Raw genomic sequence first — 120,844 nt, 5'->3', positions numbered from 1 at the left:
GTGAGAATCCAGCCTTGTGGTGAAAGGGCACAAACTCTTTCAACCAAGGTGTGGTAACAGGGTGAAAATTTGAAAGCAAATTCTCTCTCTGCTAACATAGCAGGCGTCGCCCCTATGATAAAACACCCGGCGGCTCGCATTCACAGCACTAATTCTCATGTTTTCACTTTCACTTTAAATACTTTTACTCGTGCTAGGATTTACCACCACCCCCCCTTTTTTTGTCATCTTCTCACACCACAGAAGCTGCAGTGGCCAATATTTAATTAAGTCCAAATGCGGTGGCTTAAAATCTTGGTCATTTTCTAGTTGGACCCGTTCCTACTGCCTGCTGGAGATGCTGCGGAGCAGATAGCTGGCACCAGTAGAACATCAGGCAGCAGTTCACACTTGGTGGAGCATATGGGAGAGGCTGTGATGATAGCTGCATCCTCCATCTATCAGCCCAGTGCAAAACCATGGATCTGCTTCTTCTTCATGACACCAATATGGACGAGAGAGAGAGAAAAAAGATCACCTGGCAAATTCCTCTCTCTGTGCCATACCACCGCCAAAGTTTCTGTGAGAACAAACTGGTCGCCACATGTTTGTTTGTGACAGCCCATGTGAGTGAGCGGTGGAGACATGAATCGTGTCACTTTTATTTTTCCTCTCAACTCAGAACACGGTTCTCTTCCCCGTAGAATTCAGAGCTGATCATTAACCTTTCCTTTAGTTCCTTCCCTTGCCTGGTCACATTTCCTCTCTATTTGGTTCCTGGCCCCATATGCCACTTTCCTATTTCCTGCCTGCAGACAGCAGGGAGTAGCTCTATTATCACCTTCCTAGAGCTGTCTTTGAATGTGAGAGGCAATTCCATTTCACTCAGCCACGGGGAAGAAGAGGAGGAGGAGGAGGAGGAGAAGGAGGAGGAGGAGGAGAGGGAAGAAAAAAAACATACAACTAACTACTGGATGAAATTGGTTCAAGGTTATTTTTTTTATCGTGATCAAATGTAAAACTGTTTTGTTTTTGTACTTACTCCTAATAAAACTATGGACGATGCATTTGCTGCTTATTGGAGATGAATTCATAACCTGAGTTAAGACCGTGTTGTGTTTCAAATCAGTTTGTTTCACTGTTAAATAAAAATTATCATTTCTGCAATTATAATATTTCTTAAAAAGCTTCTGTTCTTTCTTTTTTTTTAACTACTGGATTCTTGCCAAATCGAGTTTGTGTTTTTTATGCTCCTCGCCCTCAGAAAAGTTTGGTCCATTTTATGACATTTCACTCTGGGTCTGTTATTTATTTACTTTTTTGAGTTTACTCCATCTTTTCTCAGCTTCTACTTCCTTGGAATGGAAGCGCTCCTGACAATATTGCTCCTGGATAAATTAAACATGAGTTACGTAGAGTGATAATCTGTGGGCCTCTCTTTTCACACTGCATTCCCAATGAGCTGTGTGTTGGCCTGGTGTTGTTGCCTGTGATTTTAATGAAGATTATTCTTGTAACACGACAGTCGCCTGTTTGCTCCTGTTCTCCCCAAAATATTTTCTCATCAAACGTAGACTTTTCTCTTCTCTTTGGAAAAAAGATCATGTGCTCACATTCACTCGCCTTATTTTTAAGAATTTATTTTTAAAGGTGAATCTTCGCAAGTTTTAAATGGTCTTTAAAAAAAACATCAGTTGCCAAATCATGGTCTCTTAATAATAAGATCACGCTATTAACAGAACATTATTATTATTATTATTATTATTGATTTAAATGATGAGGAAAAAACAATTATTAAAATTAAAGTAATGACCCATAAACCTGTCAAAAGTGATGTTTCATAAAAAAATAAAATAAAAAAGCAAATTCTCAGAGATGTAAAACAAATATTTAAGTGTTGTTAACTGGGAACAAGGTTAAATTTGTGGTTAATGCTTACATTTGTGTAGGTAATTTCTGGACACCCGTGGCTGCTCAACATGCTGAGTTAACAAATATCAAAACAGATTATTTTATTATTATTTTTAGTAGTAGTAATAAGAATACCAACAACAACAATAACAACAGTAATAATAGTAATAATCACCATCATGCCAACCGTGTGGTACATTAAACCGTCCGCCTGCAGACACAGCTGTGATTTGGTAATTGGTGCCAACTTCCATTCTGTCTTAGCAACATAGACTCACGTCAGACGAAGGCACGGCTTAACTTCAGCCTTCTGTTTCCTATTGTTCTAGTTTAGGCTGCTCGTGCTTGGGAACCCTCAGAGGACTAGGTGCACACTTTATGGCATGGCTCCACCTAAAATGGAACTGATGTTTTATAAATAATTTCAAAGTTACAAACATCAGCCTCACAATCACAGCGTTTCAATGATATTCATTTGGCATAAGTCAGTTTCATTCCTGCGCGCCTTTCATCAGAAATGGCTCAAAAAGTGGCGTCGGCTTGAATCTTTCATGGCCCGGCCTTGGCTGGGGACGGTGGCCATGTTTTTCACTTGCACACATCTGACAGTGCATGGCAGCAGAAACAACAAAATGGTCACAAACCCCACTGCACTCGCACTGCGGGGTCACACGGGCCCTTTAAAAATTCAAAGAGCAACTAGCAGCAAACCAAACAGTTGATAACAGTCGGTGGAAGGTGATAAAGGAAGATACTCCAGGTACATTAGACTTTCCCCCCAAACTCTGCTCTCTCTGACATTAAATCCTGTCTGTTTAGGCTGAAGATTACACATTAAAGTGTGAAGCATCATTCGGGATTACTCTCTGGGATTTTACTTTAAGGATTACTATATTTAAGTGTTGCCTTGTGGCAGAATAGGGAGAATATGAGGCAAATTCACACTTCTATAATTATTCATCAGTACAACATGTCATTATCTGCATTCATGTTTTTTTTCCTCTTGTATTTTGTAAATTGGATAGCTCAGCTGATCAGTGCAGACATCATGGCTGATTCCCCCTGAGGAGTTATGGTATGATTTCCATAGGAGTGTGTTAATTATCATGTTGTCAATGCCCTGTGATATAGAAACAACTGACAGTGACTGAAAGAATTGAGTATAAAAATAACACCACGACAATGTGTGTGTTTCATGATGGAAAAGTAGTTGGTGTAAACACCAAAATGTTGTCTTAATGATTCCTTGTTATGTTGTCGTGTTAAAGTGTGTTTAAATAATAGGAATGTAAAAGACCGATCTAACTGTGAATGTAAGCGAACAGTGAAATGTGGTCTTTACAGTCATTTAAAGGTTTCTATTTTCTTCCTTTTCTGTATACAGAAGAATGCAGAAAGCTGGAATTGTACTCACTTTCACTGCGCCGTACAAAGGGGCACATGTATAAATATTTGTTTTAGGTAAACAGTCCCTTCAGGGTGTGGTGCGGCACCACTTGTACATCCACTCAGCGTCATGATCACCTGTCCTGAGGTTAATTTGTTGTGAGCTTTGTGGTAAAGATGTCACGGCTGGGTCTGCTCTGGCTGGGCCACCCTTAAAGGCCATCAATAATGAGCAGGTGTAGGAGAGCACTTCTGCGTAGACGCGTGTCTCTGTGTGTCCAGGGAGGGCGGCTAATAAGGCTTTAAAAGCCACAACTGTCCACTCCGCCCCTTAGCAGGCCTCCAGCTGTCTTCTCTGTCAGAGAGCACCCCGAGTCCCCGTGACAGAGCGGATCACTCGTGGCAGCAAACCACAGGGGGCTACAGTTATGTTAGCACAGCACAAGGCAGCAGCAAACTTGACCAGATTAGCCCGGCGTGGTAATTAAGGACTTAGCGGTGGTAAACAGAGGTATTGTCTTCACCCTGCTTTGAATCTCAGAGCCGAGACAACGGGAGAGAACACAGTACCTTGATTTATTGATGTAAATAGTGATGTGACGTCTGGCAAACAACATATAAATAAGTTAAAGGCCATCTTAAATGCATCCCCATGAAATTTTTAGCGCCGCTGTAATATAAGCCACTACCTGTCATGAATCCCAAATAACCTTGGCTCCATCCTGATGTTGCTTCAGCCCAGTGTGCATCATTCCTTATTACTGGCCTGACAAGAAAATGTTTACCCATCCGACAAGAGACGAGTCATTTCATAGTCAGAAAAAGCAATTTCACCTGACTGGAGTGGCACACCATGTCCTCGTATCCTTGCTAGCCGTAATTTTGTTGTCATCTGTGTGCTGTGATCATATCATTGAAGAGACAGTGCTGGGCATTAGGTAAAGTCCCTGAGCTGGTGCTCACTTTCAGGCTTTTTCTCTCCTTGTCATTCACTTTGATTAGATTAGACCCATGGGTCGGCAGTGGATTCCGACAACGCCTTGTTAAAAAAGTGAAGCAGTGCCGAAGAAAACATTATTTTTTTAACTGTTCATATTAAATGTATTGTACAACATTGGGTGGCATTAGAAATACAGTATTTAAAGCAGTGTTTCTTAAAGGCTGAAGCGACGGCGGGGTACATGTGATACATGTGTGATACATGTGTCACCAATAGTTTTCCAGGGTGGGGGGGCGGCATGGGTGGGGGTCTATTTCCATGAGATTTCTGATACATGTGTCACCAATAGTTTTCCACAAACAACTCAGTTGAAATATATTGGTTAAATACTTAAACCTAACAAAAAGAAAAAGTGTAGTTGGTGTCAAACGCCGGCCCGTGGCCCACATCTGGCCCATGAGTGGCCTGTTTTTGAACCGCAGGTTGAACACAAATGAGGTTTTTATTCCATCTTGTGAAGAAAAGATAAAGTTGTATTTTTTAAAATTTGTTTATCAAGCAAAATGTTTAAAAAGTTACATTTGAGGGTTGAAATTGGAACTATGAAATTAAAGGTACATTCTGTAAGAAAAAACAAATTTGTTTTCCTCATTTATATAGTCCAAATGCAATGTTCAAATTTGCTATTAATTTTAAATGTAAATTATTAGTTCATTCTGCTTGGCCAGATATGGTGTAATAAGAGATATTAAACCTCTTCTTCCAACATAAGACTATATTATTCACACAACACGTTCATGTTGTAAAAGGGCTTTGGGAATAGATGATCTCTGTGTTGCTGTGGTCAGAATCCATATCTGTTTATACATCATGTTGTGTATAAGAACCGTGGGAGTTCAGTTCACACGAATGTACATCCAGCTCAGCTGGTCACCCGTGATCCTGTGTGGCACAAAGCGAGGCAGAGGGTGGCGAGCCTGACTACACCACACCACCCCCCGGGGGCCAAGGCTGGCACTGGGCATAAGATGTCAACCCCGGCTCCCTCATGGTTTTCTCCACTGGCTGGAATAACCAGCCATAAAAATAGGAATTTGTCTAATGACCAGGAGCCGGTCCACTCAGGAGAACACACTGAGCTGCTGCAGGGGTGATTCAAAAATTGGTTTCCTTCAGTGGGGAAAATGAAGTTGGAAGTGAACCATAATCCTGTAATGAGCCGAGCAGAGAGTGACCTCTTTGCTCGGGCACAGACAAGTCTGTGCTTGTACGTTTCACAGGAATAGATTGCCGGGCCCTTAGCCCTACTGTAATGACCTCTCTTGTTAGCTTCAGAGATTCACGGTTGTTCATTAGCCGTGCAGGCGGGTGGATGCACCCTCCAGTGACTGGTCTCTGTATTAACCTGGTCAGATTTGTCAATGCACAATTTATTTATTTATTTAAATCCATATCCAGACGCGGACAAAATGACTACACACACAATAATCAATTTTAAAAAACAAACAAACAAACATATCTCTCTACATGTCTCAGCAGCGCCCCCTCCTTTTGTTAAATAATTCTCATCTAGTCCCCAATGTCAACACTGTTACTACAGCTTTAGTTTTGACACTTCAACAAATTTTATTTTAAAACACAATAATTTTTTTTTACAAAAGTGAGGGAAGTACAATTACAAAATACTGCACTTCCGCAGCTGTATTTATTCAGACAAATACACAGAAAATGCTGAAATTGAAATGGTTTCCTTAGCAACAGCTCAGTGCCCGCCTTGGGGGGTCTGCCCCCCACTTTGGGAACCGCTGTCTTTTTTTAATTTCTTTTTTATGATTTTGCATTTAAACATGCAAGTCTGAGGTTTTGTCATAGAAGCGTTGTGAGGATGATGTTCTTTGGGTTGTATGTCGCTCCAAGCTCAACATTTCTGTGGCCACTTCATCAGTTATGCCTGATGTGGTTTCAGTATGTGAGTTTGTTCGTAAGATGTCCTTTCAACAGATTTGTTTTCTTGGTCACAGCTCATTTTCTCTGCAGTTCTTTTTAACCTAAAGACACTTGTAGTAAAATGAGTATTACTTTTAGTTATAAATATGAAATGATTCATATGAATGTCAGAACATTTATCTTCAGCTCTGGACACACTGCATGAATCAGTTCTCAGCAATTTGAGAAAATTAAAATATATTGTGCAATTTAATAAAAAAGTATGTTTACAGGATCGCAGGCATATACAATAAAACCTGACCCTGGAGCAGCAGGATGTTAACTTGGTAATTACCCTGTTACTGTACTAACAAGGTTGGTCTTATGTCATACAAGGTGTTTCAATTCAAAGAAAGTGCAGACTGTGTCTTTGAACTGGAGCTGAGTCACTACTTTAACTTCTACCATATAAAATAAACAACTTTCTTTATTCTGGTTTCTGTTGCCAACTGCTTTGAAGGTGCTTTGAAAAGTAATTAAAATAACTACTCAGTTTAAAATTATTCTTAGTTTTGAAAAATAAATATTCTGCAATCTGGTGTCATCAGAAATATTTGTTGTTGAAAATGTGAACAAAAATCCACAGTTTTTGCCTTTGTTTTGCTTCTTACTCTGATCAACATTTCAGCAGGTCATTAACTGGAGTTTCCACCTTTGCTGTTTGCTCATTTTACCCAAACTTTATAACAAAACTTCACACAATCCTACTTGGCTGACCTTTAAAATCCTCACCTAAAATTTTCCCTGACACTTTTAGCATTTGTTTCAGACAAAATTAAAAAAAAACTATGAGAAAGCTAAAATACAGATTTTGGTTTATTTATGTTTATTTTAAGAAGGTAAGTTGGTATACCTCCTTTAAAAAAGTATTTCATTTCTGTAATTTACACCTTGAATATTTGTGTCCAATCGAAAAAGAAATTAAAAATGTGATTTTTTAATTTCTTTTTTTTTCTTGATTGAAAACAATTAAAAGCGACTCCTTTAGACCCTCTCATCTCCTCAGTGCTGTCTGGCAGCCGTAAGTCGAGTATACAGTACTATGTGACCGCTGATATTACTGTGGTACATGAAATATTTAGCAGCACTGGGACTCCACATAAACACATCTTCAGTGGAACGCCATGGTTTCACGCCATATCACAAACATTTTAGGGCATCAAATGCACCGCCTGTCGTGGACTGTCATTTTTGGCGTGTTAATAATAAATCCGGTCTCTGCCGCAGACATACTTTGGCACTCACCGCCCATTAATAGGTAAATACGGCGGATAAATAGGTAAATAACGCAACCGATGTCGCTGAGAATACTCCACAATAATAGTAGTAGTATTCTGGAGAACACACCTTTGTTGTTGATTGTTTTCTGTTATTTCTGTCCCGGTGTGTGAAGTAAATCAGAAACCCACATGCTGTAATCAAATAAAGGCCCGTGTCACACCACATATACATCACTTTTTGCGCACAGCCCTTCTCAGATTGTTCTAATTAAGAGCCGTCTAATTAAATTACAACCTCGAGTTAACCAATGGCAGCACTTGTTTCATTAGCAGCAGGCAGAGTGATGGGAGGAAAATCCTTCCTGATTGCAGCCTGGTGTCAATTGGCTAATTTGCTGCCTTTGGAACCTCAAGTCATCGCCAGGCGTTTTCATAGTGTTACATTAGGAAAGGCGCGCGCAAAAGCCCGTGCTATAGGTTGAGCTAATAGTGGCGTCCTGTCGAGATATGCAGGTGGAGAATTGCATCTCGCCGGCGGCTGATCTCTCCAAGAAATTTATGAATGTGGGCAGTGGCTTTTCGAGCTCCGATGGATCAGAGCTGGCTCTGCAGGACCATCCTATTATATCTGCAAGTGACAACCTGGAGAGAAGTTCACCTCTGAAAAAAAACTCCAGGGAGATGACGAATCAGTCAGAGGCAGACAATTTTCCCGACTCCAAGGACGCGTCAGGGGACGTCCAGAGGGGCAAACTCTCTCCTGGTCTACACGGAGTCACTGACATCCGTCACAATTTCGATGTATCTGCAGGAGAAAGGTGCATCTTTTCTCCGTCCACGCAACCGCAGCCAGTCTCAGCGACTCCCAGTGCCATGTTTCCCTACCCGAGCCAGCACGGACCGGCGCACCCGGCTTTTTCCATCGGAAGTCCCAGCCGCTACATGGCCCATCATCCGGTCATCACGAATGGAGCTTACAACAGTCTGCTGACCAACACTTCCCCTCAAGGCTACCCGACCGCGGGCTACCCTTACGCACAGCAGTACGGACACACGTACCAGGGAGGCGCTTTTTACCAGTTCTCCTCCGCGCAGGCAGGACTGGTTCCAGGGAAGGCGCAGGTTTATCTGTGCAACAGGGCCCTGTGGCTGAAGTTCCACAGACACCAGACTGAGATGATCATCACCAAACAAGGAAGGTGAGAGGCTCATTTACCCAGCATTCGTTCATCCATCAATAGAACAGAAATCTAACACCAGAGCATTAAAGGTTTTTTTTTTTTTTTTTTTTTACAGTCCTAGAAAAAAACAAACACAAATGAAGTCGATATTAATAACCGGACTTTTTAATTCCAGTGTCTTTTCTTACTGATTTGACTTGTTTTTTATTTTTCTCAGGCGGATGTTTCCATTTTTGAGCTTTAACATCTCTGGCCTTGATCCAACTGCGCACTACAACATTTTTGTGGACGTAATTCTCGCTGATCCAAACCACTGGCGCTTCCAGGGAGGCAAATGGGTGCCGTGTGGGAAAGCAGACACAAATGTAGTAGGTAGGACGATGTTTTATTTATCACAATTGTTTGGGCAATTAAAGCGAATTACACTTATTTATTTAAAATCTATTTATTTCTTTGTTTTTTTGTATGAAAAGACTGAATAGAAACGAAAATTCGTGGTAAAACAAAAAATCTCAAATGATCAAAGTTGAGTTTCTTTTCTTTATTTTTTTTTTAATGTTTCATAGGAAACAGGGTTTACATGCACCCGGACTCTCCAAACACGGGTGCGCACTGGATGCGTCAGGAAATATCATTTGGGAAACTGAAGCTGACAAACAACAAAGGCGCCTCGAACAACACAGGACAGGTAATGGGAAGAAAGCACTCACTTCAATGGTTAATTTGATTTTAATTTTTTTTTTTTTTGAGTTAGAAATAATTTTTTGAGCGCAACAAATGATTTTTAGACTGGAGTCTGCAGTGATTTTCTTCTCCACCTCCAGATGGTTGTTCTCCAGTCTCTCCATAAATACCAGCCCAGGCTCCATGTGGTGGAAGTAAACGAGGACGGGACAGAGGACAGCAGCCAACCAGGCAGAGTCCAGACTTTCACCTTCACAGAGACGCAGTTCGTCGCCGTCACCGCGTATCAGAACACGGACGTACGAACAGATTCGATTTTTATTACCCCCCTCCCCGCCTCCTCACATCAATATCCATAATTTATTCACATTTTCACTTTAAGAAAATTATCAAACAAATTCCTTTCATCTTTTTTATTTCCATAATTTATATTTGCAAATTTATAATTAGCGAAAATATATCAAACAAATCAAAGAAGTTCAGATTTAAATAATAAAATAAACTAAAGAAAGTCACACACAATAAAAATGATAATTCTGCCATTTGTCTTTTGTTAATTTTTTTTTCCCATTATGCACAGATTACACAGCTGAAAATCGACCACAATCCGTTTGCCAAAGGATTTCGAGACAACTATGACACGTAAGATTATAACTTTTCATATAAATATATATTTTTATTAATTACAATTCTGCATTCTAATGTTTTTACCGTTTGTGTGTGTATTTAGTTTATTTAGACGATTTTTTTTTTACCAGAAATTGTGATTTTCTGATCTGGTAACCGGAAATATCGAGAGCAACATTTTTGTTAAATGCATTTCAATAAATCTATATTTATTAAAACTGAATGAAGAAACCAGGGTAAATAAATAGAATGAATATATTTGACGGACAATAAAGTGTTCTTAAAGTGTCATAAAATTATCTGACAGTAAAAAAACAAACAAACAAAAAACTACAGCATTAAATAAATACTCTTGATTATGTGTTTTTTTGGGGGGGTTGATTTTTGTATTTTTTTTTTTTTCAAGCCATGAATGATCCAAAAGTTTGAATTTACTCTGACAGATTGACAATTTGAAAAATCCAGGGGAACTGAGGCAGAGTTGGAATCGATATTAATGCACTTTTTTTTTCTCCCTCATTTTTGTTTTCGCGTGTGGCGGTCAGTCGAGTGTCTGAACTGTGTTCTGTTTTCGCCCCTTCTTCTTCAGTGTCTACACAGGCTGCGACATCGACCGCCTCACTCCATCACCGGGTGACTCTCCGCGTTCACAGATCGTGCCTGGTGCCAGATATGCCATGCACAGCTCTTTACTGCAGGACCAATTTGTCAGCACTTATGCCAAGTCTCGCTTTCACCCTGGCGTGGGGAGCGCTCCTGGCACGGAGCGCAGCGTCCCACTCGGCAACAGCTTGCTGTCCCCGCAGCAAAGCGAGGAGCCCACTGTTGCCACCCCCCCGCAGCGATGGTTTGTCACCCCTGCCAACAACCGACTGGACTTTGCAGCCTCGGCATACGACGCAGCGGATTTCGCCGGTAACGCCGCCACCTTGCTCTCCTACGCAGCGGCCGGAGTGAAGGCGCTCCCCCTGTCGACCGCTGGCTGCTCCCAGCGGCCTCTGGGCTATTACGCGGACCCGTCAGGCTGGGGAGGACGCACTCCGCCGCAGTACTGTGGCGTCAACAGCAAACCCAGCTCGGTCTTTTCCTGCTGGCCCTCCAACTCTATCGGAGCGAGGGCCTGCACCAACTACCTGACGGAGGAAGGTGACTCCATCCCCACGGAGAGGTCGCCCATCGCCGCCACGGAGGAGGCCAAACCGAAGGACCTGACCTCCGAGTCGAGTTGGATAGAGACGCCGTCCTCCATCAAATCCATCGACTCCAGCGATTCTGGAATCTTTGAGCAGGCCAAGAGGAGGAGAATCTCACCTTCTGCCACGCCGGTTCCAGAGACAGTGTCTCCGCTAAAGTCTGAGCTGCTGGCGCCAAGGGAGTGTGAGAAGAACTGCACAAAAGACATTGGATATTATAGTTTCTACCCTCACAGTTAAATAAATACTCCAAAAAACAAAACAAAAATCTATCTATCTATCTCTCTATCTATCTATCTAACTATCTATCTATCCATCCATCCTACAACCATCATCTAAATACAACATTAATTATTGCCACCTCCTAAAAATGGCCAAAGTGTACATTTCTCCACCCTCCACCGTCCAGGCCTGGATTCTCTGGGTCAGACTCTGACTTTTTCCCCCTTGTAAATATCAACACATTGTGCATACGGTATAATACGGGACTTTTGGTGGTAGTGATTGGATGTCCACACGGGGTAGATGACGTCTAATCCTAGTGTTTGAAAAGAAAACAACGCCTCATCTCTTGTTAAAGTAGCCTTTAACTGTTAGATTAAAACATGTAAATGATAATATTGAGGACTATGTACAGTAGGACGTTCGTGTGTAGCATACACTGGCAAAATAACCCACTGTCAGTGACGAAACAGTGTATTTTGTACCTGACGAAGGGGCAACCAAAAGATTATGACGTCACGGAGGTCACTGCTACATCCGTACCAGATAGATGTAGGTAAAACTGTTATAAATGTTGTTACTGTATAGACATGGGTTCTGATTTATATTTTATTTATTTATCCTCGACTGAGTTGTTCATTTCAGAACGTTATTTTTCATATAGCTATGCTGTCGTGCAACTTCCTGTATCTGCTGTAACGTGATTGAAACGAAATAAACGATGCTATCGTCCGTGATGTTTTATTCAATGACCTCCTTTAAAATTACTGTTTTCTTTTTTAAATTATTAAATATATCATACATTTAAAAAGAAAAAAAATCACGTGAGAAATTATTACGTAATTACGAGAATAAAATACAACAATAATATAAATATGTATAATATTAAAATTCCAAATGGTTAAGATGGCCAAAAGCGAAATAATAACACTGATGTCAAGATGTAAATCGCATTATAACCAGGCAAAAATAACCCGTATTAAAAAAATATTATTTTTCTTCACACAGCTTAGTTAAAAATAAGCCAAACTGTAATTTACCGTGCATTTCATCATAACAATAATAATAACAACAACAACAACAACAATAATAGTAATAGTAGTAGCTTGTAAATGGAGACAATTTTATAGAGCTGAAAAAAAGCCAATAATATTATGTTTTTATCATTTGGTGAAATTATTATTATTATTGCCAAAATTGCAGTAAGTTAATATTTTTTTTCCTAATTTATTTCCTGATTTGCTGTTAGCACAGGCTGCACGAGATCCTAGAATATAGTTAATGAATCAGCCATCTCTCACACTAACACACACTCTCGCACCCCTGTGTTAAAGTGTGTGTGTCGGTGTGCTCTACTTTTTCTTTTCTTTTTCTTTTTTACACTTACTAATTGTCATTTTTAAATTGAGATGCATTTGCTGATTCAAACAGCAGATGGCGACAAACAAACGTCGACCCTATAACATACAAGCGTTTTCTGTCTGTGGGCCGAAGCTCTTAGGGACTAAAACAGACCTGTAAAATCGAAGAAATTAAAAACAGATGTGTTTTTGTTTCTTAATAACAGTTTATTGATGTAACCATTTTCTTGTGCTGTTTAATTACAGCCCCGACTGCGGTTATCATCTGGATACAGAGACACATGGATGCCGTGGTCTACGCCAGATGGCGGTACATTACTGCTATTAAAAATAAACTTCAATATGTTAAACAGCAGCAGTGTACAGCGCAATCTGTCTGAAAATTAATAAAACTATCACATTTAATAATAACACAAATAAAGTGACGTAGCTTATGGTGCAAATGATTTGCCCAAATTGCCCAGATGGAGCCGTGCTCACCACTCCTTAACGCCCACCCACCCCAAAATTTAACAATTTCTCTAGATTTAAAAAAAAGAAGCTTATTTTTAATAGCTCAACATCCTTTGTTGCACTAAAAACATCTATTCAGTCCTTCTAAAAATGTACATGTTGAAATTGCATCAGAATGCCCACGTGGACAATCTGGCTGCACCGGTTACAATATTTATCACAACACCTATCTTTAGTAGCTGGCTATAATTAAGCCGGAATTTATTTTTACTATTTTTGATTTTTTTTTCACTGTTAGAGTTTCTAGCTGGAGAGAAACTACTATATAGAAACTATAGAAATTATTTGTATTTTTAAAAAATAATTTTGAGATTACTATTATTAGTTTTTATGTTTATCCTCTGATGAACATAGTGAACATTTTTAGGATAACTTTCTGAAACCTTTTGGCACGGATGGCGCATTTCATGAGTAAGCCCTAACATCTTAAAAAATACAAAAATAAAAATATATATAAATGAACAAACGGAGACATCACAACAACCTGAAAAAAAAACCACCATCTCCGGTGTCCAGTGACATTTTTGTCATCTTCCTAATTTACCCTGTGTGTCTAACGCTGGTCAACAAACGTTACTAAACTCCACGGCGGTGTTGACGCAGACGCACACACCATAATAAAACCCACTGAACCACTGAGCAGCGTCCCACAATCTTCTCCGAGCTACTGACCGACCGAGTGACCCACCGACCATCGTACAAACATGTGACCGTGTCTGCTGCACCTGCACACTGGATAACGTCTCCACACTGGACGCTCCTGCTCCGCTCCTCTGTTCCCTCAGACCGGAGATGACGGACAACAGTTCCACGGACCAGGGGACCCCACGGGAGCCGCTGCTGCCATCGGTAAAACAACAACGTTGTATATATTTAAACCTGTCTGCCATAACGGGACGTGATTTTACAGGTCGGTGGAACAGTGATGCTGTGAGTGAATGTCGAAACTGATGAAACTGTTCGCCGCCGATTTCAGCAAAGTTTTTCAGCATTAAAAAACTATTTAGTTCCAAAATCAGTCACAGTGTCTCAGAGACACACGTGTCAAATCTAATGTTTCAGTCTGATGTCGTTTTACAGCATGACGACCTATATATAAAAAAAATACTGCATGACATTTTCAGTTAAAATATAAATTGTCATGTTGTGACAGTCGGTTTACAACATTTTATTTAATGTTGCACAGTGACAACGTAATGGGATTCAGTGTGTTAACTTCACTCTATGCTGTACAGTAGGAGAAATCCCTGATTTATACAATATTTTTCTTGTGCCATCAAGTTATTATGGCATAAGTCAGGGGTCGGCGACCTTCAACCCTAACAGAGTCCAATTTTGACATTTCATGTGAATATCTAAAAATCACAGACAGCTGCAAAAAAGCATTCTGACCATTTAAATCAGGGATGTGTTAATTAGAATTAGACCTGATGTAGACCTGGAGGACCAGATTTTAAACAGGATCCATCTGGACTGTGGATCTACATAGAACCCAGCAGTATTTAGTTTAATAACTTTGTCCTCAAAGATGTAGTCATGGCTGACGCAAATTCCACTGAGAGTGTCATGTATTACCAATGGTACCACACTGTGCACAGACAGTTATTACTTAAAAAGACTAGTTTTCTAGTGGCCACTTCTCTTACATCTCATCTTGCTCCCGTAGTGTTACTTGACTGACTTTTTCAGTCAGTTCAGTTTTCAACCAGACAGTTGAGTCGTAGGCATCAATATCTAAATATGGTCATTTGTGACAAAAGAAATGTGTTGGTGACATGAGGCATTTGTTTGGATATAATCTTTTAGTGCTGCACACAGACATTAGCATAAGATGTGATCAAAATAATCTTTTAGTGCTACACACAGACATTAGCATAAGATGTGATCATTCTAAAAAAGTATTAACATGTATAAGATCCTAGTACTGTCAGCAGTACGATGAAACGGAATACTTCCCAAACCTTCCTGTGAGAGACTCGATGTTTTGCCCTGATTTAGGGAAGCAGTACAATGAAACGGAATACTTCCCAAACCTTCCAAAATTCACCAGCAGGTATTAACCATAGATTAAATGTGGTGATCATTTCTATTCTTTTTAGGTTTCTTCCTCCTTTGGCTCCTCCGTTGGACGACCAAGTCTGGTGAGTTACCCTGTAGGTGTGACAGCAGTGATTACAACAAGGATCAACGTTAAGTCCTCTGTTGTACATCCCATACATCTACAGCAGAAGGAGCAGTATGTGTGTGGTGGCTTATGTGTAAGATTAACCCACTGCTCTTCCAGCCCCAGTTGATTAGATTCCGTATTTGAAAGGTTTAAGGACAGCTTTACAGGCAAATCTGTTTAAAAGACACATTTTATACGAAACACAAACGCATATTGTGGCTCAACAGGATTTCGATTGCCATCCTTGACGAGATACCGCGGTGATGTCACAGCTGAACCATGATGAGCGTCTCATCGCTCTGTTGATAGATGCTCAATCACAAATACCACTTGTCTGACACACCAGAAGGGCTGCAGTGACAATCAGAAATGCTGTGAAGCCTCAGAGCTCGGCTAGTGCTGCCTTAGAATCGGACCAGAACACGTACTGCGGTGGAGGACACAGGGAGAAAGCTCATGCATTCTGAAAACTTGGAGGTGCCTTGTTTCTTCAGTTATCAGGTAGGAAGAGGCTCGGGTCGGAGAGATCTCGGGCTGAGAGTTATTTGTCAGCTACAGATGACAGTTTGTCTCCTCTGAAATGCCAGATACTTAGGAAAGCTGCTGCTGAGATTTGTTGGCTTCTGTAAAGAGCTTTTTTTTTTTTTTTTGTTAATCGAAATTAATCCTGATCAGAATTTAAATTTGCAGTTGGGATAACGAGTTCTCAAAGATATATTAAGCAGCAGCACTTTGTGAGGAGATTCAGGTCTAATGTGTCCTTCTCCTCAGTGGTAAAGTTTACCATGGGATATATGAGGATTACGGTGCATTTTGCTGCACATCAAAGCCAGTGCACTTTAAAATATCAAAGTTACAGATGTTTCCAAAACTTGCCAAGCTTCTGATCCGACCTACTTCAGGACATTACAGGGTTTTAAGGTGATTTTTGTTTTGCTGCGTTGTTGGCTTAAACACGAATGTTGGAGCTTAGTTTTGCCTGAACTGAACTGAGAACTTCTACTGTTACAGTAACAGCAAGAAGCATTTTTGTACTTGGATGTTTTCAGAAATCATATGTACTGTATACTATCACATAGGGATATATTTGAGTCAAGTATTAGTCCTGATACTGATACTGTAATGGGAAGTATCCTAACGCTTTTCTTAGTTTAACGTCACAGTAGATTGACTTACAGTATATATCCCCAAAATTGTGTGTGTTAATGTTTTTACTGAAACATTGAAGAAATGCTGCTCAACATAACTGGTTACAAGAGGAGACAATGTTTTCTGTTGAAATTTGTGAAAGCTCTGCTCACTTTCTGGTCCAATGGCTTTGCTGACTATGCAAAATGTTTTTTATTATAACTTTTACTCACACCTGCGAGCTGTACATTCAATACAACACTGCTCTTTATTTCATTGTGAATATCAGTGGCGAATACACAAATGGAAGTACTCAAAAACAATGGTAAAAGTAAGTGATTGTTTTAATCATGGTGCTGGACATTACAGGAATCTAAGTAGTGTTTTAAAATGCGACCACGGAGCACACATGCAAAGGATAATGTATTCGGTGCCGTAGTGACAAATACCAGCAGTTTAATCTGAGCAGATACGCTGATCCCTGCCCTTTGTGGATGGATTATCGACATCAGCCTCATCCCTGACCCAGCCCATGTGGCAGTGCAGCTGCAAACAGCAGCACCAATAATTATCCTAATGCTTCGATGGTCAACTGGTGGTCAAGAAGGCACAGGGGTAAAACTGATCTCCAGGGAGATTAAAAAGAGAGACAAAAAAAAAAGCTTTAATAAAGATTAAATGAATAAAATGGAATAAATACAATCCTTTTTTTTTGGCTCTAATGTTGGAGAGTTGACCGTTGTACACGTTGCTCTAAAGAAAGGTGGTGATCAGGAGTGTGTTTTTGTCCATGAAGCTTTGCTGTCATTTCTTGGATTTACAGGCGATGACGTGACATACGTTTCCCCTCCTTTATCCAGAGCAGTGGTGTGATAATCCTGACCAGAAGTAATCTTGCCTTGATGTTAGCAGTAAATGATTCCATGAATAAAAAAGCACTGATCATCTCATGATCATTTTTGAAGAAAGTGTGTATTAGCTCAGGTATTAGCATGAGAACAACATCCAACTTTCCCACTCTTTTGTCTTGAGTAGCTCCATTGTAGCGTCCTAGCTAACTGACATGCGTTAGCATGGTAGAAATCAAAGTCCGATTTTTTTAACTTTAGGCCTAAATAAGCTGATCATTAGTTATAAACCATACATATTTATTTCCGGTGTGATTGAAACAGTTAAATGATGATTTCACCTCATTCTACAAACATTAATAAACAACCAGCTGTAGCTGATTCTCTCTCACTGTCTCTGTTCACGGTCGTTACATAAGCAGACACACATTCACACCACAGAATGACTGTGTTTTTTTCTGACTCACTTCAATCATCTCATCTCTTGTCATTCTCTGCTACGTCCGTGTTTGTCATTTATTGTAGCATTGGAATTAAAAAAAAAAAATCTTAGGCATTAGCCTAATGACGCGGTCTATAAAGGCCAAGTCAAAGGTCACACACCGACAGTCTAATGACATGTTCATGATCATTCAGCAGTGTCTCTTATAATCTGGCAAAAGCTCCGTATCGAGGATTATGTTCTTTTATTCTCTTCTCTCTCCTCTGAGTTTGACCGTTCGTAGTTATTTATATACTTATTTGTGCTGCACTGAAAAAAGGAACTGTTACATTGAGTTACACACACTCACACACACATATACACAATAACCTTCTGATACTTCTAACAGTTTCTTGCAATTTAGTCCGGCCGTGTTTCACCTTTTGAACCGGACTGGAATCATCAAAGTAGCAAGGTGAATAATTCATGGCTGGCTGTACGAGAAGCTTTGTGTTTGGACTCGGTTGTTTTTTTTCTTCTCCTCCTCGTCATGAAGAGACGTGCAATTAGTTTCTTTGGCAACCAGGCTTTTCAGCTGGATAATGTGTTTGTTCACAGTGACCCGGACTGTGAGAGATCACCAAGTCAGCTAATGTTTTATTTCACATTATGTTAAGGACACACAAGTACCCTGTAGTCCAACGGCTGATATCTCTGTGCCGAGGATTTCATTTTGTACTTTTCTCCCTCTCTCTCTGTGTTGGTCAGAAAAACGAAGATGAGGCCGTGGTGGACCATGGAGGAACACGTTCCCAACAGGGAACTAATTTTGAGCAGGAAGATCTGGAAGGTACCTGGAGTGATTGAATCAGTGAAAGAAAATTAAAAAAAAAATCATTTCAATAAATAAATAAATCAAAGTTGTGCTAAGCGGGGCTACTGCAGTAGATTCCACCCACTCTGTCCTCATCGCCGCTGCTGTTTGCCCTGACAGCTTTTACACAGTTGAGAGATGAGAGCAGAGTGGGAGGCAGAAACTGTGGGTGAGATGAATTCACATCAGTCATGTTGTAAACACTGAAAACCAGAGATAAGAGTGAGCGTTCCCAGTCTGATCAAATGTGATCACAGTTTCCTGTATGTTCCTGTTACAACACGTGTGTAAAAGAACGAACCAGTAACTGTAGAAATGACTGATTATCGACTCAATATCAACACTGAAGCGGCGCATGTGAAATAAAAAGCTACAGCTAGAACCAGGATTTAGAACCAGAGTCGGAGCCCGTCCTCACGCAGCATCTGAAACTGTTCTGGAACTTTCCCCAGGCCACAGGACTCTCTACATCGGTGTCCATGTCCCTCTGGGCAGCAGCAGGCATCGCAGTCATCGCAGACACCGTCACCATGGAAACAAGCACAGGAGGAAGAACATGGACCCGGCCCTTACGTTGGATGAGGGTAGAGAGTCTCCTCAATATGGTACTGATCACAGTGACGAACATGTACCAGTGAAGTGTTTCATATTCTATGTCTTTTCTTAAACAACGAGAAATGTGTCTGCAAACACCTGCAGCGCCGTACCCACAGCCAATTTTTTGAGAAATGTGTATGCAAACAGATGTTGAAGATGCTGAAGAAAGAGATGCCTTCACTGTCCTAGGAAATGAGATGACCTGCAGTGTCGTACCCACAGCCAATTTTTATCTCTGGTTTATCTCTGGTCTCAAAGAGTCAGTTTTGCAAATGCATCAATTTTGGAACAGATCGATGAAGTGTTTAAAGGTTTAGGGGCTATAGAGTATTGTATATTGTATTTTACACAGTGATTACCAGTGTCTCAAAGAGTCAGTTTTGCAAATGCAAAAAAGAAAAAAAAATCCCCAATATAACACTTACGGTACCATCAGTGGTATGCGCACCATAGATTGAGAACTGCTGTCTTAGGCCATTTATGAGGTGATTAATAAAAAAGTCCCTTATTTTTCCCATGATGGGAGGAATTTACAGTGTGAGTCTTTGCAATACACACAGGCAGCCACAGGAGGCGCCATTAAGTATTTTGTTCCTTTGGGGCTTGAACCCAGAACCTTCTGCGTGTAAGGCAGATGTGTTGAAATTGGTAGTGTTACAGATTAATGCCTAAGGAAAGCAAACAATACCGCAAATGGACTCGATTTAGTTCAATCAGATTATCATCTGATGGAAACCTGTAGTAAATCAGAGGAAGTGACTTGACCGGAGGACAAACCAACATCATCCATTAGTTATAATCATTTAATAATCTGAATGTCATCCTCTCCCATCTCCCCCCCAGACACTCCCTCCCAGAGGGTGCAGTTCCTGCTGGGGGCTGAAGATGACGACGAGGAGCACATCCCTCACGACCTCTTCACAGAGATGGACGAGATCTGTGTGAGGGACGGAGAGGATTCTGGGTGGAGAGAAAGTGCCAGGTCATATAAACAGTACTGTCCTGTCACTACACACACACACACACACACACACACACACACCGTACCCCTGCCCATGCCTGTGAAACCGCTCCACTCTCACTGATGAGAGATGAAGCTGTGCATGTGACGTCTGACATTGTCATTCACTGTTCTAATCCACAGTGTTTTGTTGACGATGATCTGATGACACTGCACACAGACCCAGGATAGATGATGAATATTAGAACAGATTGGCAGCCAGTTTGCTGCCTCCTGTCCTGATACAGCTAATGTCCCCCGTCTCAGGTGGCTGAAGTTTGAGGAGGACGTTGAGGACGGTGGGGAAAGGTGGAGCAAACCTTACGTGGCCACGCTGTCTCTGCACAGTCTGTTTGAGCTGCGGAGCTGCATCATCAACAGCTCAGTCCTGCTGGACATGAGGGCCGGCACCATCGACGAGATCGCAGGTAACCTCACGTCAGACACAGGTTTATCCACCAGTTTGATGTCCAAACATTACAATATTCGAAATAAAGTCACACCTCAGTGCCGACGTGTACATCGAACACCAGCAGGAGTAGCATTTGAACTGTAAATTGAACTCTTGTTATACAGACATGGTCTTGGATCACCACGAACTGTACTCTCCACTGGGTGATGAGCTCAGACAGAAAGTGCGGGAAACTCTTCTGAAACAGCATCATCACCAGAAGCAGAAGAAGCTGAGTAACCGCCTCCCCATCGTGCGCTCCCTGGCTGACATGGGCCGACGCGCATCGGAGCTCCATTTGGACAAGAACGGTAAAACCCAAGAGCTGTGACCCAGACGTTTGGGACTCTGGGTTGTTATAGTCGCTTAGTAAATCAGTTATGGAAGGAACATTAAAAAAAAAAGAGTACATTTTCAGTGTGTTCTAAGATGCGCTGAGGCCCAGTTTGTCTGAAATTCATCTTCTTGTGTGTTAATATAAATGAATGTGTCTGTTTTGTCCAGGTCAGCTGTTGTCTTCTCAGTGTCATTTGGCCGCTCCAGAGGGGAAGAGTGACGTTAGCAGAGAGAACAGTTGTGTTGACCTCAGCAAGGTACGATACATACACCACAATTTCATGGTTCATTATATACAAGTTACATTTATGGCATTATTATTATTATTATTATTATTATGTAAATACAGTATTTCTTAAGCCCATTACATTGTATATTTCCACACATTCTTCTGCAGCAGAGTCTAATCTGAATCAGTCAGTGTCAGATTATGGATTACACTGTGTTCAGATTGGATGCTGTATATTCGCAGCCTGTGCCTCATTTGATAGTCAGGACGTTGTGTGTATAACAGTGTGTTTCATGCAATAAACAGGTCATTGTTGTTAATGGAGAAGTCATTTAGACAGGGATTAGGATTATATTCTGGTACATATTGTATCATAAAGGACAGATCCAGCACTGGTTATAATCATACACAGCATGTGAGGACCTGTCCTGTACTGTAGATGTTCTGACTCATTTTTTACCAACTTGGTGCAAATAACTTCCTGTTGAAACACAGATTTTTCTGCTTGGTGCAAATAACAACTTCCTGTTGAAACACAGATTTTTCTTTGAATCTTTTTATATTAAAATACCTATATCTTTACAGCATGGGATTCAATTTAAACTTTTATTTGTTCAGTAGAAAAAAATATATATAACACAAATTGCCACAGTTATTGGTTGTTTTTGTCTTCGTATTTCAGAGCCAAATGAGCAAACAACACTTGAGACAACACTTGAAATTTTACACATAATTATCACTGAAAAAATTAACACGTTTTAAATTCAGGATGTTTCTCTTCCATTCAGGTCCACTTCAGAGGAGAACACAGAGTTCTCTTTGTCTGGGTCAAAACTCATCAGAACCAGAATTAGTAATGATGTAATTGTGAAGGTCAAATTAAAAACAATGGATTTCAGGTCATATTTGTAAATCCACATGTTGAGTCAGTTCAGGGCAGTTACTAACCTTATTAGAAAACATGTAAAAACAGACGTTAGCCTCTTAGATCAGTTACTAACCTTATTAGAAAACATGAAAAACAAGACGAGATGAATGTAAAAACAGACGTTAGCCTCTTAGCAAAAGCCTTGAGTTTGACATACTGTATGTGGTCAATACAACACTATAGACCAGGAGGGTGAAACTCAGTTACATCAGCCACAACAAGTAACAGTTCCTGTATCCAACTCATCCAACTATACAGATTTCTTTGGTCAAAGAAGTGGACATAATCCTAAAGTGTGATGATCAACAGTGGAGTTGATGAACTCCTGAAAAATAAATCACTCAGAATATTAGCTCTACTTTTCCTGGACAATGAACCCTTGACTGTTTTTGTTTTTCTCTCAGACAGACCTTCATTTCATGAAGAAAATTCCACCAGGAGCTGAAGCCTGTAACGTGTTGGTGGGCGAAATCGACCTTCTGAATAAACCGGTGGTGGCATTTGTTCGACTCTCACCAGCCGTTCTGCTCGGCGGTCTGACCGAAGTTCCCATCGCCACAAGGTAAATGTCGGCGAAAGGATTTGTTTCACCAGAAAAAAAAAGTATTTTTTTGAACAAATGAAAGACAGTCATCCACGTCTGCTCTCAGGTTTCTGTTCATCCTGCTGGGGCCCCTGGGCAGAGGACTCCAGTATCATGAGATTGGCAGGTCAATTGCGACACTTATGACTGATGAGGTGAGGGCGTCTTATAGAACATTACTTCAGCTCATTATCCTTTTGCACTTTGCATGAATTCACAGTTGAAGTGGAACCTAAGAAATTGGTGAAGTGATGCCAACATTTCCCAGCGTGAATCTCACTCAGAGCGTCCATGACATTGTGCTCTTGTCTATTAGTCAGCGCTAAATTCTTTTTTCGTTTATCACCTCTGCGGAAAAAAAAAAGAAAAAACCTCCATGCTCAAAAATGAGGTTTAGCAGAAGTGTTCCTCTGTTCTGGAGGTTGATTGTCTTGTAAAGTCGTGGACAAAAGTGTCGGCTAAATGCATGACTTTTACAGTCAACTTGAGACCAGGGATGTTCGATATGAACTTTATCCAATCTGCTGATATTGCCCGAACATTTAATTTCTGATTCCGATATTGACCGATACCGATATATATTTCCCCATTTCCCTCCAAAACTGCAGTGAACATCTCAGGACCCTACAAGCAATTCCAGCATCTTTGGCTAAACCCAGGCAGATATCGGGTTTTCATCATCGGAGGAAAAACCAATAACTAGCTAATATCGGGCCAATAATATTGGTCAGCAGACATTATCAGACATCCCTACTTAGGACTTTTTTCCCCCAATCGACAGGTATTTCATGATGTGGCTTATAAAGCCAAAGACAGAAACGACCTGATCGCTGGGATTGACGAATTCCTCGACCAGGTGACAGTTTTGCCTCCGGGAGAGTGGGATCCATCTATACGGATAGAACCTCCAAAGAACGTTCCGTCTCAGGTTCGTCAGAATTTTGTCCAACAGCCTGGTTTAAATTTGACTGAATTGACTTTGGTTCTCTCTGGGGAATTCACTGTGGTAATTTTTAAAACAGGAGAAGAGGAAGAAGAACCACATTTTACCCAATGGTTTAGTTGAAGGCGAGGAGGAAGAGGAGCACGGCGGCCATGACGGCCCAGAGCTGCAGCGCACAGGAAGGTGGGCAGAGAGAGTTCCTGTCCACACTGTGGATGTTGCTGTGATGCTGATCGTCTATTTTTGGGCAAACTTGGTCTGTAGTTGTACTGTAGGCAGAGTGGTTTCCATGGAGACGCACTGCTTTAACAGAATTTGTAGTATTCACAGACACATTTCTTCTACTCTGTCACACGCTGATCCAAACGAGGAGCCGATCATTGAGACAAAGTTCAGTCAAATTCACACCTCTGATATTTAACAAGCGTCTGGAGTGGCGTTAATTCCTCATTCATTACTACACCTGTGTACATTTGTACTACGTTCAAGTCGGTATCTGTCTCTCTGAATTATGCATTTGATGATATGGGGAAATGGATATAATACTACAATGAAAAACATTTCTGTCCACAAGAGGGGGCCATGACAGAAAATAATTGAGAACCACTGGCTTAACCACAGTACTTTGTGTCCCTCTTGTTACTGCAAATAACAGTGTTTATTTTTCCCAGATGGTTCGGTGGACTCATTGTGGACATCAAGCGTAAAGCGCCCCACTATTTGTCCGACTACACTGACGCCGTCAGTCTGCAGTGCGTGGCCTCCTTCCTGTTCCTCTACTGTGCCTGCATGTCTCCTGTCATCACCTTCGGAGGACTCCTGGGCGAGGCAACAGAAGGACGCATAGTAAAGTGGCCTGTTCACCGTCTGTATTTACACCTGTGACTTTGTCTGTACTCAGGGATTACCTTTGTGCTCATTCACTGTATTTCCCAGAGTGCAATAGAGTCGCTGTTTGGAGCCTCGCTGACTGGAATAGCCTACTCTCTGTTCGCTGGCCAGCCTCTCACCATACTGGGCAGCACCGGCCCGGTTCTTGTATTTGAAAAGATACTGTTCAAATTCTGCAAGTAAGTCAGCCGCTGATGACAGCTTAGGATAAATCTTCATGTGCAATAACAAAGATATCTCTCTACATATGTGTGGACGACGCCTTTCATGGCAGGTCACGACCTCTGCAAACGAAAAACCACAAAAAAAGTACTAACCCAAAAAAAAACAAAAAACAAAAAATTTCGCAAGGCATTATGACGACATGTTTAGCACCCTCTGCAGGGGAGATCAAGACATCGTCTTAAAACAAGATTAGCAGTTTTGGCCCCACAGTTACATTCTTTATAACAAGTTAGATAATATATATTGTTAAAACTAAAACAAGATTAGCACGTTTGGCCCCACAGTTACATCCTTTATAACAAGTTAGATAATATATATTATTATGTAATTATTTAGTTATACATTAGTATATATCATGAATTTGTATTTATGTGGTTAAATACTGATTGCAGATCTAACTTCCTGCATTTTTAACAGATTTCCCCTTTTCCCTTTTCTTTCCTTCACACAGGGAGTACGGCTTGTCCTATCTGTCCCTGAGGGCCTGTATCGGTCTGTGGACAGCCTTCCTCTGTATCTTCCTGGTCGCGACCGACGCCAGTTCCCTTGTTCGTTACATCACACGGTTCACAGAGGAAGCCTTCGCCTCACTCATATGTATCATATTTATTTATGAAGCCCTGGAGAAGCTTTTCCACCTGGGGGAGCACTTTCCCTTCAACAAGAACAACAACCTGGACAAACTCACCATGTACTCGTACGTTCTTTTTCAATGTCACTCTCCCATCCTAAATAAGCTGTTAGTCAGTCTATGTGCGGGGGTGAGGGTGAGGAGGGTGAGGGTTATTTTATTACACAGATGTTCCTGTGCCTCCACAGATGTTCTTGTGTCGAGCCAGCTGACCCCACCAATGGCACCCTGAAGTTCTGGGAGATCAACAACATCACCGCCTCAGAAATCTACTGGGAGGCCCTGGAGGTCAAGGTAGCGTCTAATTAAACGCCAACAATCTGGATTTAAAAACATCGACAGAAGAGAAATATCCAGACGTGGTGGTTTTAAAAGTTTTTAGCAGTTAGTCATTTAAACATGGACGCTTTCCTAAAGTGGCATTTCCTCCCAGAGATTAAGGCCACAGGGGCTGGATTATATTGGATTACTCAGTGCACATCACTCAAAGCCCTGTTTCCTACAGACACCGGTGTTTGTGCACACTGTGAAATCTGCCAAAGGCTAATTGTATGAAAAAGTAAAACCTCTGCTCTGTGTCTCTGCTGTTACAGGACTGCGTGGAGAAGAGAGGGGAGTTTGTGGGCAGTGCCTGTGGCCCACATGGACCATATGTCCCTGACGTCCTCTTCTGGTGTGTCCTTCTCTTTTTTTCTACCGTCTTCATGTCTGCATTCCTGAAGGAGTTCAAATTCAGCAACTACTTCCCCACAAGGGTACAGTTCAGTCGTTCTAACATCTCTCCTTATATGTGCTGTATATCTAGCTATTGTTTTTACCCACATACAGTCCTTGATACAGAAGCACGGTGTTGTGGCACCCTCTGGTGGTCAAACACAGACATTCCTTTGTTTAAAAAAAAAGGAAAAGCTTTTTCTTTTTTCAAGTATATATTTTTGTCTTATTCCTCGTCAGGTGAGGGCCACCATCAGTGACTTTGCTGTGTTTTTCACCATTGTTACGATGGTCTTGGTCGACTACGCCCTTGGAATTCCCTCTCCTAAATTAAAGGTTCCCAGTGTGTTTAAGGTAAGTAAAGGGCCTGACCAAAGGTGATAAAGGAAGGATCTTCATCCTCATGATTTTAATGACATTTTATACCAGCCGACCAGAGACGACCGCGGTTGGTTCATCAACCCACTGGGTCCAAACCCGTGGTGGACGGCGGTCGTTACACTGATACCAGCCCTGCTGTGTACCATCCTCATTTTCATGGACCAGCAGATCACTGCTGTCATCATCAACAGGAAGGAGCACAAGCTGAAGGTACCATCGACAACTAAGAGGACCATGTGTGAGATCAACTGTAGATGAGAACAACCCTCAGCTTCTTCTTCTTCTTCTTCTTGTTCTCCCTCTCAGAAAGGCTGTGGGTATCACTTGGATCTCTTCATAGTGGGGGTGATGCTGGGCGTCTGCTCTGTGATGGGTCTGCCGTGGTTCGTAGCGGCCACCGTCCTCTCCATCACCCACGTCAACAGCCTGAAGCTGGAGTCCGAATGCTCGGCTCCCGGGGAGCAGCCCAAGTTTCTCGGAATCAGAGAGCAGCGCTTCACAGGCCTGATGATTTTCACCCTCATGGGCAGCTCTGTGTTCATGACCACGGTGTTGAAGGTCAGACTGACGTTATACTGTGTATACATGGACTTTTCATTTTGCTACTAATTGTATTTAACCTTGAATGATAAATCATTGACACGTTTTTAATTTCTGCAGTTCATCCCAATGCCTGTGTTGTACGGAGTGTTCCTGTACATGGGAGCCTCGTCTCTCAGAGGCATCCAGGTAAAGTCATAGACCGGGGGTGTCAACCTCAAATTCACAGTGGGCCAAACTTAATATTCTTCTTTGAAAAATTGGCAATTGTGCATGTTTCCCTTCTGTTCAGATATGTAATGCAGATTTTTTTTTCATATGGAAACAAAAAGTAGTTGGGCCTGAGTTTGACAAAGCTTATTATAAACACATGAGTTTTCACAGGCCAACAACAAAAAACAAAATGTATCTGCAATAACATAGCACATACATCATTAATACTACAAATACTCCAGTATATAGGATCTATATTTAGAGCTGGTGGGCCAAATATAGATACATTGCGGGCCAGATTTTGCCCCCGTTAGATCTGGTGGGCCAAATATAAATACATTGCGGGCCAGATTTTGCCCCCGGGCCTGAGTTTGACATTTCCATTGATACTTCCAAATTCATTAAAATGTTATATACAGTATATATTTTAAATAGTGTATTATAAAGAGGTCCAGGTCCTGATGAACACAGAAAGTTGTTGAAAAATAGAAAACCTTGTATCAAACGTGTATTTCTGATTTATAGTATTGTGTACTGTAGATACACATACTGTATCTACTCTGTTTTACTTTTATTGTGCACACAGAGTATGAACAACGACAATAAAGATTCTGTTCCATGTTGAGGCCCATAAAAAAAAAAACCAACGTCTGCTAAATGTACCGTGCGTTCACCACAGACGGTGAACTCCATGTGTGTGTTTAAAACGAGACACAGATCAGGGCAGTGGTGTTAATTTGGAGGATCCTCCACCACATAATCTGTGCAGACTGTTAATTCCCACAAAGCCACGATTGGGGATCGCCTCCATATTGTCTGGCTGCCCAGATATGTGAAGTGTTAATTGGCCACTAGTGTGTTCCCGGCACTTACACAACACCTGACTGTTATTTAATTGCCCTGTTTACTTCCTCTTTTCTCCATTTTTCTTTGGATTATTTTTATATCTGGCCTTTAAAAAAATAGATTTAGACATAAATATCAGGCCAAACCATTTGTTCTCACACATGTAGCAGACATTCAGGGAGTTGTCCATACTGCGTGTGTGTGTGTGATAACACTGTGTCTGATGTTGGATATATTTTGTGATTTAAATTTAAATAAGTGCATGTCCCTGTTTAAATAAACTAAAAGAAAATCTAAATAAAAAAAAAGAAAGGTTTTTCAAAATTGTCAATAATTTGTCTTCTCCAGTTCTTTGACCGCCTGACACTGTTCGGCATGCCGGCCAAGCACCAGCCAGACTTCATCTATCTGCGACACGTACCCCTGAGGAAGGTGCACCTGTTCACCATCATCCAGCTCAGCTGTTTGGTTCTGCTCTGGGTCATCAAGACCTCCAGAGCTGCTATTGTCTTTCCAATGATGGTGTGTGCACAATCCAATTACTGCACACTGTCTGCAGGCACATTACACAACCAGCACAGCTTTCATTAGACACCAGGGTGGACAGTCGTCTGGTCACTGTCAGTCTTGTCTTGTTTTTAAATTCCATGTTGTAAAGAGATAGAAAAAGGTGAATGCTCCTTTAAAATGTCACCTCACAATCACGTTGGTTTTTAACATACATCAGGTGAGTTCAAGATTCAGCCTTACACCGAATTGTAGGCCCAAGAATTTTTTATGCTCCAACAACCAGGCATTTTGATAAATTTGTTTGAGCTAACAATCGGCCGACCTTTTTACTTAGTGAACTGTTAGCAGTATTTTTGACTTTTCTGAATATTAGGTCTTTTGCTTAATTTTTTGGGCTAATTTTAGACATTTTTGCTTTGCGTTCTGGTTTTTCCCAGAATTCTTTAGTCATCATTTAGATCCTCTAACGTTCATATTTTCTGAATTACGACGTTTGTCTCCACCGCTGCAGGTCTTAGCGCTCGTGTTCGTCAGGAAGCTGATGGACTGCATCTTCACTAAGAGAGAGCTCAGCTGGCTCGATGACCTGATGCCAGAGAGCAAGAAGAAAAAGCTGGACGATGCAGAAGTGGTAAATCTGCGGCCATCACCCACGTACGTCACCCTGTGTTAAATGTCTTTAACCTCATGTTTAATCTTCAGGAAGAGGAGCAGAGTATTCTGGCAGAAGACGAGGGAGTCGTTCAAGTACCACTGGAAGGATACAAGTACGTTGTAGTACTGGTGTTAAGTAACTGTATACTTTATTTTTCTTTTCTTCATAAGCAACACTTAACATTCTGTTTGTTGCGTCTTCACAGAGGATTACCCATCATCAACATCACTGATGAAATGTCAAAGGGTTCCTTTGGAAATACATGGAATCCAAACAGCTGAGAACAGGACGATGGTAAACCACACAGGAAAACCGGTAGTATCTAGAAATCATATATTTGAATATAAGTTGCACCTGACTATAAGTCGTGAAAAAAAAACAAAAAAACAGTGCGACTTATAGTCCAAAATCTACCAAACATTTCCAAAAAAACTTGAAATTTTTTTCCTTCTCTCTCGTTGCTCACAGTTCTCCACAAAAACGCAACAGGACACGCTAAGTATTTTTCGATGTAAGAACCTCGGGAGGAATGTGACAGAAAAAAACGTTGTGAGTCTTTCATGTTGTTTCCTTACTCGTGACCTGTGACCCAACCTGTGGTTCACACCTCATGAATTTTTCACACTACAGCCAGTTTTGTAAATGTTCCACTTGTTCGTCAACTACCAGATTTTCTTTACTATAAGTCGCTCCGCAGTATAGAGTGCCCTCTTGTGGCTGTCATTGTGAAAATACCAAACATATCCCACAATTCCCACCTGTGTATAATTCACAAACCCAGCCAAAGGATGAAGAAAAGTGCGACTTATAGTCCAGGAAATATGGTAGTGATCATTAGATGTTTCTTGTTTTATCAACATTGTAACAGTCAACGTCCAGTGTGACTTAAGGAAGGTCTGGATCAGCTTCTTTGTTGTTCTTCTAATTTTTTTATCTTCGTTTGAATGACTTTAATCGAGAACATTTATCTGATTGCAGCAATATGTTACTGGATGTTTTATCCAAAAAAAGCTGAAGATATTAAAGGCAATACATTTCTGTAAACTCGTGCTCGTGTATTAGTTGTAAACAGCACCTGGTAAATGTGACTAGCAAACCTAAGACAGGCAGAGATTTCTTTAAACACAACCAGTGAACAGACAATGATCTGCTGCTGTTGTGAAAATAAAATCCCTTCATTTTAATACATATTTTTATGGAAGTATCTATGTAGAAGAGTTTGCTTTAAATACTTATTAACCTAATGATGACGTTCTGTAATTATCATCCTGTCGTTTATGTCTTTGAAATAAAGGATGTCATAAAGACTTTTTTAGGTTTGTACGTCTTTTATATATTTCAACCTCACGTTTGTTATGGGTTTGATTCAACAGAACACAACAATAACAGTTCACATACGGGATGTTTGACATTAACTTTTTTGCCGATATCTGATACGCCCATATTGTCCAAACATTTTTTAGAGAAGCTGGGTTGAGAGCAATAAAGTAGTTTAGAATGAGTTACTGCAATTGTGTTCCAATAAAAGTTCTTCAGAGCACTGAGGCAAATGACTGGTCCGTCACTGGGGCATTAGACTAGTTTTAGAGCACACGTCATTTGGCGAAACACAGGCATTGCGTCAACATCAGGCTGATAATGTCCGTGTGCCGATATTATCGGTTTATGTTTGTGTTTGTGTTTGTCATGGACTCCATTCTAATGTCGATTGCTGAGAACACACACTCCTGTTACCCTCAAACTAAGGTTTTAAAACACAACACTAACAGACAGTTGATGAGGAAACACACTGGCTCAACGTGAAGGGACATTTATCTTTGATGCAGTGACCCTCCCCCCCTAACTCCAAATCATGCAACAGTTGTTGCAAGTTTTGCTGCTAAACCGCAAACACAGAACCCCAGCAGTAAAGAAACATTCTGTCTAAACACATGGTAAACAACAAGAGAGCGTCACAGCAGCACAGCAACACACAACACACACGTTCTCACAGCAAAACAACTGAAAACCAGAGCCAGGGAGCAGCAGGTATATATAGGAGAAAAGGGGGCGGGGCTAACAAGTCACAGGTGAGGAAGGTTAGCAATCAGCATGGAGAGAAACACAGGAGTCAGGACCAGGTGGAGGAAGAGGAGGTATGATTACAGGAGGCAGGAAGTGGAGCAGCCAGAGAAGAAAAACACTGAAACACAGTGAAATCTGAAGAGAAAAATAAGTGAAATAGGAAGAAAAAAACAGAAACTGAGTTTCAATGGATAAAATATTAAATTGAGTTTTCAAATGTCTTCTAACAAATCAGATCAGGTGACATGTTCAGCAGCAGGGACGCTGCCCTCTGTTTGTATTTTCTCTTTTTTTCTACAGTTTCTACAGTTCAACAAAATGGTTGAAAATATACAGTAATTAGTGATCATTTATGTCGTCAACATTTTCAGAAATTGAAGGTTGAACTGTAACACCGTTAGGGTGAGGGTCCTTAAAGATGAAAGATAGAAACTCCTGAAGGAAAAGGACGAGGGTTTGATGTTGATGTTGTTATACCTCAGTACTAGGTTCACAAATAAAGAGATACTTCATCCTGTGGTTTACTACATCACAGTCTCCTGACTCGTGTCTTATTACATTTGAATCTAAATTTATGGCTTTTTTCCTGCAATGCAATTCTCTTATTTCATTACATTTTTCTCATAAATGTTTGTGTTTATGTTTGGTGAACACACATGTCAGCCCCTAACATGACGTCACAGGATGTTAACTCCACCTCAGCACCTCTTCATTTCCACTCGGGCTATTTTTAAATCAAGGATTTTGTGAATAACTCTTTAAATTCACCCCCCCTCCCCCTCCGTCTCCCCCGTGTCTCCTGCCTCTGTGATTACCCTCACCTGCCCTGCTGTGTCTCCCTCCTGGTGATTACCTGCTCCTCCCTTAATCTGCTCCACCTGTGTCTGCTGTAGTTCCTGCCTCAGGTGTGTGTATTTAGAACAGAGTCCTCCCTGATCAGATCAGACCAGTCCAGTCCAGTCCAGTCCAGTCTAGTCTAGTCTTTTTCCTGTTTGTTTCAGAACCGTTACCACAGAAACAGCCCCCTCTGTGGGCCACACCCACTCACTCACCTGTCAGTAAAGCAGTAGAACATTTGTCTGCGTTTGACACTTAGCATTTGTGATTCATTGGATCATTTGTGTGGGGGGGGCCTTTTTGCCCTTCATTATGGCTCTCAGACGCAAGTCTGACGCGTCTTCTGGTGTTTTTATGTCCTAGATCATGATGTTAGCACTGTGTTAGCAAATGCAAATGACACTGTAGGTACTGATGAACAGTGTTTATGGACGATGTAATGCTTTGATATAGTTACAGGGCTACAGGTTGGTTTAAATCGGAAGGCCTAACATTTGAAAGAAAATTCCTACACCCTCAAAACGTTTGATTTTTTTTGACAAAAACAGATGAACCAAATGACTCCACCTGACACCCAAACTGTTTTTTTCCTTTAAGATTCTGATTCTGACCCCTCCACCTCTACCCCACCCTCGTTTCCCCACCCCATGTCTCCCAGCCCTCAGACCCAGATCAGTCTAAAGGCAGATCATTAGCCATACCCGTGTAATACATCCCACAGGATCCTCCGTCACGTCACGTCACGTCAGATCAGTTGTCAGCGCGTTGGCACAACTGCGGAGACAAAGGCGTTAAGGGAAGATCCCGCGTTGCCAAGCAGAAATGCCCAGTTCTAACCCTGGGAGATTTGGCCTTGACTGGAGCGTGCTGGGCTTTTATAGTCAACAGATGGTTTTGATGTTCCACAGATGACAGCTAGGAGATGTGGCACATCCCTGAACATGTCAAGCTGCTGGCTCGTGTGTATTATTGTCTGCGCTGCCAGGAGGCGCTGGAGAGTGTCGACCCGACGAACGCTCCCAACCAGTCCAGCGTGAATCACATCATTCGTCTTATTTTAGTGTAGTCTGTCCCAAGAGGACGTGTCTTCCAAGAGGCAGGTTAGAGTTTTTTTTGTGTGTCTTCTGTTTCTAATCACATCCATTTTAAGAGGTTATGACTTTTTTTTGGGAGGTGGGTGTTAATAATTTATAAGCCTGTGAGTTCTACGGGTTTAAACTTCATCTTTGTGTATTTTTTGGGATGTAATACCTCCTTCAGACAACAGGGGACTCGTTGATTGTACACATTTCTTTATATACAACAGCGGACTCGTTGATTGTACACATTTCTTTATTGAAAACTAAATGACTTTTCTGAATAATAAGAAAACATACGGAGACTATCTACAGGAGTGAGTGTGGAACAGAAGCAAACTCAGACAGAGAACGGAATCATAGGTTTTTGTTTTAAGTCAACGTGGATGACGGACGACCAGAAATCCCAACATGTGAACATAAAAACAACATAATGTCGTTGTTTGAAGAAAAAAAGAAAAATCCTGCTCCATTTATCACACAGATTTCAAACATCCTGAAGTATTTTTTTTTTCCAATTTTGCAACATTTCATCCAACACTGCAGACCAATCACGATGGGAATTTGATAGAATGGCGAGAGGAAACGCTCAGCACAGACTGTGAGACACACATATAATGGCAGAGAGTTATTGGAGATTGCTGCATGATCCCAGAGCTGCTGGAGCTCCGTGCCTCCGTCTACTCTCTCCTGCCCCGGCCCGTCTTTAGCCAGGAAACAAACTCCTTGGCCGCCTGGTCCTGCAGGTAGGAGCTGACGTCACTGGTGTAGGTGCCGTCTGCATGACGTCTGAACAGACTCCTGCAAGAGAGACAGCGGAGGGTCTCAGTCACAGAAGGTCTGGGTTCGCTTTTATTACTAAAGGAAAACATGAAACTGCACCAGTCAGAACTGAACGTCTGGAACAGTCAAACCTTAGGACTCTTATATCTGAGATCTACCTCAGCAGATCAAAGTCTCATGGTGAAAATACAGTGGCAATTCCTAAAGAATGACACTAGTTCGAGACCCACCACTGAACCATGGGTCTGAATCTGGAGACTTAGGTAAAGATGATAGAGATGATACAGTCAGCAGAAAACAGTCAGCACAAGTCAAATAATTATTATAATTAAAAAACAACAACACCAAAGCTATCTCTTGTCTTGATTTCAGATTTGTAAAATTAACCCATAACCAAACACCAACATATAGGACCAATATACTAAGATTAAACTTGTCAAAGAAGTAGAGAAAAAAAAATCTTCAAACTATAACGTCTGACTCCAGGCTCCCGTATGTGGTTATATATGATATATTGATATATGTGGATGGTGGCACTCACCCGTTCCTTTTTGAGTTCTTTAGCCACTGTACAAAATCTTGTGCTCTTCTGGTCTCCAGGTATTTACTGTAATCGTTGGAGAAAGTTCCCTCTGAATGTCTCTTCATGTTTGGGAGCTCGAGTGGTTCGTTGAACAGGGAGTTTTCTGACAGTGACCTGAAAGAAAAACAGAAAATATTTGAGCCAAACTGTTTACATACATTTCGATTAAACAGCAGCTCAGACACAAGAGTTCATTCGTAAATAAATGGCAACTGAGAAGCAATAAATGAATTTCCATTCAAATTAAAACTCTGACCGACAATTTATTAAAACTGACGACTAATTTTAGAAACTGAGATTATCTTGGAAAATACTAAAGAAGTAAAATTATTTTGTTAACTAAATTTAAAAGTTAATTACTCTATTTCAGCTAAAAATATTAACAATATAATATTATTAATAATAATAAAATATAATTTTATATATGACAATTGTTAATGATAAACTAAAAAATTAAACTGACTATAAAATCTTATTTCTTCCACCAAACCTAAGAATCTTTAACAGAACTGTTTGTCTGTTGGTTCAATAAATCAGTGAGAAAAAGAAAAGCAGAAAATTGCTCTTACATGAAGTTATGGTTCGCGTCCTGGTCGGGGACCTGCCAGCTGTTTTTGATGATGATGAAAAGCATGAATCCAGCTAAACTGAAGGCGGTTTTCATTGTGCTGTCTTCTAAAATGCAGAGACAAAAAATTAGTTTTTTCTTGGGTTATTATAATTTAAGGTGTGGAGGAAATATATTCTCACCTGAGTCCTGTAGCGTTTGAACGGGGATGTGACGTTCACTGACTGCTGCCTTTCTTCTCTGCGCTGCCTCGGCTCCTGCTGCTGATTTCCAGGTCCCTGTGCGATGCTCCAGGTCTTTTATAGCAGAGCTGAGGACCACTCTCTGCGGTGACGCCGTCGTCACTGAAACATCAGCGTGTCCTCCCTTTCTCTCAAGCCATTAATCAGCTTCCGTCTCAGTTCACTAAACTTGTTTGACTTTTAGGAAAAGTGAGTGATAACAGGGACACAATCAAACACGACCTCTACCCTGACAAACAAATCACTGCACGCGTACGTGTTAAACCTGATGCCTCTCACCTCAATAAAACACAAGCCATGGAGGGGTGAGGGGTGAGGGGTGGTGGTGGGGGAGGTTGGTTACACGTAGCCTGTTAGCATTTTCTGACAGAGTCATGTGGAGTTAACAATCATCCTGTTTTGGTGGTTTTTACTTTACACACATTTACGACGAGGAATTATTTGTTGAAGTTTTTCAAGTTAATTTATACAGAAAAAGAAAACCTGATTTTAAAGTGCTAGCTGCAATTACAAGTACTACAGTGTCGTACTACACAAGTTCTACTTGTTGTTTAGCGCAGTCCTTGATTTGTTTTGCACCAGTTTTATTCTATGCACTTTCTATTATTATTACATTGTATTTTTTTTTATTGAGAACCAGAATTCCATGCAGATTAACCTAAATATTTTAATTTAAAAAATAAATAATTACAGCTTCGTACCAGTTTTCACAGTTATGTACTCGTTTAATCTCAAATAATCCCATTGTTTAATGTGTTATTTGCCTTTCTATTCCTTCTCCTAACAAGGCAAAGTTGTTCTAAGGAAGCAGTTAGAATCTCGCTAAGTGACGCTAAGATGCTAGCGTAAAAGAAGATGCTAAGTGAGATAAGTTCACGTAGTTTGGCCAAGACCAGTCATTGTCATCAGTGATCGTTGATGATCATTGTTACATCTCTTACTAGAGAGAATTCAGACTTAAAATCTCAAAACGTCTATAGTTTATTTCAGCTTTATTACAGATGATACAACGCCACAGAGAACAGTGCAATTTTTAAAAAAAAATTAACACATTATCAGGTCATTCACTGTTTATGCATGCAAAAGAAAAAAACAAAGATCGACAAAAAGTTTCATTATCTCATACAGTATAAAACATACAATAATCATTTATAAAACCAATGCAATTCTCATAAAACATACAATGATCATTTATAAAACCAATGCAATTCTCATTGCACATGGAAACAAGAAAGAAAATCTACAAAATGTCCAACCTGATATTTTTATCAGGTGAATCCAAAAACAACAAGAACGCTGTAATGATTTTTATTTTATTTTTTTAAATCCAAAGGCTCTCACATTCTTCACATCTACTTGGGATTAACCAGGCATTTCTGCAGGAAGTGACTCATGAGCGTGTATATATGGCGGTAGGCCGATCCACTCAGAGCATGGTTCCTGTCGGTGTACCACTGAAATGGACAGCACAGGTGGCATTAGTGCATACAGTACCATCGTACGTGTCTTTAATATGATCAGGTCATTTGGAACCTTCATTCCTTCGTTAAGTGACACGACATCAAGGTCAATATTAGCCCCACTTCTCTCAGCCAATATTTACCATGGTCTCAAAGTCCACCCCTGCGTTCACTAAGGCTTTGGAGATCTGGGCTGCCTGCTGGAAATGGACGTTATCTGGAGGGAAGACAGGACGGTGACTACGTGACTGAACATCAACACTCAGGTTTTCTATGCTTGTATTAGCCGCTAAACTGATAAGAACCAAGAGCACGAACAGTACAAGTGACAAACACTGGCCGAGGGACTCACCATCTGCTGTGCCGTGAACCAGGAGGTAGTCTACGCTCTTAAAATTATCTGCCCTGGCCGTCACTGTTGAATTCTTTTAAGAAAAAAATTATCACGACATGGATTTAGTAAAATTTTAACTGATTATTGTAACATAAAAATGAAATGAAATAAATAAAATGATTATTTTCACCATGTAACCGTCTGAATTCTCTGCAGGAGTTCCCATGTAGCGTTCAGTGTAAACTGCGTCTGCAGAGGAAAATCAATTTTACAATTGTTAAGTCAATACTGTGTTAACACAGACTTAATGAGACTGAGTCTAAATGAAGAAAAAAAAAAGACTAGGGGAAAAGAATGGACCTGGATTTACACAGACTAAAAATATATTATTTAAAAAAGTTGCTTAAAAAAGGAGATCACAGTTTAACTAACTCTCTCAACCTACGGCATCTCATGGTTACACTGCCATCTCACACTAAATTGGATTACGCTACAGTCCATTTTCTTTTTTTTTTTATTCTTCGGTATGGATCCAAAGCATAACTGAGTGACATGGGTACTTATATTCAGTATGTGAGTTACGACTTATCGCGGAAATCGAGTTACCGTAGAAACAGAACTCAGACCTAAAGTAAGGACCTAAGTAATAAAATGTGAAATATATTTTTCTAAATGTTCTTCAATGCAGGGGTCTCGACCCAAATTTTTCTAAATGTTCTCCAATGTTCTTCAATGCAGGGGTCTCGACCTCCAACAAGCTGAGGACCAGTGCTGCAAACATCACTGCATCTGAGGGCCACGCCAGTGTTAAAAAAAAATTATTCACAGACCCGATTTTGTGGGGTAGCGTACCAAAAGTGGCCCTGGGACTAAAGGTTTGACACATCCCATTTAAAGTCTGGACATTTCTGCCATATGTCATATTTCCTCTTGATAAATCAGAGTGATGTCTTTCACACCAGGTCACGACCTCCTTCTTTGTGTCATCTCTGGGCTTAAATGAAGTTTTCTCTAAAAAAACAGATCTAGATCTACATGTCCGTGTAGGTTCTCAGTCCAGGTCATTTTATCTGAAGCAGTTGAGACAAAGACAACTGGACTGCTGTTGATTCTACTATTTGTTGAATTAACTGCATTGACTGAAATCACAAGGTCAAGAAGAAACAAAGAAGAAAAAAAAAACCCAAACTGGGCTGAAGATAAAACCAAACAGAACTCTGTCAGTTGGACAGAGAGACACTGAAGTCAAACATCAACAAAGACAAAGACAGAGGCAGAGGGGTGTTTTTATATAGTTACATAGACCCAGGGCACCAGGTGAGACCAGTGAGACTAATGACACACAGCTGACTGTGATCAACCACTAATCAGGGAGAGAGGCAGACAGACAGACAGACAGACAGACAGGCAGACAGGCAGACAGACAGCAGTGGTAGATCAGCAGAGCTGAGGTTTCTGTTCAGGTCTTATTTAAGGTTCATTGTGTTTCTGGGTAAAAAAGATAAATAATATTTTTTAGGTTTATAAAACCTGGACAATGAAAAGGTAACACACCTCCAGAGACGGAGACGACGCTGAACATGTTTTAGTGATTAAAGCAGGACACGTTCACAGAAGCTTTGGACCAACATGAACCTGTTTGACTCTTGATGACATTTCAGGAAAAAAGTCAACCCTCAACCCTTAGACCTGGATAGAAGTGTCTGGAAAAGAAGGAGTTCTTCTGACTGGTAAGTATAATTTGTGATGCCAATTAACATCGTCCTGAAGAGTTTATGGACTCAATCACAGCTTTTATGTCGCCCTTAAAACGTGAAGGGAAATTACGAAGCCACTCACAGGAAATTTAAACAGTAAATTTTGTCAGGAGTGGGTGTAAAATGAGTGGAGACAGTGTCTGTGGATAAATAAGAAACTCTGACATCATCCTCTGTTAACACAAAAATAATAAGACCCCACCCTCTTCAGAAAAGACCCCAATCATAAAATGATAAATCAAATTAAGAAAATATTTAATTTTGCAGCCGGACGGCTATGTCTATTTCTTATACATAGACAACAACTTACAGTAATGTGTAGTCAAAAAACCTCAGTAGGTCATGGCTCCAAATGACCCCCAAAAACCAAATGACTTTAATTACAACCCCAGAACTGAAACCATTTGCCCCCAGTGTCTCTGTAAATTAGATTCACTCACCATAATATTCCCATTTTGCTACCGGTGCAACAGCAATTCCACATTTGAAGAGTCCAGTTCCCGCTCCCAAAGCCATGGAGGAAACATAGCCACCGTAAGACTGAAGGTCAAAGTTCATCAAATATAGTCATTAGAATATATTTATTAAATACATACAGGTGACAGGGGGAAGAAATGAGAACGAACTGAACTGAACTCACCCAGCCCCATATTGCGATTCTCTCTTTGTCGATAAAACCCATGTCAATAAACTTCCTGAAAAACAAACCAAAAGAAATCATTTTTGTAATTTGTAAATGCTCTAGTGTGAAATCAAAATCACAGGATTCTGCACCATGTTATCCCCAATTTTTTAAGTCAAACTCATGTAAGTGATATGTCAGCGGTCATTTGGACCAATCAGATTGTTTGAACAGTCACTGTTGCAAGACCAGGTCCATTTACTTTCAATCTTTCCGTCTACATCTGTGGTTTTCACAGTTGAAGTACGTGCTTCATCATTTTGACCATTAAAAGAAAACTTCAAGTTTTATTCAAGGTTTTTCAAACAAAGGTCGGTGTAAACTACTCCAATATGCCGATAATGATCAAACACTTAATTTCAGATTCCAATATCAACCGATATTGATCTATGCAGCTGTTTTTTCTTGCGGTAAACATTATCGACCATCTCTAGTTTTTTTCTCCTCAAAAGTATTTTGTATTTTGACTTATATATTAATGATAAAAGTGTAGAAACTTGAACTAAAGATAAAGTCACATTTGTGACTCGGTGGATCAACCCTGACTGAGTTACAGACGCCTCTTTTGACAAAACCCACCAACATGAAGGGAAAACAGTGACGCCGGTCGACCTTGGAAAAGAAGCTGTGCCTGTGTGTGATGACGGTTGTAGAGGGCAGTAATGAAGTTGTGGAGATCTGTCCTGTTCATTTGGACTCTGTGGAATTGAATTACTCATATCTGCGTGCAGACCATTGAACAAATGTTGGGAGGAGGGCTCGTCGTCCGTGCTCTACCTGACAGCGGTTATCTGATCTTCCACTTCAAACGTCCCCAGGCGCTTGTAGATTGCGTGCATGATTTCATCACCCTGGTAACCGCTTCCCCGGCCGTCAAAGCTGGCAACGATGATGTCATACGTGCTGGACAGGTGTGTGGCCCAGTTCAGCTTGAACTTGTAGCTCACCCTCTGACTGCAGGGGCCGCCGTACCTGCAGAGGGGAGCGAGGAGACGGTGAAGTCCATTCACACACACACGTGGTGACATCAAGGCAGAGAGGAGAGGGGAGAGCATCACTCACACGTCGATGAGAAGAGGATATTTTTTAGATTTCTTGAAATTGGGTGGCAACATCATCTGGTACCACAGATCTGTGTGAGAGGAAAATACAATTAGAAAAACTGAATTCATTAACAAGAGACAGAGCAATCATTCACACTGAAAAACAAAAGTTTTAGGACAGCTGCACTTTTATCACATTATATCTTCCTGGTGTCACCAACAGCTCAGTTTTTTTTTTTTTTATGTTTGTGTCACCAACACCTCAGTTTTATTTTTATAACTTTGTGTAATGTTTTTTCTATTGGTCATTTAAAACCCATGAGAACAACTATTTTAATCTTAAATATAGTTCTATAATATTTTTCCAGTCCTGTTGACCGAGTTACAATGCTAATTTATTTGGTCTTTTCAAAAATATTGAATTAAAAGTAAGTTTCCCAACTTAAATGTAATATTTCCACAGTTAAAATCGTAAATCTCTTCACTGTTGTTAAACACACAACAACACTTTTCACTGAAGTAGGAAAAAAATCTATTTACATGGACAATAATAATAATAATAATAACAATAATAATAATAATAACAATAATAATAATAATAACAATAATAATAATAATAACAATAATAATAATAATAACAATAATAATAATAATAACAATAATAATAATAATAACAATAATAATAATAATAACAATAATAATAATAATAACAATAATAATAATAATAATAGTGAGTGTTTTCTCACCAAACCCTGCGACCTGCAGTGTGCCGTGGTGAATCTTTGGCATTTGAAATTCAGACAAAATGTTTTCCAGCTCCTTGTTGTCCTCGAGGATCGTTATTTCTGTGAAAGACAAAAGAAAAACAACTTAAGTTTAAAGAACTTACTACGAGTACACATTTGGTAACAGAACCAAGTCCTTTTTAGAACCCCGAGACTTTCAGAACTGTCAACTGCAAACATAATAATTCCAGTCACATCACCTTCAAATTTAAAGAACAGTTAACAGATTAACATGATGCAGTTAACAGTGTATTTATACGTACGCGTCACACTCGGGCCTCGATTGTCCATGAGTGAGTACACGGGAAGTCCAGGACCTGGCACAAAAAAATAAATAAAATAAGGCTGTTTTTTAAATCACTGATCAGACATGACTTCTGATGCGCGGCTGCGTTAGCTCAGAGTGATGCGTCGGGGACGCTGCAGCCCACACATTAATTCCTACACATTAACCACGGGTGAGTCATTGCACATGGGAGGGACAACAGGGAGAAGTGGACGACGGGTGAAACTGACCGTAGCAGTCCATCCGGTAGAAGGAGGCGTTGAAGCTGAAGTAGGCAGAGTTGTACTGACACCTGTCGTCGTACAGGTCACAGGTCAGGCACTGCATGTTGGAGTAGCTGCTTCCGATCGTTATCCTGGTCAACAAACCAGCCAGTAATCAGGGAGCGTGACATCATTTAGTTTGTGTTACTGCGCCTTTAATACAGTAGGTCTATCGCAGCGCGGATTGAACGGAGGATTAGAAAACTTTCACTCACCTGTAAAGGTTTCTCTTCACAGGACTGGCTTGATGCTCATTACTCACAAAATATCTAAAAAAAGTAACTTACATGAGTAACTTTTACTTACAGTATATAGAAATAGAAGTTGTATGACATCATGGCTTACATGGCGTCTTTCGTTAATTTGGAAATATAGATGACTTCCCACTTCCCAGAGGTAACAGGAAGTGCTTTGCCCTTAAAACAAACAAACACTTTTGATTAATAAAACACTGAATGATTTGTCTTTTTCTGATAAAAAGAAAAATTCAAAGGAGTACAATATGGTTATCATATGTGCCTGCCTAACATTTTTGCCCAGCACTGCATTTTTGAGGTGGTATTAACTTTGGCTGAAGTAGAAAAAATATTTCAAGCTCATGTGAAGAACTCTTTGCAGCAAGGTCATATTTTGACGTCAAATGTGCCAGTTCTTATATGAATTTTTAGTTATGAATATTGTTTATTTTATTCATATTATTTCACCCAAACATCCAACCAATACTGGACCGGCCTGTTGGTCAAATTTTGGACCTCATTTTGTCCCATGAGTCAAAAAGTTTGCCCACCCCTGGAATAGAAAAAAAATGTAGTATGTATTTGTAATACTAACAATGGAGCAGGGGGTTCATAGACTACTAGAATAAATACAAACACAAATAAAAAAATGAGTGGACTTTTATAACCTCGCCTCACACCTGCTGCTTGTACCAGGTGTTTTTGTTGCTGGTACTCGGGCCTTTACAAATAAAAAAAATGAGTGGACTTTGTGTTTTTGTTGCTGGTNGTAGTGGACTTTGTGTTTTTGTTGCTGGTACTCGGGCCTTGATGAATTAGTGTATGTTTTGCTGATGCTGCATTACTGCATCTTGTACTTACATTTTTGACATAATGGATGTGCTTATATCCACGAGAGTCACTCATCACTTTGTAGAAGCTGAGGTTGTCTTCAGCAAAGAAGAGAGGTAAGGGCACGTACTGGAAACAGTGATGAAAACGAGCATCAAACCACAAGACAACGACAGGATCGTCACGAGCAGGTGACGGTCATTTGACAACTTACGTGACCGATCCAGCCGGTACTGCTGGCTTGTTCAAACGCCTACAATGAGAGTAGACACGTCGCTGTTTCAATCCTCAAGTATATTTTATTACTAGTAGATAATAAAGACGACAGAAATGGCAGAAACCTGCACTTCCTTCCAGCGGCTTCCGTCAGAGTCGTAGATCTGAACCACAAGGTAGTTCTGCTTTCTGGTGAGCCACTGCACAGCCACGCGTTCATCTGTAACCCAGGTCACTGAGCACAAAATGTGATCACTGAGTAAAGGCAACAGAAAGTGACAGGGCTTTCACATAAGGCAGACCATGGAAATACAAAGGTATTTGCGTCTGCTTTCAGTAGTAGTACAACTGGAGGAAAGTGAAGAATCTACGCACCCAGAAGAAATGGACTCAGGGGCAAACACCTGTGTGCGCTGGGACGGATTGGTGGTGTCAACAACAAAGAGTTTCGCCTTGGTGAGGTTCGATCCCGCCTGTGATAAACGTTCTCTCGTTACACATCCACAAATTATTACTTTATAAAATGTATAAAGTGAGGAAAAGCTCCTACCTTTGGATATGGGAAAGTGATAGTTTGAGGATATTGATCCGTTCCGTACCAGGAGAACTCCACCTTCTGAACGTCTGTGTCGTTTAACTCTAAATAGGCCAAGTATTTTCCACTGGTCGACCACCAGATTGCTCCGTTTGAGGCAAACACCTCCTCTGAAATTGGTCATTCACTGAAACCAGGCAATTGCTACGTATAAGCAATTATATATGCCAACATAAAAAGAAAACAAATACCTTCATAGACCCAGTCGGGAATGCCGTTAAGGATCTCATTCTTTTTCCCATTGTTAGTCACTTGTACAGTTTCAGCAGAGACCTCTGGTTTGAAAAACACATTGTAGTCCGAGACGTAAGCCTAGAAAAAAAAACACCACAAATGGACCGTTTAAACAAATTTGTTACAATATATATAGGAGGAATACCTCAGGGACATTCATGGTCATACTGAGGAATACAGTAAAATCCACGATGCAGGTAGATTACCTGACTCTCTCAGTGTGGTTATGGCATTTACTCACAAATTTGTTTCCTTTTGGAGCCCAGGAAAAGTACTGCACAACAGTAGGAAGATTCACTCCTGTGACAAACGTCCTGTGACAGATAAATCAAACTATTGGTGCCTCTGCTCTTGTGGCATTTTATCACTGAAGACGCCTTAGTTCAATAAAAATTTGTGAAAAAATGAAAAGTAAAAAACCCGTCTACTTACGAAGTTTCTCTGTCGTAGATGGAATATGACGCTGTGAACGAATGTCTCCAGTTCTGCCGGGTTATACACAAACATCTGTCTCAGACATAAATCTTAGGATTCGACGAAAATCTGTTTGACAAGACACATACACACACACACAACTGACGTGTGGATATTCACAAAGTGGTTTCTCACCTCTGTGTAGTTGCTTTCGAAAGCAATGTATTTATAATCACCAGACAGCAAGTAATCTGAGGCATCCACCTGAGCCTGGAGTGAAAACAGAGATTAAAGATTAAATATCTTAAAACTTTTTTTCCTGCAGTAATATATAATGTATGTGTTACAAAAAAATAAAAAATAAAATTACAAAAGTGGAGTTGCTCAAATAAAGTGATTCCTCTTGCGTTTCAGCGTTGTGGAGAAAGATGTTTCCATCTCTCGTCTTGTGCAGAAACTCTTTATCTGCAGATGGGAAGTACATTTAATATAAAGATACAAACTTTTAATTATGTTGTGTCATAACGACTGAAATCTGAGACTCAAAAAATCACAGATTCACTTTTTAAAATTAATTGCAATTGGTTCAAATGATATAACTATAATTATTTTTTTTAAAGTCATAATAATTTGTGATGAATAGAAAAAAACCTCCAGTCAAAAACAAGTGGCTGGTACCTGATATCCAGTATAAATTGTAGGCTCTCCACCTGATGGTGTCATTGAAGTAGTCGTCCAGTGTGTATGGCCTTTTGGGTCCTTCACGTTCTGAAATCATTTAAATGATCCATCATTTCAATCATAACAACCCCATGAAAACAGTGACAACCAATTTATTACAAATCGTTGTCAAACACTGAGCCATGTTACGTTTCATTTAATTGGGTTTTTCAATCTCAAAATGAATAATTTTAAAATTAGAAGCAAATAACAACCATAATTTGAACAAACATTTGAAGCTCAGGTTGTGACCTGGTTGTTTATTTCATCAATCAACATTTAAATTTATTTATTTTTTGTTCTGCTTTTTCTACTATTTTTAACCATAATGTCCTCCTATCTGTGGGTTGTGAACTCAATGATTCTTTCCTGGTCAAATAATGGTTAAATAAAAAAAATACTTGAACAAAAAACAATACAAACAAGATTAAAAAAAAAACTTGAACAAAAAACAATACAAACAAGATGGTGTCAATTATGAGGTTTAAACGGAACATCTGCAGGGTGGTGTGCACACTTTTTTCTGTTAAAGGATGTTTTTTAATCGAACACTAAGAACTAGTGAGAGTCTCGGTCACAGGGGGGCGCTGTTTGCCAGCTGCAACCTCAGGCATTAGGAGGGAATTTAAATAAATCACATGTTCGTCACTTAATGAAAGTCAAATGGACGCGTAACGTGAACCATGTCTGCGGAACAAAGGGGGAGAATGTGACACAAACTCGACTTTTACAAGTCGGCGTGAAAGAAAATAAAAAAATTTAAAGCCGTCTGCGCTGAAAGAAGAAGCGTCTGCAGCTGACACACATACACACGCACATACACAGGAGTGAAAATGGAAAAAATACTGACTGAAAATGTGCTGAGCTTGAACTTACTGCTGTAATAAACTGCAGGGATCGTTATTAGCACGATGACGACAGCCGCCCCCACCACCCCCCACAGCACCTTACTGCAGACCTGGGAGGGGGACACACACAAAAGTGACACAAACACAAGCAGGGAGCTGTTTTTGTTGTTGTTGTTTTTTTAAAATAATCGTTTTCCAATAATCAGAAATTTTTTTTTAAATAATCGATTTCCAATAATCAGAAATTTGCGTCCTAGTAAAAAACAACAACACTCGACTAGTACACAAGAGAGAGTACAGAGTACTGACCATGCTGCAGATGGAGTCGCAGTGAAGATCTCAGACTTCAGTAATCCTCACAGGTTTCTGGAGTTGACTTTGAAAAAACTTTCCTGGACGCGCAGCCGTGTAACCATACTCCTAATGAAAAGAAAAACACCCACAGCTGTCACTTTGAAGCAGCAAATATATAAAAAAAATGTAAGAAGTGCGAGCCTCTCCCTTCTTTAGGTTATGGAGCAGACTCCCTATTCCTCCCGCTGCATTCCAGAGTGGAGTTCCACAGCAGACAGGTCCAGCCTGCAACTTTCCAGGAGCGCAACAACTTTCTGTCCTTTAGGAAGTGGCTTTTCAGCGAGGGCGCAGCTCATCCAGCCACGCCACTGTCAGGACCCACAGAAACCCACAAGTGGTCATTTACACCACTCCACTGTGTCATTTACAGAAGGGGTTTCATTGTGTTTGGAGACGAGGTATTTGATCTTAGGAAAAAGAAAAAAAAAAAACCCAAAACATATATATAAAAAAATGACAGGGTGAGAGAAAGAGTAGCAATTTAGTGGCACCGCTTACAGTATCCTCACCACGAACACATTTTAATTACAAAATGTCACAAAAATATCCAAACAAATAATAAAATATTTAGGTATGTGTTTCATATAATTAACAAAAAAAAAACAAACATTTTACATTCTTTTAATTTACCAATGAACTCGTTGGGGGGTTGGGGGCGCTGCAGCCAATCCTGGCAGTTAATGGGCAAGGGTGGGGTCAGAATTAAAGTAAAAATAAATACATTTTTGACAATAGAAAATCAATTTTTCAACTTTTGGTTATTGAATTAAATCCTGTATTATAAAGCAATTTTTTGTTTGAATGTAATATATAAATATATATATGTATAGACTCTAAAGATGGCTGGTCCACTTAAAAGGCTAGGTACCACTGATGGTACTTAGTCTAACAGTGTGTGGAGAACCAGTTGTAGTGTGATCTGATGTACAGAGTTTAAGAACCACAGGTTGATAATGACACCATTGTTACATAAACATTCTTTGGAAATATAATTGAAGTAAATATCAGCTCTTTATAGTTAATTCCCAATATGTGTTAAATCAAAAAAGGAACATCTTAAAATTGTTTTATGTAAATAATCTATAATAGTCTATAATCTATAAATATATGAATATATATTTACAGATACATGTATTAACTGTATGTTTTCTGGCACATCGTTAGCATTGAAGCGACAAGTCTCTCGGGATGGCGTTGCTTTCAAAGACTGAACAAATTGATTGTAATATTTTTCCAGTTTTTAGGTGACCACTCATTGAGAATAAAAGTGTCGCTGTGAACCATGACAAACATAAAAATAATTTAGTTCTATAAAAAGCCATGCCGTACGCGGCTCAGTAGTTGTGACTCATGAACAGTTGGATTTCATGGAGACTCGTCAGCATCTGTTTGTCTGTATGTGTGATGACAGGTGGGCTCTGAGGGCCGATCATCAGCTCACTTCTCTGGAGACTTCAGACGAAATGTATTTTTAATTATTTTTGCCATTTTATTTAAAGACACCGGACACATTTAATTTTATGATGTTGTAACATTTCACCCATGAAGTAATTTTATTGCATGACATTAACTTAAGAGGCCTGAGATCACATTCAATGAGAAATAGTTAAAGACACATACAGGCCAATGTAGAAGGCAAAGAATCGTTTCACATTCATTCTAGAATGAATGTGAACCGATTTTGCCGTTACATAAATCATGCATTTTTAATATCAAATTAAATTTGAATCCCCTTTTGAATAACCACATTTAAGTTAAAAAGCTAATGTAAAAGCATATCCCTCTCAGTATTAGAAGACAAACACGACTGGTTGCAGTAACTACAGTCATAAAGTGGATTAGTCATACAATGAAGAAATGGGAAAAAGTGCAAAAAATGTGCAAAGGAGGTTCAGGCAAGAGGTGAGCAGTGACCAGTGAGCAGCAATTTGGTTTTATGCCCAGGAAAAATACTGAAGATATTTTTTTGCTTTGAGAGTTCTGGTAGAAATCCAGAGAAGAACGGAAGGAGTTGCACTCCACTGTTTTTGTGGACCTCGACAAAGCATACGAGGTACTGTATGACACAATTCAGAGTGGCAGAAAAGTATGTGAGGGTAGTGTAGGATATGCAAGACAGTATTTAGGTGTGCTGCCGGAGCGACTGATGGGTTCAAGGTAGTGGTTGGGTTACATCTGGAATCAGCTCCTCGTTTGCTACACTAATTTGAAGATTGACAGATGAGGTTATGTAGGAGGCTACATGTATCATGACATTTGCAGATAACACTGGCCTCTGTGGTAAAGAATAGTTGGATGAAAGGAATGTAGGTAGAAAGGAATGTAGGTCAGCAGGAGCAAGACAAAGTACATGAGTATAAATGAGAGTGAGGCAAGTGGAATGATAAAGACGCAAGGAGTAGAAGAAGTAAAGATGGATGACTTTAAATACCCAGGGTCAACCATCCAGAAAGTAAAGATGGATGAGTTTAAATACCCAGGGTCAACCATCCAGAGTACTGGACTGTTTACAATAAAGGTGGAGAAAAGGGTGTAGGCAGGGTGGAATGGATGGAGATGAGTGTCAGGTGTGACAGGTGACAGAAGAATAGCAGCAAAGTTGAAAGGGATGGTTTATAAGTCAGTAGTGATGACACACTGTGGCGACCCTTGAAGGAAAGAGTCAGAAAGCATAAAACAGCAGCAAGTAGGTTTTAGTAATATCCAAGTGTGTCTGCAGAATCTTTTTCAAGTCAAGCCCAGTTTCTGCGTATCATAGTTTGCCGGCTTCATTCTGTGTCTTCATCATCCGAGCCCTCGGCCAGCCTCATTGCATATTCGCTGTAGTCGAAGGAGGGAAATTTGACAGGAAGGTCGGCCCACCTGGTGCAGTTGGGAATCTTCTTTCCATTCAACGTTACAACAAAGTTTTTCACAAGGAGGCAGGGACACTCGATTGAGCGATAGTTCATCATTGTACCCCAACTCTGCAATAAAAGGGATTTATGAGCAAATGAGTCAGTCCACACAAATGTAATTACATATAAATAGATAAATTGAAAAGTCAGTTTACCCTCCCGCAGGTCTTGCAGGCTATGAAGGCAATACTCTCAAAATCAAGACGTCTTTCTTGCAAAGAAGTGTTTTCTCTTTTTACGTAGAGTTCACTTAAAAAAACAAAACCAAAAAATAAATAAATATTTTATATCACACCATTGGTTGCTCATAATGAGAATACAACTACAGCGATACCTCGGGGCACAAACTTATTTCTTTCACTGTGTTTGCGACCCGAAAAGTTGGTGCCCAGAATCAAATTTTTCCATTGCAACTAATGTAAATCCAATTAATCGGTTCCGTAGCCTCAGAAACATGTCTCAACAGTAATATGTTCAGGATTTTTAACAGCACTTTTACATTGGGAGCCATAATAAGTGATAAATCTGATGAACCTCTCATGTGAGCAGCGTTAGTAGTGGCGTGTGTTTGTGAATCGTAGCATTGTTCGTGAAACAAAGAAACAAAGTAGTTCTGCTCAGAAATACTGTTCGTAGTCTCAAATTCTGCTCAGAAATACTGTTCGTAGTCTGATTTGTTTCTGAACAGGGACGTTCATGACCGAGGTATCACTGTACAATACAGTAGATTTTATACCTAAACTGCGTTGTTACATTGACTTTGTGTGCATTTTCGATGACCTGGATGTCTTCACCGGTGCAGACCTGGGTGCTGCAGCCTCGACAGCTGAACATCACCTGAGATGGTTTCTCGTTCTTCATGCTTTTCTGTTTCTTCTTTATCTTCTTAACCTTCTCCTCCATTAATGCTTGAGCCTGAAAGTCTCTGATCTAATAAAAGACCACGTCACTAACAGGAAGGCCCCACCCCCCACACAGCCCAGATACGCAACAGAGTCCTATTGTACATACCTGCCTGTCATATTCCTTTGGATCTAAGGCTTTTATATTTTTGATAGCTTTCTCCATCAAGATCAGGCGGTGTTCATTCACATGTTCCTTTTCAGTCACACAGGAGTTTTTTACCTCCACCACAGTGTAACTGCTGTCGTCAGCTCTTCCTCGGCCTTTAGCCTATGGAAAATAATAGTTCAGTACACAGAGAATGGTTGACCACACATCAATAAACCCAGCTCCCTCCCATCATTACCTGAATCATAGAGATTTCATTGGTGACAAGGCCGTACCGGATAACAAAATTACAGTCTGGTATATCCAGACCTTCCTCTAGTACGGACGTAGCAACCAGCAGGTTTATGTCACCTTTGTCGAACTTCTTCAACATGGCTGACCTCTCAGTCTGGAAAACACACATGTGCATTGTGTACCCCAACACATCGTGACTTTTTACTTTTCAGGACTACTGCATGTGATCTACTAATTTATGTCATACTTGCATCAGGATAAAAAAATAGCTCTGTAGTGACAAAGCATGACACCTGGTGCCTAATGCTTCAGGCAAATATGTACTCACGGAGGTCATTGGTTTAACAACACTCTGGCCTCCTCCTCCAATGATATATGAGGCCTTCACACCAATGTCGGCAAACTTGGGGTTTTCCTGAATCCACTGGCTGAGAGCAATGGTACTGCGGCGTGTTTTAGTGAAAATGATTCCTCTGGCCTTCTCCCTGGTGCTGAACTCTCGCAGAATTGAGTGCCTTAGGTTACAAAGGCTGTCATTTTCATACTGCTGATTCTTCGCCAACTTCTCCAACTCTTCCTTGTTCTCTGCAAGACACATGAAGAAGTGGCTCATTTTTGAGGTACACAGTCTAGTATGGTCTGTTGGTAAACTGTTAATGTTGCACTACACTTGTTATGAGATTTAAGCTTTTAAAACATAAAAACCTTTAATTTATGAAGTATTCATTTTATTTATTGAGGGTGACTGTTTTGAAAGAATATAGTCAACTTGATTGGATGTCTAAAAGAGCAAGAATTTACTAAAGCCAGTACCTGCAGGCTAGTAATGTTATTATTATGATACAGTGTTAAGGGTCCACTTATAAACCTCTCAGTGATTCAGTCAGAATGTCAGACAATTATGTTACCTTTAAACAAATGGAAGAGGAACCTTTCGGTCTCTGTGATCTGTATGGTCTGCCCATCGTCATTAGGAGTTGTTTTCTTCCTAATCTCTTCCACATGGAATTCATTCAGAAACACCAGAGCATCGCACATGCGTATGGTGTTGCTGAGGTTCAGGCCCTCGTTGTAATGACGAAGGTGTTCTGCACAAGCCTGGACTTTGTGATCTTCCTCCATAGCAGCTAAAAATAAGATAAAAAATAAGATTAGACAACTTCCACTTGTGGAGTAGATCAGAAGCTCAGTCAAAGTCTATATAAATATACAGTGTATAATACACTGTTTCCTACACCTACCTTTTCTCTCAGTTTCAACAATCCATTGTTCATAATTCTGAGAACCAAGGTCACAGCTGGGGGTCAGCTGGGCATGAGTATGAATGCTGTTCATGATGTTTTTAATGACATCACCAAACGGGTCCTGGGAATGTATTTAGTTGTATGAAAACATTACACGGTAATACACACACTGTTACAAAATGCTACTAAACAAATTTACCTCTTTTCTATCTTCAATCTTCAAAACCAACTTTCTCTGCTCCTTTTTAAGACTCTCTGGTGTCGCCGTCATTATTCTGGAAGCATCTAAGTTTGCACAGATCTATAACAGAGACAAAGAGTTTTATTGGTAGCACAGATATAAAACTGAAAAGAGATTGTTGTTTTTATTTTGGATGAATGAAACTTCATGTTTTAAGGTGTAACAATAGAACCAGCCTGGCAGGACAAACAGGATCGTCCATGTTTCAGGCAAAGAAACTGGGGCAAAGATTAGAGGAACTCAGATCACAGAGGGGAAAATAAAAAAAAAGTCCATTGCGGCAGCTGAATAAGAATATAACCAGAAATACATTTTCTGTGTTGACAGCAAAACTATTTTGCAAGTCATATTGTGTCAAAAGATTTTTGACCAACATCTTTCCACCATGTCTGTCATTTTTTCTTCTAATATGCCAACAATGCCAATCAAAAATTAATTATTCATGTATACACAAGCCAAAACTGACTGACTTCAAACGCAGCATTGGGCCCAAAAGCAAACTTGGAAACTTGCATTCCAAAAACCCAACCACTGAGTGGCCGGCACAAGGCTCTGACTTAAATTCCAAAGAACATCTGTGGATTGAATTAAAATACCCAGGTGCATGACAGAAAAACGTACAAATTCTGGAGGAACATGAGAGAGTCACTGAAGAACGATGGGCTGGTGTGTCTCAGGGATTTACCTGTAAGTACTCCAAACAACTGCTTCTTGTTCCATAGGCAACACAAAAGACTGCATGCGTTTTAAATAAAGCTGATTTGTTCTGTTTTCTCTTTACAAGGTACCTTGGCAATACAGTACTTTAAAGGTATACATTAATTTTCTTGGGGTATGTGGAAAAACTATTTTTGTGGGACGCAGGGGGCTGGATGTTTGCGACTTGTGGTTTTTGTATTTCATTTTTAAGGGGATTTTATTTTTCCCCTACCGTATAATACATTTCAAAGTCCCTGCGGTCTGGAACCAATCACAGCAATTGACCAGCAAAAAACCCGAGCACTCAACCATTCGACTCAGACTAACTTTGGTGAAAATTAACTAATCCTGCATGTATTTGGACAGTGGACAGCAATTGGAGCATAAGCTCCACCCAGAAAGACCAGGAACTGAACGATCCTGCTCCAAGCTAGGCTTCCACCACCTAAGGATGTTGAAGTCAGTGCACTGCAGCATAATTAACAATATCTAGTTGCATTCACCTGCAGGATGTACTCCTCTGCCTGCTTTGTCTTGGTTGCTTTCCCGACCCCGGGTGAAGCGGTCAGACTCAGTATCTGAGGCAGGGGCACGGGTTCTTTGCCCTCCTTCTTCTTCCGTATGTTGGTGTGCTTCTTCCGCAGGTAGCGCATCATAATGCTGTTGTAGACGTCGCCCTTCTGAGTGTGATGACACTCGTCTATTACAAGCAGACTCAGATCTACGGAGGCAATGGACAAGACAGATGAAGCAATGATTTAATGTGAAGTAGAAGGACACTCTGATTCATACAGTACGCCTTTTTAATGAAACATTGTTCCACTAAATCACAAACGCACAGGGTGTTGTCTGTTTAACTTGCAGCGCAAAGTTGAAGATTATTGCCTAGGAGGAGAAATGTTTACATCTTTAGATGACAGTTCACCAGAGAGAAGAGCTATTTTCAAATTTCAGACTCTCTTAACTAAATACAGGTGATCCACAGATTATAGTACATTTGTTTAAAAAGATCCTCCCACACAAACCAGCTTTTTCTTCCAGGAACAGTTGACGTATCAGCCACACAATTACTATATACGTCTTTAAAAATAACTTGTGTATTTTACAGACGCACACGCCACTGACCGATGTGAAAGACAATCACTGGTACACACACGTTTCCTCAGAGTGATACACATCTGTCACTGGAGAACAGAGCAGCGAGAGTGGCAGCTTGATGTGCTGTGTGTGATGGAAGCCCTCATGTGAATTTGATCAGCCACACGCTGATGGCTTGAACAGACGCGTGGCCTGGAAACCAGGAGATGTGGGTGTAGGGGTTGGGGGAGTGCACACGCTCTCAGGCGTTTCAGCAAACAGCATATGTTCCACTGAGGTGGCTATTCCACCTTGGAGTGGTGAGAGCCAATAGGAGTGAACGGAAGAGATGACACACTCTGACAGATCCTGTCAGGTATCATCAGGGGAGAAGCTGCAGAGATGAGTCCTCACTGTGGTTTTTCTGCTTCCAAGACTTATCATAGTCTTCACTTTCTGGTTTTCATAAAGTCATGCTCACTTGTTTTAGGCAAAGTCATGATTTTCCTGTGGTGAAAGTAAAAATATTTCTGGATAGAAAATTAATTTTTTTACTATTGTTAAGTCTCCTACCGCTTAAGTTCACGCCTTCGTCTTCTCCTTTGTTTGACAGTTCCAGGGAGTTTTCCAGGATCTGGGCTGTGCAAATGACGACGTCGTTTTTCTTAATGATCTCTGTAAAAGAGATTTTCAGCTGGCAGTCTCCGCTGACTCTCTCCACTTTATATGTGGACTTCAGTAACGGCAGGAACTCAGCGGAATAATGCTGCTCCACCAGAGGAATCTGCAGGAAACCATAAAAAATGATGTGTATAATGAGAGTGACACAGCAGGTATAATTTTTTTATTATTATACAAGGATTAGCTGTTTCAAACAGTGTTTTGTTAGTGTTTTGCTAACACTAGTAGTAAAACATCTGTTCCATTACATTTGTTTGTTTGTTTAGTCATGCCATTTCATAAAATGAATGCCCTGTAGGTAACACACATTCAGTAGCAATTTCAATTCCTCTTCACACAAAGGATTTTACTTTTATACATTCGTTTTATTGTGGATAGGGACAGTGGTGGTCCACAAACCCATTTTTGTTTGCAAAAACTTTATGCTAACTCTTTTACAGAGGGTAAAAACAAGTTCTTGTAACTAGAAATGTGAGTACTTTACCAAACTACAGAAATGAGTTTTTCACTGCATTTTTGAGACTTTTCAAAACAGGGCGTCTCCTGGTCTGTTTTTATTTCTGCATAGTCTGTGATGTTCAGTGAGTGTTTGTTCATGATCATGAATAATAACTGCAGCATCTATGATTTAATGGACAGTCATGCACACAATGATTTATTCATTTTAATATGAACGTTTTATGACTATCCAGCCACATTATGACTTCTTTCTAGTGCTGAATAATGATGACATCAACAGCACTGTTTTTAAGCCAGAATATTTGATTTGAATTGGAACACAGTGTTTTTTCACTCTACACAGAGTGAATCACATTCAGTACGTACCAAATAGTTACAAAGTGAAGGGGAAAATCTAAACCTCATGGTTTGTTGTTGTGGGGAGTCGACCCACATATACAGTTCGTACTGAAATCTTACTGAAGTGTTTTGTGTGACCATGAAAAGGACAGGAATAGGTTACCATTGCAGTGCAAAGCCATGAATCTGGCACATCAGACTCAGGTTGCAGTACCTTGTTCACTAGGACGACAACCTTTCCAGACATCCCCTCTGCCCTCCTGCTGTCCAGATGTTTTTTGGTAATATAAACTGCCACTCTGGTTTTACCACTTCCTGTCGGGAGGCATACGATGATGTTTTTCCCCTCTAAGGCAGGTCTTGCGACGTCCATCTGATAATCCCGAAGACTAATATCTGCACTCTCCGGGCCTCCGGCTGCAGCCGCTGGCTCGGCTCCATCTGAAGTACAGAATAGAGGTTTAGACAAAATGTCTCTCTGTCAGCAACCCACAATTACAGCGGTAAAAATACTGCCCTCGTCATTGCTGGTTTTGGTTTTGTAGTGGAATGTTTTCTCACTGCTTCTATTGAAAACCTACTTCACAAAACAAACAAGAACTAACTAGAATAGCCATAAATCGATGTGCTTCTCTAACAGCCAAGCTGGAGCTTCCACTGGATCAGGTTTACAAAATACCAACAAAAGTCCAATATGTGAAACAGATGTGGAATTTCACAAACCAAAATACACAAATGGACAATAATTATAGCCTGTTATAAATAAAACACTATAAGGTAAGAATATTTTAAACACATTTAAATACATTTATTTTTAAATGTCAAGTAAACTATCAGAAGTGAAATCTACTAGTCAATATTGGGTTTGACCTCTCCTGACCTGGCCTGATGATTTAATGTGGCTCGATCTGTGATTGTTTGCTTTACATTCTGTAAATGATTTAAAAATTCATTTTTATGGGCCCCACTTGGCTTGGTGGGTACCAATCAAAATTATTTCAGTGTTCTCTTATTTGCTTTATCATTTTATTTCCTTTGCACAATAAGAATAAGTATGTAGAAATTTCAGTGTTTCCAATAAAGTTTGGTGGAGTTTCAAAGCAAAAGCTCTGGGGGCCTCAAAGAATCTTCCTAAAAAAAGGGAGGTGCTGCAGAAAAGGTTTGGAAAAGACTGCTATGGAACATTTCTCAATAAATGTTTTGCTTAGCAGTTGGATGAGCATCTACATAAATGAGTCTCTTTTAGGATTTTAACCTAAATGAGTCTGTTTATATTAAACATGCAGTTTCTATAAAATTATATGAGTGACTTATGGTTAATTTATGGTGTGAATTGAATTAATGTTTTTAATGACAGCAGACTTAATACGATCCACTTTCTCACAATGACTCATGTACTCTGTCTGGCCTGTGGCTTTCGGGCAACTGTGCACCATGTGCACACCATCCATCTACAGTTTCCCAAAGTTATGAATACAAACCCCCCACAATGTTACATTTTTCCTCTAGTGCAGTCAGTTTTTAATTTCCCAGACTTGGCATACCAGAGGTTAAAGGGAAATTTCAAGTAACTGCATAAATATGTCTGTGCAGACGGAGAGAACTGGAGAACCAGAGAGAGCTTTTATAATAAGAAGTAAACATAAGCCCAGACACTGAAGCTATTACATAAAGGAAGTCAACAATTAGTGATGTTTTGTATAATCACATTCTTACTTTTTCATGTGATTTAGTCCAGTGAAGCAACAAGCTAACGTTCTAGAAAACAAGTCCTTTGTGGAATGTTGTATTCTGCTGATAGTGAATGTAATTCTCTCTGTTTCTCTCTCTATTCCACAAACAACCATAAATTGTACCTGTCTGAGGTTGTATCAGAGTCACACATGGCCCTCGGGCCATTGCTTGGATAGGACGGTTCTAGGTTGATGTACAGTACGAATGGGTAAAGGTTTCTTAAGTCTATCTCACTCTAAAGCTGGAAAAAAAAGGATGACACATCCTAGCTTGTTAACGATGTAGACCATTGCTCACCAAATTACCAACAGATGAGATAAAGAACCAAAGCACGAATACATTCAAAAGAAGTCGAGCGGTGACCCACTTCCCAGCAACGAGAACTTAATTTATCCTTTACACAATATACAGTCAGCATGTGGTTCCAATTTGCAGCTCTGTCCTCCTTGACCTCTATGTGGTTGATCATGGTGCACACATGGATCATATTATTTGTTGTGATGCACATGGGACACACAGAAATTCCACTTTTACAATCCTACTGCACACCTTTCTGACACCACTGGGCATTTACATGCAACATTGTCCATCTGTCATCAGAAAAAGAGTTTACTGTGTGACTACTGTACTGTAAAAACAGTAATAGTAAAATAAGTAGTGAGTAGAGCTTGAATCCAACGCATACCTGTGAGTGGGGGCTTGTGGCTATTTGGCAGTTCTTTGGATAAAACATCTGCTCCTCTATACAGATCTGAAAAAGATGTAAAAACAACAACAGTGAAGTAGAACATACTCCAAAACCTTAATAATATTTTAATTAATATTTTTTTATTATTTACATCTGTGCAGTGTCCAGCACTACGGTTAGTTTTAAACAAAGTGTGCTGATTTTTATTATTTACATCTGTGCAGTGTCTCTGTTTAATTTGTGCTATGTGACAGTTCACAGTAGTAATTCTCAGCCCCCTACTCTATTACCCAACTCTTACACGTTCGTAGCCTCTGGCTGTGAAGAAAAATTGTGAACAGTCACCATCACACACACATAATCTCCTTATGCACTTTTAAAGTACCAGTTAACTTTTATCCTTGTGTTTATGACTGACTACAGCATCTCTGGCAGTGCTGTTATTTCAACTGATGTTGTAATGTTCAGGATGCAATGGCAATAAAAAGCTACAATTTAAAACCTGCGGTTTCTTATTGGGAATCCTCGGTTAAGTGGTTGCCCATAAATTCAAGACTACCTTGGCTCTCATCAGCTGCGAATGAAATCTTCTCTGTGCCGGCTTTGCCTTCTTTGGGTCCATCTTTATGAGAGAGAGAATGAAAAAAAAAAAGTTTGTGTTATAAAGTTATAAAGTATACACTCCTAATTACTCTTTTGTCCCTGTGTTACAGTAAATAAAGTATTTCCTTGAAGGCTGTGCTTTCTGGTAAGTTAGTCACCTTGCTTGCCAGAGTCAGGTGACCCTCCAGTGAGCTCATACAGCTCATGGTGCTCGGTTTCTCTCAAAATGTCGAGGAACTGTGAAAACCACCCATGTTGACCCCTCACGATGCACCTCAGAAGTTCACGGGCGCCACTCCTCGGTCCTCTGTTTGCTATATCTGTTCTAATCTGCAACAAGAATCAAGGCATTCAGTGAATTGGACGTGTTGCGCAATTGTCCCAGGGCTCGGCAACTGGGAAAAGGGTATTTGGCTGCCCTCTAGTGGTCAAAAGGGACAGCTACCATTAACCAACGTATTTCTAATATTCAATAATGTAATTTCGAAAATAAACAATCATATAGTTGTGTCTAATTCTTATGATTTCACATCGATGCTATATTTAAATGGAAATGGTCACATTAAATAGTTAATAGTAATTACACATTTGCCAAAGTTCACTGTAATAATGTATTAAATTTACTTCTGTTCAATTTCTGAGATTCAAACAAACAATGAGTTTTTTGTGTTTTAGGCATTCTATGTACAGACAACAATTTACTTAGTATAGTCATTATTTACTATAAACATAATTTATAATCCAGTGTGTAATGAAATTGTTTTCTCAACTCTTTTGAACGAAATGGCAAAGCTGCTCCCTGAAAAACGACTCCTTGAAAGTCGTAATACGTTTAAAAATTGACCATGTTTACCTTTTATAGTGCTGCCAAAAGTACAACCGTCGTCGGTTTTTACCCCTTTAAAATAAATATATGCCACAATTCATTATACAATCATTTTTAGCTCAATAAAAAAATACTTAATTAGCGCCACAAGCTACCAATCCTGCTCACACGTAACTTCGCTTATCACGCGACATTTCATTTGACCGTCTACAGCCAATCAGACAATAACAAGTGGTGACGCAGCACGTGGCTGTCAAGACGCAAAACGTAAAAAAAAAAAAAAATAATTCATAGGTAAAACTTTGTCGTATGTGCTACTTATGATAGTTCGTTATTAAAGCAGCTTGGTTTGAGACATGTCGAATTTTAAATTGTGTTGTTCCATAGCTTTCCTCAAAATACGACAATTTAAAGCCGTTGGTCCAACAATTTAAATGTTTAAATATGTTAAGAGAGTTACTTATGGTCCTATTTTTATGGTACTCATTTAAGGGTACGAATCGCCTAAATCCCCATTTCCCTTGGAACCTGGTTACAAAGAGTTTTGAATCCTTCACATGCTAATGACCAACAGAGCACAACACCTGACTGCTTCCTTCCAAAGCGGATTTTACTCACAATCTCTGAGTCTTCTCTCGTGATCAGCTCTTTTGAAAGACAATGAACATACACCTCTTGGGTCTTCATTTCCACAAGACTCGGGGACAGTAACTCAATAAGTCGGACATACTGATCATTATCTTCCTCTTCTGCGGGATCCGGGCGTTTATCCTGCAAATAGTCCGCTGCATGTTTACAACCTGAGTTTTCCAGTCCATCCAGGAATCCCACCCTTCGGCCGGGTGTTTCCTAATGACCGCGTCAATGAGGAGATCCGCAGCTACTATATTACCATCTGTCCTCGCTCTTTGGCGAATCAGCTCCTTTGTGTCAACTGGGATAAACTGTAACTGATCCAGGAGCCGGTCGACCACAATGCACACCTTCAGTCTGGCTCTCAAGTCTTCAATGAGGTTCTCCCTTGTTTCATCAGTACCAGATGCCATTTCCTCTCACCTTGGATGAACTGTGATCACAACGTAAACAATCTACACAGACTGCTGATAAAAATACTAACGTAAGACGTTCAGGGGGAATTCAAACTTTCACTTTCGTTTCTACAAACCCTGAATTGTAATAACATAAAAGCACCACTAGATGAGAGTATTGGTTCACAGTCGATACTCGAGGACAAATACGATGCATTACACCTGCATGCAGATGCTTCACAACTGAAATGTGTCCCAACCTTATTTGAAGTAATTAAAAAAAAAAACACTGTCAAAATTTACATTACAATTATTTGACATATGACATATTAAACGGACTAGTGGAAAAAACAACAACTTCTGAATAACAAAATAAACATATTCATTAGATTCCAGGTTTTTTTAAGTATATTTTGCCAAAATTCAACAAAATGCAACTTTAGCATATGATTTTATGATGACTTTATCTGAGAATAAGGGGTGGGATCTTTTTAAACTTGATTTTAGAAATACAAATTATTGCAATACAATCACAGTCATACTTGGTGAGCAGGATAATTAGACTTTCCTCTAATATTATTAGTCAGATGTTTATATTAAATATTTTCACAACATATAATAATAGTTGACTTGGTTTAACCTGGTTTAACCTGACAATAATTATGACGAAAACATGAGCAACTTGAGCCACATACAATAATTATGACTTGTACATGGAAAACGATTTAAGACTTACTTGGAACGAAAACATGAGCAACTTGAGCCACATCTCCCCAACTAAAGACCAGATGGTGTCTTCAGAAAAATTCTGGTAATTTTTGCTGAATTGCACTATTAGTAAGACATTAAGAAAACATTTCTGTGTCGCTCACTGCGCACATTTCCTACAGTTTATTGCTCTTTTGCTCGTGCTGCTTTTAATTCTCACCCAAAATCAAGAATGTGAGTTTTTTTTTTACCTCCTCCTTTTACATACGATTCTCAGTAAAGTAAGGAACCATTGAAAAGACCATTATAACAATATATTACCACCATGCAAGAAATGTGGTTTTTCCTTCTCGTTTACTTTTAATGGTATTTCTTGAAGATTTTAGGACACAGCAAAAGGCTTTAGAAAAGACTGGACAGCAGTAAAAGGCAGAAGTCAGACATAACCTCTCCATAAAATTGCAACGCTGCTTACAGACTTATCAATTATTTAGGAATATGAAAGGTTTTCTTAGGCAACACTTGGAAATCCCTGGTAAATCCACATTCATTCTGGCTCTTCATAAAACACATACGTAAGTATTGCGTTACTTCCTGGTCTCACTGACTTGAATGATGGGAAACTAAAGACACAAAGTAAATGTTTAATTTATTGCTCCCACAGCTTCAAAACAAGCATTTTGTATTTTACTTCTGAGTTACTCAGTTAAAAAAAAACATTTTTATACATCTGGCATTTTATAATAGCTGTTCCTTTTACATATATGTAATGTACATTGTCAACATAAAAGAGTAAAAGTTAATAATAGGACTCTCTGTATGCATGAAGTTGTTGACTCAGCATTCGGATTGGTTCAATAGGCACAGGACCCTCTCTGGGGTCTGATTTTGTGCAGGTATTAACCTCCTGTCCACCTATTACCTCCCCACCCCACAGTCCCTAACTATTCCCAGTGCACCCCACTATAAGTGCATTCTAATTCAGTGTGCTGACATCATTTTCAATGTGCTACTTAGGGCTTAAAAGCAGTTTAAAACAATAAATATATTTATATAAAAATGCATGCACTGCCCAATAAAAATGCCTACTGTATGTCATACCTGCTTGTCCGAAGGCCCTCACTATAGCAACAACAGAACCCACCTGGACAAGCACGTATGCTGCATTCTGTTGGCATCATGTGCACATCAGTGACCGCATAAATAATGCACATTATTTCAAGAAGAAAACAACAGTATACATGATATTGAACTGTATATTGCAATGCAATTGACCAATACCCCTGAGTTGCACTTTAAAGAAAACAGGCGTACAGCAAAAGATAAGAAAACTGTTCTCACACCTTTGTAATAATGCTGTATTACACTAACAGCTACAGAAACGGGTGGGTATAGTGTGTCGATGTGCAGGCTTAGTTACTGTTAGAGGTATTTTATTGAAATAGATTGAAAGTTTCATACTCAAGTTGGCTCCTGTGGTGATTTTTATGAAATCATGGGGATGTTGTTGGACTTGTCTTGTCTTTTTCTACAACAACTTTGGGAATGGGCCTTAGTGTTCCAAAACTGAAGAGGAGACGTGATCATTGTGTCTTGAGCACCAAGTGTACAGTTACACATGCCCAGAACACCTTCCAGGGGGTGTATTTTAATTGCCTGTTCACAGATGACCATGCCACCATAACTAGCCTCTATCATGTGGCAGCTAGTGGAAGAAACCATAACGCTCCACTGACAGATGACCATGCCACCATAACCTGCCTCTATCATGTGGCAGCTTCCAATACTAGTGGAAGAAACCATAACGCTCCACTGTGAGGATTGACCCCGGCCCACCAGTCCAGTGTGAATCACAGATCAATATTCTAAACCTGACATCTCTCACACCTTGACCTGCTTTGACATTCAGTCCATTAAGATTAAAAACAGAACGTGTCAAAGGGCAGCCCCGATGAAGTCCAACAACATTGGGAATGGGTCTGACCTAATGACAGCAATGCCAAATTCACTAAGGCAATACAACAAAGTCTGGCACTACCGCTACACAACACTCTGCAGTTGGCCTTGCACTGCACTGCATACCCCAAGACCCCCATGTGAAGAACTACTCAGAGACATCGTCAAGATCCGTTCATGGTCCAGTTGGAAAGTTGGTCAAAGAGGTAGGTCACCTTTTCTTGCCGTACTTGTGTCAAATAAGACTGAGGGAGGGAAATGTTGACTTTATGCAGGTGCCGATCATCCTGGAAGACCAACCTTACTTTAGCTTTTGCTGATCTTAGACATGCTAACAGAAGCCAACCACAGTGAAAACCTGCTTTATGCGATGTTTTTCTTTGATGTTGTGGTGTGCCATTGCAACCAAACAGCACCTTTGTTAGTTAATCAGATTTCTTTAAGAACATAAAGGTATAGAATGGCCATTTTGAAAGGATGATCATCCACGATGGGTTGACTAGGACCAGCCTGATTGGTTATTTACAACATCAACAAGTAAACCTCATTGATTGATGACATATTGGGTTCATCCAGAGCCCAGATTAATAATTACTTCAACAATATGCAACCATTGTTGATACTATACTGATTACTGCAGAAAACAATCAATGACCCTGTCTGCAGAGTTTTTTTATCCACATGCATCATAAAAAAACGTATTTCTATTACCAAGGCATAATAAATTAACAATATAGATGTCTGTGCCGGCATGCTGATAAAAAAGGTTGCTACTTCGTAATTACAGCATTACAACCCAGATATTAGAACATGGTGCTGCTAGAAAGATTATTGACCAGGGAAGTTTGGGTCTGACACATGTCTATGGAGTCCAGAGGTGTCGAGGTTAGAATCATACGGAGAAGCAGAGTAGGAAGATGCTTCAGGGGGAGGAAGGATCAACACGGGCTGTTGATGCCCCATCACCTGCAGAGTCTGCTGCTGCTGCTGTTGTTGTGTATCTGTGGGTGTTTGTACCAGCAGTGCTGCAATGCTGTCCTCTATAGGGGCATTCACATTGGCCAAGCACAAGTCTTTGGATTTTTGAACGGCGCTCTCCTGTTGGAGGTTGGGCCCCTGAAAAAAAGAGCAAAATCAGCAAGATGTAAAAATAATCGTCGGGCTGTTAGATCTTTATACAATGTAAAAACAATAATTATAAATAATAATACTAAAAAAAATAATCTCATACCTCCCTTCGCTAAATAGGACTACTGTCGACCCCCCTAACCCCAACCCCACATTGGCTCATCTCACGGCTTGAGCTATAAAACTCAAACACTGGAATTCCTACAAAAGTACTTTTCCCAAAAAACCAAAGAAAATAAAATTGCGAACCAGTGCATTTTCCCCACTGTGTGACAAATATTAAAATTCATTTGCCTTGCTGCGCCCTGCCCTCGCCTGTTGACTGGATTGGCTCCAGCCCCCCTGCGATCCTAAAGAGGATTAAGCGGTAAAAGAAGAATGGATGAATATATTCTGTGTAATCAGAGGAAGTAAATCTTCATGAATCAGTCTTGACTCATGCCTGTGGTTCCCAAACCTTTTCTATAGAGCCCACAATTTGTAGGCAGGACCAATGTTAAGCCCCCAATGTGTCAGCAGATTCAAACACTATTATTACTAAAAAAAACAAAAAAATAAAAAATTATATTCTTATTGAACAAAGCCAAAAAAGGAAATAACGTAATAAATCAGTGTAACTCCTCTACCCCCGCTGTGATTCAATTACATTTATGCATTTTGCATTTACATTAGTCAAGTAAAGACATTTTTAAAAATTGATTTCTTCTGCAAAAGCTCTGCGCACCCTCCCCCACCCCCCACTTTGTGAATCACTGACCTACGCTATTAAAGCTGTAGATTTCTTTTTTTGCCCGTGCCTCTCCCATTGGTTTTGTGAGAGCATCCTTACTTGAGTTCCAGCAAGGCTGAAAAACCGGCTGGCCGTCAGAGGAACTGGCTGCACCTTCACAGCAGCTCTGTGATATTCTGGGCTGGCAGTCACAGTGCTGTATGCTGGAGGTCCCAGAGTCGGCTGTCTCTGCAGCAGCTGTAGGATGGTCTGAATATCTGACATCAGCTGAGACTCCAGCCTTCAGAAGGGCAGAGCAGAGAGGGTTCATCACAGCACTGATTATTAACTCAGATAACACACGTACACGCTTTTACTCCACTGAGCACTAGATGGAGCCCGTGCTCCTGAGTAGTGGACAAACAAAGACAAAAGGAGGGTGTAGTAAACAAGAGGTCCTGCTCCTGCTAGAAGTGATAATGAGTTTTGTGGGGGAGGTGTGAACTCAGCATTTACTTGGGAAAATGACTGCATCACACTGATTTGGTCAATCTAATTATCATCTGAGTTCTATATATAGGTCATCCGGTTAAACGAGGTAATTCCGAGACCCTTTAAATGCCATATTTCCCCGTTAAAAACAAATAGATGACATGTGTTTGATGAAATTGGATTCTATGTGAGGCAGCATTTGTTTTCTGGGTTTTTACTAGTGCATGCCCAAAGAAAAGCACTGACAGAGTAGATTTCTTTTTTTTTTCATATTTCATAGCAGGTGTAAACGTTTTTTTTTTTTTGCCTCAGCTATTTATATGGATTTGTGGAGGAAAGTGCTGCACCAACATATTTCTCTGACATTCTTTCAGTCTAGACAAAGCCAGAAAAACACAGAATGACAAAGATACGTTTCTTCTCCTGAGACCAGATGGCATTAGAGGGAGAATCAAGGTCAGGGAGAGTGCAGTGGATAAAACATCTCATTTGTGCTAAATAAATTAAACCAGCTCAAAATTTCAGGCACTTTCATGCTGTCTGTCTGTGTCTGTGATCATTTAAGCTAAAAATACCCACTGCTGTTTTTTGTGTGTCTATTTTGGTGTCCAGCTGGCTGCAGGTGTGTCATTGAAAGGATGACCGTCCAGCCAGTGGCGAAACTCAACAGTGAGAGCACAGGAACAGGATGTGGAGCTGCATTGTTTAGGGCCTAAACTGCAGCTACTGCATCATTTCTTTTTTAATTTCTAGAAGACTGGTGATAGCTCCCAGTACATTTTGTTCTTTATTTTTCACTCTTTAATTAGATTTCAAGCACTTCACTGTGAAACTTTTTGTACCACTTTATTCTTAAGTGTGATATTGTCTGCTTCCACACTGGTATATTGTGCTTCCAGCAGCTCCAGCCTCCAACAACAGCCGCTGCCAGCTCCTTCCACCACCTACTCACGCACAGTAGCAAATCAAACTACACACTGCCAGTTATGCTTACTTTTAGCAGTGTAGGAGGTGACATCTTTATAAATAAATATAAACCCTAAATCCATAACCATTATGTTTAAGTCTGCAACTAACTAACCATGATAGTGTGTACAAATGTCCCAGCCACTTTAAATGTCCTTTTTTATGTTAAGTTAATGTGATTGCTGATGTCATTTGACGAGTCTCTAGGAAAACTGTTGCATCGTGCAGTAACAACAAGTGGCGTGAGGATCAGTGACAGTTCCAGAACGTGTGCCAAATAATAGAAAAGAAAAATCTCTCTGTTGTGGAATCATCACACGCCGTCTTTGATCAATGTGTGACACAGAGCTGTGTGTGTGGATCCTCAGTCCTACAGGTTTTTTTATCTGAAACAGTTGAGACGAGACAACTGGACTATTTTAGTTTCTAGATGTTTTAGTTCTGACCGCCTGGCTGACTGACTGACTGACTGACTGACTGACTGACTGACTGGACACCTTGCAGACAAAGGACTCTCTTTTGAGAATGGAAATGCACATATTCTTGTCAGAGAAGACAGATGGTTTGACAGCAGAGTGAAGGAAGTCTATATCAACCTTAAGACACCATCACTGAACAGAGGAGGCGGCTTAAGACAAGGCAATTTTCAGCCACCCACGATATTGACTTGAGAACCCCCCCCCCAAAAAAAAAACCGCCTCCCCTTTCACACCTTGACCCTTAAAGAATAATGATGAAAAAAAGGGAAACATTGAAAGGCATGTACAGGGTTTCACATGGGTTGGAAAACAGGGGTAATGGTCTAAATCAGGGGTCTCAAACTCATTTTGGTTCCACATGCAACCTAATTAGATGTCAAGTACATTTTGGTTCCACATGCAACCTAAGATGTCAAGTGAGCCGGACCAGTACAATCATAACCTAATTACCTATAAATAACAATATGTCAATTTGTTTACATGAAAATAAATGCAAGTATATTAGATATTTGTTATTATTATTATTTATATTTATTAAAAGTTTACATGAAAATAATGCAAGTATATTAAATATTTGTTATTATTATTATTATTTATATTTATTAAAATGTAATTTTTCCAAACATATTCTGAACATAAAGTGTTTGTGTATTTTTTTTCAGCCCTGATCTAAATCAAGCCTGGATGTCACCGTACCTAAACAGGAAGTGTGTAAAAAAAACAAAAAACAAAAGATTAAAGATAAGAAGAAAATAAAAACCAGGTCAGATTGATGCAAACCATGAACAACAACTGCAACAATATATACCTGTTAAGGTGCTCCTGAAGCTGAGCTAAGCGCTGTTCCACCTCTCCGTAGGTGATTTCGCTGTTGGAGTTATCATCCTCTCTCAGGTCCGGGAACTGTGCTGACTCATCCAGGTAGTCTGTGGGCTTCTTACAGGCCCATTTATCACAGCACAGATCTGGAAAGGCAAACCAGCACACATGCTTAACATCCTCACATGTGGGTCAGAGCGACGTCACTATCACGTCATCACAAAACATAAAAAATAGAAAGTCCCACAAAAATAGAATGTAATTAATCTATACAGGAGAGCGGCGGGCAGGGCTTCATGTTGTAATTCATCACATCTTTTACATGCAGTATTTTCCCCCAGCAAACTCAGCCAGTTATCACTGCCCAGCACCTGGTGGGATCCAGCTCGTTGGCCACAGATATGGGTCGAGGGTCTTTTGTGATGTTAGACACGTAGGGTTAGTTAGTGTGATTACACTATCAGCTACGGCAGTCTGTGAGGGAACCTTTGTTCTAGCACGATGAGCTGCAAAGATATGAGCATCCTTGTGGCCTGTTCTGACTCAGTCACCATGGATGGCACTTATCTGTCCCCCCCGATGTGTTCCTTATTCATTATCTTTCCAGCATTAAAAATTTATAACAGCTTCACTCTGTCAGTTTCAATTTTTTTCCTAGTGCACTCTAAGAGAGGATACATGGAAACAAAAGCATTTTATAAACAAATTACATCTGCTGGTTATGATCTAGTTTCTAACTTCTAAGGGCAACACATTATTTTAAACATTGTTGTTGTCTTATTGTTGTCTTTCTCCTTCACACTTAGGCAGAAATGCTTAAATGTAAGAAGAAGAAGTGTAAGAATCCCTGTGAGTATATAAGCATTGTTTTCAATTAAACAGGCCCAAGTTTCATAATGAATGAGCAAATTATTATATTTCATCACATAGACAGTATTTTTGTCTGGTGGTGCACTGTGGGATTTTTCCAATGGTTTTTTTGACAATTATTTGTTGTTTATTTGTTAAATTCAATAAGACTGCAGTGAGACATAATTACTCATCCTCTTCTCCAAATCATTTTTACACCGTACGTAGTCCATAATAAACACAGCACGCTGTCGCTGCTATAGAAAAACACAGATAATTCGTAGAACAGCATACACACCTTCGAACGATGGGCTCCTCTCCAGGCTATTTCTAACTATAGGACTTGAGTCCAGGACTGTGAGGTTGTGCGATGAGGGATCCAGGACTCCAGAACATCTCTTCAGGCACAGATTAGACTCCATCTCCCTGCCAACGTCCTTAACCGCTTCCTCGTTTTCCCCTGTAGAATGGCAATTAGCAGGAGTTAGTGAAACAGCACAGTACGGCGTTCCACAGAGAATACATGTGAGTGCACAGTGTACACTGTGGTAAATAAAAAACAAATCTTCCTGAAAAGCTGACAGTGGTGTTCAGTCTCCACTTACCTTTGTGAAGATCTGGTGTGAAGGAGATCCTTCTTTTTTGGACTTGTGTGCCTTCAACATCTGAATCACCGTCTTTAGAACTTGAAGGCTGTGGAGTTGTGAATGTTCAGTTACCCAAAGAAATTATTGTTCATATCCATTCCTTAATGTGTATCTACACATGCAGATAATAATGAAATCAATTCTATCATTATTCTGAATAGGATCAGTGAATTAACAGGCAGCTGTGGAACAGTTTGGTTTCAATCCTATAAAATGTATAAAATGTCTACAAACTCTTAGTACAACATCAGATATTTTCTGTTTTAATAAAATCAAAATTGTATCTGTTTAAATTTTTTTTTAATGGAACCACATTTTTTTAAAACAATTCTCCCCCCAAAGCAAGAAGCTGCCATCACCATATTTGGTGAAATGCATTTTTTTTTCATTTCATTTCTTCTTTTTAAAAAAATACAAACCCCCCACAATTAATGAATTTTCGATGACACACACACGCACGTAATTTTCCACCTGCCTCGCTTCTTTTGAATATCGGTAAAAGCTGTCACATTCTGAACCTGCAAGCTGTACCTGCCAGAACTTCCTGCAGTTTCTCTGTTATTGCAGTACGGCTGTTGGTGCAGTTCTTTTTTTTTTTTTCACATTTCTTTTCATCAATTTTGGGAATACTGTACCTTCACGTCCTATGCAATGTCACTGCTGTTTCATCTCCTTACCCTTTCAAGAGTTTCTTCACTGTGTGACTTTTTAATTGTTTTGAAAATTTGGAACCATTTTTAGACCTTATGTATATCATTCAGTAAAGAATCCTTTTGATGCTCTGTAATCCTTACTTTTCAAACCACATCATACACATAGAATGTTATATATAAATATCATCAAAGACAGAAAAAGATTCTGAAATGAATGTTTTGGTGTCATCTGCATATTGTCAAAGTCTATGAGCAGGAGTGAGATAAAAAGTGGTTGACTGGATTGCAGCCTTTTAGTGATTTGCCTTGTCCAGAAAACTAGAAAAATGCTGCATATTTTTATGTACATAACATTTCACTGTATAGCAAATAATGTGAAAGTTAACATAAAAATCAGGATGAAAATATAATGGGACCTACCTTTACAGACTCGTCTCTGAGGTTAAAGGTGAGCTCCAGGTTGTTGAAGAAGCAGTCGGCGAATTCCGGGTACATGTCTAACACCTCCAGCAGATCCTCCCTCTGAATAGTGCTCAGGTCACAGTAGCTCAGAGCACGCACATCAGCATTGGATTTTCCAGGTGTGGTTAACAGATGGATCATTTCTCCAAATATGTCATTTTTTCCTGGTGGTGTCAGACAGCGAGAGAGAGAAAGAGGGAGAGAAAGTAGGGGGGCGGGGGTGAGATTATATTTTCTCAAAAGGTAAACATGTCAGTTTTACCTGCGGTGACTTCTGAAGGCATCCATGCGCGTAATAGTGAAGAAACTGTGCAGCGTTTTCTAAGGGGACGTGCTGTATCTATTCCTCAGGCTCTTAAAAAAGGGCAGCAGACCTGTTTGTTTTTGTGAATAATCAAGAATCAAAGGATTATCATCGATTTAGATTTTCTCTCAAAGCCAACGCGTCGGTTGTCTTTCTATCTTTGATCCATTATTAATGCAGGGAAGAGAAAAGCTAACCCACATTACCACTGATGTAAAAAGCAAAGGGAAGATAAAGCAGGTCCTTCAGCAAACTCAGAAAGTCACAGCCATTCAAGTATTTCTGCTTTGGCAGAAAATGAGCGTCCATTTGGCTAAAAGAGCAAAGAACCACATTAGAGGCACACTGAAACATCCCCCTGTTATTCCTAGGGTTCACTAAATGCCACCACTGTAGGCAGGGGTTGGGTTGAAAGATACACGATATGTTGGCAGCCAGTGTGGCTTTCACAGCATGCACCGGACACCTTTTCTACCACAGAGGACATCCTCGCCATGAGTGCTGTATCTTCTTCCACAAACAGCTCCCCACATGGATTTAGAGATGCCCATTAGCTCAGGCAGTAGTGTAACAGAGCAATCTGCCACCAGAGAGAAGGAAGGAAAGCTTTGGCCGCGTTGACTGAAAACTACGACGCCGCCGACGGAGGCCACGCGATATTTCACAACAGTCGTAGAAACACGGGTTTTTCCGGAGCAAATTGGAACAAATGTTGCTGATGTAGCATTATGCGAGTTTAAATATAAACAGGCTTATCTGTGAGATCAGTGACTTTTCCAGTGTGTTTGTTAATAATGGGTTTTGTGTGATGCAGCAGCTTTTGCTAAGCTTCAACCCCATTCTGTCCGCTGCAGCTTTGGAGAGCATTCATCCCATGAATAACGACACCTTTAATCTAAGCCTGGCCCACAGCACCTGGCTGTGATTCACCTGCTAATAAGAAGATAAATGCTCATTATTCTAATAATGTAATGGATATTTAGAATGTACTTCCCTTACATTTCTCCTGAAACTCTAAAATCTTCAAATTCACAGCTTTCTCTTTAGTTTTGGGTGGTTGACCTTTTCCATTATTCACCTTGGGCAGCTTAAACTCTGTTCCCATGCTGTCAGAAAGCAACAGTGATTTTATTGTGATCTTTAAAATTGCCAACCACCTTCCACAGAGCCACTAAACAGAAATGTCAGCGTCTCAAGCTTGTCAAATGTGCGGTCATATTGCCCAGAGAAAAGAAATGGGGGCAAAAGAGGCAACCTGACTTGTCAATGTCCAGGAGTGTGAGGGTGAAAATAGTGAACATGAATGGTGTAAAAATAAATAAAAAAAAGTCACATTTGCTCTTACTTTGGTGAAAAAATAGGCCTTTTTTTATTTTACATTTAATTTTACATATAATAAATGGATGGTAAATCCATCCATCCATTATTTTGGCATATTGTTATACCACACCTTTTTTTTATTTTACATATTTTCTTTTTTACATATAATAAATATGTACCCATTATTTTGGCATATTGTTATACCACTTGAAGACAACATTTGTCTTGTTTATGCAAATCATTTTTATAATTAATGGCCAGGAAAACTAAAAATGTATTTATTTATATATTTGTTTTACGATTAACTATATCAGTTTTCGGGTCTCTCGTTAAAACATAAATAAATAATATTTCATACTTGAAATAACCATATATGTTGACTTTTACATCACTGTGTCTGGTTTAACCCACTTCCATTTGATGTGATTGTGAATGTAGGACATAGAATAAGACAACTCCACACAGAGAAACCATCTGTCTGAACCAGGATTCCAACCCGTGACCTTTCTTTTGTGAAGCATCAGCACTATCCATAGGCCTAATCGATGCGGCCAATCAAAGCTGACCTTTATCCTACGCTTTTCAATGAACGCGTGAGGTTTAGATTGGAACACAGTCGACTCTTACATCCAGCGCAGTAATGAAAGAAACTGTTTCATAAAAAAGATCGGAAAAAAAATTCAAGTTAAATGAATGGATGTAAACAGAAGAAGAGCTTGTGATTACCTAGAATGGCAACGACAATGTCATCTTTCAGGATCTCAATCGAGCCTCGGGAGAGAAAGTAAAGAGCAGTGAGCACGTCACCACAGTGGACCAGAGTGTCTCCAGGAGGAGCATGGGTGGTTTTGAAGCGCATGGCCAGGGCCCTCAAGCAGCCTTTGGTGGCTCCCTGGAACGCTTTGCAGCTGTGGAGAAGGTTCCTGTTGAGGTGGAGGCAGATATCTGCCTGCAGGCACTCAGGAAAACCTTTTAAAACCTGTGACACAGAGAGTTAGCTTTGGAGCGTTTAGAAAAATAGTTTGAATGTCAGGGTAGGTCAAAAAGTTCCAGGACAGGAGCTATGAATTCAAGGGAGTCGGATTTCAAAATAAAAGACAAAACACAAAAATATCCAAAAATTGGACTAAAAACCGAACTCTACTTCAAGTTGTGATGTGGTGCACTTCTAGATAAAATCTAGAAAGAAAAAAATCTCTCACAACTTGTTAACCTACCCTGTTATAGGTTATTAGTTTGTTATTAGTTTGAGTTTTTGCCACTTGTTTTTAGCAAAGAGCAGAGAGAGGAAGATTAAAATATTATTTATCATTCGTCATCAGATACAACCATCCAAAGCAACATGGACAGTGGAGGGAAGGACACAATAGAACACTGTGCAGGTACAGCAGGGTTGGTACAGAGCTGGACAGAGACAGTGAGACAGACAGGTGAGTGTGAAAAAGTTGAAACATAATGTAAAGTTTAAAGGTTATATTTAGATATAAAAGGTAATTTGAGGTGAAAGCTAGTAAGAAAAGAAGGAGAAAAAACACCAGAAGAAAAAAATGATGATGACAGTGTGTGTAACAGTGTGTAGACGTGTCGAGGGAATAGTTCGATGATCGGCACTAATGTACACAAATAAACAGATTGAAGACACAAAGTGATATCATATGTTTTGTGTGAAATATCTGCTTATTGTTGCAGCGTGCGTGTGGAAGGGTTATGTGTCAAAGTAACCTAAGTCGTTGCAGTAAGGCTGATTACACAATCCATGTTTAACTTTTAATGAAAAAAGTATCTCCTTACAGACTTATATAAATCTGAACTGTGACGCAAATATACTATTACAAAGAAATGTATATAAAAAAGCCAAAGACATTAACAATTAATAACTGGGCTCCATTTCTCCTTCAGGTTCTTTAGGTATGTCTTTGTTTTCCAGGTTTCAAATGTCTCTTTTAAATAAGTTTGCCTCCTGCTGAGACAGAACTTTGCTGGAACACAGGCCATGCACAAATGATGAGCTTTTCTCTAAAGTTAATATTGCGAGCGCACAGGGTGATAAAAGAGAAGTTATGGTAACGGGGAACCATTTAGCCAAGACAATGAGAATAATTAAAACTGTACCTCCTGTTGTTACCAGTGCAGCAAAGGCAATCCAGAGGGAAGGCAGAAAAAGGGGGAAGGTAAATTATTTTAGACAGTTTCTCAAAGATTTCTCTTCAGATATAAAACATTGGAATAAAAGTTTCAGGGGAATATTTTATTTACCGTGTTCATGTCGATGCCGTTGGTGTAGGCCCAGGAGTGTTGGAAATACTCCTCCAGCCTCTGCCTGAGAGGGTTGGGAATCTGGTGGAAGCGGATGAACTCCTTGACCCGCAGCATCTGAGCATGGTAGCGGGCTGTACCGGAGTACAACCTCTGGATGATGGCAGAGACATTCCCAAATATACTGGCGTACATTAAGGCTGAAATGAAAATTGTTCTGATCAAAAATCACCATTCACAGACATTTACCTGATGAGTTTTGTTCATGTTGTACTTACAACCAATTAACATGACACAGATGGAAAAAATCTTCTCCGAGTTGGTGTTGGGGGAGACGTTCCCGAAGCCCACACTGGTCAGACTGCTGAATGTAAAGTAGAGCGCCGTGACGTACTTGTCCTTGATGGAGGGACCGGAGCCCGGGTCACTGTAGTTGTATATCTTTCCTATGGACACGCCCAGGTTGTCCAACCAGCCGATCTTGTGCTCCAAATAGGGCTTCTCCACGTTGCCAATGGCGTACCATATACAGGCTAGCCAGTGAGCAATCAGGGCAAAGATGCACATGAGCAGCATGAGGACCGCAGCTCCGTATTCAGAGTAGCGGTCCAGTTTCCTGGCAACTCGCACCAATCGCAGCAGCCGAGCCGTCTTCAACAGGCCAATCAGAGTGGTTGTCTAAACAAGAAAATATAAAGTGAGACATTTTAGCAATAAGAAATAACTTTTCAGTAGGGGTGTGAATTGGCAAAAATCTGGCGATACGATATGTATTACGATACAGGGGCACCGATAAAATATATAGCGATATATTGCGATACTATAGGTGCAAAGATATATTGAGTTTTTAAAAAACAACTTAACTGTCAGAACAGTATACACACAATGTTGTTACATACTTAACATCTGGTTACTCAAAAAAAAAATTGAAAGTCAAAAAAAAAGTCCTCTCAAGTAATCTTTACCAGGAGCATACAAACATACATACACATTTTTGTACATGATAGCCCCTCAACTGGACGTTAGCTATTAACTAAATATCTAATCCTAATCTGCACCCTAACTCTAATCTGACCCTAATTCACAAAGACAAATGACCGTACAACATGGCAACGCCCCTAATAAATATCACACACACACTACACATTATTCATCCAAATGGGGACATTATTCTACTCGTCTACTTGTTTCTGTGTGGTTGCGGCATTAAGAAACATCGTTTGTTTAAATATTTACACAACATCTTTGTTCCTGTGAAAAACACCACTGGCTGCCAATTTGACATAGTGCCTCTCACATTATGCTAAGTCTGTTGGCAACACAAGGCTGTTGTGAAGAGCAGCGCCGCATTGAGAAAATACGAGTTTAAAATACATCTCTGACTTTGCTTAAATGAAAAGGTTTGCACTGAAGTGCTTGAAGGTTAAAACTGTCTCATTATGCTGCTAAATGAACCGTCGGCTGCTGCCGCCGCCTTTGTCCTTCTTAGTTTCTGAATGGGACTCCACTGCAGGAACACCCTATAGGCACACACAGCATGGTGGGCTATATATAGCAGGCGTGTATCTTCATGTAATCACAGTAAATGTCAGTCTATATATAGACCACGACAGTTGTCACCTCCAGTTAGTTCTCACAGCTGGAAATCAAGTGCGTCAGATTAGCCAAAGGAGCATTTCTACACAATCTGATCACGGTGCTAAATCTCTCGAGATTATTCGTCTGATTTCATCATTCATCACACGGCGTGATAAACAAAGGACTATTTCCTCCGTGCCTTGTTTTCATCCGTTGAACTGACTCAGCAGTTACAACAGGCGGCAGTAGTAGAGGAAAAGATGATTATGATTTATAATCAGCGGCTTTTCTGGTTTAATGGAGTGCCTACAAAACACGATAAAGCGCTGAAGTGGGTCCAGATCCTGAGGGGACGTATCCAACCAACCAACAGGCCAGGGGGCCTGGCAGCCAGCCTACCAATGGCCGTCTCACATCTGCACGTAAGCTCTTCACACAGAGCCCTGTTGGCCTGCTCCACTCATAAATACATCATTGATTGCCTTTGGTAAGCCATTAATCCGTGTAAATGTATTCGAGAATGAGGGTCATTCAAAAAAAAAAAAAAAGGAAAAAGATAGAAAAACAAAACAAAAGAGAGGGAGAAAAGCAACATGCAATTCAAAGTAATCCCATCAGAGCCGAGGGAGAACGACCAGGGCCCGGGGGCACGAGTCTGGACTTTGTAAAAGGATAACTTTGAATACACAGTCTGGTGATGTGCAGTATGAATATTTTCCTAGGAAAAAAAAGATATATATATATATATATACATATATTAAAAAAAACATGTGTTAGAATTAACGTACCTCATCTGATCCTGAGCCGAAGATAAGAAGGTCAAACGGGATCGCTGACCTCATCTGATCCTGAGCCAAAGATAAGAAGGTCAAACGGGATCGCTGCAACCATGTCTATGAGGAACCAGCCTTTAAAGTAATGGATGGCTATCTTGGCCGGATGACTGACCACTTCCTCATTAATGTTGACGTACGTGGTCCTGAAATTAATGAGGATGTCGATGATGAACATAATGTCTACCATTAGGTCCACCACATTAAGGGGGCTGCAGGAGTATCCACATTCACGCCTCTTCTGCTCCTCCTGGTCGTTGAGGAGAAAAGCAGCCGAGTACGGCGTGAGGATGGCGGTGTAAATGACCAGCAGCAGGATCAGCCAATCCCACACTGCCTTGAAGGGACTGTAGTGGAGGATGGTGAACTTGTCAATGCGGGCCGTCTGGAGTTTGTACTCGGGCAGCACATCGGCTCCCAGTGACAGGACCTGGAGCGGTGACATGAGACAGTTTTGATTACGCTGCTCCTCTTATGTCACGTCACATAATATAACAGAGGTTCAAAGTTCAGCTGAGGTCACAAACATTCAAGATTAGAGCAGAGCGATCTCCTGATACTACTTATTTACTACTTCTATATTATATTTTGCATACGGAAAAAAGAAATAATTTCCTGAAATAAGGAAAACATATAAAGGTTGTCGACATCATCAGCCTGCCTGATCCAACGCTCCGTTGTGTATTCTTACAGCCAAAAGACAGACTGCAGTCATTAAGGGCAGATTTTTAACAAGTCTCCTGAGGGATCACAGCACATTCTTCTTTGGTTACGCTCTTGTGCTCCTCCAGACTTAATGGTCATCTGTCATGGACCTTGGTCATCGGTTCACTCCACCGATTCTTTATGGCATTTCAGTCAGTGACATTAACGCTGGCCATAACAAAATAGTTCTTCACCAGTGTTTAATTTGTTCTTCACTGACCACAGGTCACCTCTGCTGCTGACCAACTGGTTTATTATCAAAATTAGCGGCAGCATTTAATCAAAGGCATGCTGGGTGTGATTCGTTTTCTTCTTGGTCAAATACCAGGACCTATTTGTTTGATTCAAAGCCTTTTTTTTACTGAAATTCTTGACATTTTTTTTTTCAGTTTGCCTTTAATGGACTACATACTGTTCTCTTCCCCTTTTCAAATATAATACAGGTTTTTGAGCCTTCAGAATTGAACAAGCTTGTGGAACAAGAACATAATTTCACACCGAAAGAATTCTCTGATGGAAAGACAAGTGTTGAGACTGGAGGATTTGTAGACCAGGGGTGCAGATGGGATCTTTGAACTGAAGGGGGGGCACACTGCCAGAAAACTGGGGGGGACCAAGCTGTCAGCAATACCACTATACAATAACCATAATACTTTTATCAGACAAATATAAACACTAATATAAACATATATATTTCTTTTTCTATGGTTTTATATATTAGATGTATTTTAAAGGATGTATTTTATGGATGTTGGGTACTTTCGATGTTTTGTTTTGTTTTCTTTTCTCCCTGTACGACAGCGTTCTTAGTTTAGTTTAACAGTGGAAATTCCGACATTTGTGTTAAACTTAAACGCACCAATAAATGTAGCACACAAACCTGCCACAACTGGAGTATCACTCTCCTGTTTTACCAGCGATGCTTGTCATCTTATGTAGGGACAGTTGGGGAGCATGGAATGGGGTCACTATCTGAGGGGTCATGCTCCCCCCACCGTGTTCCTAGTGCCATCTGTGCCCATGTTGTCGAAGGACAGCATTGTATTTTCATGAATGAACATTTCTTTCCCTCTGTTTTTCCTCTGTGCTGTACATCTCGGTGATTGTCATAATGTTGTTTCAGTTGGTTTTTCGACAGCTTTCAGGTTTTCTTTTATTGGTTTAATGAGGCACAGCAGACATTTAAACTGATAATTTTAATAATAGCTGGTTGGACAGCGGCAGTGACACGGACAGGATGTTAATTCTCTGCAGTCAGACTGCATTCAATAACAGGAGTCTCTGTGGAATGGCAGGCGGTTTTGTCAGTGTCGTGACACGTGTCAAAAATGTGCTGTTGAACCTGTTTGTCGTACATTTTGTTACAAGCACAGAATGGAAGACAGACTGTAAAATCATATATCATAAGAAAAAAAAAAGCGTTGTATCATTTTACCACATACAGAAGATACTGACTAAATAGTAAATTATTCAGTATTGCAAGGAAGGCCAAGCCACCCCCCTGTTTGGGGCTTAATAAGCAGTGACAGTAAAAGAGAGGGGCTCTCTTATGGCAGAATATAGTGCAGGAGTGAAGGTGAGGGCGGTGGGCCTTCTATTCAGCACATCCTCTATCTTCAACACATGAATTATAGATTTTCCCCCATGCTAGCAGTCAGGAGTGGCTGCACCACATCTCAGTGGTGTCTGAAAGCTACTAACTGAAGTCAGCTGGGAGAGAGGGGGAGAATGAGAGAGGGGGGGAGGGGGTGGGGGGGTTCAATCACCAGAATGGTTTGTCTTCATTTATGAATGAGAAAGCTGTGGTGAAAGAGATTTGATTGGAAGGTTTCATTCCCCGCACACGGAGGTTCAGACGACGCTGTTGTTGTTTATAAAACCTTGGTCTTTCATTGTCTGAAATGTAAATATGTTCTGGGTTTTTTTTTTGTTTGTTTTTTTATTTGCCTCTCAGACACATTGTACAAACCTTTGTACAAACCTTTGTATCTCTGATACAAACCTTGTATCAGAGATGAGGGTTGTTAGTTTGATTCTTTATCCAATTTTCTGCATTTTAAAAAACGTTTTTAAATTTTTAACCTTGGTGACCTTTTATTGTGCATTTTTTTTATAGTTAAACCTTAGACAACACTGTATGTATTTGTGCAATTTAAAGTTGAGACTGTGATGAGCACTGTAACACCTACCCATTCTTGCTATGTCGGCTTTAGCTGTGCAGCTTGTTTACTTCACCAGGAAACTCTGCCACTAAAAAGCCCTTGTTTCAGTCATATGATGGAAAGTGCTGGCTGTGCTGAGGTGTCCTTCAGAGAAAAACCCGAATCTGAGTTGTCAGCCCAGGTGCTAAAAATACGCAACCAATCTCTTCCTTTAAGCCCAGCTGATGCGACTGCTATGACTCCTGGTATTATCCCCACTTTCTTTGCCATTACGCTCCTTTCTTGTTTTTAATGTCACTGTTGCAGCGGTGATAAGGGTAGGAACCTGACAGCCAGCAAAAAAATCTTCTCCTGCCAAAGTGTAACATGTGCTTTGTATTAGTGTCTTAAGCTTTTTACAAAACCTCCCGAATGAGGCAGCAGATGCCAGTGACAAGACGAGCAAACATTTGTGCCGTCATATGTTTGTCACTTTTGCCAGCGTCCTCAACACACTCTGCCAGTTATGATATTTAAAAGACACCATCAGGGACAAGCGGCTGTTAGGAAGCCTACTGTAGAAAACAGTACGTACCGAGAAGTTTCCTCCTCACTTGTTATATCAAGGTCAACAAGGTTAGGAACCCCTGAACACGATGGTATACCAACCATGATGAAACAAATGAAACACAAATGAAGAAAGTTCGTGGACTCACCTGCGTGACCTTCTCTGTGACATTGTGTGTTCTCTCTTTGACCTTTGGGGCGATGATGGTTTTCTCAGATGTCGGTGGAGAGTACGTCTTTTTGTCGGTGCCCTCGGAGAAGTTGAGTGCAATCAGTGGGATCTTGTTGATGGTGCTGTACTTGTTGATGTTCGAGTCAGAAGTAGAGCCGAGCAGACCGGACTTCACATGATTATAAGTACCTGCTAGTTTGGAACAAACAGAGTCACATTAGTACAGTATCTGGATCCAAGACCTCGACCTGGTCTTCTTAAAAACTAAAAGAACAGGTTATTGCCATACACTGTTTTTAAGCAATTTCTAGATTAATTTGTTATAATTTTGGACATTTTCATTAATATTCTGTAAAACCTACTACTTATATTTACTGATTTACTGAATAAGATCATTCTAACATCTTTCTGGTTGTCCTTTAATTCATCTTAGCTAATTTTCCATCACAGTCGTCGTACGTTTTTGGTCAGACTTTACGTTGCTTTTCTTGCTCCTACAGTTTGGACATGGGTGATTTTTCACACGTCGCTGCCATTACCCACCTTCGCTTGTATTGCGATCTCTGAATGCACCCTTGGTGTTGGAGCTATAACCCTCAATATCGTGGACAGATGAGGCGCGACGCATGCTGTTAATGCTGCCTCTGAGAAAGGTGTTGGACAAGGAGGAGGAGGACTGCTGCACTTCTGTCTGGTACAGCTTCTCCCAGGGGAGTTTAGGGGATGAATGGTTAAGTGGTTCTAGACTGATGCTGGCCTGGGATGAATGGCGGCTGGAGCTAATGAGAGCATGTGTGTCATTTGCCTCAATGGGACTGCAAATGCTCTTGCTGGGCGAAGGGAAGCTCTTTAGGGCCACTGAGTCGTCATTCTCTTTGGGTGAGTCGACCATCACTGCGTCCGGGTCCTCTTGTGGAAGAGACTGCTTGTTAGTGTTCATGAGGCTCAGAGCGGCCTGGCGAAAGCGGAAGAATCGGCTTCTCCCTAAAAGTTGGACGGAGAATACGTAAAGCCTTTGTTAAGTTTTAGGGACACAACTCTGGGAATTTAAAATATCCCAAAAGGATGGAGTGTTTGATGCTTTTCATGTTCAATATATTAGGATAAAATAATAATGAAAAAAACCCATCTTAGACCGTGAGAGTTTGTGCTTCCTTTAAGTGCGCACCAATTTAAATAACAAAATATGTAAAGAGAGGTAGAGGTTCAGAAAGGTTTGAGGATGTTTACTGTTATAGAAGGTAAATATAGGATTCCGAGATTTAAGTTCTTATTTAGTATTCATCACATCACTGCACTTTCTTCAGGAACGGATATTAAAAAAAAAATCGTTTTAGTTTTTTTTTTTATCATTTTTTTGCAGACACAGGCTTGGGTTTCAGTGGCAGTACATACGACAATAAATTAGTCACAGTGGCATCATCCAAACTCTTAGCAAATGAATGGATTCAATATGACATATTAAGTGAAAAACAAACGACGTGAACAAACATTTTCCTTCCGAGGGCTCACGAGTAGCAGATGGCGCCGTTGCTGCTCTGTGCCTCATTGATTTGAGACAGAAGCTCCGTTTCTTTGTGCGAAGTCATAACTTGAGAATGGACACAGTGGCAAATGTTAACGACCTCTTGGGACACAGTGAAAGTTTTGGCTCATTAACAATAGAAAAGGCAGAGGGAAAGTGAATCCTGCCTCACTCGTGTGGCACCGATCCCTCAGCACCCTCCTTACGTAACGTCACTGCCATCTGTTTCCATTCTCTGGCCAAATGTGCTGATGTTAGAACTATAGCAGCGCACAATGGTGCAGTGACACTTAACAAGTTTCCTGGAGAGGAACCTAATGGCATCCTGAGCTGGCAGGAGATGTGGGCAACATTCCTGTCGCCGCTCTGCAGGTGGACCGTGTCACCTGCTTGGGGTAAAAGTTGAGCTCGTGTGAGCTGGATGACATCATGACGAGCATTTCTAAACCAGCTTAGCACATTAATCATGTCAAATTTGAGAACTATAGTACTACAGTACTAATGATAGCAATAGTACTTTGGCTGGAAGCTCTTTCTATTTTTCTTTTTTTCTTTTTTTGTGAAAAGTTGCTTAGAAAATATACCTTCTGCTGATGATGTGCAAACGGTACCAAAAATAGAAGTTCAAGTACTCCATTTGACACAAGTCCAGTATAAAATACTGCACTTAACTTTCTGCTTGGCTGTTTTTACTCCGACAGCATTGGTATATTTCTGCGACCACATCTAATAAGTTTTCTCTCTCATACAGTATTTTCCTTGCGTTGCACAATATTACTGTTGTGCCTGTATTTGGGTTATGGTCCCCAGGGTGGGCAGATGCCTGCCTCATATGATGCAGGTGAAAATGGCAAGAAGTGAGAGAGGGCTGAGGGTAGAACCTACGCTTTTTTGCCTTCACTTTAGAAAAGTTTAGAAAAAAGTAAAAAAAAAAAAATACATTGTATAATTATAAAAATGTACAAACTTGATGCACAGTTTATGGATTTGGGATGTGGGTTTTTGTTGGTGGTAACTCAGGATGTTTAATTTTTTTTTAGGTGGTGTGATTTTTGTGCAAATTAGAAAAAAAAAACATGAAATCAGTTTCAAAGTTTATACAGTTTTATCCTTCGTTTCTAATTGTTAAATCTTTACAGATGGATAGAATGGACTATAGAGTTGAAAATATCATCACAATTGTTCTGTAACATTAATTGCTAATGTTATTTCCATCAGTAACCTGACAACTGCATGGTAAAAAGACTAAAAACTGGAAAATAATCAGTGGGAATCCAAACGTGTTCTTGTAGAGAATCAGTTTCCAGTGGTCCAGTTTCTCAAACTCATTTGTCTGTTTCTTAACAATGACTGTGTACATGTCTAATGACATCACACGCACACTCCCAGTCTACTCCTGAAGTATTTATAGTAGTAATTACAGTTGCATTTCACTAAAAAAGGCGCCCGGGTCATTTGCACGGCGTGCCGAGCTCTGACAGTGACAAAGTGGGGAAATACCTTCGTCGTGCAGAAACGTGAGCCGCACAGCGTGCAATTAATTTACCGTCCACGCACCGTCGTCCTCACACTGTGTAGCAGTGGTTCTGATGACTCGCAGGTTAAAGCTAGCGACGAGGCATAAAATATCCCGGGTTAAGTTAAGTCAAACTCAGCTAGATCCTGTGCTAATGTTAGAGCTGCTTTCACCATAGAGTGTTAATTATGTCCTGTATCTCCTGTAATTACATTTAGATAACGATGATGAGTTTGGGGAGCCGTAGGTCAAGTGTGTGATGATAATAAATTCTGTGGAGAATTTTTTTTCCCTGCAGTTTTCATTTCTTAATGCAGACTTTACATTAAAGAGTCGGTGCAAACGAACCCTATTTGTTTCTTATTTTATTTTCTAACCCAAACAGAACCAAGAAGAGAAGCAGCCATTTTAACCGTTGGTTTCTGTCCCATCACTGAATGCTGTATATAACTGACGCAGACGTGAATATTATCATTCAAACAACAAACGCTTCCTCCTGTTTATGGAGCGCCGAAGACAAAAACAACACAGATGTCGTATTAAGAAAATACGACGTGCACACAAACGCGGTCACATCAACCGTTCATCTTCCCGTCTCCTCCATTGTTCACCAATGGTCGCGAGCAATCATCTCTGATTAGCGATGTCGGCGTTAGACACAGGCACTTTAACACACAAATGTACACACCGACACATGGGTGCACACACATATGCACGTGCACACTGAAACACACACACAGCATTCAGCACAGGCCTAATGTCAGACGCAGCCTCGGAGGAATTCATGCTGAGTGGAGTGGAAGGCTGAGCCCCAGTCAGAGACGAGACGCTGAGTATCTCCAATCAAGGAGGAGCAGGAACGTCTGACTGACATTTACACCTCACTGATGCACTTCCACATTAAATCAGCAGCTACGGCTATGCAGAATATGCAGCTATAAAATATACATAAATGACGTAAATATATAGACGTAAATCACGATATATATATATAATATTAAAATGTCTTTTAATTAATTTTTTCACTTTTTTTTTCTTCTTAGCCTAGATATCACAAAAATACTTAGCGCAAAACTCGCACTACAAGAATACATTTAAAATATAAAAAAACATTAAAACATTAAAAAAAAACCTCAATCAAATTCTTTAGTAATTCTTCTGGCATTTTATGAAGTAAACACAGCGTTTCATTTCAGTATCAGCTCAGATATGTTTTACCAGAGTTTAAACATGAGGTAAAATCCTTTAATTGTTTCTATGGTTAATGTTGTTCATCTGAAAACATGAGGTAAAATCCTTTAATTGTCTGTTTCTATGGTTAATGTTGTTCATCTGCTGAGGTCATAGAGGAATTTTTGCAAATTCTATCATTTCTTAATGACTACGAGGACTAGTGGTTGACTGACCAATCAGAGATGAGCAGATATTTAAACTGGTTGCAGAAATCAGGCAACGTTAACAGCGACCATGAAGGAGTTTAATGTCGTGTGCTGTAAGAGATATTAACTGGAAAGGCTACAGATAAAGAGACGTAATAAGGAACACATCCCACTGATGTGTGTCGTATTTTGAAACATGCACAATTGCCATACATTTTTCAACAAATATTAAGTTTGGCTCACTGTGAATTTAAGTTTGACAGCCCCGTTTTATCAGTAAAAACATTCAAAGTAAATGGCACCCATTTAAAGTTTTTTTTTTTATGGATCCTAATTTGCAGCACATGTTTTTTATGCAGATCTGACATGAAGAACAGCACATTAGGTACTCACTTAGGTCTGACTTTGTGGGGGATGTGGGGCTTAACTTCTCCGTGGAGCTGTCACTTCCCTCGTCCTGAACGTACTCAAAATTCAAGATAAACATCATCACCACGCCCTCTTCATTCTTCACCGGCATTATGTGAGCGGTACACTGAAAGTCGGTTCCTGGGAAGAGAAACAGAAAGTCAGTGAAAAAAAAAAACTCTTTACTTTTCACCTCTTAATTTAAAATGTCTCTGTTCGAGATAAATGGAGTTAAAGTCGGTGGGATTTAAAGGTCACTGCTTTAATGTCAGGATAAATAAAATAAGTAAGGCCTGAGGTGAAATGAAGTTCACACTTGAGTACTCACTGTACTGTACTATACTGTACTGTACTGCTTGAGTACTCACTGTACTGTACTGTACTGTACTGTACTGTACTGTATGTGCTCTTTTGTGACTATTCTTACACATATACCAATACCATGTGTTTGTGTGTACTCCTGGTCTTTAGCAGTGATGTTGAATGAAGACGATTAAAAAGAAGACACTGTGTTTTATGTTAGCAGCGCGGTTTAGTCCGCAGGATGTAACAGAGCCAAATTAGAGGACTGTGATGTTCTTGCATGAATAATCACCAGATTATGGTGTGAGGCAGCAGAGCAGAAATGAGAAATGTGTTCTAGAGTCAGCCCAGAATCGACACTGACACAACAAAACACACTATTCTGATGGAAAACAAAACTACAACTGTGCAGGAGGGAAATATTTAAATATGTATGAGCCTAAATAGGAATGGTATTTAAAGTAATCGCGGTGACTTTAAATGGACAGATCTTTTTTTTTTTAAAAGTGCATCAAAGACGGTTGAGGCAGCGGACGAAACTGTGACCAAACAGTGTCCCTGTCGCTCCATGTAGGTCTGCGTGTCCTTCTGTCTGGCCGGTTGTGTTGCTCCTAGAGGACATGTATTACTAGTGTTCACTGTAATCTCCTAAGGGCTCACAGACACCCTGCCAGCAGCATTCATCAGCAGCAGACTCGCTGTCTGACTAAATATAACAAGCCCGCTCTGCCTCAACATGCCAAAGTTGTGTTAGAAGGATTTGTGCACGAAACACCCAGAAGTAATGGAGCAGTGTCACCAGTGACAATGTGATAATGTAATTTTAAAGACGACACTAAATGGAGAAAGTAGGACTTTGGTAATTAACACTTTGTTAACGTTAATTAATTGGAGAAATAGCATATCAAATAATCCAGGCTTTTGTGCTGCAGCTGCCCGCGGTAACGTAAAGTTGAACTGATCCATTCACGTCACATGACCACCGACCAGAAGAGAGCAGTCTTTGTCTCTTTAGGTTACACTGGGTGAAAATAATCACTAATATGTCATGAAATATACATATTAAAGTTGTTATATTAGCAGTATTTGTCCTGTGTTTTATTGGGTTATTTTTCTGGGGACCCATATTTTGAAAGTCACAAACCTGCATGACCCAAGTCAATAGACATAAGTCAGAAACTCTTCTTAGGAAACGTCATGTGAGACAACCCAAAAAAAAAAAAATAGGAAACGTCATGTGAGACGACCCAAAAAAAAAAACTCTTGCGACCCACCTGAGGGTCACGACCCAGTCTTTGGGAAACAATGCTCTATATTAATAATTTCATCATTTAGTCATTTAGTAATGATGGATTCCCTTGAGTAATTAGTTCAATAAATACATATCAATAAATGATCATGATGAATCACAATTAATCGCGATTATTCCCCAGCCGTGATTAATCATGTTTAAAATTGTAATGGTTTGACAGGCCTTGGAGAAAGTATTGATTTCACTCTGAGAATATGTGGAGTGAATCGACCGGTCAGTTTAATGACGTTTATAAATCAAACAGCTCTTGTTCCCAACACTCATCTTGTACAGTACTACGAGTACAACGAGTACCTGGTGATGATTTAAAGTAGTGACTGGTGATTAGAGAGGAGCCGACTGTTAGTCCTTCTCCTGAAAATCCCCTTTCATAAAAAGCACTTTTCCCCATAAATCCTTCTATAATTTAATATTACCCCCCCTTTTTTTAGGCCACGTTTAGGTTTTGACTTTGACTTTTTGATTAAACAGAGTCCAAGAGAAAGGGGAAAAGCAGGTGATTTACAGCGATTTATTCAGTTAATAACAATGATAAATAATGTTATCTTTTCAATTACTTTATCATCAATCACTGATAAAAAAAACAGCAAAAACCTAATTCATCACCGTCATACTAATTACTATGGTGTCCCACACTCTTCTAAGCTGCAGGACAAAACTTTCTGTCTACTTGTCGACTGTACATTAATCTCAAAAACAAAATAATTATGTAGTAAAATGATGAACCAGTCAAATGATGTATTAAAAAACCAGGAAGAACTGGTCAAATTAAAATCAGTGTTTGTGTGAAGGGACATCAGGGACACTTTTCTATGTCAACGTCAACAACAACAATCACATACATGTATTCCATTTCCATTTCCGTTGAAGATTGTTCCCGAACATCAACCTGGTTTTTACAAAAATAAATAAATAAATACAAATCTTTAGCTGAGTGCACTAACTTGGCAAATAAATAAATAAAATAACATCTTTAGCTGAGTGCACTAACTTGGGAAAATCTGGTTTTGTCATTCATCCTTTCTACATGGCAACCAGTCAGCCAATCAGGACATTCCTCTGTCCAAGTGTTGTCAGTCGAAACGTTGAAAGACAAAGTTTCAAATGCAGAACAGCCGTTTTACCAGCGCTCCTTCTTATGTTGAGAACAGCTACCTTTCTGCTCCACTGCTGCAGCAGGTGAAGTGTGTTCCAAAGTTTTGTGAATAATGCAATAACTCATGCATTAAATATGAATTTAACACTTTAGTCCTGAATGCAACATTATAAACACATTAAACAAAAATATTGTTTTGTTTTTTCACGTCTGTCCTCAACATTGAGTTGCAGGATTTGAATGAACATGAATATATTAATGAACAGAAGACAAAAAACAAACAATCTGTATTCAACACACGGAGCACGTCGATGATGTAACATGGCAGCTGACACTGCTAAGAAATGCAAGAACATACACAGCATGCTAGGACAACCTACTGGGAAATACTACAGGATGAATATTTATACTGCACACCACTGTGTTGTGTGCGCAGCAGAGACGGTAAACGCAGCAGAAATATCTCTGGGCTGGAATTTACCTCAGCAGACGGGGAGACAATGGCCATGTTTAAAGGCTAAGTCATGGAGGTCCCTTCTCAGCTGGTCTCCAGCTCAAAGTCACCTCTGCTGCACCAAAATAGACTCAAAGGCAGCTTCCTTTGAATGTGATGGTGAAACCAGCACAGCCGGTGTTCGGTGCGACTCCCCCGCTGCACAAGGGGAAAGTTTTGATGAATAAAACAGAGGAGTCTCTTTATTCCTCCTCCCAAAGGCTGCAGCAGCAGACCATGTGATCGGTGTGACCTCAAGTTGATTTGGTTATTTATCGGGAACAACTGTGTCATTATTCTTCCCACTGACACGGTCCTGGTTTGTTAAGGGGGCTGTGTTGGAGACAACAATGTCATCCCATCTATTTAGTGTTCCTACTGTAGGCTACAGGGAAAACACGGAGACACATCGATGAGTGCGGAGGAGGAACAACTCCTGGTGTAGATTAAAATGGATTACTCCGGGGTAAGGAGGATGTACTAGGTTCATAAAATAAATCAATACTGCATAGTATTCACTTTCTGCCGATGGGACATGGAACACCAACAGACTAAAACAATCGGAATCTTGCACAGTTAATATTTAAGGGACTTTGTGCTTAGTGTAAATATGTTACATTATATAATATGATATATTTTAATGTCTCTGCATTTAAGCCAATAAAACAAGTGTTTTTAACAAACAAATAAATCTGTATTTTTCGAGACACACTGTTCAGTATTATGCAAGTAAAAAATCAAAAAAGATTAGGAGATGATCTCAGATTATAGTCAAAAAGTTTAAAGACAAGATAGAAAAAAAAATCTGGGAGCTGATTTTTGCAGCAGGTCGATCTGTTTATTTGCCGTCTTAGAACTGAAATGTACGTCCTTGCAATTAAAAAAGTATCTAACTATTATGAGTGAATGATATATATGCATTTAAAGATTAAACAAAAAATAATCATTCTTGCTCTGATGCAAAATTGTTTATTTTTTTGTAGTTTGGAGACGCCTGAGAGATGTGTTTTAATTATTAAAAATCGTCACATTTATCTTCAAGTTTTTCAACTCTGGTGCGAACAGCTCTGAAAAAATCCACTACTCATTAGTAAAAGCTAAAACGCTACACATTTTGGCCAATAACCAGCGTGGGAACCGAACACTGCACACAAACTGCTACTGTCGACGCCCATGTGTTTGAACATTCTCAACATTCACATTCCTCCTCTACCGTCGTCTCCGTCTTTCAGCGTCAACGTTCCTTCAGTCACTCATTTATTTCCTTATTGACCTCATACAGTGTTTTCCTGAGAGGCGGGGAATGTTATTTACACCTGCCTGAGTGAATAGACAGTGTATTAAGGCTACGGCCCTATTCACAGTGGAAATTTCATTACTGTAGCTTCTATTTCAGTCATCAATTATTAAAACAATTCAGTTTAATCAAGTGACCCTGTGGACACTATTACAGTGTTGAGTCACAGTTTAAACCGTGCTGTGCTGGAATGTCAGCTGCTCTAAAGATACACGACGTATTTATAAATATCTGTTTTACATTTCAGCAAATACCAGCAAACATTTTTATATAATTGTAAATTAAATATTTCATATTTAAAAACTCTGTCTTAGATCTGAAGCTTTGGGATTGTTTTTAAGGGGTTCTTTTAGCTGAACTGCTTGAGAGGGGAAAATGTGAGGATTATAATAAAATGTTTTGTTTGTGTACATTCCCACAACTGTAGTTTTCAATGGTACAGTTGCAGACTCTTGGCTTGGTTACATGATGGAATCTGACATGTTTCTGGTTGAAGGCTATACTGCTTAAACCAATACACAGTGCTGCTGGGGCATAGCCAATCAGGGCACAGACACACAGGGAGAGTAAGCCCTTTGTTTGGAGTCCTTGGGCCCAGTAGCAGTGTCTCTGTGAAGACTGCTGTGGGCTCCACAGTCTGGCCTCATTTCATCTTCAATCAGTGTCTCCAGAGTCATCAGAGACGCGGCTCCGAGTTCCGGTTCGTCAAACGACATTTTCCTGATGTTTGTTTTTTTTTTTCATCAACCACAAGGATGTGTCAATACAGCAGGTTAATTAATGACAGAACATACATTTGCATCAGTTGTTCCTTTTCCAGGTTGACTTTTCATTTACCTAACGCTAATTATACAATATCAACAACGCTGTGTTCTCGGCACCTACTCACTGTACGGTGAAGAGAACACCAACATATTTAATTATATATTACAGTCACATACACTGTGTAATTTTTCAATGTAAACAAATCAATTTAATCATCTTTAAATAAGGAGTCTGTGTTCAAAAGAAACAATTTTACTACATTGCATTCCATATACAGTACCTTGAAAGCAATGGTTCAGAACTTTGTCTGTAGCGCCACCCTTTTGTAGATATGATAATCGCCTACTCCACCTCCACACACCAACACATTTATAGATATTACTTCAATTTTTTCACTGAACCGTATTTAAAACACTGCAATTCAGACAAAACTAATAAACTAAAATGCTCACCAGAGCAAACGCCCCCTAGTGACCTGATTAAAGAAAAGATCAAACATAAAATTCATTTGGCTTGGTGTACCTCTGACCTCTCTGGGATAGTTCCAGGCCCCCTTAGGGGGCCCGCCCCCCACTTTGGGAACCGTTACTCTATATGTGCTGTGCTTCTTCTCTTGCATGTGTTTCATTCCCATTCACAAACTGCTGGCACAGCTACTGTGGGCAGTGTAGGGTCAGTTATTCTGACCCCGGGTCAGATATACATCAGCATGCTGACAAGCACAGCCTGGGATTAAACTCCTGACCTTCAGGCTGCAAGTTGACCCACTTGATCTAGTGACCTGCCAGCAATGTGGCCATGCACTCTGCAACCCCTAAAATATATGAACTACAAAGTGGTCAATATTGCAGCAAATTCATTTGATTTTCAAATGTGTGTGGTGAGACAAAGTCAAAACCACAACAGCTTTACACAAGTCACAATGTCAGGGATGCAAATATCTTCTTTAATCAACCACCTGAGCTGTTCCGAGCTGGTGCTTCCTTTTTCTTTGTCTAGGGATAAACACACACAGATGTGCGTTTATGCGCAGACACAGATCATCTCTTCCTCCCTTTGCAAAAGAGCAATATTAATGAGCAATCCCTGAAACAGTATATCAAAATAAAATAATAAATTGTCACGCCGCCTCTCTACTAAATTGTCCCGACGCTCCTCACCATGACTGATCAGAGGTTTCTGGGCTCAGAGCTGCTGCTCAGCTTCTGTTTTCATTTCATTACCAGGATAAACTGTTGCTGCTTTAGCTGCTAGACAATAAACATAAAAGTGTCTCACACACTCACACACACACACACACACAGAAGTGCTGATGCTGTGCGGTTTCTTAAATTTAACGCAACATTTATTTGAATTGTTCTCAAGTATCATCTGTGCACATCTGTCTCATTTCCATCAACTTCTCTTGCCTGATTGCCCCTTTCTCTCCATCACCTCAAATATATACAGTATATTTTTGTACATATGTATTTGACTTCCTCTTTTATGCATCTTTGGCGTTTGGACTGAGCTGTTAAACAGTTTTTGATCACTGTTGTCTGACCCTTTATTTCACGATATTTCACACTGAACTGCAGGCAGGCCAATCGATCACACATTCCTAAGGTCTGTGTGGTTACAATTTGATATTTTTAATTTAAAAATTGCTCTGGCATTGTCCACATCCAATGACTTTCAGATATTTCTCTGAAATCCAATATAGGTTTCTGCAACAGTGGTAGGCAGGTACATCATGTAAAGCCAATAACTAGAACTCCATACCATCACTGATCTAGAGACTTGTGATTGCAACAGACTTTTAGGAAAGTATGGTTTATTATTTTATCAATCACTACTGTATAAACAACTACTCTAAAATAATGGGCCTGTTTAGTTGAACACAACACTGATGAACTCGCAGGAATTGAAAAAAGATACAGAAGATCTTTATAGTGATTTGCTGCCGCTTAATAGAGATCTTTCTAGATTTTATAGTGATTTGCTGCCGCTTAATAGAAGAGTATTTAATTATTCTGCCTGTCACTGTCACATACATAAACAAAGACAAATTATTAGCAGTAAATAAATACTAATAGTTTTTAATACTATGAAAATAGTTCAGCATCCAACTTGCTATTTCACTACTTTTTGAAAAAAAGAAAACCAAAAAGAAAGAAGAGTGGGGCGTAGTTCATCCAAAGTGCAAATGTTATCATTAATAAACTGAAATAGAATGAAACATGACCAGCAGGGGTCAGCAGGTGGTCAGGTACTCAGGCTTGGATGGTAACTAAGTTCCCTGCAGCACACCTTGAATACTTCAGGCTCCTTCAGCCCCCCCAGTGCTAAACCCTCAGCAGGGGTACTTGGCCCTTTAGTCCCCTCAGTGGGGAGTCACCTATGAAACCCGGCACCCACGCACACCACATGTCCCCAATCATTCAGCACGCTTAGCAAAGCTGCCGCCGTTATGTAGCCATTATCCATTTAACTTCACTCTGCTGCTCGGTGTCAGCTTCCTTTTGTTAAGACTCATTCAGGTACAAAGTATTATTTCAGGCCGTGGAACAGGATAGCTTTACAAAGCCCTCAAGAGAAAGCATTTATCTCATTGATTATGTATCATAGTCATACAATGTCTAATATCTTTTCACAAAACTTGTTCTCGCAGTGGGGAAGCACAACTATTAAAAGAGCATGTCCTTGTGCCTTGTCCCTATTGTCCCAGACCGCTTCATATAAACATACACATAAGCAGCTTAACTTTTGCCACTGCTGTGAAACAAGTAATGCTTTGTTCCATCCAGTGTCACATAGGATGCTCAAATCCTAATCTTACATTTAGTTTTACCCTCAATAAAGACCGCAGGCAAAGGACACACAAGCAATATTTCATATTATACAGGGGTCTTTGAAATCAAATCACCTGAGGGATGATGGGAATTCGAGCTAGACCAGTAGTTTCCCAAAATTGGGGGCAGGACAGTCTGAGAGAGCGGCTTGAGACACATAAAATAATATATCTAAAAAAAATTGTGGGGAAATTCCTCTGATTTGTGGTTTAATTCCTTTGTACAATGGAAATAGCTGTCAAGTAAAAATAAAAAAAAATAAAAGTAAAGTAAATAAAGTCCAGTGAAGTTCGGAGGCTTTATCTGTCAAAGTGTTGACATGAGGGGGGAACAAAAATGATCCTATCTCCAGGAAAACAAAACCTTGAATCACTGATGTAGACAGAAAAACAAACTGTGCCTGTTTAGTTGAACACAACACTGATGAACTGATAGGAATTGAAGAAAGAATATACAAGAAAAAGCCTCAAAAACAAGTCATTCTTTTTAGTTTTTATACTGATCTGCTCTCCCTTAATGGAAGAGTATTTAATTATTCTTCCAGTGACTGTCGCAAACACAAACAAGGACAAATTAGTAGCAGTAAATAATTAACCACTGATGTAGACGAAGGCTAAAAACACAGATCTGCTAAAACTATTTTTCCCATGCATTTGTCATTTTTTGCCCACCTACAGCTACCAGACACACGTCGACGCCTTTGAATCTTTCACCGATGCTGAAAACAGTGGGATGAATCCCATCCACGCGCCAGTCATTCACATCGACACAAACAATAAGGGATTTTGTTGCAGATGTGTGTTATCTGATCAGATACAGTGAGTGAGGTGGATGACGTCTGCAGCAGCGTCTGCTCTGCTCTTTTTACCCTGCCAGCAGTCACGCTGTGACCACAAGCAGTGTGGTTGCAAGGTAACCTAACATCAAATGCGGATCCACGTTCGGGGGGTTATTTTACACAGTAACGTCGGCATCTGCACACGTTGTGCTCGGAATGTCACCAGTATCCACAGAGGCAGCACAACCCTGCTGTAAAAACACATAAAGGATGCTGTCGACTTATTTGGCCCAGCCTGTGTGATCGCTGACAAACAGTAGGTGCAGGGGAAATGGATGGCTTTAATAGAGAGGATTAACTGATGTATACAGGGACGGATAACTTCAAATACAGTACGGAATATATCCACTTCCCAGCCATCAGCTTCAATTTGTAGAGCTCCTTGAATCAATAGGGTCATCACTCTCAAGTATACCATGAATCTTTCATTCCTCCAGAGCAGTGGGAGCCTGCAGATTGTGTGCTCCATACCAGTTTAATGCATTTACCCTGTAAGCCGCTCATTCCCAGTCACTGTGCTGTCAGAGCTGACATCTTTATTCATGAGCACACATGCTCCGCTATAAATTCCTCTGAGGAGTATTAAGGGTTGTGTCTTGAAGCTGAGATGCAGGCCAGGGAGGATTGTGAAGAGACAGGGAGCAGCGATTATACCAGGAGGTTTCAGTAGTGATGATCCGCCAGGCTTCAAACACTGCAGCTGCATGACGTTATGAAGAAGATGTTTGTCAGATAAAAGGATGGGGGGGAAATTAAAAAGCGTTTCAAAACAGTTTTTTTTTTCAGTGATTGTCCTGTAGATGGTGAAAACACCTGGTTCTTTACCTTCTTTTTTTAAAGACTCACAAAAAAAACAGGCTGCTGGTGGTGGATTAAACATGTATCCATGGCCTAGAATCCAATCAAACTCACAATTAAAAATTTAAACCCTGGCTCCTTATGATTAAATAAAATATGTCTCCTTTTTTTCCAACATAGACTCTTTACATGCAGAGCTGTCTGTCGACATCGTAGCAGTCACGACGGAGGGCAAAAAAAAAAAAAAAAAATCAGTCACGACGGAGGGCAAAAAAAAACCAAAAAAACCCACAAGCTCAGAGTAACAATAGGCAGAAAAATGACAAAGAATCTGCTCACAGGTCAAGTGTGTTTGGACTGACTGCTCAGCTGCATCATGCCGGCCATGAAAAGCTCATGTGAGAGCGCGGCAGGAGGAGGTCAATCCAGGGATTTATACAGCACACTGGTAACATTGTATTAAATCTCTCAGACTCTGAACTGATGCCTCTGCAGTAGAACCATTCAGACCAGGATCAGGAGTGGGCAAAAGGCACGACAGTTGTACCGCACTTTGATGCGATGCATTAAAAATGTTACGTATATCTGGTTGTAACTACTCTTCATCTACAGTGTTATTTGGGATTTTCAAATTTCAGGCTCACAGTAAGTACAGGTGTGTGTACCTGTGATGTCGTTCACATTACTGTAAGTGAAACTGTATGTGAAGCCAGCATATATTTACTCTATCTCAACTATGAACTGTATAAAAAAATACAACGGACAAACGTCTATTGAATGATCTTTTCTGGTTTCAGAGGAAACTCAGTTGGAACATTGTGTTTTGGGAGAAATAAATAATAAACATTTCTCAGTATAATATCAGTAAAAATTTCTGTTTTAGGTTTATGTTCAGAATTTCTACGTCTCCATTAAAAGACGGTCCAGATGGTCCATGGTGAATATAATTCTATTGCATTCTACTGTCATTATCTAGCAGGATTGGACCTGTGATCAGAGGTTGCTGGTTCAAATCCTGGACTAGGTAAGACTCTATATATATTTTCAACAACAACTTTTTAAATAAAAATCTGAATGAAACTAAAGACTGAGACAGGACCAATATATTGACTTCATTATCATATACATATATATATGCTAAAGGCCACATGATCAAGTTAGCAGTTAGCATGTATTGACATGTCTCTGTCCATTTTTTTTAGATTTAGGGTCTACGTTCTCAAACAGTGTCTCTCGCTCTGTCAAACCCAGCACAGAAATAATCACGAATCCTGTTATCACCTGCTATTTCACCGAGCCTCTCTTCCCATTTTAGCTTCTAGTTTTAAAATAAATCCAAAACTGAGAAGAACTGCACGCCGTAGCAGATTCTTACCCCGGTGTCACCCAGGCACATGAGGCTGTGAATCAAGGCGAGTGCCAAAATGATGTGCCTTTCATTTTTTACCTCAGCGTTTCACGGTGTTCTCATACGGAGCAATTTACTGTTGTATGTGACACGTTGACAGTCAGACTTCCTCAGCGCTGCAGACATTACCATAATTGGTACAATTTTCACACAGTTTCATACCCGTAAAAATGTGACGCAGGAATGAGAAGGTTGACTACAAATACTATGTTTGTCATGTGTTTTGGTTGGTCTTATGATATATGCATGGGGAAATAGTGGCAACAAATTTGTAATATAATTTTTTATTTTTTGCCCTCTGTGGTCAGGGTGCATCCTGCGTTTGAATGACAGGCCACATTAATGAAACAGGACGAGGTCAGGAGTGCGGTGGGTGCCCTCTCAGGGAGCATCATGTCACATAAGACCCTGCGTGGCTCTCGGGCGTCCTCTGACAACCGCAGCGATTGCCAGGTCACTGACTTACCATCCTTACGGTGGTAGATAATCTCCACCTTGCGCTCCTCAGACCCCAGCAGAGCCTGGGACACCTGGCTGACGGCGTCTTTGTCGGTCAGGTCGCCATGGAGGAAGTCACAGGTGCACGGCCTCTGCATGATGTCTGGTCGTGAGAAGCCTGTCATCTCACAGAAGCCATCGTTGCAGTATATAATTGCACAATTCTCCGCCCGGGCATTGGCTATCACAAACTTCCGGTCTGCAGGAAAAGAAAAATAATGACTGAGAGGAGTCCAGACTTTGACCTGACAGAGAATGGTCTTATTTTTTTTTTTTTACTGTGACTTCCAATTAAAAAAAGACACATTTTCAGAATTGAACTTTTTACATCAATATATTTTGTTCTGGTGTGTGGGCAAAGTTAGGAAAAACAGATCATGGAAATACGTGATACCTGATAGTATGACATAACAAATCCGCCCTACAGTGGCTAAGTCACATGCAAATGCACTGACCCCTAAAAACCCCTGTTTATTATGCGACGGCCGCCTTTGTTCAAACTGTTTAATGAATTGCGAGCCATTCATTCCTGAACCTTTCATGCATATTGCGTCAGACAAGAACACCTTCATTTCGGAAACTGAAATAAACATCACCCTGTCGGTCGTACGTCCATTTGTCACATCTATTTATTAAAGCACATTATTAACATACTCTCCATTATTTCTTTTTTTTTTTTACCAAATGATGACATTAACCATTGGATACCTTACGACTCAGGACACCAATTACTATTGCGTCTCGTAAGATTAGTTCATTTTGATTGATCATCCAGAGGGGTCATCAAAAGCACAGCTTGAGGTCACATACAGCAAATTTTTAGGCCAATCATAGCCCTCGGACCAGAGTTAGGCGTCTGCCGGGTTAAGTGCCCTCTAAGGACCCCAGGGGTCAAATATTGATCTGAGTTTGGTGCATTTTCACCAATAGTGCAATCAAAATTGCATACTTATTACTTATTGTCAATTAAAATATATTAAGTATGTATAGTATATAGTATAACTATATATAGTTGTTGTTGCACATTTATATAAACAACAACCAGGTGTTATGTCATAGATTGCGACAGTAAGATTATCTTGGAAATGTGATTGATTTGACTTAATAATTACTAGTTAATTCATTTAATGTGTAACTTTTCTTGGACTGACTGCTACTCATTAAATGCCATTATACTGTAGAAGGAAATTACAGTACAATATTGTCATAATATTCAAAATATTATATATTTTTTAATCATTCCATAAGGGTTACAAACTGCACAAGCATGGCCGCACATATTCATTACCAGGGCCAATGCTGGCCCATGAACCAGAGTTTGGATTAGCTGTTTGAGTGCCCTGTACTGACCCTGGAGGCTACACATCACACACTAATCTGAGACCACATTGCAAAAAAAAAAAAAAAAAAAAATCAAGCTCAGGGTATGTTAATAAACCACTTTCCTACATTTTTCTATTTCAAAATAATACGTATTTACATTGTTGTTTTTAACAGTGCATACATCTAATAACAAGCAATGCATTATTAGAATGATGTTATAGTTGCCCTTTTATACAAAACTACCCAGCAATAAATGCATCTGTTAAAACTAGAAACAGCTCATGTAGATCATACTCACTCTGTCCTTCGAATTTCCGAATTATTGTTCCGAGGAATGTGTTTTGCGGCGCAACGTGACCTCTTCTTACAGGCATGGTTCTAGGCAGAATATCCCTTGATCTGCTTTGAAAACCGCCTTAGCAAGTAAATCCCGAAGTTAGAGATGCTGGCTCTTCGTGATGTCCCTCTTTCCACGGACCATAGTCGACGCGAGCGAGCGCTCTTTCCACTTTGAATGACCTTCTTTTCCTACTTGGCCGCACTCTTCTCTAGCCCGTCTGTATGTCACAGCATGTGAAAGCCTCCTCGCCGAAGCGCACGGAATCGAGGAGGACTGTGCGAGTTACATTCAGTTCGCAAAGCATTTCGCGTTCCGTGGAGGATGGATGCGATCCTGACGTCCTTTGTTAGTGGAGTGCCGGGCGCACGGCGGACAGTGGCTGATATGCCAGAGGGAGTGACGTTGCTCCCAGGGGGCTTAGCTTCCTCCACCTCTGGTTAAGGATAAGTCGCAGCCTCCGATGATTGTGAGAGTCTCTCCTGAATCTGCGCCGCAACATGCTGCTCAGTGAGGAGGAAAAACAGTTGGAAAAAAAAAAAAAAAAAAAAAAAACACACCAGCTTCCGGCCCACACCCCCAGTCTGTGTGATGGCAGTGAAATAGTCCTAGTTTCACGTAGTAAAATGATCAAAGCCAAACACTAAACTGTATCATGTTATATTTCTGATTAAGGTGTTTTCAAAGACTGGGTCACGACCATAAATGGGTACTGGCAACTTTCGGTCACTAAACATTATTTTTTATTTTTTAAACAGCCATTTGTTTCAGATTCACGGGTGTATTTTAAAGACTGTGTTTAAGAAGTGTTTGTAAATAAAGACGTTTTTCTCTCTGTCCTAGGGGGCGCTATAAACAGGTGAAATTGTTCTGATTTTTGGTTTGTCATGTCATGTTTGTTAAACACGACAGCTGGTGACTAAGAGGATTAGTTATGACATTTTTAGAGAAGGTAAAAGCGGTACAGTACGGCAGATACTTTTGAATATTTGAAATATACTCTACACTCTTTACTCCTACAGTTCATCTTTTACTACATCTTTTGTGTTGCCATGTTTTACTGGAACAACAACAGGAAATGACATTTGCGCCACATTTTAGATATGAAACATAAAACTCAACAAAAGTTATGAAGTGAATTTTAGTGTGGAGCTGTCCGTGGTGCTGCAGCTGCAGAGTCAGTCCGACTCCATCCACAGTTAACCTTGAAAGGTAAAGGAAGGAAGGTCGGCGTCCTTCTACTGAACCTCTTCCCTTTCCGGCACATATTTCATACCTTTTAGTTTTTAATGTAAATTAATGTTCATATTTTATGAAAAAGAAACACTTTTTTTCAATGTCCACAGTAATACTGCTGTACATCTTGGTTTGTGTCTTTTGCTATTACCTGCACTTTCTGGGAGCTCATATGCAGCTGCACATATTTTACTTTTATATTGACCCACAAAACCAGTGGTTGTACAGAGTACAGAGTACGAAGTACACAACTCTAAAATACAGCTGAGATGGCAAATTTTTTTTCGACTTTGCAAGTGACATGCAAAATGATCTTTTGTTCTTCTCCGTGTACAAACAAACAGAGCAACAAAGACCTCTCCAGGCCACGATGCTTCGTCAGCGGTATCTAACTAAATCACTGTTGCATTAGGCCAATCTGTAGCCTGGCTCCATTACTCATAACACAGCCATGGTCAAGGCCTTCAGTGGAGAGCCATTATTCACCAACAATTAAGTTACGACATCACGCCTGTGTTCCCAAAACCTCTTTTCTCTAAATGGTCTGTTGAAGTTCAGAGCAAAACAACTGTAAGGCCAGAACATGGTGTTTCAACAGTACTGTTACATAATACCACAGTGGACCATAAGTGGCTCAACATAAGGCTCTGGTCATGGACAGGTGATTAAATATAGAGTTAATAATGCAATCATTTTTACTTTTCACAAAATTCATCAAACAGGCCAGATTAAACCCCCAGTGGACCTGTTTTGGCCCACGAGCCATATGTTTGACACCCCTTCTTTAAATTATTAATAAAAAATCTGTCAATGTTTCTCAACAACAGGTCATTCTGACTCTGATACTAACAGAATTAAGTCTAAAAGATGTTTTCCTTCAAAAGTTTTATGATCCTTCAACGATGGATACGCCGTATTACCGGCCGCAGTAACAGCTGATATAACGGCTGCAATGATGTGTTTTTTGACATATAAACACATCGTAGTGGAAACATGATGAATGATGACGCAAAACCATATCTGTTAACGCTTGGTAATTGAAACAAAGACTCCCAGCTTTACCTCTCCAAACCCCGGGCCATGAACAATCTTGACATATACCTCCTGGTAAAAGCAAAGGGTAGCAATAGGTTGGTGAGAGGTGGCATTTACTGAGAGCTGCACACGAGGGACACTTCTCACAGAGAGCTGTGTGGCCTTTGTTAACAACCTTCTGAGTTGAACGGTCACATTTAGAACCCGGAGTGGTGACATTTAGTTCTACTGTAGTTTGTTGTTTTGTTTTCCTAACGTTCTAAGAGCAACGCTTTGATGGAGCTTTGATTTTTTTTTGTTATAAACGTGATAAAAAATGAAAGTTTCGGTTACAAATGTGGCTCTGTTTAAAGTGATAGTAAAGTTTTATTCCCAGCGTAAATACTACAGTATATAAGATATAATTGTCTCATAAACCAGATTAGAAATCCGATCAGCCCACTGCACGGAACGAAATGAAGTGTGTGAAAGCCGAAACCCGTGCGAGGCCCGTCCTGTTGTTCTGATGTGACACGGTACCTGATCTTTTCTCATCAAATGATGCAACTCATACAAGATGTAAGAACACTTTGAGTCTTTCATCAGTGATGGGTTGATGTGCCTGCAAAAGAAAAGCAGCATGGCATCCATCACTCTGTGGCTGCTGCAGTAGTAATTGGCCTGTCAGGTTACAATAGTTACAGCTTTGAGTGATTCAGGATAGGATGGCAGGGCTTTAGCGGGAGAGGAACACCCAGATTCACGCCGGTGCCAGCAGACATCCATCTCTGAAACAACAAAGGTGAATCCCACTGGGCCTGGAAGTGATTGCACTTTAAGGGCAGATTTCAACAGGAAGTACAAGGACTCACAGGACCATAGAAGGAGCGCAGCTTTGATACGACATGAAATGTTTACATGTAAATACATTAGTTGAGAATCAGCTGAAGGAATTACGTGGCATTATGGGGGAGGGGAGGGGTGTGGGTTTCTAATACAATCAATTTGTCCCACAGCTGATTCATTCATCAATTCATTCTTTAGTTTTTCATTCATTCATTCATTTATGTATTTATTTCATTCACTCATTCCATGTAATCTCTTGGTATTTAGAGCAATTTGAAAAGCAGCAGCAAATCTGAATCTCATGACAGAACAGAACGCTCGCTCGCTCTCTCTCTCTTCCTCTCTCTCTCCTCTGTTCTTCTGCCCATGCCGTGGTGTTTGTTTGTGGAACATAATCACCAGGCTTACTCATTGTCCACATAACCATTACCACACCATACAGTAATCCACCAGTGTAAAACTCTGGAGTGGATGTTATTGCTGCTGTGCTTTTACCCTTTCGCCATCTTACACACACACACACACATTCTTTCTCCACCATCTGCTCTCAGTGAGTGAAAAAAAAGGCCATTGTGCACTTTTGGATTTGCATGTGACCATACAGTATAATTTAATCTGCCTGAGGTCAGCCCTCTGCCCTACAGCCCCTTATGAAAATGTCTGACCCAGTACTAGACCCAGTACTAGACCTAGTACTAGACCTAGTATTAGACCCAGTATTAGTCCTAGTATTAGACCTAGTATTAGACCTAGTATTAGACCCAGTATTAGTCCTAGTATTAGACCTAGTATTAGACCTAGTATTAGACCCAGTATTAGTCCTAGTATTAGACCTAGTATTAGACCTAGTATTAATGGCCAGTGAGTTTGACTTTAACTAAAAGTACCTTAAAAATACAACACAAATGAGTTCATGCTTTACACTTAATTTTCTTCTGTTTTTTTAAACATGCATATTTTGTAACTGTATATTTTTTTATATATTGACAATCATCATTTGATGACATCTCATATTGTATTGTGAGAAATGCTGCTGCCTGTTTACGCAGCGTCTCTCACACACACACACGTGAGCAGCTGTGGACCTGAGGCACGGGAGGTGTTAGCCGCCACCTGCTACACACTCTGACAGCGCGTTCTCTTGCCTTCACACAGGGCGTGAGTGCTGATTCATCACAAAGTCCTTTTCCATCGGTAGGTCATCTATACATAGTTCCACATAGATTAGCAATGGCACAGGAGAACAGGTCCACGTGGGCCACGGCGTGCCGTTCCTCACGCTACACTAGTCCACGGTACAGTACACGATAGAACTGCAAGGACAGACTCACAACAACAACAACACTTCTCCACAATCCTTGACTTGAAGAACGGCTCCTCGTGCACACGTGCATTTTGAGTAAAAACATTAAAATATCAGTTTATGTCGAAGACAAATGACATAAATCATTTGTGAAATACAATTAGAATTACCACTGAAATACCAGCGTGGATGACAGACACAATTTATCATCACTTACTTTTAAAAAAACAAAACATTTTATCCAAAAGTCCACAATTTATCATCACTTACTTTTATCATTTATCGGAAAAAAAACAAAACATTTTATCCAAAAGTCAAATGACATTAAAGCTTTAACCTGAGGGAAGAATGGAACTGATCACATCCTTCTGACCTGACCCCTGTGTGGGTGAAGAACTGGGAATCAAACCAGCAGCTGTTGTAACTAACGTCAATTATTTAGTACAAATAATTAATAAAAATAATCAAACATCTCACTTTAAATACTGCCGTTTCCTTCATTCTGCCTCTTTTCTCTCTTTTTACACAGCCTTTTTGTGGACTTTGATAATGAAGGGAGGAAGATTGGACTGTGCTCGTTATCCAAACCACATCATGACACTGGTTTTAATTATGTCCTGGAAGAATACTGCAACTTGTTACTACAATCTGGAGAATAACGTCATTAAAAGGCCCAATAATGATTCTGCAGACACAGAGACTTTAAGACTTTACTGTTCTCTGAAAACCTTTAGCTGCTGCGATATTATTATTGAGCTTGTGTGTTTGACTCTTTAAAAGTCACAACAAAGTCAAGAGTGACTTATGAGCGTCCCAGTTAAGTAAAAGTCAGGCTCTGATCTTACAGGTCCAGCTAGGAGGGCCAGGTTTCAGGCTAGCAGGCAGGGCCTAAAGCTAAATGCTAGCAGCCGAGGCCTGGAGGTAGTCTAGACCGAGGTCTCAAACAATCCAACGAAATCTGACAAAACCATCACATCCAAAGGCCCCCGACATCATGGAGTGTGTTAATAATGTCAAGTTTTACACAAACACAGACAAATGAAACGGAAACATCACACCACACATCCAAAACTACTTTTTTTTCAAGATCACACACTCACCAGACTGACTTGGCTGCCATCTTTTGTGAGGTTGTGAGAAACTTGTGTAGAAGTACCACCAGCAGGGGGCCAAACTACAAAAACCTTCAAATCCTTGTTCATTCCTCACACATTTGACACACGTCGTCATATCAGTGTAATCTGACATGTTGGTATTAGGATCTGGGCAACAGCCTGGTCACAGTATCATCATAAGCCTATAGTAACCTGTACTGTTGGGACCCAGATTTTAAAAGTCACAAACCTTCACGACCCTAGTCAATAGACATTATTGGTAAACTCCTGGGAAACATGATGCGAGACGACCCCAAAAAAAAAAAAAAAAAAACCCAAAAAAACAAAACAACTCTTGCGACCCATCTGAGGGTCACAACCCAGTCTTTGGGAAACAATGTTGTAGGTAGTATCCACATAAAAAGGTGAAGATATCTGGACTCCTATTTTACCCACTGGATTCCTAATATTCACATTCATTCTGTTTGGGCCACATAAAAGTAGACTGGGCTGCATCATTGCTTTTAGCGACGCGCTTTCATCTGCAGCTTAACTTCCTGCATCCGAGTGCAACAACCACCGGGGGGCAGCGGTGGGGAGGGGGGCTGACATAACACTAGATTGGATGGCTTCAAAGCTCGTGCTGTGCTTGAACCAAGAAGGACATAATAAAGGATGTTAATTAACGCAAGTGGGTTACGGACCAGAACTGAGGGGGGCAGTGCTGGAGGACAGGCTGGAGGGCTGCCTTTGAAGCCATCAAAGTCAGATGTACAGGTTTTTGGTGGTCATTCACTGGATGAACCCAAACCCTTCAGAAAGAAAAAGTCAACAATCGGCCACAAAAAAAAAAGGGTCAAACAATCCTTTAAATGGCTTTGAACCGAGAGGTCTGAGACATGGGTTAATGCCCTGGCTCCATCACAGGAGTAAGGGTCTCTGATGAGGAAAGACCTGGAGCACCTGATGACCCTAAGACATCCTTGAAGACGGGTCCCAGGACTTCCTCAGATGTTTCTTCTCTTCATACGTGGAGCTTCATGTCAGTGAATACTTCACATTTACATTTTCAATTGAATAAATCTGAAACATACTGTACCATGTACAATTAATACAACATTTAAACAGAAACATCTTTATAAACATTTATAAACATCTCTCCTATATATGTATGTATATATATATATATATATTTCCATTAATCACTGAACTAGTGTTTTCAGCCGGTACAGGATTCAGTTCAGTCTTGAAATTGCGAATACACAAACTTTTTCCTGAGGAGTTTCTGAATGCCACTGCTGCACAGAAAAATACATGTTTGACATCAAACCACGAGTTTGAGGCTGAGGCTTCGCGTCTTTGCTTATTTACCTTGTTGCTTTGAGGGGATAGGGTTATTTTTATACGGCAAAACCAGCCAGCATAGCATTTTTAATGAATATTCCCATGTGTTACATACTGGTGCGTTTCCTTTTGATCACCAGATCCACTGTACTGTCAGCGATGCAGATGCAATTATCGGTAATGACTATGAAAAAGGAGGGAGAGAAGAAAGGAGAGAAAGAAAAAAAAAAAAAACAACAAAAAGATTTCTAATGTCCGAGCAGTCAGAGCTGACCTCCGTGTAAATAATTTAGGCGTGAAAGTGATGGTGGTGCAATTCTCTTCTCGCCCTGTCATTACAGTGGGATGTAAGGAAATGTGCTTCTTCCAGATGAGGTGCAATTAAATGAGGCGGCCGAGTGTCGTTAGAGGCTACACTTCTGTGTCTGTGTCTGTGTCTGTGGTCGGTACTGAGGGTTGTTGTGAGTGTTGGAGCGTTTATCTGTATCTCAACCAAACCTCAGTGTGTAAAGCTGACTGTGACAGTGATACAAACGTCAAATATCTAATGACTTTTTAACATTTTTATTTTAATTATAATTAACTCTCTCTCTGGAGCGGCTGGTTCAGCTGAAGCCCAAATATGTAATAATTAAAATGTATTGTTATGTCTCAGATACTGCCGTCCAGACCTACAGTATCTGACATTTTGATTTACAGTATTTACACATGACGTCACATCATTACAGGATGTTGTATCCAGTTTGACAATAACATTATTGTCATTACTCTGTTCTATGACTAATGCAGAAAGCAGAATTTTCTTGTTCAACTGCTGCGTTGAAGCGGCTTTATTGTGGTTTACCGTAAATAGCTCTGGCCTGACACCATGCGGTTGTTCAGAGACATTACCATTAAGATGTTTAAACGCTGTGCACAGGCTGTTTTTGTATTTTGTATGTATTTTGTCGTTTTTATGATCAAATCGATTTATTTTTATAATTATTATTTTATGTTTTTTTAAATATTTTGTAAAACATTTCTAATTTCTCTAGTGCATTTATTTTGTTCTTTTAAAATGATCTCACAGGAACGAACTGTATCTTATTCTTGCAGTACAAACAAAGGGACTTGAACATGTGACCTTTCTGCTGTAAGGCAACACACTCCTGACCACACAGGAGCTGTAGATTCTCTCTGTGAAATCAAATTCCTCCGGCGTGTTTCAAGTGAGCACTAATATATTTTAATACGTAACTAATTACTTCAGTGACTTCCTTGAGTCTAAAATAGACCTGAGGAGTCATCGTCAGTGATGACTCACAACCGACGTCATAAAACTAGTTTTAAGGTCACCTACAGTTGGTATACACACGCAGGCATACAGTCGTGCCAATAGGTGGCAGCAATGCAGCTTCAAGAGTGCCTCACCCCCTCACCCCCTCACACCCATGCACTTCAACACTTGTTCTTAAAAGGTACTGAAATACTCTCGATGACTTCTACAACAAAATATAAAATATAAATAAATAATAAATAAATGTTCTTACACATTAAAGTCAATGACCTGTGCATTTAAACCACATTAATAAAACGACATATAGATACAGGGCCAACATTGGCCACAAACACATAAATCCCCCCCCCCACGATCTCGATAAACCGTCATGTTTGACAGTTAAAGTGTCATCAGCAGTTTATCTGTCAGGAAGAAGAGTTTTTAAACATTAGATGGCGCTCGTTAAAAGTGAGTGAATAAGCCCTCTGTAACATATTCATGGTGTTTGGACATTTATTATCGCTCGTCTAGACTGTGCTGAATAAATCTGCTGCAGCGTTTATGGTGCTGTGGGATCGCCGCGTCATTAAACGCTGTTCTACTTCAACTTTATTACCGCCGTCAATTCAACTAAACGGGAACTAAACAAAATAGAAATAAATATAAACGATGGGAGGGGGCTGTTATATCTGATTGTCCAGATATAAATAAAGTTCAAAAACACTGCGATCGTGAGATAAACGGAAGGGGGCAGTGTTGATCAAGACATATAAAGAAGACAGAGGAGGATCTGGTCTGTTTGTTTCCGTCAGGTCGATGTGGGACGTTAATAAAACAACAGTCGATCATTTGTTTTCTGTTAAATCTATTTCTTTTGTATTTAAAGTGGCAGAGTGATACAAATTATTCTCTGAAGTGTACTTCAATTCTAACTTGCACTTGAACGCATCACTTTCACAACATTCCACCAATGGAAATGTCCATGGATGGTTTCTACTACAGCACTCTGAAGCTGACGGTTAATATGCTGGATATAACTCCAGACTAATGCTCTGAGAATGACCCGGCAGGTTGGACCGAACCCACGCCACACTGTGTGCTGGTCCACAACACTGGGAATTAACAGAGGAAGGTTAGAAGCCTGTCTGGGCTTGCCAGAGGCAGGGTGAGGAGAGTGGAAACAAGGAGAGAAATGTATGTGAGACAGCCGACACACACACACACACACACACACACACACACATATAGATAGATAGATAAATAGATAGATAAGTTGGTAAAAAAATATTGTTAGAAATTCGATTTTAAGCAACATTCAACATGATTTTAACATCATAATTAACATTATTTACTTAGTCTAGATCAGTGGTTTCCAGACCTTTTCTGCAGCGCCTCCTTTGTAGATAGTTGAGCAATAGACTATAATAATGTTTATTGGAACATTAAACATTAAAGGACAATAAAGAAAATAAAATGACAAATAAGATGTAGTTTTAAAAGATATCAATATTATTTTTTAATTATTTCTAAAAACCCTGCTGCAACACGCCTGCAATAACTCCCAAGGAGGCTGCGCTCCCTATTTTGGGAACCACTGGTCTAGAGAATTAAAATAAATTCAATACTGCATTTTAAACTGTAGTTCACTGATCCGAATAATCATGTTTTTTTTTCTTTTTATTAACAGAACTTTCTGTTGAAGTTTGTGCAAGTCAGTCAGTATTTCCTAAAATGAATTCTAGAGAGAGTTTGTAGAGAGAGTTTTTTTTTGTTGTGTTTTGTCAAAAAAAAAAAATCAAACTTTATATTGTACGTATGTCGTACTAACGGCTCATCGAAGCGTTAAACTCTTACTTGTGAGAAGGTGTTCTTTGGGTTAAACGTCTCTCCCTTCCGTTTAAACCTCTGCCAAATATTTCTAGTTTTGTCTCATGTGGCCAAATGTTATGATCACCTCGGTGTCATTTTTTTCTCTCTCTCCAAGTTTTTCTTAGCAGACTTTCGACTGGCTGAGGGCTGTCTCCTTGACAAAAATTAAGTTTTTCTCGGTCTGTAACTCACAGTTCCTTCCTGTGCTGGCCTCCAGTGACTGTCTTTTGTGACACTTAAATTCCAGACTTGGCTCAGTCTTCACACCATCTCACAAACTTTTTCCAGGGACTTGAAACCCACTTCTCACTTGTTTCCTGTCTTGCATTCTCACATCATCCGCCGGCTCAGTCTTGTTCTGTACTGTGTGGATCTTAGTGAAAATTTCTAATAATATTTCTCACAGCAGGTTTGACAGCGATAAACATTCTGGAAAGCTAATAATATATGACTTATCTGTAAGAGTCGAGGTTTTTTCCCCACACTTGTTGGTTCAGTTCGGTTGTTTTGACTTTCCATCTAACGCTAACGCTAATCGGAGCTTATTTTTAGTCACGTTTAACCTTGATTGAAAGGTTACTGCGTTGACACACATCACAGTTGTACAGTGGCTTCATAAATACTACAGTTCTTTGATGTGTTTACCTCAGTGTTTATTTAATTGTGAATTTTTTTTTGTAGTTCAGACTGTGTAAGTTGTCCACGGATTTGTGGACTAGCAGTAATAATTTAGAAGATTTTGAAGATAATTAATAGATTGTTATATATTTTATTTTCCTTTAGAAATATATAAAAGCATTCACACGGTGACACGGGGATTATCAGTGTTATTTAAAGGATGGTGACAGTGAAGTGGACTATGATTGTAATGGTTGTCTCTATGTGTGACAGCAAGCTGTGGAAAATGGAAAATGGACGGATTTTTTAAGCCTGGAAAAATGACTAAACTACCACATGCACTACGTTAATTATTGGTATAACGTCTATTTTCCAAGTAAGTGTACTTAGAAGTTGGGTCAGCGCTGAAGAAAGGTGAGCGGTGCTAAAAGTCAATCTTAAGTGCGGCACTGATGATAAAAAAGTTGTTCTTGTGAGGGGAAATCGGTGACATACCTATGTAACATTCATATGATTTGAATTATGAATCAGAGTGAGGAGGACTCTATGTTCTAGGCTGATGAATAATTAAAGGCCTGAGTATACAGATCATCATAATGACAAAGGGAGAATACTAATATCATGGTCCCTGAATCTGATTAGAGGTTAAGCAGAATGCAAACTGCATAATTTTTTTTTTTAATTCTTGCTTTATGTGCTTTTTGATTTGATTTTTCTATGTGAAAATAATATTCAATAAAAAAAATTATAATACGGTGTGTAATGACACAAAAAGTGGTGCAATTTCTTTAGGTCATTTGTTCAGGTGTCGGTTTTGTAAAAAAAAAAAATGTTTGTAGTGATTTAGACCTGCTCTACTGTTCAATTCGAATTAAATTCTCTTTTTTTTTTGAGGCCTGTGATCCAGTAATTGTCGTACACTGAGAGCCCAGTGTCCCCACTGACACATACATTGTGCACAATCTATTAAATTGAATGTGGTATTTAACTGGTTTGGAGCCGGGGCAAAGTTACAGGCTTTTGTATCAGTCTCTGTGGCTGACTGTGCTGATTTCAGTGAGAGAGAGAGAGAAAGAAAGAAAGAAAGAAAGAAAGAAAGAAAGAAAGAAAGAAAAGTAGGAGGGAGTCCATGCAGGTGAGTGTGTCTAACAGTGAGGAAATCAATATGATGTAAATTATTAAGAGCTCAGGAATGTGTCTGACCCCTACTGTCTTGCAGCAGACTGGGCTCTGAAGGCTGGCAGGTGGACGCGAGCTTGGACTCTCCCTCTTACACTCATTAGTGCTTGGGATCCGGGGCTCCTTGCAAGTGGGAAGGCAGGGATCACAGCGGGGTAGTGATGGCCCAGGCCTCTCACATCCCGGCTCAGCCTTCGCTCTGGCTCTGCCAGCCTCTCCCTGGAAGCTCATTAGTAAGTGCACTGATGCATAAGAGCTAGTCATTAGCTGGGCTTTTTTTTTCCGTCTTCATCTTTCTTTCCCCCGACACCATGTCTGATCCTGAAGACCGGTGGCAGTAGTGGTTTAAAAGATGAGAGAAGTCCACATTACTGCAGGTACTCCAGACATAGAAATGAAACAGTGGTAGTCATCCGATTATTTTTTTTTTTATCTTACTTTAAAGAGGTGGGGGGGGGGGGGGGGGGAGTCACTTTGGAGTTCTTCAAATGGAGCCCGTTCATAGCCCTTCAAACCAAAGTGTAAACATAAGCGCTTGACCAGGACTTCGGCTGAGAGCCCCCTTTCTTCCTCAGTGGTTGTTTTTGATCTGGGGGTATTTGCTTGTGCTGCTAGTCAGATCCCTTCAGCACCTGATGGTTGCCTAGCCTCTGAGTAAATAAGATCTGGGGCCCAGGCCTCTTTGGGGCTGCTGGGTAAACAAGGTCTCTGGAGTGAGAAGTGTGCCTTGAAGCAGGGAGAGCCCCGGTGTGGAGGCCTCCAGAGACATGCCATCCCAATTTTTCAATAGCTAGCTTTTTAATTCTGTTATCCCTCTCTCTCTCTCTCTCTCTCTCTCACCCCCACCCCCACCACTGACATACACAAAGAGAACTCCCTCTCTCTGAGTTTACTGCATGATTCATGTTAGCCTCCCTCGGACCTATATCTGTTGAGCGTCTTCATGTTTGCGTTGTATTAAAAACATCATCAAAAAGCAGAGAGATTTATGACTTCAGATTTGCAGAACAGAGAATGTCTGCTCTTCCACACCACCCAAGGTTATAAGAAATGGACTTCATAAGCTCCTTCTATGCACAAAATGTATAAATGTACACTTCAGGTGCCGTCAGCCAACGCTGTGGTGCGTTTGACGGACACCCAGGATCACGCTCCCGTCTCCGAGGTACTGTTTGGCATTTAGTGAGCCCTAAAATGTCAGAAAGATAAATGATGATGATGGCCGCCGTAATAATGTAATTACTTTCTCAATGGTAATCTTCCAAAGCCCACAAACAAATGGCTTTCATATACTACTGAAAGATTAAACAATTTAACACCTGAACTTGCCATGACTTATTAAAACCAAAAGTAGCCACCGGGGACCTGCAAAATATTGCTGTTGTTATGTTGCGCAACCTACATGTGGTGTTTGTTAGGATCCACAAAAGGTAGGTTTCAAAAGACGACGTGTTACGTCCTGGTCCTCAGAGTTACTGTGTAGGAATTTATACAACAATGTACGCAGTATCTGCATGTGTTAATAACAAAATAAACCAAAAGGATCAAAAGAAAAGAAAAAAATAAACCTTCATGACAGGATCAACCAGGTAGATGTATAGAAAAACCTAGAGAAGAAAAGTTAATGTTGTGTGCAGTTGTATTTATATTTTGAGCAAACGTATGGTCACATGATCCACTCCTCTCATTACAGACTGCTCATGCCAGAAAAAAATTACAAAAACTGACTTGGATCCTAAACAAAGAAGTGTTCTTTTCTTGTACGTGGTACTGTTCACTCACTGTACCCGGGGATTTGCTTTTGTGAATGTTAACTGAGTCAAACCTCATCAGCCTAATGTGATCTGACGCCAGCCGTACTGGATCCCTTTTTGCCAATTAAAGCAGGTTGTACCTCACAGACTCCTGCTGACCGTTTCACATCCACTGTTGATAGTTTTTGGCTGCAGGAGCCTCACAACTCCTTGTTAGAGCCAAAAAAACCACAAGGAACCCACCACCTCACTCAGCCCCATAAAATTGTCTGTTGATTGCCAGCAATTAGTAAAGCCGTGCAAGCTGAAAAACGACAAGATGGGGCATCGCTATTGCGATGCATGGGCGGCGGCGGCTCACACGCCAGCTGAAAGCCTCAACAATGTTTGTTAACCCCGGGGGTCACCACTGATTCACTAGTGTAGACAGAAAACAAGATTTATGTAGCACAAATCAATACGCAGTCAGACTTTTACCATTGTGGAGCGCCGATCCAGGCACTTCTCTCTATCAGTCTAACATGACACTAATGTGTTTTTATTTCTGTTTAACCCGGCCTGTGATGAATCTGTTGGCAGCTCCAGACAGAAACCACGAGGAGCCGGATGCCCTTGATTAGTTGGTGAACACGTGGCGACACGCAGAGGCTGATGCAGCGGCATGTCACACGGCGCGATGGTCTATCAGTCTTCAAGTTTCCTGCTGCGGCTTGTTTACCCACAATTTATCCGTCAAAGAAATCAGCGATTTACATCTGAGTGCCTCGCCGCGTATCAAACGCACTAACGGCGCTGTACTTGATCCCACTCACTGTTGTTTCAAGATAAATCCGACTAAATGCGGCGCGTCTCCACATCTCCTCTCTCAGAGCGTTCATTAGCCAGGCTAACTGCTGCTCTTTATGCTTCTCACCATCAGCTCTGATTTCATTAATGGCGCTTGTCAACCCAACACAAAAGGATGCGCCCCCTGGCTGAGCACCTGGTGCAGACAACCTCAGTGTAAATTATTGTATGGTAACAATCTGGCAGGACCGTAATGTAAAATTTGCTCCGTGTCTCCCTGTGAAAAGAGCGAAATTGGAAAGTGACGTGAGTGACGGATGGAATTCTCCGAGCAGTGACCAGCAGGGACAAAAGAGGAGTTGAGCGCGGTGCCAAGATCTATTTCAGGGGTTGCATTCCAATTGATTAGGGAGGCATGTGAAACAAACACTGGTGACACAAATGAGTGTATGGTCCCAGCAACTGTTGGGCACCTTGCCAAGTGGACAGTCTTCCCCATAAAGCATCTCCCACTCTGTCTCACACACACACACAGTTACCACAGTGTGACCACTGGGATAGACGAGCAGCTTTATCACTCACTGCATGTGAATACGTTTTCAAACAGTGACAGTGACATGGAATTAAATAGTCATATTTACAATCCTCAGGTCCAGAAACAAAGTGTACTTTGGACAAATACTTTTAGGGTTTTAACTTGGGGTGTAAGAAAATATCAATACACTGAAATATTGTGATATTTTGTTATCGATATTCCACAGCACTGGATCGATCTTTTTATTAACAATTAACTTGCAAATATTCATGAAGTTGGTTCATTTTATTGTTCTATATTATTCTATTATCTGAGCTCAGCACTGGTGGACCATATAAAATAATGAAGTGGGCCACATTTGGCCCCGCGGGCCTTCAGTTTGACATATGAGATCTATACGAAACGCTTTTTTTTTCTTTTCCATTAGTGTTTACGTGCACGTGTCCCATTAGTGTTTACGTGTGTGTGTGTGTGTGCACACACCTGGACTCAACAGCGCCTCAGTTCCAACCCCCGACTTGCCTTTGGTGCGACGTTGACCGCTGGATCTTATTGTCTGTATTATTGTACAGAAAAATAAAAGCATACGCACAATTAGCATTTTAATGATCAGACGAGCATTAGTAAAACAACAGCAACCCCTAAAATAAAGCAGGGGCTCGATAAAGTCATCAAATGTTTCATAAACACACAGGCAGATCAGTCACGGTGTAAAATATAACGTCATAAATTCCAATAATTAAACAGTAAACACTTTTACTTCCCCTTGTTTTGCTTTACTGTATGTTCACGCTGCATGGAGTCACGTGACGCCAAGGACGGCGTGTTAAAATCTGCTTTGATTGAGACACGTTTGAGGAAGCCAGGCGTGAAATTTATGCATGACTGATGAAAAGTTCAGTAGGCCTGTGCCTAACAAAACACTGTTCAATTAAAAGGGAAGTAATGGCATCCCATAATATAAAGGATATCTGTGCATACATAAACTGGCAGAAAAGCATGATGGCTCGTTCACGTCATGCTATGTAATTTAGTTAATGCATTTCCCCTCGCTCTTTAAAACACTCGCACATTCAAATTTGCCGTCATAATCTCTGTGACAGAGGACATTAATTACGTTTGTCGGCCGATCACTGTTTCCTCACAACATTTCCGATTAAAATTTCACACGTTGTAACGATGTGCTTCACCGTTAGAGGCTGTGAAAAACCAGTGAGCTCCAAATCCCTCTTTTCTTGGGAGGTTCAAAGCTGTTAGTAGACACTTTAAAAAAAAAAAAAGAAAAAGAAAAAAAAAGAGTGAGATTTGAACTAAGATGCTAATACGTCTTTGTAACTTCTTCATTAAAATGTTGTGCAAATTAGGCATGAACAAAAGAGTACTTTCCCTTCAGATATGTGTGTTCAAATTTCATATTTGGGAAGTTTAATTAAGCAATAGATTATATTTTGAAAGGAGCGCTTGATTTAATGAATCCCCAGAGAGCGCAGATAAACACTGCAATGGTATCAAAGCATTCATCTCTTTAATGGATGTGAAAATTACGCATGTAAATGGATTTGAGCCTTTATTTCCAGTGCTTTAGGGAATATTTACCGGATAAAGGTGACACTTACATAACCTATATTATACATATGCTATCATTTTTGGAAACAGCATGAATTGTTCTCAGCCATTTTCAAGGACAAACACTTAACACATATTTAAAGCAAAGCTTTTAACAATGGCGTCTGACAAAACAAATGGAGCCGCGGCGGCGTAATGCTTCCATTTTAACCTAATTCCACTTAGAAATAAATGCTATGTTTAACGCCTTTGTAGGAACAAAACAACGGCGCCACATCACAGTTCTTCTGTTTCAGTCGTGAGAGAACCGCCGGTCAATTCTACTTTTTCATTAAGATGTTTGCCTGAGTGTGGCTCTGTATTCTACAATCCAGGAACTGTGCAGAGTCAGTGAACCCTGGTACAATATGTGATGGAGCGCCGCGTGGCCAACATTCACCTCTGCGAGGACGGCCGTTGTTTATCCCTGTAATGTCCACTTTATTGGGAATCTCAGCCGGTCTTCACACCGTACCTGCTGTGCTCAGCAGTGTAGAGAGGCCACAGCCGGGAGAGCGGTGGTCAGCGCCTGTCAATCACAATCACAAGGATCAGTTAGCAGCCGTCCGTCTGAGGAGTCATAGCCAGATGTTGTCTGTCTTCCTTCTCCCCACCAATCTACCACCGAGGGCTTCAGGCCTTTTGTACGACTCGGTCTTGAAGTCTCACATCCTGAACTGAAAACTATTTTCTTTAAGAAATAAGCAGAGTCAAACAACTGCTATTTGATCAGATCACAGGGGCAGATGCGGACGCTGAGTCGCGGTCATTTGGATGTCAGTGTTTTGTGACTTATCTAATGCTATTGGTGGATTCTAGTCATTACCGTCCATCTCGATGGAAGATCTAGAACGTTTTCAAGACTTTGGTGTCAATCCGTTGTGTCATTCAACTTGTCAGCTGTAGACTCACTCACTGACCTACGTTCATGACCAACAAAGATGACAAAGAGTTTAGGTTCTAATCCCAATATTGAGGCTAAAGATTTTAATCTCAGCACCAACTGTGAAACTGCTGCTGAAATTGCATGACCTGACCTGATGACCTCCTGGAACAAAACAAGGGTTAAAAACCGCCCACAGTGACGGACACAACTGCTTCAGGAAGTCAATGTAGCAACATAACAGCTAATGCTACGGCTTGGCATGGGAACCTAGCTAGAGACGACGAAGACAAACAGAGCGTTTTTAGACGTCGGGTTCTTAATTCCTCTTTTTTCAGTATCCAATTAGTACAGTCTGTATGTCTGACTGACCTGTCTGTAGTCCAGGTCTGTCACAAGGAGGTGAAACAGACGACGGTCGGCCGTAGAGTAACGAGCGGTTCCCGTTTGCGTTCCTGCGAGAGAAGCCTGGTGACAGTCAATTTCTCCGATTTCCAAAAATAATAACAATAAGGGGTGATGTAACTACAGCGGCAAACTTTTCAGAAGTTTTAGTTTGAGATGCATTTTCACAGAGACAAATGTGTCGTCAAAATATATATATATATATATATTTGTTTTTCTTGTTTTTTTCTTGTGTCTGGGATTTAATATATTGTTTCAGACCACGGCTTAGAAAATATGTCATGTGTCAACCCCTGGGGAAGCTGTTTGTTTGTGTTTTGGTGTCTGTGAAGGCAACGGCTGACGTCGGTGAAGGGAGCAGTCAGAGGTGACGAGCAGAGAACGCCACAATATACTCCACCTGCAGGAGGACAAATAGGAAACATTGATTATATCGTCTTTACAGACGCCCCAAATCTCTGCGCGGTCGCTGTTTACCCCACAGCCAGTAAACAGCGCGGTGGTGGAGTGTAGAGCTCCACTCTGCATTTCATTTACAGCATGCCCCCTGGTTTACGTACATCCGTGACCTGTTCCCGCCCATAATTTCCCCCATCACATTCAGAGCAGAGCTGCCAACGGTCAGCTTCATTACGTCCAATATCTTAAATCACCTCTCCTGTGTTTCCCGCCAGTTAGGAGCTCGGTCTCCTCTGAATCGCAGTCATTTAAATGTTCCTGTGCTGATTGCGGGTGCAGGTGGTAATACATTAAGGGACTGAGACAGCCAGTGGCACAGTGCTGAAAGACCTTTATCCATTTGTGCTAAGTTTCCCCTCACATTCAGGAGCATGTCGCTCTAATTAGGCCAATGGTTTTGACTGTGGCCATATTCTTATGGGACAGCTCACTTTAAGTTGTACAACCAGGTGATTCTACATCGTATATACTCCAGCAGGCCGGTAGATTATGCCACGGTCTTGGGAATTTCAAGAAGAAATTGTACATTAATGAAAGCGGAGAATGGCCGCTGAGGAGAATCACCGCGGGGTTATTGCTCTTTTTCTTCTCTCCGTCTCCATCTTTTAGGTAAAGCAGTCGTTGGTCCTCGTGAGATGTGCAGATGTCTGGCGTCTTAAATACCGGCTCGTGACGCCTTTTGTTTCTGTGGCAGCTCAAATTAAGGAAAAAAGTAAAAAAAAAAAAACTCTACTTGAAATTTTGTTCAAACAATATGAAAGGTGCTGGGCTGTGCTGCCTGTCAACACCCGGGCGTCTGCTCAATAAAATATTACAAAAAAAAAAAAAGTCTGTGTTTGACCACACTGACTCCTCAGCACATCTCTGTCTCACAGTGATGAGCTGTTCCAGCAGGTAAAAGCTTCAGAAAGCCCTGGGTCCATTTCCATTCTAGCTTCCAGCAGTGTGAGTGCTGTGACAGCCTCTTGGGGCAAAGGGATTATTGAGATCAGGCCTCCCCCAGCTCTACGCCTCTGGCCCAGCCAGCCAAGCCATCCCAGTCAGCTCCTGGAGCCCCCCAGTGCCTCACAGAGCAGCCCACCAGGCACACAGAGAGCAAAGAGGCACCGGGGACCACTTTAATTGTCCATGCTTTGGGCGGCTCTCTGGCAAACCAGCATGAAGAGGGGGCCCCCGGTCCCAAGCCTGTCCACAGCCCCGGCTCAGAGAGTCTGAGGACGATATATATCTATCCGCTTTGAGGGTCCACTGTCCTATAGAAGAAAAACCCCACTTTCAACATCGTTCTTCCAGCGGGGTCGGGCTCTGACCTGCTCTCCATCCTCGTGATTCAAGTGAAACGTGTGGAGGATTTGACTGTATGTTAAACTCAGTGAAACTGAGCTGAGAACATATAGAAATACACATCAATATATTGGACAGTACTATATAGTAGTATATGTAGCATAAGAAGAAGTACTTCCAGACGAAATACACACACTGAGTTTTTAAACTGGATGTAACCAAACCTGGGTTTAGGTGGTGTCAAACCTGGAACCTTCTTGTGGCAGACATGGGTTTCTACCACTGCACCACTGCACCACTGTAGCTGCCTTGTAATATACCTAGACAAAAAGAAGTGTAAAGTACAGTACGTTCTGCACCTTGGTGGTTGAAATCTTATTTAAATATATAGGTTCCTCATTATCACAGGTTCTATATGTTCTACGTTCTGCACCTGTGTAAAGTGGAACACTGTCTTGTTGACTAACGTCTGTCATTAAAATAGCCAGAACCATTAGCATTAACATGTGGGTCGCTCCTTTCTGCTCTGTCACGAGTCAAAGCAGGAAGAACTGGAGGAATGGATAAGGACGGAGACCTGGACAAACATTTGTGAACTTACAATACCAGAGCTGAGGATTGCAGTTCCAGGCACTGCCAGATCAGAGAATACTCCAAAGATGTACGGCTACAGATGGAGAACAAAAAAAATAAAATCTAGAACCAAAAGTAAATAGCAGCCAACCATAATACACTGGAACACATTCCACACAGAGACTGACAAAACATCACAATTATTGTGGTCGTATCAGTTACTAATGAGCTCGTTAGCAGCTTGCATGTTGCATCTGTTACACCCACCTATTTTTTTTTACAGACTGACAAATCCTTTTAGCTGACAGAGTCCAAATTATAAAAGGACACCCATGTGTCTTTTGAAATCATGCTTTTATTAATTAAACTGTTTATCGTCGTCTTCCCCGCGGCGTGTAACAAATGTGACTGGGATCACTGGGACTGCTTTCTCTGCTAATGCATCTCAACTGACAGCTATGCTAATGCATACGAATTCAAAAATAAAGGCTGTGAATACACAGAAGGATCATGTTCAAACCAGTGTTTCTCAAAGAGAGGGTCGGGACCTCAAAGGGGGCGTGGAGTTATATTCAGCGTTGTTTTTTTTCTTGCTAATTATTGTTATTACTCCACAGTACATGTGCCTCATATTATTCTCACATCAATTCTCACAGTTTTAACATTTGACATTACGATTTCAGTAGGGGTCGCCACCTATATTTGTCAGACGCCCAGATTTTTTCTGGACTTTAGGGGGCAGATATTCAAATAAAATTTATAAAATATAAATAATTAAATTAAATTAAAATCACACATTTGAGTCTAACATTGATACATGATGTTTATTTTGGACCAGATTTGGACAGTCCAGCGTGCCAGACTCAGTCCACCAGCCGCCAGTTGTTTATAACTGCTATATAGTGACATCTAGGCTTTTCAGGCCGGACTGTTGGCTTCTTTATTTAACTATATCGTCTTATTTTTTTATATCTTATTATTCTTTGTGACTTACTCCAAGGCCAGTCTTTAAGACTCTTTTTAGGTCATTATTTATTATTAATAAATATTGTATTTAGCACAACAGCACAACACGTGACTGCTGACGTTTTTCATTACAAAAAAAAATCTATCAGTTAAGTTTATTTCCTTGTCTTCTACGAGAAAAAAAAAACACTAAATGCTACGACCAGACGTGTTATTTTGAGTCAAAAGAAAAAAAAAAGTTCGGAGCTGAGTAAATAGGTAGTTAGGTATGCTGGTCATGCCAGACACAGCTATGCAAAAGAAAACCAGACAATAGCCCCTAACTGGACTGTGACAGGGTAATTACTGTGCACACATAATAAAATTCTCTTTACATAGGTCACTCGCAAAGTGTAATTAAAAAAGCGTTATAGATTATTTTTATTGAAGCAATTAAACCAAAAAGCAAAAAGTAATTAAGTGTGGAGGTAATAATAGTGTTGGTCAACAGCATTTGTTGTGAGGGAGGGATTTGTCAGCCCCACCTCTCCACTGCACCACCGACATCCTTTAATTTACACTCCAGCGTTTTATTACGTGAGACTGTTTTTTACTGTGTAACAATTATGTTTATAATGCCAAAAACGGTGCTGGATTTAATGAAATCATTACCGTGAGTGATAATTGTGAGTAAATGCTAAATTTGAATTATCGTCTTCCTCTACGCCGTGAATTAATGAATCGTTACTATTCATACTACTGGTCTATAATTATGTTAAATTGGGCGTCTTATCAGCAGTCAAAGACTCGGGATTATCGGCGTCTTGACTGTGTGGACTGTGCCAAATTCCTTGTGGATATACGCCTGTCCCCGGCACAAAGAGAAAAGAGGAGATAATATTGGAAGGTTAAACTCCACAATTTCCTCTTAAAAGATGTAAGAAGAGCAATTGCTCAAATGCGCTCCCGCTTTATGAGGGAAATCAGACTGACGGGTCTGTGGGGCATTAACATCCACTTGACTCCGAGTGCAGCCGGTTTTACAAGCTAACACATACATGTAGCTGACACATCAGCCGGGCTGATCTCTGCAATTGTGTCAGGTAACTGAATTCAGATGATATGTAAATGTGAAGGGGAAATATGTTGCCCTAGTTAGCATACGGGCCACTTGCATTTCATAAACTTATTATAATTCAGGCCGCACATTTCTGGAAATCACAGCAATAATCTAATTGTCAGGTGGTGGTGGTGGGGGTTGGTGGAGAGGGGGCGCCATTTTTATTCAGCAAGGTTGAAGATCGTGCGGTTTTATGAAGAGGGGAAATCCAAATTTCTGCCAATCCGATGAATGAGTCTTTTAACTTCACTCTGAACGTGAACATGAATGAAACCGAAAATAAACACCAACAGTTTGGTTTCTGTGTTAACCCGCCAGAACACAAAACACAGAACATAGAACCCAGAACACAGTGAGTCAGACGTTGTGATGATTTTACATGTCAGTCTGTTGCCTCACTACTTTGAATTGGACGTTTTTCCCTTTTGTTTCATCTTCTGTCATTGGAAATGTGAACAGCAGAGGGCAGCTTGAATACATAAATACCAACGAGCAGGCGCATCTTTCACTCATCAAAGGTATGCGCTGGTTTTACATGCCTGACTTCTCCACACACTGTTCGGCTCCTGTCTGACAG

General features: G+C 40.3%; 6 protein-coding genes and 2 long non-coding RNA genes across 12 annotated transcripts in view; 2 read left to right on the top strand and 6 right to left on the bottom strand.

The window, feature by feature from the left end:
• Positions 1-6,620: 6,620 nt before the first annotated feature.
• On the top strand, positions 6,621-12,070 carry tbr1b (T-box brain transcription factor 1b). Its single transcript, XM_008328700.3, has 6 exons — positions 6,621-8,621; positions 8,821-8,975; positions 9,170-9,291; positions 9,428-9,586; positions 9,868-9,929; positions 10,504-12,070. The coding sequence occupies exons 1-6, from the start codon at positions 7,930-7,932 to the stop codon at positions 11,345-11,347; spliced, it is 2,034 nt and encodes a 677-aa protein (XP_008326922.1). The 5' UTR covers positions 6,621-7,929; the 3' UTR covers positions 11,348-12,070.
• Positions 12,071-13,487: 1,417 nt separating this feature from the next.
• On the top strand, positions 13,488-30,930 carry slc4a10b (solute carrier family 4 member 10b). 3 transcript variants are annotated; one of them, XM_008328701.3, is made up of 26 exons: positions 13,488-14,052; positions 15,303-15,344; positions 18,536-18,617; positions 19,094-19,246; positions 20,082-20,220; positions 20,506-20,666; positions 20,815-21,000; positions 21,194-21,282; positions 22,587-22,744; positions 22,833-22,920; positions 23,547-23,693; positions 23,788-23,891; positions 24,380-24,554; positions 24,645-24,778; positions 25,276-25,521; positions 25,644-25,749; positions 26,049-26,210; positions 26,410-26,523; positions 26,599-26,760; positions 26,857-27,108; positions 27,211-27,279; positions 28,498-28,671; positions 29,171-29,290; positions 29,362-29,426; positions 29,520-29,608; positions 29,783-30,930. In XM_008328701.3, the coding sequence occupies exons 1-25, from the start codon at positions 13,996-13,998 to the stop codon at positions 29,593-29,595; spliced, it is 3,261 nt and encodes a 1,086-aa protein (XP_008326923.1). In that variant the 5' UTR covers positions 13,488-13,995; the 3' UTR covers positions 29,596-29,608; positions 29,783-30,930. The 3 variants fall into 3 exon arrangements, with proteins under 3 accessions (XP_008326923.1, XP_008326924.1, XP_024919536.1); XM_008328702.3 differs by lacking the exon at positions 15,303-15,344; XM_025063768.1 differs by lacking the exon at positions 13,488-14,052 and having other exon boundaries at positions 15,177-15,871.
• A 2,599-nt stretch (positions 30,931-33,529) lies between these two features.
• On the bottom strand, positions 33,530-35,578 carry gcgb (glucagon b). 3 transcript variants are annotated; one of them, XM_025063770.1, is made up of 4 exons: positions 35,408-35,578; positions 35,227-35,329; positions 34,616-34,771; positions 33,530-34,149 (listed from the first exon to the last, which is right to left on the bottom strand). In XM_025063770.1, exons 2-4 carry the CDS (start codon positions 35,319-35,321, stop codon positions 33,972-33,974), a joined length of 429 nt encoding a protein of 142 aa, XP_024919538.1. In that variant the 5' UTR covers positions 35,322-35,329; positions 35,408-35,578; the 3' UTR covers positions 33,530-33,971. The 3 variants fall into 3 exon arrangements, with proteins under 3 accessions (XP_024919538.1, XP_024919537.1, XP_008326926.1); XM_025063769.1 differs by having other exon boundaries at positions 35,227-35,332; positions 35,408-35,577; XM_008328704.3 differs by having other exon boundaries at positions 33,530-34,092; positions 35,227-35,332; positions 35,408-35,566.
• A 1,066-nt stretch (positions 35,579-36,644) lies between these two features.
• On the bottom strand, positions 36,645-46,884 carry fap (fibroblast activation protein, alpha). The gene is made up of 26 exons (XM_008328706.3): positions 46,481-46,884; positions 46,200-46,281; positions 45,282-45,371; positions 44,974-45,068; positions 44,799-44,873; positions 44,622-44,674; positions 44,431-44,503; positions 44,147-44,267; positions 43,911-44,065; positions 43,736-43,833; positions 43,486-43,615; positions 43,359-43,397; positions 43,175-43,273; positions 42,423-42,493; positions 42,293-42,346; positions 42,045-42,169; positions 41,792-41,845; positions 41,490-41,588; positions 40,763-40,832; positions 40,478-40,672; positions 39,659-39,713; positions 39,459-39,558; positions 37,452-37,510; positions 37,280-37,352; positions 37,071-37,144; positions 36,645-36,921 (listed from the first exon to the last, which is right to left on the bottom strand). The coding sequence occupies exons 1-26, from the start codon at positions 46,481-46,483 to the stop codon at positions 36,820-36,822; spliced, it is 2,244 nt and encodes a 747-aa protein (XP_008326928.1). The 5' UTR covers positions 46,484-46,884; the 3' UTR covers positions 36,645-36,819.
• Positions 46,885-49,263: 2,379 nt separating this feature from the next.
• ifih1 (interferon induced with helicase C domain 1) lies at positions 49,264-60,563 on the bottom strand. Its single transcript, XM_008328707.3, is given in 17 exon segments — positions 49,264-49,491; positions 49,578-49,671; positions 50,159-50,352; positions 50,434-50,595; positions 50,672-50,821; positions 50,996-51,252; positions 51,576-51,794; positions 51,909-52,032; positions 52,111-52,212; positions 53,355-53,572; positions 54,502-54,712; positions 55,622-55,848; positions 57,827-57,892; positions 58,389-58,451; positions 58,591-58,762; positions 59,877-60,085; positions 60,088-60,563. Coding segments are annotated over 17 exon segments (2,883 nt in total). The 5' UTR covers positions 60,305-60,563; the 3' UTR covers positions 49,264-49,293.
• Positions 60,564-62,732: 2,169 nt separating this feature from the next.
• Positions 62,733-98,676, bottom strand: kcnh7 (potassium voltage-gated channel subfamily H member 7). Its single transcript, XM_025063632.1, has 15 exons — positions 98,119-98,676; positions 96,466-96,696; positions 84,844-84,999; positions 80,574-81,014; positions 80,008-80,219; positions 76,450-76,875; positions 74,313-74,712; positions 74,035-74,234; positions 72,505-72,757; positions 70,113-70,318; positions 68,998-69,085; positions 68,691-68,852; positions 67,533-67,689; positions 64,908-65,088; positions 62,733-64,066 (listed from the first exon to the last, which is right to left on the bottom strand). Exons 1-15 carry the CDS (start codon positions 98,192-98,194, stop codon positions 63,779-63,781), a joined length of 3,477 nt encoding a protein of 1,158 aa, XP_024919400.1. The 5' UTR covers positions 98,195-98,676; the 3' UTR covers positions 62,733-63,778.
• A 2,040-nt stretch (positions 98,677-100,716) lies between these two features.
• On the bottom strand, positions 100,717-103,709 carry LOC112488270 (uncharacterized). The gene is made up of 2 exons (XR_003052145.1): positions 103,657-103,709; positions 100,717-101,195 (listed from the first exon to the last, which is right to left on the bottom strand). It is a non-coding gene; the product is annotated as an uncharacterized LOC112488270 (long non-coding RNA).
• A 9,766-nt stretch (positions 103,710-113,475) lies between these two features.
• LOC112488359 (uncharacterized) overlaps positions 113,476-120,844 on the bottom strand; it is a 10,222-nt gene continuing 2,853 nt past the window's right edge. Inside the window, exons 2-3 of the long non-coding RNA XR_003052334.1 lie at positions 114,999-115,127; positions 113,476-113,549 (exon numbers count right to left, since the gene is read on the bottom strand). This is a non-coding gene — a long non-coding RNA (uncharacterized LOC112488359). The remainder of the gene's footprint in view (positions 113,550-114,998; positions 115,128-120,844) is intronic.

This window comes from Cynoglossus semilaevis, chromosome 16, assembly GCF_000523025.1.
Source record: "Cynoglossus semilaevis isolate Cse_v1.0 chromosome 16, Cse_v1.0, whole genome shotgun sequence".
Taxonomy (NCBI): domain Eukaryota; kingdom Metazoa; phylum Chordata; class Actinopteri; order Pleuronectiformes; family Cynoglossidae; genus Cynoglossus; species Cynoglossus semilaevis.
The sequence above is the reverse complement of the archived record's forward strand: the minus strand, read 5'-3'. Positions and strand labels throughout refer to the sequence as shown.

Coding starts and splice junctions, on each gene's coding strand:
- gcgb (XM_025063770.1), bottom strand. CDS start 35,321: ATGAAAACCGCCTTCAGTTTAGCTGGATTCATGCTTTTCATCATCATC. Junction 34,772..35,226: donor GACGCGAACCATAACTTCAT/GTAAGAGCAATT, acceptor TTTTTCTTTCAG/GTCACTGTCAGAAAACTCCC. Junction 34,150..34,615: donor AAGAACTCAAAAAGGAACGG/GTGAGTGCCACC, acceptor GTTTTCCTTTAG/TAATAAAAGCGAACCCAGAC.
- tbr1b (XM_008328700.3), top strand. CDS start 7,930: ATGCAGGTGGAGAATTGCATCTCGCCGGCGGCTGATCTCTCCAAGAAA. Junction 9,292..9,427: donor CCTCGAACAACACAGGACAG/GTAATGGGAAGA, acceptor CTCCACCTCCAG/ATGGTTGTTCTCCAGTCTCT. Junction 9,587..9,867: donor CCGCGTATCAGAACACGGAC/GTACGAACAGAT, acceptor CATTATGCACAG/ATTACACAGCTGAAAATCGA.
- slc4a10b (XM_008328701.3), top strand. CDS start 13,996: ATGACGGACAACAGTTCCACGGACCAGGGGACCCCACGGGAGCCGCTG. Junction 25,522..25,643: donor GACAAACTCACCATGTACTC/GTACGTTCTTTT, acceptor GTGCCTCCACAG/ATGTTCTTGTGTCGAGCCAG. Junction 26,524..26,598: donor AGGTTCCCAGTGTGTTTAAG/GTAAGTAAAGGG, acceptor ATTTTATACCAG/CCGACCAGAGACGACCGCGG.
- fap (XM_008328706.3), bottom strand. Junction 39,714..40,477: donor GATCAGATAACCGCTGTCAG/GTAGAGCACGGA, acceptor TTTGTTTTTCAG/GAAGTTTATTGACATGGGTT. Junction 37,511..39,458: donor AGCAAAATGGGAATATTATG/GTGAGTGAATCT, acceptor TTTCCTCTGCAG/ACGCAGTTTACACTGAACGC.
- kcnh7 (XM_025063632.1), bottom strand. CDS start 98,194: ATGCCTGTAAGAAGAGGTCACGTTGCGCCGCAAAACACATTCCTCGGA. Junction 80,220..80,573: donor AGATCGCAATACAAGCGAAG/GTGGGTAATGGC, acceptor CCAAACTAGCAG/GTACTTATAATCATGTGAAG. Junction 64,067..64,907: donor TCAGCCTTGCTGGAACTCAA/GTAAGGATGCTC, acceptor TCTTTTTTTCAG/GGGCCCAACCTCCAACAGGA.